The sequence below is a fragment of the Columba livia genome, chromosome 1, assembly GCF_036013475.1.
Source record: "Columba livia isolate bColLiv1 breed racing homer chromosome 1, bColLiv1.pat.W.v2, whole genome shotgun sequence".
NCBI classification, from domain to species: domain Eukaryota; kingdom Metazoa; phylum Chordata; class Aves; order Columbiformes; family Columbidae; genus Columba; species Columba livia.
Window position 1 is genome coordinate 29,801,452 of NC_088602.1, and position 123,737 is coordinate 29,925,188.

At 43.0% G+C, this 123,737-nt stretch overlaps 2 protein-coding genes across 12 annotated transcripts; one reads left to right on the forward strand and one right to left on the reverse strand.

Moving 5' to 3' along the window:
- The first annotated feature begins 1,878 nt into the window (after window positions 1-1,878).
- DHRS12 (dehydrogenase/reductase 12) lies at window positions 1,879-32,181 on the forward strand. Of its 6 annotated transcripts, none has more exons than XM_005501846.3 (10): window positions 1,879-2,001; window positions 2,524-2,657; window positions 7,192-7,274; window positions 12,007-12,099; window positions 13,548-13,629; window positions 23,556-23,617; window positions 24,341-24,445; window positions 24,981-25,071; window positions 26,409-26,546; window positions 29,201-32,181. In XM_005501846.3, exons 1-10 carry the CDS (start codon window positions 1,895-1,897, stop codon window positions 29,326-29,328), a joined length of 1,023 nt encoding a protein of 340 aa, XP_005501903.2. In that variant the 5' UTR covers window positions 1,879-1,894; the 3' UTR covers window positions 29,329-32,181. The 6 variants fall into 6 exon arrangements, with proteins under 6 accessions (XP_005501903.2, XP_064908979.1, XP_064908968.1 ...); XM_065052896.1 differs by having other exon boundaries at window positions 1,895-2,001; window positions 2,495-2,657; XM_065052917.1 differs by lacking the exon at window positions 1,879-2,001 and adding an exon at window positions 2,045-2,063.
- A 4,736-nt stretch (window positions 32,182-36,917) lies between these two features.
- Window positions 36,918-103,908, reverse strand: WDFY2 (WD repeat and FYVE domain containing 2). 6 transcript variants are annotated; one of them, XM_021286840.2, is made up of 14 exons: window positions 103,622-103,763; window positions 98,721-98,833; window positions 74,327-74,451; window positions 69,203-69,270; window positions 64,123-64,196; window positions 56,286-56,340; window positions 49,460-49,610; window positions 47,718-47,830; window positions 46,672-46,798; window positions 44,672-44,777; window positions 41,313-41,414; window positions 39,056-39,186; window positions 38,700-38,808; window positions 36,918-38,048 (listed from the first exon to the last, which is right to left on the reverse strand). In XM_021286840.2, the coding sequence occupies exons 4-14, from the start codon at window positions 69,207-69,209 to the stop codon at window positions 38,019-38,021; spliced, it is 1,005 nt and encodes a 334-aa protein (XP_021142515.2). In that variant the 5' UTR covers window positions 69,210-69,270; window positions 74,327-74,451; window positions 98,721-98,833; window positions 103,622-103,763; the 3' UTR covers window positions 36,918-38,018. The 6 variants fall into 6 exon arrangements, with proteins under 6 accessions (XP_021142515.2, XP_064909016.1, XP_064909041.1 ...); XM_065052944.1 differs by lacking the exon at window positions 74,327-74,451 and having other exon boundaries at window positions 103,622-103,773; XM_065052969.1 differs by lacking the exons at window positions 74,327-74,451; window positions 98,721-98,833 and having other exon boundaries at window positions 103,622-103,908.
- Window positions 103,909-123,737: the final 19,829 nt, after the last annotated feature.

Here is a 123,737-nt window from a genome sequence, read left to right on the forward strand (position 1 = left end):
AGGCTGTACAGTTTTGGTTGCTAATTGTGCATTGTATGCGATGCTTACAAATGCTTATTTCCACATAGCTCAAAGTTGTACACTTACAGACATCATAGTATGTACCTGTAGTTCAGGCTGCCACTCATTTTCCATTATAGGAAATAACTTTCTGCCACTCACACTATCGCCAAGCTGTTCCTTTCTGGGCCAGAAGTCTCCATTTTGAGCATCAGAATCAGGATGAATTGTTTAGGAACATTTCAGTCAAAAACTCCTAGCCATTTCCAAGAACAAAATCAGTTAAAATGACTCAGGATGCCGATTTTAAATAAATTGTTTCAACTGTTTTAATAAGATCAAGCAACAAGAACAAGCATTTTTGGTGCAAAGATATGACATGTAGCTGGATCGTCTCTGCAGGGAAGAAAATATCACAGTGAAAATGTATATTTTTTCGCTCTGAAAGCTCTTATTTCTTACACAATACCTACTACAAGTGGACAGTGCTGAGTTCAAAAGTTTTAACTTCATGGTGGGAAGTATCTTTTGTGTGAGAGCCTAATGCTCACAACATGCTGAGGAAGTGGCAGACTTCAGTATGAGGCCTTTGCCAGAGTGAAAAGATTTAGAAAAATAAGTATCAGGCAACCATACATGCTCAAAAAAGACAGAATTTTCCTGTTTCTCCCGTCTCTGCTATTGAAAACAGATAATTTAAGCTCTTGAAATCTTAGATAGGGTGCTCAAAGTAGCTTCTCTGCATGTGGTCCTGCATACCACATAAAATACATGAATTTATCTACCTTGCACACTGAACTTTGTAGGGGCACAGTCCTTTAATGTGCTTTAAAACATAATTATAGTGACAACTTCCTTATGGCTATCATGGGCTGTCCAGATGGGCACCTCCAAGTGATCCTCTTGGGCTTCATAGCTCCAACGCACACACCAGAAGAACTGAAAACACATTTTAAATTTCAGTCCCTCTATGCAACAACCACCAGTGTATCCTTTCCTACTGGTATAGTTAACTCTGTCGGTAGGAGCCTGGAGTTTCATGGTTTTGTTTCTCACATAAAATGCTGTTTGGTGTGGCACAACACGGCTGTCTATGTTTGTCCAGCAGCTGCCCTTTGACAGCTTTCCAGAGCAGGGCAAGCAGAGGATGCAGGCCCAGCTCGATAGCACAGTAGCACAGCTCCTCATTCCCCAAACCTGACACCCCATATCCAGCCTTGGCCTGGCTGACGACAGCCCTTGTCCCCAGCAGGTACCCCAGAAAGCTCTCCCTCCTTCCTCTGCCACAGACGGGGCACTCACTGGTGCAGCCAGGTCTTGGCAACAGCCCCCACAGTGGCAAGGGGCTAAATGCAGCGATTGCCACAATGCCCAGCTGGAGACATACCAGAAGAGGGGAAAAACAGAAGAGATAAGAAAAAAACAACCTGAGTGTCATGAGCATGGAGCCAGGCTCTTCTCGGTGACAGTAAGACAAAGGGCAATGGGTATAAAGTGGAACACAGGAGGTTCCATTTAAATTTGAGAAGAAACTTCTTCACAGTGAGGGTGGCAGAACACTGGAACCGGCTGCCCAGGGAGGTTGTGGAGTCTCCTTCTCTGGAGACATTCAAAACCCGCCTGGACGCCTTCCTGTGTAACATCGTCTAGGTGTTCCTGCTCCGGCAGGGGGATTGGACTAGATGATCTTTCGAGGACCCTTCTAATCCCTAACGTTCTGTGATTCTGTACCCTACGGTCGCTGTGGGGTAGGAGAGGGACCCAGCTTCACCCACAGACACACATTTCCCCCCACAGCAGCCGTGCTGCCAGCCCGTCATGGCGACGCCGGGCAGGGCGGGGCCGTCCCGGCCCTTACCTAACGGCGGGCGGGCAGGGCTGGACCGGGCGCCTTATGCAAGGGCAGGGGCGGGGCCCACACCGTTGTGGCGGCGGCAGCAGCAACATGTCCTGGTACCGCAACGCCGTGTGGTTCGTGAAGGGGCTGCGGGAGTACACGAGGTACGGGCGGCCGCCTTCCCCGGGCGGCTGTGAGGCGGCTGTGAGGCGGCTGTGAGGCGGCTGTGAGGCGGGGGCTCTGCGGCGGGGCGCGGCGCGCTGGGTCCGGCTGGGGGCGCTTCGGGGCGTCCGCGGGGTCCGCGGCGCGTTTCGCCGCCTCGAGGTGTTGGGAGGTTTAAAATAATTTTGAATCGAAGCCTTCACACTTCGGCCAGAGCAAACGCATTTCAGGGCCTTATCTGTGGGAGCTGCCCGACGGCGCTGCCTGTGCCCCCCCGGGCAGCCGTCATGGGGTGGCTGTGGTGCCACAGCCTGGTTACCTCCCGAGTGACAAAGTCTGGGCCGTGAAAGGGCAAAATGCCTCGAATTTTTGTCATATTGCTTATCACAGTGTCACCAGTCCCACAAGTATGAAGAGTAATGGGGAGGGGGGTGATGTTCAGCATATGTGGAGCCATGAGGAGAGAGTGTTTTTTTTGGAAATACTCTCTTCTAGTTTCTCACAGGTGTCTCTGATTCACTCAGGAGCGGCTATGAGTCTGCTTCCAAGCACTTCGATCCAGCCGATGTGGAGGTGAACGTGGCTGGAAGATCGTTTTTGGTCACGGGCGCGAACAGCGGCATTGGCAAGGCCGCGGCCACGGAGGTAGCGAGGAGAGGTGAGCGGGGCCGCGGTGAGGGGTCTGCGCGGGGAAGATGGAAGGAGGCAGGTTTGGCCTTCCAGCACGAACACAAAGACACAGCTTCCCGGGATGACTGGTCTTGTGTGTTATTTTACAGGGCTGTTAGTGTGGGTTGGAGGTTTAAGCACAATCACTAGTGTGAAAACCAGAATAATGAAATAAAATTGGCAGAGAGGATCGGTGAAGTGTTTCTCAAGTGTATGTTAACCACAGCTGTGTTACAGTGGCATCTGAGGATGTTAGTGACAGATCAGGGTCTGCTTAAGGCTGATTTGGTACAAATATGAGCCTGGCTGAATTTGAACTATTTTGCAGAACTTGCAAATGTATGATGTAACGAACGAAAACAGTTGGCTGTGCTGAGGGAGTATGACAATAGCAATGTAGTTGTGCTTGACCTTAGAAATAACCTAAAGTTTGCGCCTTTTACCTGATTACAAACAATCGTTTTTTTTCTGTTGCTTGCTGTAAGCAAGGAGATGGTTTGAACTGGAACTGGGTGCTGTGGAAGGATAAACCTAAGGCCTTTCAGAGTTGACAAAGTAATTCCAGTTGTGCAAGAGTGACAGGAGTTTTAGCAAGTAGAATAAAAGGGAAGAGATTGTGGCTTTGCTCTCTCTTTGCCTACTTATGTTTTGTAATGATCTTAAGAAGGAAAGTGGCGGCTCAGTTAAATTAATTCAAAATTATTAGCATCAAAAAGACGTTGGGTTAAAGATCCCATTCAGTGCCAGTATGTGATTGATTTTAAGTTCCCAATACTGCCATTATGCATAGCAGCCTTATGTAAGTATTGCCTTGACTGGTGACTGTTCTGCTCACAAATGGATATGCTATGATAGGCTGTCAAGCTGAGTGGAACTGCGAAGGATCTGGTCACCATGTCTACTATTAGGGGCCCCAAGAACAACCTTGGGCTCTTCTTTGGGCTCAGGTCTGATACCTTGCGTGGGTGTTGCTGTGGCTATGAAGTTAAAATAACTTAACAGTGTCTTCCTGATCCCATCCTTGCATGTGTAAGTCCAAAACTTAATGTCAGCCGTTGGTACTCTGGCTTCTAGTTGAAACTCTTCAAGTTCACTATGACAAGAAAACAAGGAGTTCAGACTCAGTTAAAGAATAACCAAGCTACATCAGATCTTTGTAAATAATGACAATCTTGAAGACAATTTCTCTAGCTTGAGTTCAGCTTTTCTCAGAATCGGTGTCTTATGGGTGTTGCAGATTTGGGCTTTCCTGTATGTCTTGTGAACTCCAGGTTCACTTTGATCCAGTCTTCTTCCAACCACTCTGACAATTCCCATATGTTGTTTAAATTAAAATAATTTTTATATTTACTGTGGAAAATATATTTAAATCCCTTTCCTAGCCCATAGGTCACACCAAAACTTCCCTCTCTCCTGAACGGCAAGAAAAAAGTTCATATTCAAAGCCCTTAAATCCCACGTCTGTTTTTACTGAATGTTTTCCACTGTAGGCTATGACAATGTTCCTTATCAGCTTGAAGACCAGCTGCTTCTTCCATGTGTTTAGTTTTATCTGCACACATTACTTGTGCTGTCCCCTGTGCTTTGGGAAGAGCTTTTTAAATGTCTGCAAATGTGTATCCTTGATTGCCTTAAGGTCTGCAATTAAAGCTCTCTTGTGCAGTGAAGCCTGCAGTCATTGTGAGAATGTCCAGAGATGAGCATTGGACGCTGTCCCTTCTGATTGTCTTTTCTCTCACTCATGAAATCTACTTTTCCTGGAGCAAAGACTGTATTTCATTCTGGTCTTTATATATCCATGCCTCTCTGGTATGGTCCCTTCCATGCATGGCATATGTGTAACACAAACTGAAGATGAAACTTTATTAAACATTTGTTAGTGTCAATTGTATGATTATCCCAGATTCGGGAGTTCCACTGTGGTTGTGCACTTGCTAAAAGTAACATAACCAACTCTGGCAGTGCAGTAGAAGAATCACACCCTGTTAGAAATTCTCATTAGAACCTTGAGGCTTCTTTCCTGCACCGGCTGCATGCCAAGTTTACTTGCTGTAATGGTGGTCAGTGTGAAAACATCTTTCATAGACAAAAGATTTCATTACTGGACTCCATGCTGGGCTGTGCAGTGTTTGATTGCTCTATCCCTAGGGTACACTTGGTGCCTTGCATTTAGGATCTGCAACTAGAAGAGTGACCTGGCACTGTTGTTTCTATTATCACTCCTTCAGGATTACATTGCTTGAGTCTTCTGGGGGTGGACTGCAAGCAACCCCTAAAACACCTTTAACAATAGGTGAAAGTAAAGAATGCAGGTACTGCTGACTGAGATTAACACATTACTTGTAATGATCAGAGAATACAAAGCATAAAAATAAAAAATAGTTATGCCTACCTGTACTTTAGTCCTCTTTTTGAAGGCTCTCTTTAATGTGGTGAAGTTATGAGGTCATGGTGAGTGACTAGGCCTTTGAGAGGAGCCTTGCCCTGCATATTCCTTTCATAGAAAAGTTGGTTGGAAGTAACATCTAGAGGTCATCTTGTCCAGCATCTCACTTGAAGCAAGACTATTGCCAGCACTAGATCAAACCAGCCTTTGCTTTGTCTCTCTGGATCTTGAAACCCACAAGGATGGAAATTATGCAGCCTCTTGAGAAAAGTGAAAACTTTTTTCTTAATATCTAACCTGAGCCTGCCAAGCTGTGACCATGGTCCTTGTCAGTTCTCCCACTGCTGAGAAGAATTCTTAAATGTGGCATTTTAATTTCCTTTTCACAGAGCCATTCCAGTCCCTTGTGTTGTTGAAGCCCTTTACTGAACTTTTTAAGGCATGTGCCAAAAGTAGCGTTTATGATACAGATGCTTTGACTTGAATTTCCAGTGTAGCCCTGGTATTCTATCAACACCAAACATGATGTGAAAACTTCACAGATATGGTTTGGTCAGACAGTGCCTAGACTGCAGTGGCCATCTCCATCCACAGAACCTTGCTTGGGGACTCAGAGCATGATACTTTCTCCCTCCTTTCTGCCTTCAGAGTGACCAGAGCCAACCAGAAATTTTCAAGCTTTCTCAGTACATCCACTAATTATGTCCTGAACATTTTGTTTACCTCAGCTCTTTGGCAGACTCTGTTGAGATTCTTGGTGTGTCCAGTCTGCCTGGGAGTACTGTTGGCTCTGGGCCTTTTCACAGTATCACAGTATGTTTGGGATTGGAAGGGACCTCAAAAGATCACCTAGTCCAATCCCCCTGCTGGAGCAGGAACGCCTAAGTGAGGTCACACAGGAACATGTCCAGGCGGGTTTTGAATGTCTCCAGAGAAGGAGACTCCACAACCTCCCTGGGCAGCCTGTTCCAGGGCTCTGTCACCCTCACTGAGAAGTTTTTTCTCAAATTCAAGTGGAACCTCTTGTGTTCCAGCTTGATCCCATTACCCCTTGTCCTATAATTGTTTGCCACCGAGAAGAGCCTGGCTCCATCCTCATGGCACTCACCCTTTATATATTTATAAACATTAATAAGGTCCCCCCTTAGTCTCCTCTTCTCCAAACTAAAGAGACCCAGCTCCCTCAGCCTTTCTTCATAAGGGAGGTGCTCCACTCCCTTAATCATCTTCGTTGCCCTACGCTGGACCATCTCCAGCAGTTCCCTGTCCTTCTTGAACTGAGGGGCCCAGAACTGGACACAATATTCCAGGTGTGGTCTCACCAGGGCGGAGTAGAGGGGAAGGAGGACCTCTCTCGATCTACTAACCACCCCCCTTGTAATACACCCCAGGATGCCATTGGCCTTCCTGGCCACAAGGGCACAGTGCTGGCTCATGGTCATCCTGCTGTCCACCAGGACCCCCAGGTCCCTTTCCCCTACACTGCTCTCTAATATGTAATTTCCCAACCTATACTGGAACCTGGGGTTGTTCCTGCCCAGATGCAGGACTCTACACTTTCCCTTGTTAAATTTCATTAGGTTATTCCCCGCCCAACTCTCCAGCCTGTCCAGGTCTCGCTGGATGGCAGCACAGCCTTCTGGTGTGTCAGCCACTCCTCCCAGCTTTTGTGGGGAATTTTTCCCTAGGAATGGCCCAAAGCTGGTGGATGTGAAACTGCTATGGGGTTCTATGACCTTAACCAGCTCCCTGCTCATCAGCAAGTGTAATGGGAGCCCTGAGACCTCCACAGACCTTCAGCAGCACCGATGAAAGGCCACGGCTCAGCTCTTGGCAGCAGGGAAGTGGGATTGTTGGCTGTGGACAGCTCAAGAACATTCTGCCTGCTGGGAAGCTCCTGTGATGTTTCGGTGACCATCTAACCAGTATTGCCACTGCTATTAACAGGCTATAGATTTCCCACAAACTGGAATGCAATTACAAGAAGGTTTTTGTTTAATTTGGACTGTATAAAAAAACTAACCCCAGCCAGAGCTGTAAATTGCACATCGCTTCCTGACCCTCCCTCTTTGCTACTGCCTCCCCAAGCACTCTTAGTAATTAATTATCCGATGTGTTTCTTGTGGAAATCCACCAGGTGGCACGGTTCATCTGGTTTGCCGAAATAAGGAACGGGCTGAGGCTGCCAAGGGAGAAATAGTGACAGAAACAGGCAATCAGGTGAGTTGATATTCGGTCTTTTGTTTACTCTTAGAAATACTGTTAATATTGAAGACCTTAAAGGCTTTGAGATATTCTGTTTTGCCATTTTGCTATTGTGTTTTTAATAGTATTTTCATTTGGACATGCAAACATCTAGTAGTCTCTCATCTATATGGTTTGAAGTGATTTAATTTCACTAGGTAGTATTTTCTGTGATTAATAACATCACCAGCAGCCTGCTGTTTTATTTAATGTTAGTTGTTGATATGTTTTGTGATGTCCTACTTTTTATTCCTAACTATGTGGCTGGGGCTCTTAAAAGTTAATGCATTGCAACAGTCTTGCAACAACATTTATGAGTTTACAGTGTTGAAGTTGGAAGTTTTATGTGTTTGAATAACATGCTTTTGATTTGCTAAGGTTGGCTGCTCTCTGAAGCCCTGTGTGTTGTCCCAGTTCCATGCTCTATAGACTTTTTCATCTCCTTTTCTCATAGCATCTCTTCCTTATCTCCTCTCTTCTGTTACAGATTCTTTTTGCTTCTGCATATATCACTCTACAGTATACTCCTATAGCTGTCACTGTTGCTTTTGCTAATTATTCAGGCGGGTATGTGTATGGAGAAGTACATTGTCTTTCTGTCTTGGTGTATTGGTTTTGTCTGGGGTAAAGTTAATTTTCTTCATAGTGGCTCCTGTGGTGCTATGGTTTGGTTTTGTGACCAAAACAGGGTTAACAACCCATGTTTTAGTTGTAGGTAAATAGTGCTCGCGCAACATCAAGACCTTTTCTGGTTCTCATGCTGCTCCACCACCCCATGGACTGGGGGTTGCACAAGAAGTTGTGAGAGGACACACTGGGACAGCTGACCCCAGCTGACAAAAGGGGTATCGTGTACCATATGATGTCATGCTCAGCAATAAAAGCTGGGAGAAGAAGGAGCAAGGGGGTGTGCTTGCAGTTATGGTGATTTGCTTTCCAATCACTGTTGCAAGTGATGAAGCCTGCTTTCCTGGGGATTGCTAAATGCCTGCCTGACAATCGGAAGCAGTGATTGAATTCCTTCTTTTGCTTTGTTTTCACATGCAGCTCTGCTTCACTCTTCAAACTATCTTTATCTTGGCCCACAAGTTTTGTCTTTTCTACCCCTGTGATTCTCTCCCCCATCTCACTGGGAAGCGAGTGAATGAGTGGTTGTGTGGGGCTTAACTGCCTGTTAGGGTTAACCCATTACACTTGGATGGAAAGCTGTAATCATATTTAAATAGTGACTTGGCTCTTGAACACAGTGTTTTGATTCCAGAAATAGTTTTTAATGTGGATCAAAAATTATGAAGACTTTTTATGGTTAGAGATACCATATTGACTAAATTTCTGGTCTTTGGTTTCAGCTCCCTAGTGTGACACAACCAGCATTACACTTCAGTTCTTTAATGGTGGTGAATTAGATCAGTCCATATGTAGAAACAAACACATTCCAGCTGTCTATAACTGTGTTATCCCACAGCTATAGTAAGACTGGTGATTATCTGTGTTACCTCCTTTTCCAACTGTGGTCAGCCTGGGAAGATGGGTGAGTTCAATGACCTCTGAAGGTTCCTTCCTGTTGTTTTCTGTCATTTGGTGAAACAAAGCTTCGGGCAAATAACATTCTTCCTCTAAAAGCAGCACATTTACTGCATTCCCACTTTTTGGTAGGCTGCAAACCTGTAGTTTGTCTAATCATGAAAGAGTAGGCAGGCACTGCAGAGCTAGTGCGTGACCCTGGGGACAAGGCAGAAAAGCAGAAAGCAGCATTCAGTGAAGTGTTAACGAGCTGTACGAGAGGCCCCATGGGACATGTGACTGCACAGGAAAGAGTCATTTTAATAAGGAGTCCACATGAACATCCTTCTTCATAAGTACTCATTCAGAAGCAATGCAGGGAGGTAATAAAATGCTTTATCTGCAGCTTGACAAGCTGTATCAAGACTCAGCTTGCTCTCCTTGATCATCTGGATAGAGATCCTGTTGTAGTATATGGCAAAGATTTTTTATTTTTTTTCCATCTTCCACAGCAACACATGCCAGAGTTCAGTGCTGAAATGGAATTGCTGTTTGACAGGCACCTGCATCTACACGTGGAAACGGGGAAGTTCTAATCTGTTAAAGTAGATCTAGTCATGGATGTTAGTTCTCACTTTGAAAATTACTTTGTTACCATTGAGGACTTTTATAGGGAATAGGCCTGTGGGTCATTGTTCTGGGCCAGTGTTGCAGTCAGCAGATAAGTGTTTAGATCTTTTTCAGTCTCTGAAAGCACTTGTAATATAGAACATCTGCCCAAAAGTCTTCAGTTCTTCTGTTCCGGTAGATAATGGTAGTAACTTTAAAAGTAGAAAGCTTTTAGAGACGTACCTGGTTAGGAAACAGTAGAGCAGTATCAGGATTTTGGTCAGAAATGAACATTGTGATGAGAAAATTCTGACCTAACTCAACTAAGGAGCTGAAATCCAATGGCTAGAAAGAAAAAGTCATATGGGTTTTTTTTGTCTTCAGGGAAGCACAATTACAGGCAGGGAGTAATGCATTATAATTTTCTCAGCTTCTTCACTTATTTGTTTGTATAATGACTATATAAAGAAACAGCTTGGAAAGAGAGGAGGCCCTTTAATGATTATTTGTTGTTTTGCATGAGAACACATCCTCTGCATAATTATTTTAAAACTGACTTTTCCTGGGGTACGTCATAAGACTGTCTGTGGTGTGTCTTTGAGACTAAGTGCTATCCAGGAGAAGAGTAGGAGTTGACATTCCTTTTGTATGCTGATAAATGCCACTGTGCTTGTACTAGGTGGAACACAAATTTGCAAAAAGCAAGAGAATTGCCTGTAACAAACAGTAAAAATGTTTTTGATGTTTTGAAGAGAGGAAGTATTTCTAGCTTTAGTGGTTTAGAAAATTATAACTTGACTCTCATGTCAAGCTTTTCCTTTTAAATTTATTTTTTTTTAATTCTGTTGCATCCCTGTTCCTGGCCATAGTATTTCAAAATGTTGCAAGACTGTTGTGACATGGAGTGGCTAACAGGGACTAAGCTGTTCATGCAGCGGTTAGCGTGGAAGGGGATGCAGAAGTCACCTGTCACTCTGAGACAGCTAGACTAGGCACAGCGATGTACCTGACAGTGTGGGCTTCTGCCCTGGTTGGAGCGGCTGTGCCCAGCACATGGGAATCTGACTCAGACAGAGCTCCAGAGGAATGATGTGGCAGATCTTTGGCTACTGGGACTGACTGTTATTTCTCCCTGAGCCTGGGGCAGAGCATGATGGTGGAGCATCATCTCTTGGGTTCTGCTGCAATCAAGGTGCTGGGCTGCCAGGAAAGCAATGGCAGGAGGTGAGCAGGCTACATAGCTGTAGGAAGCAGAAACAGGAAATCGACAGGGTCTTTGCACAGAGTAGAAGAGCACAAACCCTACATTGCATGGAAGGAGGGACAGCTAGAAGCTATGCTCAAACGACTGATGGATGGAGACTCACAAGATGGGGGAAGACTGGAAGCTTGTGACTGCTGGCAACAGAAGGCAGGTTGGTTCTCTGCCTGCAGATGTGCATTGATAGAATAAGTATAGTGCCATGGTAACAGATGAGGAAGAACAAGCTCTCTCAGGGCAGGTGTTGGAGCCAGATGAGCCTGAACGGTTGTTGGCACTGGGAGGAAGTGGTGGGTGATAATGGCTGGAGGCTCCCTCCTGTGGGAGGTGGAGGCACCCGTCTGTGGGCTTGGCTTGATGTCTTGAGAGGTTTGTTGCTTGCTGGGGACTCAGATCTAGGGTATTGTGGAGAGTCTGCTGAGGTTCATCTGGACCTCAGACTAGTACTTGTTGTTGCCCAGCCACATGGGCACCCATGACATTGTGAGGTGAGACCTTGAATTCATCAAGAGTGCTTACAGAGAGTGGAGGCTGAAGCAGTGCTCTCCTAAATCCTGCCAGTGAAAGGGAAGGGCTTGGGTAGGAGCATATGCACTCTGCAGATCAACACCTGGTGTCACTTTGTCTTTGGCCTTTATGACCTCTTTGACCTTCTCTGAGAAATGAGCACAGCTAAGCAGTGATAACAAAGTGGAGCAAGAGTATCTTTGCCAACAGGTTTGCTAAGCTAGTGAGGAGGGCTTTAAACTGGTTTCACTGGGAAATAGTGACCAAACCCAGAAGAGCAGTGGAGTCATGGGGATGAGTACATGTGTAGGGAACAGCAAAATGGAGGAGGGTCTCACAGTTTTCATGTGAAAGCGACATGACCAGGAATCCATCTCTGATGCCAGTATGTGAATACACATACCATAGGAAACAAACAGGAATCCATACATGGTTGCACAGCTGTGATCTCACTGGCATTAGAGAGATGCAGTTGGCCTGACTGCAGTGCTGGGATGGAGGTATACAGGCCCTCTTAGAAGGGCAAGCTGGGAAGACAAGGAGGAGGAGTTGTGTTCTGTGCGAAGGAGTCGTTTGAATGCATGGAGCTTTGCTCTGAAATGGGTTATGAGCCAGCTGAGAGCTTATGGGTAAGGCACAGAGGTCAGATCAGTCTGGATGATGTAGTGGTGGGTGTCTGCTACAGACTGCCTGATGTAGTGAATGAAGTAGATTGAGCCTTTTTTAGAGGGCCAGGGCAGCCCAATGATCACAGGTCCTGGTACTCATGGAGTGCTTGAACCACCCCAATACCTGCTGTAAGTTACTTTTTTGTTTTTTTCCCTTTAGAATATCTTCTTGCATATTGTGGATATATCTAATCCCAAGGAAATCTGGAAGTTCGCTGAAAATTTCAAAAATGAACATAAATTACATGTGTTGGTAAGTTTGCATAATTAAATCACGTCTGTCTTTGAAGTGTATGGCCTCTGAACTTGTCCAACAGGTAGTCTAGATTTTACAAGTTGACCCACAGTTCTCTGCTCAATTTTCTCCAGGTGTTTCTGTGGTAGTTTCCATAATCTGTTTGCCCTTGTCTGTTCTCAGTTCACATACATAGATATGACATTAAAAAAAAAAAAAAAAAAAAAGCAGTATTTTTTTAGCTGCAACTTTTGAGGATCTTACCATGCAAGTACCGTGGCCTTTAGGTTGCATATCAGCTATGCATGTTCTGCTAAACAGAATAAGGCAGTGACTGATGCCTCCTCCCAAGGGCAGATTACACTTGCTTCGAGCTAGTCCCTCTTAAAGATTAAATTTTTATAGAAAGTCTAGTTAGAGCAGTCTAAAACTGAGCCAGGGAGGGAGCTAGCAGTTAAGCAGCATGGATGGTAAGGGGCTCAGTTCTCTCTCCCCTTTACTTAGCAGTGCAAATTGGCTCTGGGGGTGGTACTAAAACTGAGACACCTGGAGCAGTTGTTTTGGTGCATACTAGATGCTGAAATTCTGATAGAAATGGGAAAATTGCTTGTGAGGAGTGGCAGTGAAGGAGCAGGGAGGTATGTAGGGACAGATCTCTTTTTGATGTGGGAAAGGAAAGCTTGAGCTTCTTCTGGAAGGGAAGGCAGAGAAAGAAGTGTGTCTGGCTACACACAACAAGCTTTTGAATTTTCATGTGGTTCTGCCTTACAGTGCTCTGTGCTACAGTGCTGTTTTAGCAGCGTGTGCATCAGGTGGGCGTATCTGTGCAGGATTGCCAGGCAGAGAAAAGCTGAGGTCCCCACAACCAGGGCACAGAGTCAGTGTGATGAACCTCTGCCGGTTAGCTCTGCTCCTCTCGTGGCTAACCCACTGGCCTGGCTGAAGTGCTGCTAAGTTTGGAGCTAATTCATTTAGTTTGATGAGGGTGGAGGTGCCTGCAGACTATTCTACCGTGTCGTACAGCTTCCCTTAGTCAATTTTCACCAGTACAGAAACCAACAGAGAATACATCACCACATAGCACAGATGATGTGGGATCAGTGTGATGTCTCAGATGAGGCTAACAAACTGCACTGTGTTTGTATGTTCTAATACTGGCTCTACAATGTGCATATTATTTTCTGTAAGAAAAGAGTTTAAAAACATGCAGGAAGGCATGAAGAGGACCATTGACTATTAGAGTCATACATATGTGATGAGCCATTTCTCTGAAGATCCTTTATTTTCTGAAAAACTTATGATCAGCAACAGAGTATATGACTTGGAATTATGTGGTTTATGGAAACAGTTTGTACCTTTGTGTTGCAGTGTCAGAGAAGAGCAAACTATCATGGACTGCTTGCATGAGTGGTTTTGTTTGTAGATATTTTTGTAGATGATTTTTGTTTACAAGAGTTGTCTTACAGATCAATAATGCAGGATGTATGGTGAATAACAGAGAACTAACTGAAGATGGACTCGAAAAAAACTTTGCAACAAATACTTTAGGTGAGTATTGAAGGCTTAGTTCTGAAATATAGTTATTTTGGTTACAGAAGCATGTTTTTACAGCTGGGTTCAGGAAGTGTATATTTCTGCTCCAAGAGGGATCATACTTCTGCTATGCCAGGGAAGCAGGAAAGAAAAAGGAGAAATACTACAGCTTGTTTGGAGTGTCATTTTTTTGATTTTTCCATTTTTCAGTTGTTCTCATATCAGTGCCTTTATTTGTCATAGCAGCAGTGGACAAATGCAGATAACAATTAAATTGGTTCTGAAATTTGCTAGGAAACTTTGTTCTAAGCAGTGCTGCTCATGATACTCTCTTTGTAATAAGTGTGCTTCTGTGGCTTGGATGGCGCTTGGAGCACATTCCGATATTTTAGAAGACAGTCAAGTGCTTCTGTAGGCTTGAACAGCCCTGTTTGGTGTGACAGATGCACTGGGTAGGACAACTGTGCCTTATATTGTGCCCTGGACATGCTCAAATAGATGCAACATCCAGTCAAGCGATTGAGCAGTACTGGGCAAGTCTTAGGCTAAAAGCTGCAGCTCTTGTGAAGAGAAATATAACGTTTGCACCAACAAACAGTCCTGGCACTCCGTTTTCCCTTTGCTTCCGTGAAAGATGAGTGGCTTTCCCATGAAATCGTCTTCAATATATTCAGAAGTGACACAGTAAGGAGCAGCTGTGATGCTTTGTTTCTGTGTTTTCTTCCTGTTCAGTAATATCTGCAATGAGGAAGAGAGAAGCTTAGGCTATTATAGATCAGGCATTTTTAGAACTAATGGAGCCTGGAAACCATTGTGGGGTTTTATTCTTGTCCTTTTTCCTGCGTTGCTTCCTTAACTCCTATTTACTTGTGAAAACTAACTTTTAGTAGTATATATGTCTTGTGCTTAGATGAAGTGGTGCATACAGCTTGTTTTGTTCTGCAAGTCTGACCACATTAAACTGAGAATTAATTAAAGTATAAAGGCATAACTTAATTTTCGTCAAATTAATCTTCTGCCAACATTCGTCTGTTTCTCATGGTCAAAATTCAAAACCAATTTTATTTTGCTGTCGGATTTCCCATGGTTGCAGAAGTACAAGGACTTCTACCTTGAGAAATATATTCACCTTAAATTAGTTTAACCCTCTTGTGGTCTTTCAAACAGAAATCCAGCGATGTGCAAAGGTGTAGCTCTTCCAGAGAGAAGCAGAGTGAAACAATACAACAGTCTGAACATGAAAACATGTTTTGCTTTAGTTTTAAACATTGAGAAAATGTATTGCTGAGGAACTGTACTAGTGCATCACTTGAATTAGATTTTATCACACAAGTAAAAGCAACGAGTTCTGCTTTCCCAGTTGTTAGTCAGCCTCACTAGAGATATATAGCTGCATGTATATAGTAGAGGAAGCTGAATTATGATTGTAGCAAACTAGGAAAATGTCTGTATTATCTTTTATGAGTGTTATGTGTAGATCTTTGTGTATCACTTGCTGTGTGACTGTATAAGAAGGTTAAGGAGGTGATTGCACGTATCACAGGTAAGTCATTCTCTATTGACCAACTTCTGTGGGATTCTAACAAGAATTGGGTTGTTTGCTTAGACTGGTTCTCTCTAGGCAACAATAAGGATTAAATTTTGAAGCTTTTAGAACAGAGTGGGACATGGTTGAGCTGGAATAGGCCATCTGTGCCAAGAGAAAGCTTCTGTGCTTGCAAGTCAGGCACACATGGAAGACCAGTGCTATCAACAGTGCAGGGCTTTTTCTTTCAAAGTCAGAAATGGAATAAAAATAATAATGCCTGTTGGAGTGATAGCAGGAGAAAACTCTATGGAGAAATGCATATCAGAGTAGATGTGTGTTAAGTCATTTCCCTAAGCACTGGGTACCTTTGGGCATGCTTTACTCTGGAGATGTTACTTCTTATTGGTAATTATCTGCGATTATAGGTTTGAAGAGAAAACCTTGGCTAAATTAAGTGTGGCTGGTATGTAGGTTGGCTCTAAACTAGAATGTGGTCTGAGGGAAAAAGCTAAATTCCCCTCCCTGCCTTTTGCCCCAGAAAAGCCGAAGCCTGAAGGGTGACATGGGCTCAAAGCCCCTGTTTTGAAAATCTGCAGTTGCCCCTCTCGTCAGCAGCATGGAAACAGTAACTCATGACTACCTGATTTCTGCAGAAATAATATGGAATTACATTAACATTTTTTTTCAGATCTTCACATTCTGTCCATCCTTCTTTGACTGTTTCTACCCTGGATCTTGGCTTTGGTCTAATAAAGGAGTGTGTAGGTTGTTAATAAGAATGCAAGACCCTGAAGTATAATATGCTTTAAATGCAGAACAGTCTTTGAGTTCTGTATCTGACATCTGATTAACGTTTACGTAAGTTGTAGAATTGCACATCTAGGTGTCTAAAATGCTGTGGAGCTTTTAAATCCAGGCTAGGAATATTTTCCTCTTGCCTGACTTGTTAGTCTGATTTTTGATATTTTGCTTAATGGATGTTCAGTTCTAATTGATAATCTCATTTGTGAAAGCCTACTAAAGTAGGCTACATATAAATATATGGGTATATATTAGTATTATATAAATGTATTGGTTAACGGTTGAACTCAAGGATTCTTTCCAAACTAAATGACTCTGTGGATCTGTTCTATGATTATGTGATCTCTTCTTGGACATATGTGAGGCAAAAATGAATGCATATGTCCTTTGGTGGATAAGATGAATACATACAAAAATAATACTGGTTAGAATAGGAAGTCAACCTCCCTTCATGTGAAACTGCCACTGACTGGCTCGTTGAGGACAGCTCATCAAAACAGGAGGTGCAGAGTCTTCTCTGGTGGTGTCAGAATTTACAGGTGGGTGAAGGTCATGAAAATGCAAAGTACAGATTGATAGTTCAGGCTTTGTATGGTTTGTTTAGTGTTCAAGTTCAAACTGTGAACTGCCTCGAGCAGGCAGTGGCAGCTGTATCTGTGCCTGGCATCCTTAAAATGGGGTCAGACACAAACACTGTATGGCTACTTGTGGTTCTGTTACTGCTGTCACATGAAATATCTTACCTTTTTTTCCCCTGCTGGATCCCCAAGGGTTATTGCTCTGATTGCTGGAGCTCAGTGAAGGTGCAGAGAGCAGAATAGATGTGGACCACTTAGGCTGTAATGTGGGAGTGCTTGCCAGACACGAGTTTGAAATGCCACATTGCTGATTGAATCACACCTTCGGTGTGGAAGTGAGCGACTGGCGTGGGGTAATGTGGGCAGATTTCCTGGGGAGCTGCTGATCCCGATGGGCAGATTTATTGTGTGTTGTTGCCCTTTTGTATCCTCCTGTGTGCTGGCCTTGTACTCGGGCTTCTAGGCAGGAGCTGGGCAGCAACAAGCAGTCATTTCTTCTGATGAGACTTGCAGACTTCTGAGTCAACACTTTTTAAAAAAAAAAAATCTAATTTTATGTTACTAGCTTTAGTACAACTCCCAACAAAGACTATTCGAACTGCCAGTATTCAGTAATTTTGGAAAAAAAACTGTCAGCATTGATAGGCAAGTAGAGGCAACAGCAGCATGTTTTTACTGAAGCACTAGACATATAGCTGAAACAATCCTTGTTCCTCTATTTTATAGCCTGCCTCACTTTACTTTTAGTCAACACATCTTCTTACTTGACATGGAAAAATGGCATATATGTTACGTTTTTATTGCTACTTAGCAGCCAAGGGGGTGCTAAAACCCACTTGGAGATAAATAAATGATGCTCCCAGCATGCATCTTTTCTGCAGTCTAATGTACTCTCATGTTTTAATAATATAGCCACATACATTTAGTCTCTGTGCAAGAAGGCGTAGGGCCAGGGGAAATAAGGTGCTTTTCTACCACAGTAGCAGTACAGTCCATCCATGGCGATTTGCCTAACCTGTATGAATACTTGTCAGTCTCTTCCCTACACATAAACCGTATCTAACTGGTGTTTCACACAGGCCACCGTTGCCTGTTGGATTGTGTTCTGAACAACTTGGAAGTCAGGCAGCTTGTAGATCAGCTGTCAGTCTGCCATAAGGTCAGTGCTTAATGTTTGGCAAGACAACCTTACCTGTGAAAAGGAGACTATGATACTAATTTTTTCTCTAAAGAACTTTGAGACTTATGGATGAGAGGTGCTATGTGAAAGGATGAAGTTGAATATAGTTGCACATCCACTAACTATGTTGAAGCCTAGGTTCCTAAAACACTGAAGAGCCCTTATTGAGCTGAGCTTTGTAATTCAATGGAAAAGTGAACCTTTGTTTTGTCTCTCATGTTCACTAGCTCTTCCCATACACTCTCAGTTATTGCTAGTGTGGGGAAATTGGCCCACAGAGGCAGCACACTAAAATCTTCATTCTTGATCTTGTGCTCAGGAAATAGGCTCAGGGATGTCTCTTCCTTGGGACGGCATACATTGAAGGCTTGAAAGATAACCAGGTCAAGGAAGAATGTCAGTTTGTTCTTCTTTTTAAAGACTTGGACATAAGGAAAGCAAGCCAATTTAACTGATTTTTACCAGATGAATGAACCATTGAAATCTGTACAATAAAACTTTTTTCTTTTTTTTTTTTTTTTTTTTGTTCCCACTCTTTTCACAGTTGAAATAACGCTGTTCCTAATAATACTGCAAAGCTCAGGCAGATGGAAAACTTCACTGAGTGTGGTGCTGGCTGCCTGCCCTTGTCTGAATGTTAGCAGATTAAAAACCTCACCAACAATTTACCACTAATTGCCAGATAGAACATCAAGCAAAAACTGTTCTAGAATCCACCAAGGCACTTGGGTCTGCAATAATGGCATAATCAATTAATTTGATGTTATAAACGGGTAGTGGCTTTACAATGTGACTTCTGCTGAAACCGTAATTTTCTTTATAAATCAGTTTTAAAGTACAGGTTTTGCAGTCACTTTAAATCTGCGAAGCAGGGAGGAGTCTGTGTTCATGCGCTATTGTTATATGTGATATCCTGTTGATTTCCAAGTCTGAAGTATACAAATCCTAAGGAGTCTTCCAGGTTTTGGCAGGCTGAAGCTGAGTTATAATACCAGCATTTTGGAAATATGCCTCCACAGTGTGTGTTTATATTTTCTCTTAGGGCTGTTCTGTGTTTTGCTTAGTTTAATGTTCTAGTACAGAAAGATTTGTAGCCTTATGTGGGAATGAAGACCAGTGTCTAATAAACTGTAGGCTTCTGTTCCTTGCACGGGGATAACTTTCACTTTGGTTACGCTGTGGTAGAGATGGTGAGATCTACGGTGAACCAACTGCTGCAAGAATGTGCAGAGTTACCTTCTTGCTAGACCTAACCATAGGCTTTTCCAGAGTTCCCTCAGCTTCTACTTCAGGTCACGTGAAAGGTAGCCTCATTTTATGTAAGAATTTATGAAGCAGACAGACTAATTTTTTTTTTTTTTATAGTAGTAGTAGTCTTTTAAACAACTTGGTGTACAAACAGTTGGGTTTTTTAATTATTTTTTTAATCTCCCTAACAGCTCCTTATTTTTTGGCACTTGCATAATTGCGGTTTCACTCTGTGACTGTGAAACAGTGAATTACTGCTCACACAGGTCGACAGAGGAGTTCACTGTAAGAGTTAAAAATGGGAGTTGCTAATTAGGACACCATATCAGATTACTCAACTAAATTGAGAAACTGAGAAAATCTCAGAACAAGTGGTGCAGTTACACAATAGGCCACAAGGGAATGCATGGTGATTCAGTTAGATTTTTATATTTTTTTTGAGCAAGTAAACGTGAAACTTAAACATTAACATGATCAGCATTTGGGAGGGACTGTGAATGAGCAAAGTGTCTTCTCATTAAGTGCCATGCTCATCGCTTTTACTGGAATTACCATGTGTAATGCACAGACTGACAACCCATACTCTCTGATCTACCATACAATAGAGTTGGTTGAATGATGTGTAATGCTGGAGTAGCTGGGTCCTTCTAGGAAGGTTACAATTACATGGTATTATACATGATTTGCTATTATGTGAGCCCAGCTTCAAGACATAAAACTTGCAGGAATTTTTCCAAAGAAAAGCAAATGTTCAGAGGGTGTTTATCTTTAAAAGAAATTGTGCATTAATCCCAGGAGCCTCTTTAACTGGCAAAAACATGACCAGCAAGTATTGTCTCAAACATGGAACAGGGATGTAGCTTGTCCAGTAGGTTTCTCCAGTCAGCTATTCACCTCCACAGAGTTCAGTGAGGTCAAGATGAAACCCCACGTGGGTGGGTGATGGACGAGATGCTTACTCACCCCCTTCCCTATTTCTGCTGCTTCTGAGCAAGTTCCTGAACTCATCCTGCTGGGCTCTGGCGTGGCACAGCAAATGCTCTTTTCAAAGGAAAGTGTTGTATACTGTTTCCCTGCAATTCCACCCCCACCCCACCCCCCCCTTTTACAGCAGTGAGAACCAAGCTTTCAGGCCATGTGCACGATATACCTTCCCATGGCAGGAACGTTTAACAGTCTGAGCCCTGTCACACAGCCATAGGGGCAGGCAGAACAGCCATATGTCCAGTGCTGCCTTGTAGGTGTGCTCATTGCTCCCTTTCTGCTGGGAGTGAGAAAGAGAGAGGCTGCTACTTGAGTTTCCATCATGTCAGTAATTCAAAGTAGTCAGGGAGAGCTCTTCAGACAGAAATGTACTGCTCCCAGTTGCCGTGTGTCCCAGAGGGTGCTCAGCTCCTCCTCTGTCCTGGGTACAGCTGCTGGGAAGCAGGCACTGGGAAACGTGGTGGCCTCAAGGCTGAGCATCTCCACTTACAGAGTATCTGCTTGAGACAAGGACAAGCTTTCTCCAGAATACCCCCAGGAGTACTGGCAGTTCTCTTTTTTTCCAGGAAAAAGGGGTCTGTCTTTGTTTTTTGGCAGAATCCTGAAGGTCCTCTCAGAGGAGGGGCAGGATCACCAAGGTACACAATGCTTAATGCTTGCAGTGCCAGGCACTTCACTGCTGATCATCACCTTTCCCTCCATGTGCCTTTGTGTTCTCTCTTGGTCTTTTAAACAATAATAAGAAAAAAAAAAGTGACTTCAAAAGATCTGCACAGTTTGAACACAGTGGTAATTAAGCATTAATCATGTTGATATGCTTTACCATTTTTAACTAAGGTCTGTGGAAAGTACATTTCTCCTTTAACAGACAAAAACGATTTTTGTGTCAAAGAAGCATACTAAAATGCTGAAGCATACTAAAATGTTGAAGTGTTCATTTTGGAACGGCAGATGTTCAGTACGTTTGTATTAATAATCAATTATATGACAAAAGATATACAATTTGGATGTTGTCTTGATTTCCTTAAGTGGGGGGAGAGGGGAATGTAGTTTCTTCTACCAAATCAGTCTTAGTTGTCCTTGCAAATTTTCTTTAACTACAAATAAAATTTTCCTTCTTTGTTTTTTTATTCTGTTCATGCAGTTCATGTTTTTGTAAGGACTGTGCCAGGCAACGTAGTCCTTTGTGGCTTCCTCCCCTTTGACTTGGAAATTCATTTCTGTGCTACTGCATGCTGCAGTACAACTGCGCTTGGCCAAACACAGGCCGTGGGGTACGTGGCTGTGCCAGACCTCTAGACCGACTGCACTTCGTGTTGTTCCTATTTGTTCAAAGGTTTCTAGCAAACTACATGCTGGCTTTTACATCAATAAAAACATGGAGGTTTCGATTGTAGATGGTGTATTCCAATCAGCAATATACCTTATTGATAAGGTATTCCAATTAATCTGCCTGACAGACCAGCCCATGCAAATAAGCATGTTTGATATCTGAGTATATTTGTGAAAGTACTGAGAAGTTTGTGTTCAGACACTTAAAATGGGGACAATAGTTGGTGAAATATTTAGTAGTGAGAGAAATTAAATGCTTCGCTTGTAATGTCTGATGTGTCGCATCTATGTGTGTTTTGAGATACTAGTGCTTACCATAGGAAGCTGGGATCAAAACTGGTCTTTTTATGTGCTTTCTCGAAGCAAATGAGCAAATGGCTTTGTGGGGCCAAAAGATTGAATGCTCTGGCTCTGTGGGATTTAACTGAATTCTTAATAAACTTGAGGAAGAGAGGAGACGCTGGATTTGCAGATAGTTTGTGGTTTTAAATAAGCACATAAACTTCTGACAAGCTGTAGTTGCTATGAGCAAGCAGGATTTTTGGCATTGAACGTTTTTCTCATCCAGCTGGAAAACAAAACAAACCCCAGTTGTTAATGAGGCAATGTTAATGCATTCATCTTTGCATCCCTTTAGAATTAACAAACCAACATGAAGCCCCTTATAAGTGTAAATTACTCTGCAGAACAGTAAAATCCAGCATCCTCATAGCTGGTGCATTGCAGCTCTGCCTTTAGGAAACGCAGCATATTTAACCAAGACATGATGTTATTTTGCATTTGAAGAATCCATAGCAAATGAAAATTTAATCCAGACTCCCAGCTTGTGCTGAAGTGATTTTGTTTTCTGTTTTTTTACCTCGTGGCAGTCTCCCATGACAATCAACGGTAGTTCTTGTCCTAATGATGTCATCGTTCTGTCTCCTCACCGCTATTGGGGGAGACATACGGGCTCTCGCTATTCACTGGCAACTGCCTCTGCTTGCATTTTCTGCTGAAGACAGGCTGCATTTACTCATCTGATGTGCATTCACTTAGTTTGATTTGCCAGGGTTTTAAATATATTGTGTGCATATGGGTGTCCCTCTGATTATATAGAGGAAATGAAGAATGCTGTGACTGACGGGGGAAATGAACAGTTTGTTCACCAAGCATGTAACACATTTGATTTTGGTAGCGTGTTTATAAACATGCTGTATTTTAACTGAGTGATCTCATTGCCTCTGTGGAAGAGAGGTTATAAAGACACATGCTGGAGTCTTCATGTCTAGGGGAAAACATGGCCTTGGTAGCTCATGGAGAAAAATATGTTTATCACTGACACAGAATTTTTGAACTAGAGCCATTTGTGAAGAGATGAGAGGGAAGTATTATACTCAACAAAGAAACACTAGACTAAATAGTGCTAGATTGATTTTGAATTAAACATTTTCTTTAAATACAGTTTAAAAGGGAAAAAAAGATCTCTTAAGAAATAAACAAAAATCCCTGTGTTGCACTTGAGCGGGTGAAACATCACTAGGTGTGTCTGAATCAAACACACCAGCACTTGAACAATGTTTTGAATAACAAACTTTGCTACTCATGGTGACAGCTGTAATGGAATATATTTGTGTGGTGTGTACAAATCTTATGCTAAATGAACATGATTAAAGTGGGGAAGGACACAGTTCCGTTTCCCCACGTAATCTTGGCTTAGCCTTGGGCATACAACATCAATGTTTTTGTCCCCAAGGGTTCCCTGTCTTCTGTAGTAGTCATGCTGGCAATTTAAGAGGCAGTTTTTGTGTGTGCAACGCAAGTCAGAAGTGTTGGGGTTCTCTGATTTCAGAGTGAGTAGGTAAAAATGATTGAGTTTTAAGTGCATATGCAAGGGTCTAAGATACACAATGTGAAGCACAGTTTCCTTCTCTTGTTCATGACCCGGCATATGTACATGTATATATGCCACATGAAGGGGAAATGCATTCTCTTTTTCCTCACTGACGTTGCCTCTCCCACACAGAAACCCATACTCGAGCCATTTCGCTTTCACAGTCATGGCTGGAATGTAGTGATCAGTTTGCTCTGTAGGTACAATAAACATCAAAGTCTATAAAATAACTGATGTGCCTTTGGAGAAGTATGCAGCATTGCAGACCAGAACAAGTTGAATAGGCATATTGCAGGTAAGAAAATGATTAAATTCAGATGAAGCTTCAGAGATAAAGAGATGTTGTGACAGGGGGCGGAGAGAGAAGAAGGCCTTTTTAAAAAGAAAAGTTAATGTTGATGTCTGTCTGTCTTGTAGGTACGTACATTCTGACAACTGCCCTGCTGCCCCTGCTGGAAAAAGAAGCTGATGCCAGAGTGGTGAGTCTGCAATGCTGTTGAAAAGTGGTCATTTACTATTTTTACTATTCTTGTGACAGCATTTGTTTGGCTGTCCTGGTGATGTAGAATCAATTATGATGCTGTAAGCATGTCTAGAATTCTCTTGTATTTTGCTGACAACAGCCGCCTTCTCCAAGGCAAAGCTCCTGCTTGCTGTTCTCAACCCTTCTTTGGAAAAATGAGTAAAACACTTCCTTTGGAAACTTCCCCTTTTCCTTTTCCTGGGGCAAGTTATCTCTTGCAGAATAGTGCAAAATGCCTATAATAGGAGCGTAGGCTTCAAAGAACCTTACAGGTCTTGGTCTAAAACTGGAGAGCAGGTATATGTTTTAAATGAGATTTCCCAAGTTTTGTACAGTCTCTTGGTTTCTAACTAGCTTCTATGAAGGCTAAACAGAAACCACAAATAGTGCTATTCTGCTCTTTTCTTTCTCCCAATTACTTTTCAGAAGTAAAAAGCACAAAGTTCCTTAACGGAATCAACACGACTTCAAATGAAAATCACTTTCTGAAAAAATGCTATTCCTTCTTCCTCATCTCCAAGTATGTTCCACACTCGAGGAAAGTGCAAAGAGTTTGCAGAGAAATCCTTCTAGGAACTTCAAAATATGGGCTGAAGACCACATTACATGCATGAGTGTGATTGTATGGAGTTCCTGCGTTTGCTTGTCATTCATTTGCTTTTCATTCATTCACTTACAGATAACCGTTTCTTCAGGGGGCATGCTAGTTCAAAAATTAAACATATCTGACTTGCAGTCAGGAAATGGGACATTTGATGGAGTTATGGTGTATGCACAAAACAAGGTACAGTCCATGGGTTAGAGAGCAGAGCCCAGCACTCATTTGCTAGGTGGCTTACACCATCTGCTTTGCAAAAAGCCTCTTGTTTGCTATTGCTTTCCTGTTTTATCCAACCACACAGAGCTATAAACCTTCAGGAGTATGATGGCATGCCCTTATGAGTGTGTGCCATCTCATGCCAAGAGCATGGCTAGACTTTGATTTGATTTGATTTGATTTAAGTCTCAAGGGGAGAAACTGTCTTTAGCTGATGGACACTTTCTGCCTGCTTAGTTCTTAGCTACAGTCTGCAGCAAATAGATGTGGTCAGTAAAAGCAGTGTAACCACTTGAAAAGTAAGCTCGTGGCCAGCATATGGATTGCGATGACTACAGTGTTCTCTGACAAAATTATGCAATAAATCTAGTCAGGATGAGCAATGGTATATTTCTGCTATGCATAGGTGCCCTGCTATGGTGTAGTTTATCTCCCTGGGAACTAACTTGTTGGACAGGCTATTGAACTTGATGCTTGTCTGGCTCTTTTTGCTCTATCCCAGAGACAGCAAGTTGTCTTGACAGAACAATGGGCAAAAGCTCACAGAAACATCCATTTCTCTGTTATGCACCCTGGCTGGGCAGACACTCCAGGTAACATCTGCTTGACACTCTGAGTATATTTTTTTCTTTTCAGGATTAGTCTAATAGCAAAGAGAAATGAAACTTTCTGGTAGATTTCTCCAACAGGTGCAGTGATTTCTTGGCTACAAACTGGTGCTTGAAGTAGTTTTGTACTCCCTTGGTAGCTCTGTTCTGCACAGTGTCTGCTGTCTGTGTATACAGAGAATAATAACGAGCAATGAATGGTTCCAGCCCCACACAAATGCGCAGCAGAGCCATAGTGTGTTAAGCTAACCTTGAAGTTACGTTTGTGGTGGGACTGTTAAACGCACAGATAAGAGCTTTTGCCTCTGTGAGTACCAAGGTGCAGATGCTGGGAATTTGCAAAGGCATAGATGAAAATGGAGCACACACCATTGTGCAAGCCCTGTTCCTCTGCTCTTCCTCTAAACATTTATTGCTGTCAAGAAGCAGTGTGTTTGGCCAGACAGCCCTTTGCGTGAGCTGCAGCTGTTCTTCAGTGACTGTGTCTCAGCAGGCGGGCCAGCACCGGTTATCCAGTGTACATGTTGCGTTCCGCAGTATCTTACCAGCCCCTAACACCAAAGCTTGGGGTGCAGACTGGCAATTCCATCTCTAGGTCTTCCTAGGGATACAGTTTCCCACATTAATTTCCAATGACAGAAGCGTTTACCGATCCTTGAATACTGTGCTTCCTACTAAATAGCCTAGTATTTCTTTTTCTTTAAAATACATGTATTTTTACACATCCTTTGTGGTTTTCAAACCTAATGAACCATAAAGTTATCCCACCGTAAAGTTCAAGGACTATCCAGCCCCCAAAAATAAACAGCTGCAGGGGATGGGGCTTCAGTCATCACCTGTTGGACATAAGAAACCAGAGTTTAAACGTGAATTATATAGTTGGTTTAGATACTGTTCACAATACAGTTTTTAAATGCAATACTGTGACTGGTTTCCTAAAACTGGTGAGAAAATAAGAGCTAAAAATACCTGTTATTTGGTATTTCTGTTTCCCCCATGTCTTACTACTTTGTGGTTTAGAACGGAATTGGCTCAGGAACCTCTTCTGGGTCCTGTTCTCAGCTCCTTCTAGTGTTATCCCTGTAATTTGACCCAGACAAACAACTGGTGGATCATCTGGCAGTTTAGCAGTATTCCAGCACAAAGTCATACCCCTAGTTATGGAGAAATACTCATTCTCTTTCATAACTCTGAGATGCCTTATCTTCTCCCTACACTCACAATGGCCATTTTAAGCTGCCTTTTTTTGTTTGTTTGTTTGTTTGTTTTAAATCAAAAAAGTCTTGCATGGCAGACCACCGTTACTTTGTTATTCTTTCTAGCTGTGAGGTCGTCAATGCCAGATTTCTATCAGAGGATGAAGAACACTCTGCGCACAGAGGCCCAGGGAGCTGATACTGTTGTGTGGTTGGCAGTGTCATCTGAAGCAACAAAGTTACCAAGTGGCTTGTTCTTCCAAGGTAAGGGACAGTGTCTTATGTTATATAGCAGTGGAGATCCCTGAGCTGCCTGGACTGTAGGATCCCCATCTGGCCTGGAAGAGGATGGAGGCTCCACCAGGCAACTGTATTTCAAAGGATAAAGTATTTATCAAAATCATTCCAGGACTAAGGGTTCAAGTGAGCATTGTGCAACCAGAGAAAAACTGTATTAAGTTGTTATGTTCCTGCTTTTGTTCTCTAAAGTAGCTGATGGGGACTTCAAAGGATTTCTTTAGGGCGAGTTGGGCTTTTTAAAACGAAAATGGCTGTGTGCAGGACTGTGCCAAGTGGAGGTGAATCACAGCAGGCAAACAGCATCTTTTATGATGCTGGGAAACAAGCATCCTTCTGACAGAGCACTGGGGGTTGGCTTTGCTTTGACAGGCTCTTATTCCTACTGTTTCATGCTAGTTAAAGCTGCCAGTTCTCCCTTTCTCTAACGCTGGGCAGAGACTTGAGCACAGTGGCATTTTTGGCGCTGTAAGCGTAGGGAATGGAAAATTAGGGTAGAGCCTTTCTTTTCTCCCAGGCAAATGACAGACACCTTAGTAAGAGGAGCTGGAAGCATGGATGTCTTACTGGTGATGCAGGTCAGTCCAGAAGGAGAAGGGCAAAGCTCAGGGTAATTGCTTACAGAAGCCCAGTACTTTTATTGGATGTGGCACTCAAATCCTGATTCACTGAATTTCTAGATGGAACATGCAGGAAACTTAGACTTTTCTGGAGTTGAGTTGACTTTGTGCCTTCTGTCCCCTCCCAGACAGTCACACAGGGTTGGCTGACAGATATCTTAACCTGACCTTTCTCATATCATCATGTGGTGCCTACAGAAACACTACATCCCAGCTGCTCCGTGTTCTTTGTGAAACCAGGCTTTGCATTTTTCGTACTCCTGTCACCTTCTTTGGTCATAATGCTTCTGCTCAGTTATTCTTTCTCTAGATAATAATTCCACCAGGCTCTTGCCTTTGACCTTTGTCTACTCCCAGACTTAGTAAAAAGGGAACACGCCTCGGCTCTTTAGAGGTATCTGTTGACTTTTGAGAGCTTTGGTTTTGGCATGACTGCCCTTAAGGCTGCAAGAGAAGTCCTGTGCCCGTGTCCCATGCTGATCAAATAGTGATGAAGTTGATTATTTCTCTCTCTTACTGCCCTTTGGAAGCCACAGCTTAGTATGGACCCTTCTTTGGGCCTTTTCAGTAAAGGGCTTTGTGTGCAGGAGCACTTTATCACAGACCCTGCTCTTCTGGTCCTAGATGGCCATTTCCCAAATAGCAACACCTTCCCTCCATTTCCTCTGTTCTCTTTTATTCTCTTCCCTTTCAGTGCAAACTGAAATGAGCTTTTTTTTTTTTTTCCTGAGGAAAAAAAAAAGGGAAGTGAGAACATGACTCCTACAACATTCTCTTCAGCTGCCAAAATAAATAAAAAATGTTTGCCAGGGTTCTGCTTTCCAAAGGCTTGAAGCTTCTTCCCCGTGATGCTGAACTTGGCTTTCACACGTAGTTCCCAAACTTTAGCACAGGCTACTGGAAGCACTGCAGTTAGGTAGGAAGCAGCTCATATTCCGTGACAGAGAAGGGAACATTCGTCTGCATGTTTCTCTCTTCTCAGTTTTCCATGAGCAGAGGTTACGCCGTGTGTGCAGCCAGTTACAATATTTGCTCTTAAGAGAGCAAACATCTCTGCTCCCCTGGGAAGCCCGGTGGAAGCCTGATAGGTTTGCAGAGAAATCTGCTGCCCAGTGCTGCAACTGCTTGTTCTTCTAGTCTCCTCTTGAATCCCTCTTCTAGTCTCTCTCTAGTAGGTGGCTACTGCAGAAGCTGGACTTATTAAATAGAGTAACAGTGCTGTACCAGCACCCTGGTTGTTGCTTCATACATGTGAGAACATTGTTGTGGGGTTCCCAGGACCTAGATATTGTGGTTTTGGAGAGAAAAATCCCTTAGAATGGATGATGATAAAGTTGTATTTACACAGAGGGAGCAAGGAATATGAGCTCTGGAAAACCAATACAAAGCATCAAATTGAGCAAATTTAGCCAGGCATCTTTATGTTGGATGCATGTTATTTCTGGTGGCTGAGCAATTAGCAGAAATTCTTTAGCAATTAGAATTTAACCATTTATTCTTAAGGATGAAAGTAAGCATTTTGACATTGAAAATTTTGCAATGTCCTAGCTGGGGAATTTGTGTAGCACCAGAAACGTTATCCAGGAGGCAAGGAAAAACTGTCTCATGCTGCAAAAGCCCCTTCTGCCTGCAACAACAGTTGCAAGTTGTTGGTCTTTGTGTACAAGCGTCACACTACTGAAAGGATGCTGCCCTAACCCACAACAAGGCCATCCTTCGTCTTTCCTGTCCCTAGCTGCACATGAGGTCTCCCTCCCCAGTCTAAGTCATATTGTGCTAAAGCACAATGACTCTAGTTCCAGAATACAATTGAAGTCAGTTTAATTTCTGGTTTGGAGGATATGCTTAACTAACAGTGTTTACAGATACCTAGAAGGTAAGTTTCCTGGCTTCAAAGACCATGAGGTGTGTTTGGGAAGTATAGACCCTAGCAGAAAAATCTCCTTTGTGGTGGAAGAGATAGTTAAACAATTAAGGATTTTTAAATTTTTTGTCTTCCAGACAGGCAACCCGTCCCTACACACTTACCCCTGGCAAGCACGCACAGTCCACCTGAGGATGAGGAGAAGCTAATGGAGGTGCTGGAAGAATTCTCCCAGAAGTTTAAATCCGCTTCTCTAGGAACTTAGTGTCACTACTCAGTGCAACCACAACGCTTCTAATTACACAGGAACAGCGCTGTAGCGCGCCTGCTGTTGAGGGGAAGTAGGATGCTGTAGGCCTGTTAAAAATAGATTGTGTTCAGGTGTTCTCATCATGGGGCAGAGTGGTGCCTGCCATTTCTTTTTTTGCTGCTGCTGCCAAGTTTCTCGCATGGTGAATATGCACCTGCTGTCTCAAGACACAGTAAGGTTGTGTCCTTTGAATTAGAAGAAAAATTGGGAGGCATAAAGTAAAGCCCAAGACTTTGTGAAGTTACCCAAAATCTTTTAAAACAGCGCAGAGAAATGCAGAGGAGTGTACTTTCAGTAGCCCTCGTGGAAGACTTCAGGGAAGAAGTAGTAAATGTTTTAAACAATGTTCAACCACTGTATTTGACAGGGTGGTGACTTCCTTCATGGTACAAGGCTGACTGGGCTCAAAGCTATGACTGGGAATGCAGAAACTCTGTCTTGCATTGCCTGCTTAGTTTAAATAGGATTCCTTGCAGCCTTCAGTTTCTATAAATCAATGCTGGTATGCAGAAGCGATCTGCTTCCTCATGTTTAAACAGCAAGAATGTGGGAGCACTGCCAAATGCCTTCCACATTACTTTATGGAGCCAGGGCTGAAGATCATCCTGTTTATGTCAAGATACCATGAAATGGGAGGTTTCAACACATACCACACCCAGACACCCCCCAGGGAAATGGCTGCATGACTCCAGGCATGAAAAGAAAGAACATGTTAAGCCGTAGGTGCTTGCCGTTTCTGGGAAGGATCGAAGGGAATTGCTTTGTCATTACAAATGGATTAAGAGGGGGAGGGAACACTGGGAGGCGCAGGTTTCAGAGAAGTCCACCTCCTGATGAAGGGGTTGTATTTTGCCTGGAACTGTTTATTTCCAGACACAAAGGATGGGATTAATCTTACCTGACCTGTGAACATTTGAATTACTCATTGGGATTCTCAGTGTAAATCAGTAGAGAGAAAACAGACTTTTTCACAGTGTTTTGCTGGATCTAGTTTAAGAATCAACCCCTACATTCCTACATCTCTTTACTGATGGTGCAGACAACCAGCTCAGGCTAAGACATTCACGTGTGATTCATTTTTTGTCTTACACATTTCAGATTTACTGCAAAGCCAAGGTTATTAAAAGAAACAGTGGTAATACATGTTCTCCTGCACTGTTGCGTACAGAACCCAACCATGTTGCACTAGCGTTTTACACGTGGCTGCAGACCCGTGTGGTGGGACAAAAGGCCCAGACACAACTGTAACGCAGGTGTTCTCAAGCTCCCTGCAGTGACCGGTAGCTGAAGGGCAGGCTGGTGGGCAGCAGAGAACTCCTTATGTCCCCAAAGATATCCTACTGGCTGATGGCACTTACTCATTATTCGAAGACACCCTATTAAGTGTCAATTCAGAAAAAGTTCTTCTTTCAGCCCATTGTCGGTGTCCTTGGAAAGAAAGGATTTACTGGCAGAGAGGCACTGAAATACATTTTCCGTGATAAGCAGCGCTGGGACACGTCATGCTGTCACAGCTCTTCCTGGAGAGGCTGGATCAGCATTTGAACTATTGCTGCATTTTAAAAGCTTAACTCCTTCTCACACTGCAGTGAAAGAAAACAACTGCAAGGCTTGTAGAGATGTTTATATCCTAGAATTCCAGTATTAACATTTCACTCTTCAGTTACTAAAAATAAAGGCATGGCTGAAAGCATTTGTAATAACTACATTTCTCAATCCAATAGCTGCAAAGCTGAGAAGGACATTTGCATACTCTGTTTTTTAAAAGTCAAGTTGCTTCTCAGCTCTGCAGTATAGAAGAAAAATTTAATGACAGGTATATAAATAGTCCATAAAAATAAAAGTGCACAGTATATAACATATATTTTAGTCTACATTCTGTACTGATGTGTTTGAGTAGCCTATATATTTCTTTTTAGTCACAGCTTAAAAACAAGCTGAAAGTGTGAAAACCATTCTAATCAAAGTTTGGTCACAGTGTATAAGAGCCAGATACTATGGATTAAGAGCACCTGTGATTTATAAAGAATTAAAACACAGGCCAGCAATTAGTAACAAAATCCGGAGTCCCCCACATTGATACTATGGTCCTGATGATGCTTCAGCTCAGCTCTTTTCCCCAGGAGCGTGTGCCTGTAGAACCAGCGAGATGCTTTGCGTTGGTGCAGTTCAGGATGTCTTGTACCTGCATGTAAGCAAACGCATTAATTGCCACCTACAAAATTTTAGGCGCAAGAGAAAAATGGCATCCAGGGACAGCTCACCAGAAGCAGATGGTGCAAATTCTTGCTGAGCAGCACACCCTGAGGTGTCAGCACACACCTGCGTTATAGGAGCTGAAGGAGAAGAACAGCAGCTATTCTTACTGCTCTTCTCTTTCCACACTCAGCCCAACACTTGTGTCAGGCTCACACGGCTCTGACCTCAGGTGATGGTTGGTTTTTTGTTGGTTTTTTTTTTTTTTTACACATTCTGAAGACTTTCACATTTTTCTTCATGTTGTGAAGTCACTTGGTCAGAAGGTTTTTGCTCATGGGGATTTTGCACGGAGGAATGTGTTCCCACAGACCATGTGCAGACTCGCTTCCCCGAGTCCTAATGGGAAGTGCAGCCGGGCTGAGCGCAGTGCTGCGGAGGCCACTGAAAAATTTCTGTCGTGGGTGAAGGTTTTAGGAACTCAATGTAATGAATATCAGCCGATTTTGTAAACTGAATTGCCTCTTTTCCTAAATTTAATTTCTGGGCCATGTTTATTCTTTGTAAAGATGAATAAAAACCAAAATAAAACAAGCTGTGGCTGATTAAAGGTAACAACAGTTGTGTGTTTTCTGCCTTTGAATAGCAGGGCATTCCCATATGTACCTCGCTATTTCGGAGGAAACTGCAAATACGAACTGTTGGCATTTACAACACCCACCAGTTTTGTGCTGTCCTAAGTCTCCACACTTGCACTGTTCCACTCACTAGGAACAGGACACGAACAAAACTCAGGTGGGATGCTGAACATGTCCTATCTGAGCCCATAGAGGGGAGCTGTGCTATAGACTTCAGTGTAAAGAAACTGAAGTCAGTGCTGAAAAACTCAACATAAGCAATATATCTGGTGAGACACAGCCCTGGACCAGACACTGCAATTTTCAATTCAATCACTAATTGTATTTTTTGGGATGACAGAGTGTTGTTTAGAGCCACAGCACTAGGAGCAGTACTAGTTTTCATTAATTCAGTGCGTGGAGAGTGAAGACAGGCTTATTCTTTCAGAGAACAACCTGGTGGTGATTCACTCCAGTGGCAAAGGGCAGCTATTATATAAACCAGTTTAATCCACAAGTTCCTTTGACCCTGCCCTCTTCCATTCCCTGTGTGAGCTCCTTGCAAAAAGAAAGTGCCCCTGCTCATAACACCAGGTTCTACTTATCTAAAATTGGTGCTGGTGAACAGCCACCCCCTGTCACTGGCCAGCGGTGGGAAGCCTCAGATGTCTCCTGGCTCAGGTCAGCGTGTTTCCCTGTTTGCACGTCAGGCTCACGTGTCTTGTTTTGTTGGGAGAGGCAGCTCTGGCTGCATTTGGTCAGACACATGGGCTGATGACAGGAGATACTTTTGAAATGCAAATAAGACAAGTTGAAAACCCTGTATTCCTGCAGTCACGCTAACGGCACGGATCTGGACAACGCAAGAAAGAAGGCACTGAAAGGGCAAGAAGTCCGATGGGGGAGCAAGGGTAATGAAACTGGTAACGCTTTTGGGACCAAAAGTGACCCAATCCAAGAACTTCAGTTTCTGAAGCAGGTCAGTATTTATGTTTCTCTCTCTAGAGGGAGCCATCAGATAGCCCTTAGGAAAAACTATGTATTCTTGTGAAGGAACCTTGTTCTCTCAAGACAAAAGCTAATGCACAGTTTTACAAAAAAACAGCATCAACCTGGCCAAAGGTCTCAGCAGGCCAGATTGTCACCCTGCTCAAGAAAGCTCCAATATTTGTTATGCCAGTGGTATTTCACAGATTAAAACATCATCAGAAAAGAGGAAAAAAAAACAGCACTGGTGCAAATGTCAGGGAGGGAGCACCCAAGAAGCGGCATTTTCCTTGGTGGTCAAAAATCATCTTCCCTTTACTTCCCAGCTGAGAATCCACAGGTAGGCTTGAGGTGATGCAGAAAGCAGTGCAATTCATTCACTGCCCCAACACGCTGCGTCCCCTGGCTGCTCAGCGGCTGCCAGGTGCAGTGAGGATTCTTCGTCGCAAAGGAATGACCCCGTGTGCCCATAGGACACTTGTCAGTTTTATGAGAGCACGCAGAACAGGTAGGGGAAGAGGTCCAGTAAAAACTTAAACACCCAAATTCCTCATCACAAAACAACACACACAGAAGGAAAAGTATCAGGCAAAAGCTGATAGAAACTCATTTAGCGGGGTTTAACTAGCACAATTTATTCGCTTACATTGGAGGCACTTACTTACATGTTACCATACAATTAGCCGAAAAGATGGTCAAGTGGCTGAGCAGTATTCCTAGAAAGCACTGACCTGAACAACAGCCAGTAAGATTTTTTCATGTGAAAAAAGCCCTCTATTCTGAAAGACAACAAAGCCCACAAGATATTGGTCAGTATGGGGAACTTATCAAGCAGAGTCAGAAGCAACACTCATTGGAAAACTAAACCACACCTGAAACTAGTGGTAATGACAAAGATGGATCAAGTATATCTGTATACCCTTTTTTTTCCCCTGAAACTGTCTTGATTACTTGGTGGTGGCAACCCCGCAGAATTTTCCTGGGACAAGACAAAATAGAGCTGTTAATGATGGGTCTTTCACACCTGAAGGAAGCCCTGATCCATTGTAAAACTTTTTTATTTGGTTAATATCTGCAAAGGTGCTGAATTCAGCAAACAGGGATGAAAAAATTGTGTAAAGAACCTGGAAAGTACGAAGGAGATAAACCCTTTAATAAATTCAGATGATGTAATGTCTGGGGAACAAGTAACTGGAGAGAGGCAAAGCCTGTATCTGCATAAGGCCTGACACCTTTTCTGCACCATCTTAGTGGTGACGTGTCTCTTCCCCAACAGTTTAATGTCAGAGTACACACTTAGGGCATTTTTCACAGTGCTACTTGAGGTACATAAATACAGTTGGGTGATTAAACCAAAGAACAATTACATTGTGCATCACTTGTTTTGTATATTCTACTATTATTATTAATTATGTTATCTTCCTTTGCTGCCCTATTAAACTGTCCATATCTCAACCCACAAGTCTGGTTGCTTTTTTTTTTCCCCCTTTCGAGTCTCTCCCTCATCACACTTGGGGTAGGTGAGCGAGTGGCTGTGTGGTCCTAGTTGCCCACTGGGGTTAAACCACAACAAATGTTTTCAGCTTGAAAAGACTGAAGTTTGGGGCTCAACTTGACCTTCCTTCAGCCACCTGGACCACAAGTGGCTCAAGGCAGCTGCTCAGACACTGCGTATGCGAGCGCTGGCCGCCCCATTGCCTGCCTGAGCACTACAGATGCTGTTCATTTTAAGACCAAGAATGGCAGGTAGATGCTCTGAAGGACACTGCTGCTGCTTCCCCCAAGGAAACACCAGCTGAGAGAAAAATGAACATCAATTTTCTAAAGCAAAGAGCCGAGGAAGGCCAGTACTGTCTGTACATCCCTTTGCACAGCAGGAGATATCGCTAGAAGACTACTCCTGTACTGCATCAACCCTGGGGAAAAAGGGACTCTGCTCCATATGAGTGTGTGTGGGGTGCTACATAGTTTGCATCTGTACCAGAAGACACCCTGCCCCCCCTCTCTAATAACGCAGTTCATAAAAATAGCTCAGATTTGTTATTCAGCAACTAACACGGAAATAAGAGGACCAGGCAACAAGGATCCATTTTTGTGTGGATGTAGAAGATGAGACTGTTCCCCTAACACATCAGAACAGAAAGGCAGGTGTTTTAACTCACTCAACATCAAATCCTTCTTGTTTCATTTGGGAGGTAAAGGAATTACTTGAATTAGAGACACCTGTTTTCCCTTCATCTCTCTACATTACAGCTCTTAAGATCATAGCAAAGGGACACACTTGCCCTTCTCCACCAGCTTCCCCTTCAGCTTATATCACTTTCTAAGCCAAGACCAGTCTGTCCTGAGACTGCAAGATAAAGGAATGTTCAGGTTAAATTCAGATAACCCTGCAGATAGTTTAGTCAGAAAGAACAGCAAGGGAAATTTCACAAAATGAATTTGTATACCCAACATCCACCCATAAGCAACACTGAACCCACAACTGCTTGGAAGTGGGGGTGGCCAAACACTTACACAGCAGCCCAAACACACCTCGCTCTCAAATTTAGTCTCTTTTGGAAGTGGTTCCTCACCTTCGTTTGGACATTACATGTTCAAAAGGACTCAGCGTTGACCCAGGAGCAGATCCTCAGCTTGCTGGCTCCACTTCTCCACCACTGGCAGCACAATCCACGCTGGAGACCCGGGCTTGTTGCAACAGCGGTGTGTCTTCAGGAACAAGGCACTGCACAACGATTTCAGTTCACTTCGGTGCTGCCGTGTTTCTGCCACCATATGAGACTTTCCCTGCACAGCAAAGCAAGTCAGGTCTGCAGCCAAAAGGCCCTGAGCCCAAGGTGATGTGGAACAGTGTAGTCCAGCGAAGTTTCATACACCTTCTCCAGGTGGAATGAAATATTGGCAGGTGACTTGCTCATCTTGCATAGCTTCGTCAGCCAAGAACGCTTCAGTCATCAGAAAACACACACAAGGTGTAAGGAAAAGCTCTCCAAGAGGAAACAAGCATCTCGCTTCCGGGAGAGAAAGTGGGAGGACTTGGAAAACAATTATCATTCAAGCTGGAAAAGGAACCTTTTCAGTGCTGTGTGAATTACGTTTTAAAATATGCTTTAAAATATGCTCTCTAGAGGGGAACCAACAATGGGCTGTATGACCAGGAAAGCCAAAGTGGCATCCTTTCAGGGAACGTGACAGCAAAATGCTTAAGCACAGCTTAAAGGATGTTTGAAAAGGGAATTTTCCCTGAAAATACGTAGCAGTCCTGTGACACGCACACAAAAGTCCACTCACCCTTTACTGCAGCAGCACACCAGTCTAGAATTAATGCAACGGATGGTGTTAACCTTTTTGTTTCCTCAAAAGCCAGTTACTTGCAGGCAAACAGAAGAGAACCCTTCTTTTCTTTTGGCAGTACCACTCGAGGGAAAACACAAGGCTTCTCTAGGCAGCAATGTGCTCTGCAGTGGCAAACATCATGGCCTCCCCGCTTTCGCTGGGAAAGGTGCAGTCTGGAATGGGGCAGGACTGAGCACCCCTGAGGCGCTGTGTCACAGAGCACGAGGACTGCTTAAGGAGGAGGTACAGGAAAGCCCTGGGACTAGCCTGCTCTTCTGTTCTCTACGCCAACAAGGTACAAAGAGTTGACTCCTCAGAGAAGATGCCTTTGGAAAAAGCACCTTTTTTTTTTTTTTGTTCATTCATCCCAGCAATATCCTTCTAAAAAGGTAATTTAGGTCGATCCAGGTTTTAAAATTGTTTTTATTTTTAAAAGAAACCATAAAATATGACAATAGGACAATGGGTGTCATTCAGCAATATCAGTTTCTGGTCTATAGGGGAAATTAATAAAAACCATCAGCATTTTAAAAAATAAATATGACTAACCGTATGGAAAACAGGGAAATCGAATTCATCTCCAACAACACAGACAGGTATAAATGCTGAAATGTTGCTGAGCAAGGTAGAGGTAGAGGAAAACTAGATTTTTCAGACTTAAACCAGTTTTAGATCTGTCCCCCCTCCCCCTATGCACACACACCCCAAAGTTCCTGTTGCCAGTAATTTAATTTGATTCAGCCTGTCAGCCTCATCAAACTCAAACAGGTCTGTGTGCTCCTTGTAATGCTCTGAGACGGCAAAACTATTTCGGTTTTTGCAGAAACTAGTTGCTAAGCAACCTGCCCCCCTGGTTTTGCAACTTGTGCATCAAGGAAAGAGGCAGGAAGCTGGATTTTAGCTACTACAAACCAATAACACTCCCTCTGGGCGATGCCCGCTAGGACAGGTAGATGGTAGAGCCCTTTTAGGAACTGCAATAGTCCATCAGCTCCTCGGTGATGCACCCGGAGAACACACGACACCATGGCCGCAGTTCCAACACTGAAGAGAACGTGGTCCGCAGAAACATCCCAAATCAATAGGTACTCACTGCAGGGAGAGCCGATTGCCTGATACAGTATGTTGATACCCAAAATTCACATGGTAAGATACGACCCAAGAACCTTCTGTACAAATCAGCAAGTATCTCGACATGGTGAAATATAAAAACTAAAAATTGCACCGCACACGGATTTTCCAAAGAAACTCAGGACAACTGAAGTTGGATCGTACAAACCATTAGTTAAAAAAATACTTTCTTGTGTATTTTGAGAATAAGTGGAAAGAGTCTTCGTGCAAATGTTCAGCCTTGATCAAGCAGAGGATGTAAAACTGTTGTAAACACATTAGTTCCTTCTTCATCTGCTGTATGCACCCAGCGTTACCTATCTTCTGCAGTATGATTAGGGTTAGCAAATCTGTTTCTTCTGTAAATACCACCTTTCAGGTTCCACTGATGTACCATCAAGACACTACTGGTGTCATATCCCATAACTGTTAATACAACAAAATAAAACAATATAGTGAATAATGGTAAAAGATAATAAGATATAGTATAAAAAGTAATGTCTGAATAATTTCACTCTTTTTCTCCTGCTTAAGAGAGGCTACATGTTTAGAGGGGGAAGCAGCAAGTCTGAAGAAGTTTGCTTTCATTTTCCAGCACTCACGTCAGACTGATGGAGGATGACCAAATGACATTCTGTATGTCACTATGCTTTATGAGCCAGGTTCACAGCTGGCCTTGAAAGAAACCAAAAACCCCACACTATGTCACTAACTTCAATGATTAACATAGTCATAACCATTGTGACATGGGTTGTTTGTTTTTTTTTTCTTTTTTTTTTTTTAATTATTCAAGCTTTGTTATAAACTTATTCATTATTTTAGCTATTTCTTTACCTAGCCACACAAACTGAGATTTACCATGTCAAAATACAGTTTATCTTCCCAGAGGAAAAGCTACAGTGAGTACTTATCCCAGCCCCTTCGGGCAGCAGCTTCATAGACCAAGACCTCCACTGGGCAAAAGTTGATCAGTGAGAGGTCTCTTGGTGTAAGAAAGCAGGTAGGACACACCTGAAACTACAGTGGAGAGGAAAGGGAAATGCCATACAGGAGCTAGAGCAAGCTCCTCGCTCCTACCTTAATAACCTTGTCTGTCCCCGAGGTCAAGAGCCATCCTCTGGTGGCATCAAAGTGTACGTGAACGATGTTGTGCTTACTGTCGTGGAAAGTAGCTGTGGGCGCCCGCCTGAAGAAAGAGATCCGGAAATCAGCAAAGACCGTGACTGCAGGATTTTCCTCAAAAATGTTCTCTGTCGAATAAGTATTTGAATGCTGCTGTAAATCATCAATGCAGCAACCTCTTTGTAAACTCCACTTTGAGACATCTCCAGCCTGAGAGGCACAAGGGTGGAGGGCTCGCGTTCCCCCCAGCCCTCCCAAACACTGGAGTTTCACCCCACTCCAGCGCAAGCCGGCTCAGTGTCCACACTTACTCTTCATCCGTTATGGACTCGTGACAGCTGTCACAGACCCTCACTTCAAACTCGAACCCCATCAGCGGGATGGAGGAGCGCTTGGAGCTGCATTTGCCGCACACGGCTTTCCCACACTTCCGGCAGTGATGCTGTGGGAGACAACATGCAGAAAGACATCTTGAGCCACGAACCCACATCACTGCTCAGGTCCCACACACTCCACTGACTCAACTCAAGCAAGACCCAGTGAAGGCTGCAGCAAACAGCAAAGTGACTCTTCCAGAGAAGATGAAGAAGACGATGGGAAGGATGGGGATGGACTATGTAGCAGGGCCTGTTGTGGTGGGACAGGGAGTGGTGGTTTTGAACTAAAGGAGAGGGGATTCAGGCTAGACATGAGGAAGACATTTTTTACAAAGAGGGTGAACAGGTTGCCCAGAGAGGTGGTAGATGCCCCATCCCTGGAGACATTCAAGGCCAGGCTGGATGGGGCTCTGAGCAACCTGATCTAGCTGAAGATGTCCCTGCTCATTGCAGAGGGGTTGGACTAGATGAGCTTTGATGGTCAACCCAAACTATACCATGATTCTATGAAGGAAAATAGGCAACAATTTCAGAATAAATGGGGAAAAAAAATTCTTACTTTGCCGCTCTCCTCCATTACCTGGAGCAAGAAGCAGCTGAGCAACAGCATGGACACTGGAAGGTGCCAGATAAAGCTCTGCCCAGGCTAGGTGGACTCTACCTCTCTCTCAGGCTCCAGGTGACAATATATACCACCCAGTAAATCATCGCTGCCTCCACCACCTAGCATCTGTGGATGTAGTTGTGGGTCAGGACTTCTACACTGAGTGTGACCTGTGTTGCAGAAGATTTTCAACAGAGCAGAAGATAGAAGAAGGAAGTCTAAGCTGTTCTCTTTTTGTTAGCACAGCGAGAGACGGGAGCACTGGACAAAGAGCCCTGCTATGTGCGTAAGAGATATGTCCCTGCCAGATGGGCATCTGCCACAGGGCTGGGAGCTATAATTACCCCTGTCCCTGAGAGTCTCACTTTGGGCTTGTAGGGGATGACACCACCACTCAGCAGCATGTGACACATTAAGACATCTCCAAGTTGAGGTAGGACAGGGCTACATTGGCACAGTGTCATTCTGGAGTCCCATCCCAGCCTCTAATTATAAACATCTGCCACCTAATCATCTTGGTCAACTCCTTTGGCCATCTTTGGTCCCAGAAGCACAAGTGTTTCTGCATTTTGATGCTACCTGCCTCACGTTTTCTTGTGTATTGGCTGTGTATCATAGAATCACAGAATGTCCTGAGTTGGAAGGAACCCACAAGGATCATCAAGTCCAACTCCTGTCCCTGCACAGGACAACCCCATGTGTCTGAGGGTGTTGTCCAGTCTCTTCTTGAACACTGTCAGGCTTGGGGCTGTGACACCTCCCTGGGGAGCCTGTTCCAGTGCTCCACCACCCTCTGGGGGAAGAACCTTTTCCTAATGTCCAACCTGAACCTCCTCTGGCACATCTTCCTGGCATTCCCTCGGGTTCTGGCATTGGTCACCAGAAAGAAGAGATCAGCACCTGCCCCTGCTCCAATAACCTTGTGTAGAACTGCAAGGCTGCCTTGGTGGCCGCAGGACAGGCAGGCTCTGCAGTGATGAGCGTTACATAAAGAGAAGACGCGGCTCAGCTCTGCCGCAGACACCTGACTCCTCCAAGCTCCATGAGAACATCCCTTTCAGCATTTTTATGCTTCTCTCCCAAAAGTCTGCAATCCACAGACCTCTCCTGCTGGGCAGGAAAACACAGCAGCATGTTCCAAGCAGACCAACAAGCCTTTTCCAAAACAGCCTGAGCAGTTACAGATGTTTACTCCACCTCATTGAAAACAGTTTTTGTTCCAGGACAATCTCCAAAAATCAGCTGCAAATTTCTTTTTACAGCACATTCAACTAACAATATACAAAATCCCACATAGCTGAAGCCATGGAAGGTCCCAAACCAACTTAATCAGCCCAAGGCCTATACATGCACTTCTTATTGCGACTGGCTGAAAAGAAAAAAAATAAAAGAGGAAAAAAAAGTGTGCTCCTTCCAACCACAAAATCAAGCCTCATCAGAGGGGAGCTCACTGTCCTGCTATTGAGCACTCAGTGGAAGAACAAAGTGCAAATTCACAAGGCTTTATGGGGAAAAAAGGTTACCACTATTTATTATGAGAGAAAAGCCTAATTGCACCGTATTAACACACCAAGGACGCATACAAACCTGCCTGAGGCCTATTTTCTTACTGTCCCACATTTGCTTGAAGTTCCAGAAGAAAGGCTGGTCACATTTTTGACAGGAATCACTATCCAGCCACTCAGGGGTCTGCAACACACACACATAGACAAAGTTGGAGTGAGCAACAAACAGAAAAGCTTCCAATGGAGCCTAGAGACAGGACAACAAAGATGTATTGGGGTGCGGTAATGCAGCCAACTAAACTTAATTTAAAATCCCCATTTTCACAAGATGTCATTTTGACTGTTCTCTGGGATGTCTTTTTTGGCTCAGCTCTGAGCCCTGAAGGACACAGGAAGAACATTTCTTACCCAAATTGTGAAGCAGAGTTTGATTATAAGACCATAAAAATAACCCAGGAGCAAATGAGCATCTCCCACCTCCCCAGGTTTGGAATTAAGCATGTACAAATATTCTGTCCTGTCTGGACAGCATTTAACGCCTCTGGTGGGAACTGGGGGTGATTAGTATTTTCCAAAAGCCAAGCTACTCATCTGGAGGGAAGGAGAGGTATCTGAAATCCCAGCGATTTTTCATTATTATTTCTTTCTTTCTTTCTTTCAATACTGTAAAAGGCATTCCTGCTGCCAGAGGTATCTCTGCTACAAATCACACACAGGGGTGAACAAGATGAGATTCACCTGAACAAGCCTAAAACCCAAACCAGCTCTTTTCCCTGCTTTTACACAAAGACGATGGAAAGAAGGTCTTCCATTTCGTAACGCAGGGTGTAGCTTTGCACTCAGGCTATGGATAAAGAGGGTAAGAAGATTTAAAGAAAAGAAAGAAAATATTAAAGGCACTTCTGTCTCCTGCAGCTAGGTTTTGCTGTGCAGAATAGCATGGACCAGACACCCTATAGGGAAGTAAGTCTTGCCAGATCCTGAAAGAGCTCAGGAAACACCTGAAGTGGCAGGGGGACATGCAGAGGGGGTAGGTGATCTCCTCCCCTACATTTGGGTCCCTTGACACTTGCCTTGCTTGGGGGATGACACAGACTGTGTCTCCCCACAATATTTAAGAAACATTCTGGGGGATGTGAGACTCTCAAAGAGTATTGGTTCTTGACCCCTTTCCGGCTGGCTGTCCATCCATCTGTCCTAGCTTGGCCTATGCTCCTTCCCAGCAGATGACTTCTGGTCCTCTCTCCTTGTCCTCCCCAAAAGCTCAGCCCAAAGCTGGTGCTAGCAAGCAGGTCTGTCTCATCCCTCCAGCAGGACAGCCCTGGCCAGCCCTGTCACCACTGCAACACCTTCCCACCAGCCCCAACTCCAGGTGATCAAATAACTAATAACATTTAATAATTTATGAGGAATTGCTATTAGCAAACTGTGGTTGCCTTATCAGAGCCACTGGCTTCTGACATGCTGCAATTTAAAATGGCAAGAAACCCAGCTGAAATTAAGAATTAAAAATAATACAAAAGCCAGGCAAAGATAAGGTAAGGCTGATGGAGACCCTCAGCTCCCAGGACAGCTTTGACCCCCAGCAATAAAACAACTGCCTGCTTCTACTACTTCTGCTAGTAACTCTGAAGGCAGCTCATTCTGCTGTGACAAATCCTTGTCTTTTCTACCCACAACAGTCTTCTTGTTTAATGTCTACAGATTTACATCTGCATCTATAAGATTTCAGCTCTTAAGCATCTGAACACTATGGATGAGGAAGACATTTTGCTTGTGACAAGTAACTCCTTCGTAGTCAAACAGAAACACAGCTTCCAGCATCTTTCAGATGTTACAGCTTTTTAAAAACAGAGATTAAAACAAAACAATCGAGGGCTAAAATGGTTTAATTCCCTTAATCTCAGAGGTCTGGGAAAATCTGATAGCATTAAAATGAGTACTGAGCACATATATCACATGCAGAAAACCCCTAAATAAGGACAAAAATAACAAAGCCAAAATCCAGAAGAAAATACTCTAGGACCTCAAACCAAGATTTGGTATTAAAATCTCAAAGGTTCAGGTTTCAGGGGTGGTTTAGCACCATCGTGCTACTTGACAACATGAACAAGCACACATAGCCAGTTAGAGAAAGCAGAGCACCCATTAGCATCTGCTGCTAAGCCCCCATTTAGCTAATTACATTTCTCCTCCACTTTTTAAACCAGCCTTGTCACAGCATTGCTGCCTGTTTTGTGAGAAGCCAGTCTTAACCCTCAGCCCTGACTTTCAAAGGCAGCAAATATATAAAGAATTTCGTTTCTGGATGCTCGAGTTGCAGCAAAAAGGAAACATCTGTTGGGAAGGAGGAAGCCGCTCTGCTTTCGCTTCACTTTGGGGCTGATGACATAATTGGCCATTAGATTAGCAATTAAAGACAGCCAACTGGAATGCTAATTCACATTAAAAAGGGAGCTCAGTTCCTGCCTAGGCCTATTGCAGTAGTTTTTTAAATCCAATTTTCCACTTAACTTTGCTCCTTGCTCCAGGGAGACACACAGGACCCAGGGACGCCAAAGCCCTTGAGAACCAACAAAGCTGGCGAAAGCCTGTGCTGCCAAAAGCCCTGCTCAGACCTATGCACCGCAGGGACTCGGGGTGCCCGTGTGCCCCCCGCAGGAACAGGAACAGGGCAGAGGTTTGCCGTGACTCAGGTTGCCAGGATTTGCCATGGAGCTGAGCCGGGCTGGTGCCTGACTCACTCAGCACCGCGCTCGTTCCCCATCTCTGAGTCAGGTCTCAGAAATTGCCAAGTGGAGGCTGCTTCCCACAGCGCTGAAGACCTGGGGTGCAGTTTTTGCACCCGCTTACGCTCATCAGCCATGCAGCACAAAAGCAATTAGGAGCGTGTGGGTGAAATCTTACTGTCTGTATCGGTTAAGTCATTGCTTACCCTGCTTCTGTGTGGTTACACCGGGGGGAAGCAAGACCAAGTTATGGGTGAGATTGAAGCCCTAGTTAAATGTCATTTTAGCAAGAAGAGGAAAAACACCCTGAATTGCAGGTTTCCAGAGGTGACAAAGAGCTTTCTTATTTGGTTTTCTTAAAAAACCCTAATAATTATGAATCCATTTACCTCTGAACTGATATTTCTCATGGTGTCATGAAAAACAAAGCAGAACATCTCACAACACCCTTCTCAGAGGATGTCTTTTGGAGCAGTAATGTAACGAGTAAGAGCCATTTAGCAGCCTACTTAATATGCATTTTCTTCCAGACAATTTCCCCTGTACCATATTATCAAAGGCACAGCATAATTGCTGTATAACAACTGGAGCATGTCCAAAAACATTTTTAAAGCCTGGAATGATCTTGTTCAGGTTGAAAGTTGCACATTTTAGAAAGGCCCCTTCTTCCCAAGACTGTTTCAGACCAAATCGACAAGAACCGAGTACCTACCTCCTGCCTCTCAACATCCATGTTCCAGACAACGATTCCCCCATCTGCACCACAGGAGATGAGCTGCCGAGTGTGGTGAGCATAGGAGAGAGACTGAACTTTATCACTGAAAAAGAAACAAGACAGTTACTAACCAACCATTGATGGCTAGCACACAAGTAAGCATCGAATATACAATAAAGCAGTATAAACCACTTGCTTGCCCATGTTTTCCTTCTCCCCTCCCTTTACATGGCATCCATCAGATGCAGATCAGTCTTTGCTGTCCAGCTGGGATCAGAACCAGACTGTTGCTCATTTGGGCAGCATCTGGGCAGCATCCACAAAAGAAAGACCTGTTCTGACAGCTGCTTTTGCTGCCCTTGAGATGGGAGGTTCCAGCTGCACTGGGAAGCCAGAACAGAGCTGCAGCTCCGGGCTTCTCTGAGGTCACGTTTGGGTGCGTATAAGCAGCCCCGGCAGGGTACCGTCTTCTCAGAAAGTCAGTAACAACTTCGTTTTCATCAATCTCTGTAACATCTAGGAAAGAAGCACTGAGGAACTGCTGAAGATTCTTTTCTATCACTGGAAAAAATAATATAGGAATCACTAAATTTTTCCTAAACCTTCCTAGGGTATGGTGGACAGTTTAGGCGCTTCTGCTTCTTCTCTTAAGAGAAAAGCAACATGGGAGAAACAATTCAGCTTAAACCCCTAAAACTGTGCTCTGTTCTTCATAAAAGAAAGAAAACCAGGCCTCATCTCAAGCTATTTACAACCTGAGAAACAGAGACTATTTTGGGAAAATACAAGATTAAGAAGAATCAGTAACTAGAACTGAGCATAAAGTGGCTGGAAATCATCCACAACATTTAGTTTTCTTTGCTACCACCGCTGGTCTTGTCTGCCCAAAGGACTTTGATGCCAATGTATCATCTTGTGCATAGGGCCTCTCCTCCAAAGGGGACTGTGTTTATGGCACAGTTTGCCTTCACCTCACCCACCTGCCCACATCAGTGGCACCATCAGGTGAAATGTTTCTTGGTCCCCGCTGTCCTTAGGACCAGGTTTCTACGCTGTACAGTGCAAGCCAACAGCTGTGCCACAGATTAAGACCCAGAGGCTAAATTTTTATCAGGAGAACTGATTTCCACAGCAATAAATCTAGCAGTGGTACATTAGCAAGAACAACTGTTAGGGTACAAGGGTAATCTGGGAATTTCAGCAAGAGCTCTGCAGTGCTCTGAAATCCCAGCAGCATCCAAATTGTTCAGCAGAGTGCAGCATTACTCAAAAGAAATGTATTAATGTATAAGAAACATTTAGACCAAAACCACTGTGCGATTTTGCCTTTCCAGACCTCAGCACGGTGTGCAAGTCCCATATATATGCACTCCCAACACACTGAAAGAAACCTGTTGCATTGCCAGGTCATTGCATTCTGATCTCTATTCAATACCCAGCACAGGCTTACTCTTCTCCAAAGACTTTTAGTATGCTGTGCAAACGTGAGGTCTGTACATGCAAAGATGAAGCCTCTTTGCATTTGAAGAGATGGTGAAGGCCCCTATGGGTAAAGCACATCATTTAGAATTCAGGCTGTAAGTAAAGTGGTATGGAAAAAGTTAGCATGGAGTAAAAAGGGACTAATTGTCCAAGCCTGATGCTCCCTCTAGGGGAGGGAAAGACCTTAACACTTAAAAAGCGAGAATTTCCCTGCAGCTGTTCTCAATTTAGGACCTTCCTCTTTCCAAAGGGGCAGGCTCTGGCATGACACATTCAGGACTACAGATATTGTGCTTTCCTTCACCACCCTTTGCAGACTCTCAAACCAGCCTGTGGGTCCAGCACTGAAAAACTTACTATAATCAACTTATTCCAGTTGTATATGGACCACAGGGAGTCACACATACAAGCTTGAGGCATGTGAAGACTGTAACCTTTGGGATGTTTGATTCCAGATGTGGCTTCGGGCTTTAGGTTTTCTCCCATAAAAGCAGGAGGAAGGGCTTTGAACGTACTTATGTCCTTGCAGCTCGATGGCTGTTCCTTTTCTTCCTCCAATATCCCACATTATAATGGAATGATCAGAACTGCCTGAGAATAAAACTCGCTGTATTGGGTCCCAACAGAGAGCAGTGACACCACCTGAAATAGGACATGCACACAACAGTAATTTCATTACAGAAAGTGGAAGATAGGAATGTAGCTATAGATACATACATACATATAACAAAAAATAAGAGTGATTAAAATGCAGGTCTCTTTAGCAAGGGCCACACAGCCATTGTGCTTGCCAGCTGAAAACCGACAGCCTAGAAAATCTACTGAAGCCCCATCATACCCTTCTGCAGGCAGAGAGCTCTGCTGTCACTCGCATGGGTGAATCCACTGAGCAGTAAGGTAGAAGGATGGTCACGGTGTGAATACACAGCTTTTCATCTCCATCATTCCCAGAAGACAGATTTTATTAAAAAAAAGAGAAGCAAGTGCGCAATATCACGGGCACGTTCACTGTATCCTAGCACGAGGATTGAACTACATTGTTGTACCTCATAACTGAGATACTAGTGTTCAATCAGAGAGGAGGGCTATGGAGAGAAAGAGCCTAGAAATGACCACCATTTCTTCTGTTAAATGGCAGGATCACATTCCAGGATTACTGTTTTTAAAGCATGATGGGGCACAAGTCCCAGCAGTGAAACAAAGAGTGCCTCCGAGATGTGCCTATTCCACTTGGGCAAAAGTGTCTACCAATATGGCTCCTTCCTTGAGGAGTGTCCTTTTCCCCCAAGTTACCACAACTGATTCTATCTCACTCTGCTTTAATTAGCAGCTACTGGTTGTGGTGTTTTCTGCTACAGAAGTTTTCTGATCAGAAATCTGATCGCTCTCAGTTTTACCCATAAAGAATAAACTTCCCTGAGCTCTAGTGACAGTTTGAGATCTACCTCCCTTCCATGCTATGCACTGACACAAGCCATCCTAGCGTTTCACAGGAGAGTCAAATCGCCATAATGCTGAGCAGAGACGATGAACACAACTGGGTTTACCCCCGAGGCCTTACCTGTGTGTCCCTTAAATGTCGTCACAAGGCTGCAGGACTCTTGCTCTAGTTTGAGTATGGTCACTTGCCCAGAATGATCACCAACAAACACGTGCCGGGTTTCCACATCAAATCTGATGGACAAATGCTGAGGAAAATACATTGCTTATACAAGCTTTGCATTCCTTTCATGACTTGTTAATTCTTTTAGCATGAGTGTCCTGCAACCTCGTGCATAGTGCTCCAGTCTCAAGGAGGTATTCAGGGTGTACTTTCACGCATCAAGCTTATACCTCTTCATACTAAAAATGCAGTCTCCTTGAGTAAACAAAGTGAGAAAAAATGATACTATTCCAGAGGATGCAATTTGTGTTTATGTTACGAAACCCCTTTGAAGTAGCCCTTCACCATGAACAGAGAAGTCATCTCCTCAGGCTCTCTAACTCAGGTGCTAGATTTGGATGGCATCCACTCTCTCTTTCCCTTCCCAAATTGTATAAAATAACTATTACTAGTTATCTGTTTCTTCATTATAGTTAAGTTTACAAATACGATGACAGGGTATTCATTTATGTTGTATTTGGGGAAGTGTCAGCTATGTCAGGTACATCACCCAACATACCCTAACCTGAATGAAATTTGGACCCATTCTGGAACCACCTATCCGGACAGATTCTGACCTCTTCATCCAATTTAATTCCACATTCAGAGTCCATACTGGATATTTAAGGTACAACTGCTTAGCACTGATTTTATGCATACAGAACATTGAGGGAAACAAAACACGTTCCTGGTTCTGCCAAGATATGTGCAATATTTGTCAGTGATTCTCCATTCCCCTGCCCTCCAACAGTATGATCTGATGACCCAAATTAAAGTGCCCTCCAAAATTTTGAATCACTCAAAATGGTCTGTTCTCTAGAGAGTTTTAAGAAATAGAGGTCAAATTACTGCATCACACTTTCAAAATTATTTATCACTTAATTAAAATATAAGTTTAGTCTTAATGCTTTTTAAATTGGCTGAATGACCAGACAATATAAAGCAAGTCCATGTTCAGACAGTAATTCTGGGTCACTTCCCATGAACTAGCAAAACACCCATCATCTATACCACATATGCTAAGGGGCACTAAAAAGTCTGTTTATGCTAACCCCTGGTTTCAGCCTAAGAGCTCATACTTTTCCACTTCCCTTTTCATTTGCAATAAAGCTGAATTAATATTTCTTTTATTGCCAGGCAGCTGGGGCAGCTCTAGGTGAATAAGCCACTTGAGTGCCATTTCTGGAGCCATTTACTCGTTAGTTAACCCAAATTCCCAATATATAGTGCGTTGTTCCAGAGTGAAGGACAAGCGCTCATTATTTTATATTAAAGTAATTTAATTTTTACCATGCATACACAAAGGCACGCTGACCTGATCACTGACCTACTTTGCTACCGTTAATTCTTAGAAAAAAGCATGTGCTGCATGTTTAAATGAAGGCTCTGTCCATATTTATTACAAAAGCAGACCACAATAGGTTGCAGATTGCCCTTTGTTTTGCTCAAAAATGGTTAGACCTAAATATGCCACCATGCGTTAAGGATACAAAGCAAGGAGAACAGACAGTTTTTAAAATTGGCTTTAAATCACTGTTTCTCTCACAAAGCACTGTACCTATACAGGAAACAAAATCTGGAAGACAAATAGAAAAATACACCAAAAAGGCTCATTAAGTGCCAAAAAACAGAAGCAAAACCCAGAGCTCGTCAGAGGATACTGCAGGCCGCAGGCCCCGGCGCTGGTGCGGTAACCTCCCAGCCGCTGGCCGCTCTCTGAACAGTGCCACGTGAAGTGCTTGTCTTGCCCAGTGCTCAGCAGCCACTCCATCTCCAGGACAAACAGAACCATCATGACCCTGCTTTGATGAGCTGAAAATTAAGCAGAGAGACATAAAATCGCATTGTGGAGAAGAACATGGACGCAGAAGACCACTGCAAATACCAAATGCACGCAGCTCCTCTGCTCCCCCTCCCTACAGAAGAAGCTGGTATTTAATAATCCCGTTGACACAAGCTACCATGCAAGTTGTAAAGTCCCTGCTCTGCATGTTCAGCGCTTGCATGAGAAAGGGCAGAAGAAAGACTTAATTCCTTCCATGCCTATTGCAGCCACTTATCTTCTACAGTAGCACAAGTCTTCCTTCCATCATTGTATCATCACTAACAAAGCTGCCATTGTGCAAAACACTTGGGGCTCTACTTAAACATCTTTTGAATTGGTTTTATGACAGTAGTGGAGATGCCTATGCTGCTGCTCCTCCTGCCACGAGGTCTGGTGTGGATCTGGGTGGTGGATTGTGGTACCCCAGCAGAATGATGCTCAGAACAGGCACAACCCTGCACCAAAGGGATGTTTTAGCATTGCATGTAAACCAGCTAAAAGGGAAATTAGAAAAAAATCAAATAAATAAAAATTAAAAAGATCACAGCTAGGGAAGATGAATAAAACAGCTGAAGGAATAAATTTCTACTGCTACCTAAATAAAGCCATCAAGAGCTTTTCATTAAAGCAAGAGAACCCAGGTTTGTACAGGCGTTTTGTTTTGTATGTTTTGTATGTTTTGTATGACCAGTGGGCTTGGTCATGAAGTCCTGATTGAGATGACTTTTTAATAAAACAAGTGGCTGGAAAGACATGCACAATTATTCCCAGCTGTAACTTCATGGCGAATGCCATAATTTTCAATCCACAGCCCTACTGGTTTATTACTGTTCAGAGACCAGGCAACACGTGTCACACAAAGCAGGCTGCTTGTATTTGTTTGTGTAAAAGCTGACACATTGGAAAGATTAAATATCTTTGGAAGCTTAAAAACCACCCTGAAACCTCTGTTTGAAATGCAGATAAATTCCTTCAGAACAGTATGGGAAGATTGCTGCCTGTCCTATACAAATATACATCACAGATGAGAGCCATGTTCAAACCCTATGAGGAGAAAGCAGCTGTAGCAAAGAACAGGAGACTTGCACAGGCCAACATCTGCCCCTGATCCATGCTGCCTTTTGCACCCAGATTCCCCGAGGAGAATAGTCAATAGATGCATTGACGCAAATTTCCATAACTGTGACTGGCAGCTGGACTAGTTTACAGCATCAGACTTGAACTGTGACCAGATGCTTTCACCCTTGCCCACAGAAGAGCTTAGACATCAGCTCTTGTTTCCATGCGCTTTTAAACTCCAGGTCTGTAATAAGGACAGAGGGATGGGGACCACCCAGGAGTCACTTGAGCTCTTTTAAACAGATCCTCTCTTCTCTTCACCCTGCAGATTTCTTCTCTGGGAAGAAATCCAGTGGTCCCATGGGTGACTAAAGCTTGCCTTTACCTAACTGCTGGTCTTCCTGGGAATGGTGCACTGCAGGGAGGGCCACCATGGGGGATGGATGCATCCTGCTGCGAGCACCTTATAAGCTCCTATATATGTCCCAGGGGCTTGTGTACACCAGCAGTGCCGAAGACAGACCAATGTTCTTCCACAGGACGTGCAAAGCCGGCTGAGATCAGGGTGCTCAAGGCCTGCCCAGGAATGTTTTCTCAGCACATGGCAACTGCTACTGCTCATGTCGGCTTCCCATGGTCTGAACTGGCCACGGGGATAGCTGGCATAGAATAGTTTGGGTTGGAAGTGACCTTTAAAAGTCATCTAGTACAACTGTCCTTGCAAGGAGCAGGGACATCTTCAACCAGACCAGGCATGACCCAAATCTCCTAAATCTCCTTCTAAAACTTCTTCTAAAAGTCAGGGCTTGTACCTTTTGCCAGAAATACTGCCCACAGATGGTGAAGCAGCTCTCTGGCAAGTAAAGAGTAGACATTAAAGAAATGTGTACGTGCCAAGAGGTAGAAGGGGGGGTGCATGGTATCTTTGCTTATCCTTCCTGCCCAAGAAGGGCTTTCAATTCAGCATTCTCTTGCCCACCTGCACATGCTGCACTTCTTACCTGGTACCACCACACACATGCTGATGGCAAAAATACCTGAACTAAGTGAAAGAGCACAGTGTACACTATCTAGGTAAGGGAGGAAAGAAAGGACAAATGCAAATAGAAATGGTCATTTGTCATTTAGAGGCAATTTTACCCACGTAAGTCTTAAAGAAGCAAAATGTCAGAAGGCTGGAAGTTGATAGTAGAGCAAGGAAGAAGGCTGGGCCCCAGGATTAACACAGGTTCAGGGTTGTGAAGCAGAAAACAAAAACCTGGTCCTTCAGCCACAGGTGGTTTGATCACCATTTGTGTGCAGAACAGAAGTGGAGCAAGCACTTCCAAAGCTGCTCACTGCAACAACAGCAGAAGGGAGAAGCAGGGATGGAGGGTGAATGCGGTCACAGTACAGAAAAAGCCACAGCAAGAACCAAGCAAAAGGAGATCTGTGTAAACCAGCATGAGAAGAGAGCCCGTGTGCGAGGGAAGATTGTGCTGTACAGAAGGTAGAGAAGCAGCAGACAGGAGAAGGGAGGTCTGTCTGCAGCAGGAGGGTGGGAGGGAGCAGAGGGGCTGCACTGCTGCTACGAGAGAGCAGCAGTGAGCACCATGCAAAGAGCAGGCTGGAGGGAGGATGGGAGGGCTCTGCCTAGAGAAAAGCAGCTGCAGCCAGGAGGTGCACACTGAGAGAGAAACAGCCAGAATGCATGGGGGAAAGGAGGGTCTGTGCTGTGTGTGAAGGCAAAGGTCTGAGAAGCACAGGCAGTGCGTGGCCACGCACAGTGCAGGGCAAGAAGTTGTGCTGGGTGCAATGGAGAGTTGCAACAGGGAAAAGCAGCAGCAAACACCAAAAGAGAGGTAGAAGTTAGTGGTAAGAAAGCAAACCTTAGCATGCACAAGAAAAGCATAAGGCTGTGCAAAGAGGAAAGCAGAAGTAAGGGCACGGCATGAGCTGGCCTGAAAGCAAGGAGGGTGTGGGACACCCCTGAAACTGGCAGGCTACAGAAGCAAGACTACAAATCCTGCTCAGCAGAACCAGTGCATGTATTGCAGCAGGAACTGTCATATCATCCAGACAGAAGAGTCCTCTGGCAAGAAGGTGCAGTTGCAAGGAGCAGGGTGGAGAAGGCTGCACAGAGCGGGAAGCAGCAACAGCCACACAGCAGAACCAGCCTGTGAGGGGCTGGAGGGGGCTTGAACTGAGGCTGCTGAGGGGAGGGAAGGGCTTTGTCAATGCATCCAGAGCATCCCAAATGGAACCACTCGAAGGCCTGCACCACCCTTCCTCATGCAAGAGAAAGAGTTAGTGCCTGTAGGAAGCAAATGCCTTATGACCCACCTTGGAGTCCTGACCAGTGTGTCACATCCCCAATCTCTGAGTTTTGATACCTTTCTCGAAAGGGAAGTTTTCACAACTCTAGACACAGCATCACAGCAAAACCTCTGCAGAGCATGGCATGCCACCTCCACTTCCAGTGCTTGGCCACTATATGGCACCAGACCCGGCCACAGATCCCTGCCAAGACCAAAGCACAGCCTATGCTCATGCTGTCATCCTCTGTCACTGACAGATAACTTGGCAGGCATATTCATGTCCTTTCAAGATGCAACTACTGTCCTGTAATCACTACAGCAGCTTCATCTTCTTGTGGGACATGATCAATAGCCAGCCAGTCACTGGGCAAGGTGCTACTTCTAAGAGCACGGCTGAACATTTACAAACAAAGCCAGCACAGGCAAAACCAGGCAGCATGGCTGAGCTAAAGCTCCTTGGTAGACTAAATAAAATTATTTACTCCCCCTAAAATATCTTTAAAGAACATAAAGGCCTTACTTGAAAACTTTAAACAAAACCAAACACCCAACACTTTTACAAGCAAAGCTTTTGACAAGTGAACCACTAGAAGGCCACCATACTCAACAAAACCCCATGTCCTTTTTAATTATGTTTTTCTTTCACTGAAGGCTTTGCCAAGATACTTATGCCAACCCCTATACCTTGGCACAGCCACATGAGGAAGCTCTTCTACAGGGTTGTGAAACGGAGACATCCTGGATCAAGTGAGGAGGGTTCATCTCTGTTGGAGCATCACATGCCTACCCAAAGGACTAAGTGGCCCTTCCTTGCATATTCTCCCAGAGAGCATGGTGAACACGGGGCCCTTCCCACCTTGCTGTGTCCCAGCAGTGCTGCTGGACTCTGGTCCCAGTGACAACCCCGGGAAGATCTGATCCAGTGTCCTGGATGAAGACAACTATGAGGAGCACAGGAGTGCCTCCTGGTGCACGTTCCAATGAAGCTATAGGAGCCTGTGACTGACAGCAGCTCCCAGAGCATCTCACTTTCACCATGCTTGCCCAGCACCCCAGACCTCCAGTAGATGCAGCCAAGCCCAGAGAAGTGTAGGAGTGGGTTCTGTGCCCCTCTACTAACACATGGGGTAGAGAAGTGGAGAGTCAGGGATGCCTCTATGGATGGGGGTGGTGGGAGGCACTGTGCTGTGGAGCAGTGGGCAGACTCAGGTCATTGGTGCACTGCAAACAGTGGGGAATCTCTGCTTTGTTCTCCTCCCTTGCACCATCAAAAACCTGCCCACTGCAACTGTCACCCTTTGAGTGACACTTTCCAGTGGTGCTGAGGCAAGCTGAGATTGTCCCTGGGTTGCTGTAACCTACTGAGGAGCAGCCCAGAGGAGTGTAGCTCAGCGTGGGTTGCTGGCGTTGCTGGTAAGCTGGGCAGAACATGTCTTTGTGCAGAAGCTCCCCTCTGTCCCCATGTCCTGCTTGGCTGTGTTATGGCAGCTGTCGGACACTGTTCCAAGGAAAGTTTCCTACCAAATCCAAATGGCCCTTCACAGAGTCTTGTTCCTCCTGTAGCAAGGAACTGGGACCTGTCTTTCCCTCTCTCTGGGCATAATTTCCATTTGCAGCACTAACAGCAGGTCTGTCTTTCCTAAGCCAGCAGTGGGGGGAGTAAAAGAAAAGAAAAAAAAAAAGCACCTCCAGTAGTACCTAAGGGCATATTTTTCCATAACCAAATTTTTGTCCATGTGGCCAACAATGTGTAGAAAGCAGAACATCAGCTTCACTGCATTCTGCCCAGAGACCTCCTCCAATGCTATCCAGCAGCAGCACATCTGGCACGCTGCAGTCAAAGGCCATGAGAACAGCCTTCATCTTCCTTCCTTCTTTTTAAATTTTATGGGGGGTTCTCCCCAGGCTTTGGGTGGCCTGCCACAGCCAACTGGCTATTCTGCCCCCCCTTTCAGCCTTTTCCCCAAAGGGCTCAGAATAAAAAAGTGGCCTCAAGTGTGTGTTTTTCAGCATATGCAGAAGAAAAGACTTCAGCTCACCCTTCCTGGGCTGTGATTGGCCTGCATGATTGAATCCGAGCATGAAAATGGATAAGCTGATAACAAAGGGTGCTATAGAACAGTCAGTAGAACTCTTCGGTGCAACAGCCCTCAAATATAAAACCTGAGTGTCTAAGACTTCGGTGATTGTGGAGCGAGCACAACTTCTGATACTAAAGACTAGTACCATCAGACTGCAGCAATCTTCTTTAAGATTCACATATGTACTTAATCATCATTGGATAATTTTTCTTCAGTTTTCACAAGCTAAGAAAAAATGCAGGCATTCTAGCTTAATTTTACAATGCACCAGGCATTCATGAAAGAGCTGAAGCAAAATGCTCAAAAGCTGATGCATGTTAGTTGTGCCCTGCAAAAAATCACAATTCTTTTCATACCTTAAAATCTAAATGTTACAAAGTGATCCCCAGAGCCTCCATTTAGAGATTTAAATTATCCTCTCAACATTTCAAGGTACAAAACTCAAAATAGATTAGTAAATACATATTTTAAAATCTATGTGAGAAATCTCAAGCCAATATGTCAGAGTCTTCTATAAAGAAACATAATGTTTAGTATATAATATGATATTAGACTAAAAGGTGGTATGATATTTTGTAGTATAAGAGCAAGAGATACGAGAATAAATTGCTGCATGTGTTTGTGACTTTTATAAGAATACCCATCCCAAGCGCAGTGTCCTTTAGAGGTCTGACATGGATAAATAGCCAGATTTCTTAAAACATCACATTTGTGAATACCAGAATATATAATTAGAAAAGCTATGGATTAGCATTTCTTGACCTTCTACTATGAGGTATTCACTGATAATCTTGAGATTACTGAAGCTGACAGTTATTGAAATTTAACCAGACTAACTCCAAAAGCTGCAATCTTAAATGCCTCATCCCTAAAAGACGGGTTAGTTTCCTAAGTTGTTTCGTTAGATACAGTGGATTAATAAAGAGGAAAAATTAATACTTCTCTTCCCCAAACGTGGTCCAGATTTTTGACAGTTTGCTGTCTTGAATGATATTCCAAAATAGCATTTATAAGGAAAAACAGAAAACTAAACAGCTCTTTAGAAGTCTTGTAATTTCAGAACAAAATACATTATTGATCTATCGATAAAACCACCATTTACATTGGTTAAAAAAAAAAGAAACCAATCACTGTAAAGGAGACTTTTCTCCATTCACACTCTGAAGAGAACATTAAGAAAAATTAATGGCAATACAAACCAATTAAGACAGATCATAGTTCTTACCCTGGTAACTTTTCACTAGTGTCATTTTGTTGTAATCTTCTGACAAAATGAATTCCTGAGGGAGGGGAAAGAAAAAACAGAAGAAACAGTGCTTAGCAATGTGAAGTGGTTGAGAGTGTTTTTATTTGAATTTGTTACCAAGGTGAGCTCTCCCTCCTTTGTACCACCGCCCTGTTCACACTTTTGCTGATTTTTAGTACCTCCATCTAAAAAACTGAATTATTTTACTTTTTAAAGCTGCCTAAGAAACAACACCACGAGTGCTTTTGAACAGAATGGTGGAGATAAAAGAGGAGCTATCAAGAAAGAAGTCAAAAGAGCTGACAGAAATGGCTGGCTATGAGGCACAAAATGAGACCTGAGATCTGGCATGTAGCAAACACCTATTGCTCAGGGCTGCCTGGGCTGAAACCTGCATGTGGTCACAGCTACGTGTGTGCGTATGTGTACACACATGTATCCATGTGTGCACACACACTACATCCCCATCTGAACACTCAGGAAACTCCACATAATTAGGCAAGAACCCCTTTGAAGTTGCTTAGTCCAAACTAGGAACCAATAATCGATGGGAACACATTTCAGGTTTCTGGTCAAAAGTCTCTCAGCGCTTCAGACAAACAGAAACCCAGACTTTTTCCCCCCTTGATTTTATCCCACCATTGGTTAATATTTAATCTGGCACCTCAGAAGCAGACCTTCCTGCTTTGCTACTGCTTCGTTGTGGCCAACAAGCAGCTGTGTGTGTGAGGGAGGGTGGCTGTGGCTGCCTGGGGAGAGGAGCGTGGTGTGACCCAGCCAGGCTGGCTCCTGCAGCCAGGGAAGGGCACAGCCATGGGGACTGACTGCTCTGCAGTCCTGCTGCCTTGGGCCTGCTGTTTAACCACCGATACGGCTTTGGCACAAGGAAATTATGAAAACAGCAGCTGAGGGTCTGCATGGCCATGAGGGTCTGCATGGTCCAGGAAAAACCACATGTGGTTAAACTGACTGAGCACCTGGATGTCCCTGCTGGTTGTTTTGAAGAGGAGAGGTTGCTCAAGGCAGGGGAAATGGAGCCGCCACAACAAAACATCTCTGGAGGAAACACCCAGGCAAAGGGTAGGCTCTGCAGCCCCATCGCATGAATTAGCTTTCAAACTGCTGTCGGGTACCTACATACATGCACCACGTACTCAGAGTACACAAAGAAGAAACCAGGAGTGTAAAAGCACATCATATTAATAATTTATAGCAAACTACACAGAAACTCCCTGAGCTCCTCTGCCTTGGGGACAGAAGAAGTAAAACCTAACTCATTTAATCTGGAAACAGGGTGAGAATGAGAGAAGCATTATAAACACAAGATAAGCTAAATTTTAAAGCATAGAGTTGTGAAGTATTAATGTACAGGCACTGTCAAAAGCACTGTGCAACATGCAGGTGGAGAGGACTGGTCATCAGAAGCCTATAGACTATAGGTGAGAGAAACATTTAGCACAGAAGACACTGAGAAGACATTCTAACCACTGAAAAACTGGTATTTACCCATAGTTTCCAAATTGAAACTTAAAGTAAAGTCACTCTGCAATTTCTGTGGGTTCACTGCAGGTGATGTGGATGGCTTTACAGCACTGGGATTACCCTACCCCATTTTTTCTACTGCTTGGCACCAAGGAGGAGAGGCTACAATACTCATCTATGAACATCTACAGATCCCAGCTTCCTGCAAAACAACTGCAACAAGCAGCTATCTATATATTTTGCTATTTCTAGGTTTCTGCTCATGAGTTAGTTATAGATATGTTCTCTCGAATTTCTCTTCTTCATCTTCCTTTCCTTAATCTGCTCCACCTTCCATTAGCTTTCCCCTGGCAGCAGAGGATTACAGTGGGGGGTGTTATTTAAATGGCAGTAACAAATCAATGAAGTCAGCTGGATTTCTATACCAGGGTCACCTTAACTCTGCAAACCACAGAAAGTTAAAAACCTGATATACCGCCCCAGCTACTTACAGGGGAAGTGGTTTTCATTAACCGCTGCCTGAAGAATGCTAAACCACCACATGAAATGCTGTGTACAAAGCCCACCTGAAGCGAGACCCTTTGCTATGAATGGTAATTTTCTGCTGTTGTTACCTAAAGGGAAACAGCTTCAATCGCTGCAGCACATGGTGGGAGAATATGTCTGTCTTTCCTACCAGTTTGGTTGTCCCAGAGCTGACCCCAGCTTTCATTGTTGTTGCAATACAGGTGCTGCTGACTTCAGGCACAATGAAGAGCGTGGTTTGCATTATCATTTTTCTTTGCATTTTTCCCGTAATAAATTTGATATGGCCATTCTGTTCCATGATCTGAAGAGTCCCACAGTTTCAGTGGAAGCCTGAAAAGGTTTTTGAGTCTCTCCATTATAATACAGTGAATCACATACAACTGCAATTTTTAAGGTTTACCCAAGTTTTGATTAGCTTTGTATGCTTGAATACAAACCACAACTATGTACTACTAATATACCACTCCATCCAAAGAGATAAACAAACACAGTACAAAATAAACACAGTTCAATTAACCTGAATACTGAATATAATTTTTTCTTCTTTTTTTTTCCACCCCTGAAGACTTCTTGCTTCTAATTTTGTCCTTTGAAAGTATTTGATAATTGCCAATGTGTTTTCTCGTTTTGCATTTTCTAATCTTTCTCCAGGTGTTTTGCTCCCTGCTCCCTTTTACACTGTCACGTGTTCTTCCATTGCACTCACTCCCCTTTCCCTCTCAAGGCCAAATGTATTAGTTGCGTCAACAGACAGGTATTTTAGCAGAGGGCACCTTGCTCAAGAAATTCATGCCCTATTGCACATACATTGTGTCATCTGCACTACAAAAACACCGACTACATCTCTTTAATGTTGTACCAGCAGAAACATGTTTCTTTTTTTTTTTTTTCTTTTCATACGTAGATGTTTTGTGCCTCTCAGAGCTGCTGACGCTCACTTCTCATTAGGCAGCTTTTTGGCTCTTCTTAATGAGCTGGAAAGTCTGGGGTCACCCACACAGCTCAGCCAGTGCTTGTTAACAGAACAGAGAAAGATCTCTGAGTCCTGTAAGAGCCCTTTTGCACAGGAGGGGCTGGAATATATCAGACTGCTCAGGATAGCAAGACCAAAACCCTTCCTTGGAGGGATGAAAAACTTTCTAAAGATTGCTTTTTCCTCTTCAAAGGTTTTTTCCAAGCTACCTTACTACCTTTTTTGCCACACTGAAAATGTTAGTGATCAGTCTTGGCTATTTCAGGTAATCTTATTATTACAATGGTGACTTAGTACCATGAAAGCCTTCACAAAGCAGAAAGAAGTCTTGAGCATCTGAAAAGACTGTCCCGTCTAGTGCCACTGTTGTACAAAGACTCTCAACTATGCCTTCATGGAACACAGCTCCCTCACACTGAAATGTATACACCCACCACAAACTTCTCTTGAGCCTAAGACCTCTGTAAATCCTCACCCTGGAAATATATCAGCATCTTTTTTCAAGTGACTCTTGCTAAGGAAAACAGAACCCAGCCGTGTGCTATTTCACAGTCCTTGGCCATGGGGCTGGCTGACAGGGCCCAGGGCCTAAGGAAGATCCACACCTTTCCAGAGAACAGGTGGATGCCAACTGAAGTATCCCCAAACAGCACTAGAGCCCTCTGCTTAGGCAACTGAATCCATTTCTGAGAGTTAATAATCTTTATATATTAGTTATGTGTCACCCATTTACAACATAGTTCCCACCCCAGGGAATTTACAGTTTGTAGCCTGACAGATCATGCCACATTGAGGGTATCCTTAAAGGTCTGACTTTGCCCTGTTAACACAAGTGGCCAACAGCACTAGCACCATGTCTTCCAGAGAACAATAAACCTGATTCAGAAATGGAAGAGAAAGACGACTCTCAAATCTACTGTGAGACCCTACATCTATGTCAGTTGCAAAGAAAGCTCTATAAAATGATTGCAGTATTTTTTATTTTCACTTCTACTTTATAAAAAAAGTTCAAAAACTGGGAGAGGACAAACTATCATGTAGTTTTCTTGAAGGAAAAAAGGGTAAACTTCCCACAGCGGCAGAGGGGAAGGGTGCACAGCAGCGAGTAGAGCCTGACTCAGTCTCAGGTATTCAAAGCGCTGTTTGTGGCCAAACCTGTAGACACCTGCAGATCAAATGATGTGAAAGATGAATCTATCTTAATAAGTACCAACCCCGAGGAAGAATTCTGAAGGGGTTATTCTGGTGCCCTGTTGTCCTTGTGGCCCTGCTCAAAATGTGTCACAGCTCCATCTAGACAAAAGCATGGTCAGAAAAAAAGATCAATTTAATTCAGGTTCAGCTACCTAAAAACTAAATATCTCAATTAAATCTCCTCAGAAATGAGGAGAGAGATTTGTGTCATTCTAAGGCAGTTTCTAGGGTAAGTAACGTGGGTATCTCCAAAGGGAATTCAGTTCTTCTGTAAAGGCTACATAACCTAATGATGAACTTTATCTAGGAAGCAACTTTCAAATGGATGAAATAAGGTGAGGAGTCTCATCTTGGCTGTGGAAGTCTCCTATCTGTTGCAAGTAACAGACCTTTCTTCTCTTCATTCTTGTGGTACCTTGAGAGACTTGAACCCATTAAAGTATTTTTTTTCCACTTCAGAGCAAGGAATTTAAGACTATGATAAAGTTCTTTGGCTTCAAAAAGGGACCTCAGGCAGCCTCTAAGACATAAATGCCACTTCTTCTCAAAAAAAAGGTTTCAATGCTAGACAATTTTTCGCTCAAGGGAATGGTCTACTGTACTGCACAAATGTTTGTGCAGCCTTCACATTGAGAAGTTACAAAAGGTTAAAAAAAAAAATCTCTTCATCTTTGTAGAAGCAAAAATTTTCACCCTGTTTCACAAAGGTGGCCATACAAGCTCACCTCATGGTGGCTTTGCTGTAACTTTTTTGACAATAGCATTGCTGGCCATCCCTCTCAAAGTGCACCAGACACGTTTCTGAGGTTCCAGGCTTATAGCCAAAACCCATAACATTTACAAAAATGTAACGTAAAAGAAAAAAGGCGGTTCCACTTTCTTATCCCCATTTACATCTGCAAGTAAAAGCCACACTTCCTTGCACTGCAAAAAGATTACTTTGAGATTATGTGGCACTCTCATGAGTATCGTATCAACTTGTAGCCCTTGCCAAGAGTCCTTTCCTTCTCATAGTCAAAGGGAAGATGCAAAATTATTTTCAGCAATTTTTTTGGTCCTGTACCCAGCATACAAAAGAGTGCTGGGCCTTACCAGAAGTGCTGACATGGAACTGCTGACTAATTCCCAAATATTTCGAGTTGCTCAAGTACATTGCCTGTACTTTCCCTTTGAGGGCCACAGTGCTAAAAGTAAGGGCACTAAGGTCAGCATGCCCTGCTTGTAATCTCCTGCATTAAACTGATCATCATGGCTGTGCCCCAGAAGAAAAAATTCATCTTTTCCTCTAGACAGTAGTTGTAACACACTTTGAAATACCTGGGGATTTTCTATAACACCCTGGTATTGGTGGGACTTGAATATGGGGCTATCCTTGCTCACCGCCCATTCCCATCTCCACCACTTCTTGTAACACACTACAGTTGTGGATTCTCTTACAAGCCTTAGGTTTGCTACAGAAGGAAACATTTCATTGCCTGTGGAAGTCTGTGGAGCACATTTTTCGCACAATCCTCTGCCATGCAACTGCCTGCAACTACAGGGGACTAAATCAAGCAACACAGACAAGCTCTTTCCCCTGACATGTACTTGTATCCAGAAGATCAGGAAAAGAAAAGCCCATCTTAGCAACAAATAGAATCTGCCTTAGAGATGGCAATATACAGAATCATAGAAGCATTTAGGTTGGAAAAGACCCTCAAGATCATTGAGTCCAATTGTGAACCTAGCACTGCTAAGTCCACCATGAAGCCACATCCCTAAGCGCCACATCTACACATCTTTTAAACACTTCCAGGGATGGTGACTCCATCACTTCCCTGGGCAGCCTGTTCCGATGCCTGACAACCCTTTCTGTGAAGAAATTATCCCATCTAAACCTCTCATCCATTTCCTCTCGTCCTGTCACTTGCTAGTTGGAAGAAGAGACCAACACCTTCCATGCGACAACCTCCTTTCAGGCAGTTGTAGACAGTGATAAGGTCTCCCCCACAGCCTCCTTTCTCCAGGCTAAAGAACTTCAGTTCCCTCAGCTGCTCCTCATCAGAATTGTGCTCCAGGCCCCTCACCAGCTTTGTTGCTCTTCTTTGGACACGCTCAAGCACCTCGATGTCTTTCTTGCAGTGAGGAATCCAAAACCAAACACAGGATTCGAGGTGGGGCCTCACCAATGCTGAGTACAGGAGGACGATCACTGCCCAGTCCTGCTGGCCACACTATACAAGTCAGGATGCTCTTGGCCTTCTTGGCCACTTGGGCATGCTGATGGCTCATCTTCAGCCAGCTGTCAATCAACACCTTCAGGTCCTCTTCCACCAAGCAGCTTTCCAGCCACTCTTCCCCGAGCCTGTAGTGCTGCCTGGGGTTGTTGTGACCCACGTGCAGGACCCAGCTCTGTTGAACTTCATACAATTGTCCTCAGCCCATTGATCCAGCCAGTCCAGATCTGTTGTAGAGCCTTCCTACCCTCAGCAGCTCAGGACTCCCACATGTCTTGGTGTCATCTGCAAACTGGAGTTTTAAATACCTTATTTACAGTCACCTTCACACTCCTCAAAGGCCTGGTGAAAGCAAAAGTGTCTAGTAGGACTGGCAAATGACAACTATTTCAGAGAGTGGGAAAGAGGGAATTTCAGAAGTTCAAGGAATTCTCTAGCAGCTGTTTCATCTCCTAGACACAAAAGCAGAAATCTCCTACAGGCACAAAAAAATCTCTGCTACTAGCCATTAACAGCTTTATAGGTTAAAACCTTCACATCTTTGATACAGTTCACAGGGAACAGCTAAAAGGGTCACACAGCCTTTCCCAAATACCACCTTGGCTTTAGTGCTGACAGCTACCCTTATGTCAACCTGCAAACACTCATTCAGTTATAAATCTCATAAGGCAGAGACAACAGCAATAAAAATCTGAAAGGATGGCAAAATGATCTTAAACTGGAAGAGGAGTCTATTGACAAGGCATTGTTGAAAAAACATCTCTCTGACCCACGACCCTCCCACAAAATTATATAGCTCTTTACCATCCCACAAGAAAAAGCCAACCAATAAAGTCTAATACTACCCTCTGTCTCAGATCTAAAAGACAGACTCTTGTTTTAATACACAGCTTCCTTTGCACACATACAGATCCCTCTTAGATGTTAAGGAACCAAATCTTTCATTGACAGCACTGCCAGTTAAGAGCAACTCCTCTGAAGAAAGTGAGAGGAAAACAAAAGCTGAACCCTGAAGTCTGGAAAAGCAGCTAGCTATGGAGTAGAAATCCACCTTCTGCCTCTCAGAAGATAATTTCCCCCCTCTTAATTGTTGCTTTCAAAAAACTTTGGTATTGTATGATTAACAAGGCACTAAAATGTAATAAAACAGCAGCTGTTTTTCTGAGTTGTCATTTTTTAAGAGATATGCAAATTAAGACAGTTTGTTGAGTTGCCTAATAAATATTGTAAATCCCACTTGATCTCTTCGTGGCAGTTGGAATGAAATCTGAAATAATCTACCATTTTCTACACTACAGCTTCAGTGCCACTAGCAGTAAAAAGTCTCTCTCCCAAGCACTAGCAAAAATATCCTCACCACAACATCACACATATACTTCTCAAAAGGGAAGCATTTCAACTAGAAATCTTTGGATGTACTTACTGAGATTGTACCATTGTCTAGACCTATGGACAGCCTTCTGGTTTCCGGGTTAAAAGACATGCATGAACATGGAGCTGAAAAAAATGAACATGTTGATGAAGTTAACAAAACTGTGATTCTCATTTTCTTGAAGTTCTGGAAAGCCTAAAACTAGCCAACATGCTCTATGATGCTGTTCAGCATTTTGCCCCTTCCAATAGACAAGCATTTAAAAAAAAAAAAGCGTTCTTGCAGTTCATTCAACCCTGTCATATTAGGACATGGAACAATGGCTATTCCTTGCTCCAGCACCTTCATTTTTTCTTGCTAGTTATCTGAAAACACGCACGTCATAGTAAAGCAGTGGTGGCATTTTGATATGAGAGGCACCTGACATTTCAGTATAAATCTGAGAGATTACTTAGCTGAATAACTTAGTTTTTTAAATCTTCCTGAACTTTACCAACAATAAAAGAAAACACTCTATTATATCAGAAGCTTCTATCCTTTACCTGCAGTAAGAAAGTTAACCTGTAGGAATCCACAAATCAGCCAATCTTAAGGACCATGAGTCCAACTGTCCCCTCCTCTAATTTCACCACAGACAATGCTATGACAGTATCACATACTATGGTCAAAACAAAAGACTGTATTGAAAACTAGCCATTGTTTTATTATATTAGTATTACTCAGGATATACTCAAACTGGACACAAGTCAGTCACACTATGCTCCCTCGAGGATCTGGCAGGGTTCACATCAAGGGTAAAACCAGAAGATTCTTGCAAGAATTCCAGAGCTATCCTTAGTTTAATTGAGAAACTGTGAATTTGCCTTCAGAAGGCAGGGATTGTTTTTACTGTTCGACACAGCCGCACACAGCTGAGAATTGTGCTGTCCCAACAGAAACCTTCAGGAATTATTTTTCAGCAGCAATTGCCAACTGCAGCTAGGGGCAGGCATTCTTGCCCCTTCGATAGCAGTAAGAGTATTTTTTAAACCATATTCTTGTGATAAATATAGAGTACTGTCAGATGTGCTTTCAGTTCTGCTTTTCCCCCCCTCTTGGTTTCTACTCTCCGTTGCGATTACTCGCAGTGTTTTTGTTACTAACAAGCTTTGAGTCCTCTCTTTTGCAACGCTATATATCGGGTATGTTCTCAATTTGTGTTATGTCTCACCTTGGATTAAACAGTCCATAGCTCAGCAAATCTTCCTCAACAGTTCAGTTGGCAGCAAAGCTATATGAAGAAGAGGCAAGTCTATGTTGACTGTTTAACAAAACTTGTTCTACCTTCAGTATTGACTCCCCCTTGAAACACTTCCTAAAGGACAACTAGCCGCAAGCAGAAAACCTACCAGATCCACATCCAGGCAGGAACCTCAATTTCTTTCTTTCCTGAAAGGGCTGACTGAATTAAATCAAAGGCTAAGTTTTGGTTTAAGAAACTGCCATAAGGGAAACACTTAAATTAGGGCTAATAACACTGACAAAATTGCTCCTTTGTACACCTCTCCCTCAGAAAAGGCTAAATTGAATTATTCCTTTGGATGGTCATGCATTAACTCTTATTTGAGGCTTCTAGGGTTGTAGCAGAATGAAACAGTTGTAGTAAAAACAGACAGAAAAAAGGCAATTCTAAGCAGAATAAACATCAAACCCTTTTAAAGGCACTCAATGCCAGAATGGGCACATTCCACATATCAGCCTTCAAATGCTAGACACTGTGCATACATTGAAAGAGCTACTGCTAACTATGAAGGCAACAGATTGCAGAGAAAAAGTCTCAGGTAAATTAGCTATTTGAAGTATGCTGTTCCCAAAGGGCCTGAAACACTTCAGACGCAAAAGGTGCAAGCAACTGCTTGACACAGACTGATTACAAAAGAGTCACTCCTAAATTCCAGACTCATGTGTACAGAGCCATAGCAGTGTAAAGATACTTATTTTGCTGTACTTGTTTTCCTAAGGGAATTCTTCAGTAACACGTGCTCTCGGAAAAAACATTATGTCAGCATTAAAATGATGTGCACACTGGCTACACTAACGTAGCTAAAGTGATGCCAGTTGTAACAAGATTGCAGCAGCTTATGCTTTAGTGAAAATAAGATGGCATTCAGATAAGCACTTGTGTTCAGTAAGAAGAGGGGGAGACAAAATACAAGCAAACAAAACCCACAAAACACACCCAAACCTTAAGCTTCTGACATGTTTAAGATCCTTTTAAAATAATAGCTAGGAAAAATAACAGCACTCAGAAGGCTCTCTACTTCAGTACTTACCTATGAATTTCAGACTGAAAAAAGATTGATCTGAACTACTACAGAGGACAGGTAGGGTATTCCTTACGCAGAAGTCTGGCTGTAGTCTTTATACACACTGATGTTAGCCTTCAGAAAATAAATTATGGAGGAAAAGCCCAATTACATATTTCACACTCTCAACAGTGTGTCATCTCGGTTAGAAGCTGACAGAAGTAGAAGAGAAACACAAACTGTAACTGCAGCTTCAGAGACCCCATTTTGAAGTGCCTAAAAGTGGTTTAGTTTAAGACCGAAGGGGCATGTTTTGCTTTGCAGATTTTTTACCTTCGTGTTCAAACCAAAGCATTAGCTATGAATACCTCCATAAGACAGTGTATTACCAGGCCCAAAGACTGGACATTCCACTGATCCTCACTACAATAAATCCTTTACTTCTCTCCACATCTGTGAGAGGTTTTTGTTTGGTTGGGTTTGGGTCTTTTTGATTGGTTGGTTTGGTTTTTGTTTTTGTTGTGGTTTTTGTTTGTTTGTGTGTTTTGTTGTTTTTCCTCAAAGCTTATTTCTCTTCCCCTTCCCCTTCCATAATTCTGTGTCTATTAATTCTTTTTCCTCCTATACAGACACCGCGCAAAGCCAGACATCTAACCACGGTTACACACCTACAGTCTGTGTTAGATGTGTAACCAAGGGTACACATCTAACCACGAGGAGGGTTAACATGCTTGTCAGAAATCTGTTGTTAATACGAGCTGTTGGGACAACACTGCCATGAAGGAGATGCATTAGCCACGTTTCCAGCTTACCTAGTTTGCCTCACTGATAATATAACAGTATGTATAACACCCACAGCTCTTTCTTTCTCATGGGCTAGAGAATACGATAAAAAACATGGCCATCATATTGCCCAGAGTTTTCCAACCATAAAAACACCCATAGACGGGACATAAAACTTCGTAATTGGGAAAATCCCACCTCTAAACAGCAGCATGCACCCCTACTCAAAAGGGATGTACAATCTTGATCTTTTTTCCAGATATTAAATGGGCTTCACATTCAGAACACACTGATAGCCCCATTTGGTGTAAGAGCTTGACCAAAGTGCATGGCTGACTTGGCCCAACTTCTCATCCTCCTCATCTCCCAGAGTACCCAAGGTGCAAACTCAATTATTAAGGCTACCTGATATCAAATCATAAAAGGGTGTGGGTCATGCACCACCATAACCAAAGTCACAGTTCATGCTAACAGGGTATCTATGGTTGAGACCACTACTCAGAGCTTGCTAAGCAGCACAAAGGCACCAGCATGGCTACTACATTTTTACAGAGAGAACCTCGGGGCAGTTGTTCTCCAGACAACAAAAAACATGTGAACCTAAAACAGAAGACTGTCAAAAAGGTGTTCCACACAGAAACAGACAAAACTATCATCTCCAGTCAAGTGCAGACTTGTGCAGAGGCTTACTCAGAGCCCTTCCTACCATTTCCAAGCTTAAAGTCATGGCCGCTAACAATGTAACTGGCATTGCTCTAGTTCTTAATTACACCTGATAATTTTTGAAATTGGTGAATAACACAGTATAACTTCAATATCTCATGGCTCAAAAGCTTAGCAGCCTTCTAAGTGAAGGAACAGTGTCAGGTGTTCAAATTTATGAAGGGGCTTTAAAATAGTCCTGTTCGAGTGGATCTGGATTTACTCATTTCCAGTGAAGCTGTTATTACTGGCAATAATGCAGCCTTACAAAGACCAGAGGAGGACCTAATGTGTGTGTTTTAAAAATGCAAATGTATGCAAAAACACCACATGGAAAAAGAGAAGTATCCATGCCAATCTGCTAGAATAGTAATTTCATAACAGTTTGACTGGGGAAAGCACACAGATTCAGATTAGAACAGATCGAGGGAACTCAGGCCACCTGCTAGTGATCATGACAGATCATGGAGACAGATGCTCTCTTCCAAATCTAGCTACCTTAGCTTAAAAGAATTCTTTCTCCAGACAGTAAGAATGCCTCAATGGGACTAAATAAATGCTCTCCAATCTGTGAATTTAAGGTCAGCTTCATAAGCTTTCCAAAGACAGGCTAACTCAGCACCTCTGAAGCTGATTGAGTAGCATCAACATATCCCTGTTGCTGATGACCTGCAGGGTTATACTCCTGCACTCAACACAGGGGTTATGACAGATCTCTAGGGTAGTGATTTCTTCAGTTGTCTCTTGAAAAAACTGACATTGATCTGCAGTTTCTTTTAAAGCATGAACACTCACTTTGAGAGAGGAGACATACAGCAGATCATACTGGAGGGATCCATCAAGGAGACTTGGTTTTCAGCATCTAATTGCAGTGGTAAAATGATTCTCCTTCTTCACTGGAAGAGCTGCCTTCCCTCTTTAGTATCCTCTCTATCCTATTAGCTGCTGCAGGATATTAAGTTATCAAATAAAACCATTTACCATTGCACTCTAACAGAGGGAGCACATGCAGAAGGATGGGCACAGTGATTTATACAGGAGACTTATAAAGCTTTATGGATTCCATTAGTAGCAGAATGCAAGACTACATTTTGAGCTACCACATTTTTTATGTATGTTTGGATTAAATGCTCATCCCTTGTTACCATATCTGTATCTTTTGCTGCTGTAATCCCTGATGCCTCTCAGAAGCATTAGCATGTAACTTGGTAAAGCTTCACAGAAACCAAGAGGATTGTTCATTAACAGTATTTAATATGGAGTGATAAGCTTACAAATGGTCATAAACATAAAGCTTCACCAAAACCAGAAAAGCCATTTTGCAAATACATAGCAGACAGCAAGCATCTCCTTATACTTACATGGCATTGCATGGTATATGCTGGGCCAGTACTGCCCACTGTCTCTCTTCAGCCAGACACGAACTGTTCTACAAAAGAAAAAGCACAACACACGTGTGAGGAAAAAAGAAAAAGTGACTATGAACAAAAACTAAGTGGTGACGATGAATGCACAAGAAACTTTAATTATTTTACTGAGAGGGGAAAAAAACCCATGCAAACTCCTACAGCAGCCTTATACGTCAACCTCAGATTAACCCCTGTAAGGTGATGAGGGTAGCCCATTCCTTGGTACCATGTAGTACTCAAAATCTCAGCTGAACACATCAGAACAGTATCTGCAAACTGCAGTGGCTTTTTGTTCTTTGCCTTTCCCAAGGACTGGAACACCTCTACTCATTCATTGCCTCAATGAGGATTTGGGACACCCTTGGTAGTCCAGGAAAGCACTCCTGTATCAGCCCATCCAGACCCCTTCACTGCAGAAGCCTTCCCCCAGATCTCAGGGTAAGCCTTGGTCCATATGGTGCCTGTCATTTCATTGTTCTGTTTCAGGAAAATCTCTAAGCAAAGCAATGAAGTTCTGAGATTTTTGGCTTCTGTTTATTAAGATTATATCCATTTCTGCCAACAATGAGCTCTTCAGCTTCAGGACTTTCCTGTCTCCTCAGTGGACTCAAGAGTGCTATCAGACGCCCACTGAGCAGTAGGCTGAAGAAACCAAAGCCTGAACCTTCTCTGAAGAGGATGATCAAGGCAACATGCAGCCTGACAGTTCTCTGCCCCATCAGTTCAGATTTGCCATCATCAAACAGAAGCACCTAGAACCACACAGTGGTCTAGACCTTTCCACAAACACATCAGTGGTTTCCCCTCTGCTAGAAGACCTTCCCAATATATCTCAGGATTACTTATGTTTTCTCATAATCATTTCATGCTGGCAGCTCCCTGTCACTCAATCCATGCCCTTCACATGCACAAGACACTTGTTGCTTGTTTCCTGAACCAACAATCTGCACCAATGATCTGTCTGGGTCATTAAACATTTATTACTTCAGTCTTCAGTGCCATTTGTTTTGGTCCAATCTCTGTAGCCTCTAACTGAAGCTCTCTCTTACTTTAGTTCATCAGCTACTAATTTAATCAATACATGCCTAAAAACAGTGCCACCAGTTAAAGCAGCAGGCAACCAGTTATCTCCTGCTTGAGAGAGTCCAGCGCAAAGCCAGGAAGATGATGAAGGGAGTGGAGCATCTCCCTTATGAGGAAAGGCTGAGGGAGCTGGGGCTCTTTAGCTTGGAGGAGACTGAGGGGTGACCTCATTAATGTTTATAAATATGTAAAGGGTGAGTGTCACAAGGATGGAGCCAGGCTCTTCTCAGTGACAACAAATGATAGGACAAGGGGCAATAGGTGCAAACTAGAACATAGGAGGTTCCACTTAAATATGAGAAGAAACTTCAGTGACAGAACATTGGAACAGGCTGCCCAGGGAGGTTGTGGAGTCTCCTTCTCTGGAGACATTCAAAACCCTCCTGGACGCCTTCCTGTGTAACCTCATCTGGGTGTTCCTGCTTTGGCGGGGGGATTGGACTAGATGATCTTTCGAGGTCCCTTACAGTCCCTAACATTCTGTGATTCTTCGATTCCTGCTTAAGCCACGATCATCTCAATTACAGACAACTCTTATGTGCCTTACTGCTCCTCAAATCCTCGTCATCTCCAGTTTTAACTAGCAAATTCTCCATATAACACTGTATTCCATGTGTTACTGATTTACACCAAATGTATTCACCTTCTCTAGAAAATCTAGTTGTCCAATACAGACAGCATTGTGTTAGTGTAGCACAATACATTTCAACCCAGGTCATCTACGTCTATTCAGTTTTTTAGTTGTTAGCATGTGACAATAGCTACAAGAGGCATCTAAAAAACTATTGTTAAAAATAAGCCTTATTTTCCTGTAGCAAATCTATAACTTGCATTTGATAGTATTAAGGAAAAAAACAAACAAACAAAAATACCAAAACAACACCCACCGCCACCAAACCCAACCAACCAAACAAAAAAACCCTACAAAAACAACCCCCAAAAACCCACCAACCAACAAACAAACCCCACAAGAATGTTCTTTCCAGTTCATGAAACATGTGGAAATATAGGTTATGGAAAAGACTACATCGTCATTCCTATTGTTAAGTCGTTTTCATGGAAGAGCAGATTTCAGCAGTTTTTAGCCAGCAGATGTTTAGAGCAATATGTTAATACAACACAATATACACAATATAATATAAGTTGATCTAAGACATTACATACATAAATCAAGTCTGAACAGAGATGCCATGCAATATAATCAAGCAATTCAAGAACCAGTTATCTGTCCTCCAAATATTAAGCTAAAGGCTGAACCGTGGTGTATTCTGGGACTGCACATACCCAAAATCAGTTTTCTGCTCATCCTGCCCTGCACACAAACTCATTTTTCAGCAAATAATTCAGAGAGCTGCATATTTGGGCACCACACAAGCTGTATCATTTTAGAAATGTCTCATGCATACACTCTGACAGAGTATGTTGCTCTGAAAACTAACACTTCACTGGGTCAGCAAGTCCCATGGTTAGAATACTCTCACAAATTACTTAAAACACACAAAATTCAGTATAATCACCCTTAAGTCTAACAGCCTTTTTGCAACAAATACATCAGCAGCTCTTCAGCAGATCTGATGCAAAACCACCAATACTTTTTCAGGGACAATTCATCAGCTGATAACAAAGCTATTGTATTGTTGACAGCAAGAGGGTCAAATCCTTCTGTCTTTTCTGGCTGTAGGTAACGATGGCTGTTGTCAGAGCAGGACTCTGTGTCAAGACATCAGCACACAGGTCTGGGAAGATGCTCACAGCCACAGGGCTGTACGTCAGGTTTGGGACAGGGTCCGAAATGTTCGTGACCACCCAAAGGGGTTCACCTTTGCTAACATGATCACCGTAATTCTGGAAGGAGATCAACCACTCTGTTTCCCAAAGAGGTGAGCTCCTACTGATGTATTTATCCTTGACAAGTGAAGTTGTAGTGTAAGTGAATGAGTGTGCACAAAAAAATAATGAGATGAATCACAGGGAGCTGAAGTAATTCAATATGAAACAGCCCTGAGGAGATGCACCAATATGCCGTGAGAGGCTTGTCTTTCTTTACCATCTCCATCCATATATTCAGTGCAACCAGTTTCAAAACTCCCAGGCTTCGACAAAGTTGCCTCTCATCTCCACTTTAAGGTTCTTGCAAATAATAAATCCATTACAACATAGCAGATTATTCTGGTGGTTAAAAAAGGACTATGTACAATAAATGTTTCTTCAAAAGTTAGAGGAAATAAAAATCCATCTGATTTGCAAAAATGGCAATAATTTGGATGCTTTGTGTTATTTTTGTTGGTTTTTAAACTGTACCCGCTACAGACTTGCTAATTAATTTCACAGTTATGTCAATGTTAAGACTTTTAGCTGAATGATATTGAAACAAAAATATTTACTACTTAATTTAAAGTAGAAACTAGGAGGTTCCTAGTTAACAGTGAAAGTACTTTTATTAGTGTAGGCCTCTTCTGTAGGTATGTAGTAAGCTCACTTCATTAGGTAGACAAATATATTTCCATTCAATGACTAATTCATGCAAAATGAGAAAAAAGCATTCTAAGAATAAAGAGTATGAAAGGATATTTTTTTAACTCTAAGGTGTGTGAAAGGGAACATAACCAGCAAGTTAATTCATGAAACTCCTTACAGAAATACTTATCTCCCCAGTAAATAATTTTAAATAAAGGAGAAAAAAACCTTGTAAACAATTCACTTTTAAATTAAGGATGATTACTATGCATGTATTTAAAACAAGCATTTTAAAGTTATGTTAAGCATTTTAATGGAATTTCAGTATCTATGTATAAGTTGATGTAAAAGTGTAAAAATTCGTTATGTCAGAAAATGATGTTTCATGATTTTCTTAAGATCACTGGATTAGATAAGGCATTTTATTGAAAGAAGAAAAACTGACATCACTTCATTAAACTTTTCTGGGTAAGTCTTTCTCAAAGTAGATTTGGGCTAAAGAAAAAAACGCTGACAACTGAACTTGGGAAAAGCCAAATGTTCCTGGAAGGGAGTGTCTTTTTTTTCAGTTCTGCATAGTTTCGTATACTTATTAACACAATACTACCCATTAGACCTGAAAGCCAGAGCTTCTGAAGCTTTTAAAGAATGCAAAGAGAGAAAAAAAAAGGCAAATAGGTTTTTTAAAATGGATCTATAGCACAAAAAGTACTTGCTGGTTGCATGGTTACTGGACTTAAACACGGCACCCACCCAGGTCAGGATCCAGTCTTCAATGGCTCCAGAGTGATTCAGTTGGCATCACCATGGAAATGAGTTGTCCCTTCATTTTGCTGCCAGTGAATTGATTTAGAAAGATTTTTAGAACCTGTCAAATCAATGGATACTCTTCTAGTCTTTTCATAACAGAGACGATTTATTTTTAAATGAGACAGGCTATACAGAAATAATTCTGCCATGCAAAAGACAGGCTATGCCTCCATATATTAAGGCCATATGAAAAATGTGTATTTTAAAAGAAAAATTGCTTCTCTCTGTTATGCGCCAGAGTATGTGTCTAAAGCTCAGGTGGCTGTGGTTGTACCGGCAGGTCTCAAACCCACTGCTACGCTGTGCATGTGTGCAGGAGGTGGGCTTCATCTAAGCATCTACTGCTCACAGAGGTGCACATGTCAACGGCACACGTCTTCAGTATGGCAGCTCTGCACTTCACCATCTCGCCAGGGGAGGTTTAGATTGGATATTAGGAAAAATTTATTCACAGAAAGGGTTGTCAGGCATGGGAACAGGCTGCCCAGGGAAGGGGTTGAGTCACCAGCCCTGGAGGTATTCAAAAGATGTGTAGATGAGGTACTTAGGGACGCAGTTTTGTGGTGGCCTTGGCAGTGTTAGGTTAATGGTTGGACCTGATGATCTTAAAGGTCTTTTCCAACCAAAACAATTCTATGATTCTATCTACAGAAATTTATTCAAGCAGCAGTACATGCCACAGTATCTTCTTTCTAAAAAAAGACATTTTGCTCATACAAATCTTACTTTGTGCTTTCAGGTTGCAGTGTGCTCCATAGAAGTCTGCACAACGCTGCAGGGCAGGATGCAAGATTCTCTGGACATGTCCAAGCACTGTTCCGAGAAGTCTCCACATTGCAATACTGTGAACTCTGTTGCAGGAAGATCCAACACCACCATTACCTAGAGGAACAATTTATCCCTATTCTACTCCACTTCTCCAGCATATCCATAAAACCACCCATTCTAGTTGTACAGTGTCAGTAAAGAAATCCAGTGTTTCTGTTTCCCATAACAGATACATCCTCTCCTGTTTGTGAATGTTTGCCTTCCTCACTCCTGCCTTTTTAACTATTTCTCTTCATTGAGATGCACTTGTGTGACACACTATTGCCTTTATGCCCCAGGCATACAACGGCTGTATAACAGAGCAGAGGTAACCTTCAACACATACAATTCACTACAAGATTTTGTAGGTATTCTTGGGCTTCAGGAAATTGTTTTAAATGGCATTTGAACATACTGCTCATTGTTGTTTATACTTTGGACAATCTACTGTGGATTTTTTTTGATCTCTTGTCCTGCTGAGAGACCAAGAGGGTAAGCATCAAACCCAGTATAAGCTGTGAAATCAGTTTTATTCCTATTTGTAGCGAGAAATTTTTATCTGTCGCTTTCTAAAGTCACATCAGGCCCATCCAGAGATCAATGCCTGTCCCTTGCTTATTACTGCTCCTTGGGAAAGGGAGGCAGGTCATCAGTGCAAAGGGTCAGCTTCAGTCAGCTATCCTAACCACAGAGTTGGTTTAACACAGCTACAGAACAGTGTCCAAACAGGAAAAGGAAGGCACTAAACTATTCTAGAAAAATACTTAAAAATGCTCATCTAGCTATCTAATTGACAGAAGAAAGAAAGAGAGATTAGGATAATACCACATCCAGGGTTAGTATAGTTGATGAGGTTTCAGGCATACCTAATGGAGTATTAGCACATATACTGACATCTTCTTTACTGTTGAAACAAAACATTGAAAAGCTCTACCTGTTCCTAAATATCTGAAAACAGAAATTTTCATAAGTATTAAAAAGCCATGTCTCTCCAGGAACTAAATATCTGCTTTGGAAACAGCAAAAGTTTTATCTGCTGTCATTAAATAAACATGACAAGACAATAGTAGTATTTGAAATCCAAGCACGACACTGACAGTTTTACTGCCTTTCACAGACACTGTCATTAGATAAGGAAAATACTTAAAACTGCATTAAAGACACTACAGTACTGCAAACCTTCCAGCTTCTCCAGGGACTTTTTTTGGCCAAGAGATATAAAGAGACTTTTGCTCCCACCAGTTAATGACATGAGCTGTTACTGGGATTTTCTGAAAGAATACAAGATCTTTCATGGTCAGTGGCAGCTCATGAACCACTGTGACTGCACTGGAACCAGTGATGAGGAGTTTCATTTCTTTGATAAATTTTGAAAGATAATATACGAAAGCAAAAGTCAAAACCAGAACTAATTTCTGAGCTAGTCTGTGTTTCAGAGAAAACAAAAAGAAATTTAATGGCAGAGCGCCAAAACCTCAGACATCAAGATGACTTTATCAAACAGGTCCTCACTTTTTGTCCTCCTGAAAAAAAACAACAAACCAACCAACCTAACCCAACACCCAAAACAAACAAAAAACCCCAAACCCCAACAACAACAACCCCAAATCCCAACACTTCCACACCACCACCTGCCCCAAACCCAACCCCAATGGTCCAGGGAAGTGCAGGACTGCGTGTCTCAGGCTCACCCACACTAGTGCCCACATAGCCCATCACACAACTTTGACGTAGGGTTCTGTATAAACCCTATGATTTTCAGGCACATTTCAGGCTCTACCTCCTTTTCACTGGTTTTGATAAACAGATGTGCAATTTAAACTGAAATGATCAAGAGTTTACTCATGGGACTCTTTCTAAGACTATTAGACAGTGTACAGCTATACATCACTGTAGATCGGTTCTAAGTTCTTTCATATTATTAAAGTGCAGGTTCGGTTTCTAAAATGAAATGCAGGAGCTACTAGTTCAGGAAAGAGGGACAATGAGTGGGGAAAAGATCAAAGAGTTTTAAAGAATGGACTTTACGTCAGGGCTGGTTTAGAGAGGTTCTCTCTTAAGCAGCAATAAGATAAGGGCATTTCTAGATGATACAATATCTTCATTGTAACCTCAGTCTGTAACTCAAGCATCAGGCTTCCTATAAAATAAAAGCCTTTTGAACAATAATTGCTCTCTTTATGTGCCTCAAGCCCTGCAGCAAAGTCATAGAAGCAGTGAGGTCTGGCTTCAAGAGGAAGCTGGACCAGCCCCCACCGGCCACCACCTTGGACATCCTGCTGTTGTATCTGAAACGCCGCTGCCATTGCCAGTCCAGCAAACCTTGCGCACAAAGCTCAGAAGCCCCAGAGGAACAAAACTGCTGCAAGGGAGATGAACCAGATAATGGCTGCATGCAGTCCTAGACATGGACAGCACAAGGAACACATCAAAAACCACATGGAAGCAGCTGCATCTGGCAGCAGTAGTTCAGGCACCAACTGTGCGGTAGGAAGGAATCTGACTGAGTCCCTAAATGTTCAAGCACACTGTCCATCCCACCCAGTGATATAAAATGCCACTGCTTTGATTTTATACACGCCCAGGCTTGCAGAGAACGTTTCAGGTGAAGTTCATCACTACAGCAATCTCCATGATAATGATCTACATAGCACTTCTCAGACATGGGTCAATAGAAGTCCAGACTCTTCTTTTCTCCTTCCGTCACACAACGGTGACACCAGATGCAGAATTTACAATGCAAGCACCTGCCTGATGCTGAACAGGGACCTCAGGAGCAACTCTGCAGCCTGGTGCAAAGAGTAGGGTAGGGGAGAAATGAACAACGGGGTTCACTCATGGACTTTCTTGGCCATCAGCTGGTGGCAATGAACCTGATTTTTGCTACCTTTAATGATTCACCTTATTAAATCTAAATAGTCTTATTAGCTCTCCTTAATCCTCCCCTGCAACTGCCTCTTGCCTCATCCCTTCTCAGAGTCACAAGTATAGTATTTTCCCATGGAACCCAGCAAGACCCTGTATCCTACAAAAAAATAAAGAATTTATATCATATAAAACTTTTGATCATGAATAATCTCATTTTGAGCCAACATCTTAGGGAATGAGCTACTAAAGTATTGTGCAAACTAAGCTCAGAGGTTAATGCCCTTTACTAGTTCTTTTCTGTGGTGGAAAAGTCCTGGAATGAAGCTCAGTACAAAGGTACAATAGGGAAGAAACTGCAAATGTGAAATACTGTACATTTCACATCTATCTTCAGAAAAAAATTACACAAAACAGTAGCCCAAGCAAGAAGGCAGACAGACCAAAAGGCAGGAATTTTTTCACACAAAGCTTACACAACATCCTCACCCAAACTACACTTTATATTTCCCAATATAATTCATGCTGCCATAAACTGAATGCAAATGCATACTGCATAATAGGGAAAATGTCACAGTTTTGGTAGGTTATATGTAGCTATAGATTGCATGGGTTTGTCAAGGAAAAACTGTTATAAGCATCAGTGGTACATAGACCTAAGAAAAAGAGACGCCATTTTATTTAACACAGTTTTGGTTTACATAGAGGCCTTTTTGGGTATTTTGTGGGAAGTGACTAGAAAACAAAGATTCATAAGAGACAATCTCAGGAGAAATGGATTTTTATGACTCAGAAAAATGATAGGGACATGACAGTTTTACTACTCAGCTGTGAAACAGTTTCCACCCATTTTTCAGTTTTCTGGACAATAAGCAATGCAGTTCAGTGATTTTTTCCAGTCATCCGAGCACATATGCCTGGAAGCAGTGCATGCTCTGCTGGTCAGGCACTGGACCTAAATCAGATTCTGACCAGTTTCCACTGCAGAAACTTCGGGCAAGTAAAGAGAAACCAAAGAAATGAACCAGAAGTCACAACCACAGAAAAATATTGTGTTATCTTGAGGTTACTAGCACAAAGTTCAGAGAGTTGAGCTGCCTCAGGTCTCCAGTAGCTCCACAGAAGCACTGTTCATCATGTATCATATGAAGCAGTACAGTGACTACACCACATTCCAGCACAAACACTGTAGGGAAGTTCATTTTATCTGCAAATGCAGGTAAATGCAGAGCTGGAGTTCTCAGTGAGCATCAGCCTGCAGTTATGGGAATTATTAGATAATTACTGTTATACCACACTAAGATTGTTTTCAAGCAAAGTTTCAAAATTAACTCCCTCATTAAGACCTGTGCATCAGTCTTCCTTACAGAGCTTTGGGGTAACAAAATGATCACCACTCCCTCTTACCCACAGACACCCATCCCCACCTGCATCCCACCGAATTATCTCCTCCCAGAACAGATGCAGCTTCAGTTCTTCTTGTACTGATTGATTCCTGTTTACAGTCGGGAAGTGTAAACACACAACCTTTTGAAGGTAATTGGATGATTTAATTATTGCAATCCAATTACTTTCACCTCCTTCCCACATTCAAATGTTTCAGTAATGGAAGTTATTAGAAAGATTAAAACACAGGCCTGCTACGCAGTAAGTGACCCAGTGGAACCATGTTAAAAATACCTAGCGGATCCACGATTTGCAAGAAAGCAACCCTCCAGCCACCTTCTAAATCGTCCGTGTAGCAAAGTCAAAGAACAAGAACCTACCAGGTCACCAGCCCAGCAGCTTCCAGCTGCCAGGTAGAAACATCTGTTCAGAAGAACACAACATGTTTTTTTATTCTAAAGCTGCTATGAGCTATCAACTCAGTTAATGCTCATTTTTACAATAAGTTACGCATACTTCACTCTGCAGAAAAATAAATTAATTATGCAGCAGAGAAAAAAGTAAGCTTATGCTTTTGAATCTGTCAAGTGAAAGCTGGACATACCCATTTCAATATACATACCACCAGCAAACAATTTCTAAGAAATCATATTCATATTTGGATACATTTACGGGAAAGACTGATATTTGATCCCAAGCACTAAATTAAGCCCCTGGCTGGAATTTACAACAAACATAAATGCCAATATACTATAGCAGAAAGAATTTCCTCAGTTTTACTCTTCTTTTCCATGCTGATCTGAAACAATACCATGGCATCAGGTAAGAAAACAGCACAGCACCTGGGAGCAGAAATGAATGCAGAAGAATAGAGTTTGCAAGTAATAAAGAGATACAGAGGAAGATGAAACATCCTGGTTCAGTCATGCCCTTAGGCTTCTGTTTATTTTTCATATAAATATTTTCCTTGGTTAACTATACAGTGCAGCATCTAGTAAATTATGGATTTACTGTGGGGGAAGGAACACACATTCTAAAAACCATAGGATGATGCGCTCTCTTAGCATTTTAATTTCTGAATATAAGTCATCTGCATCACCCACTGCACAAGACTAAATTAAATCATTAACTACTTCATTGCTTCTTTGAGGTTATTTCATGCATTAATCAGAATATAACCATTCATTGCAGATATTTGAGAATCCTAGCGTAAGGAAAGTAGGGTCCTAGCTGCAAATAGACAAGAGTATGCACCACCCATTAAAGTGTCATCTTCCACTTACAGTATACTTATTACATTCAGTCACAAAGCACCTAACATTTAATCCATACAACACAAAGTTGTAGGGGAAAACCTGTGTTTCTTGGATTTTGAGAAGAACATCAATCATATCCCAATGAAAATGAACCTCTTTCCAAGCAAACAGCTGTCAAATCCTAACATCCACACAGAATCATAGAATGGTTTGGGTTGGAAGGAGTCTTGAAGATTGTCTAGTTCCAATCGCCCTGCCACGGCCAGGGACACCTTCCACCAGTCCAGGTTGCTCAAAGCTCCATCCAGCCTGGCCTTGAACACTTGCAGGGATGGGGCATCCACAGCTTCTTTGGGTTCCAGAACTCAGGTTCCAGTGCCTGATCACTCTCATGGTAAAGAATTTCTTCCTGTAAAGGTTCCCATAAAGTTGTTACCTCCCAATTTACATGTGTATTTCTGCCACTATATGAACTTTCACTTTAATTCATTGTTCTTTGTGCAAAAAAAAACCAAACAAACAAACAAACCCAACCCTCATACCTGTATGGTACAGTTAAGTTCCTTAGCAAATAAATAGGACAATCAGCTGGTCACGTGCAGCTACAGATGCTGAAGGCTTATTGAAAAACCTCCTCTAAGAACAGATAGGCTTTTGTTTTGTAAGTATTTATGAACAAATATGGCACTGTTTTTCCAGAGACAGCAAACACATCTACATGGAATGTATCTGCATGCTCTGCACCACATCAAGAAGCCTCTGGAAATGCTCTCCTTGGGGCATCAAGGACTTTCTGCAGGGGATTCCCATTTCCAGTTCCTCTAGATTACCATTCAACTTGAACAATGATTCACAGGTGATGGAATGTTCCTTCAGCTTTTCTGATCTTTGCTATTTTCTTCTCAGGGTAGCTGGACTCAGTGATATTTTCACTGTCCTCACACAAACCCAACTCCTACCTTCTTTGCTCTGCTAGAGGAGGCATGAAGCCACCCTTGCTCTGACCCAGCAGGACCACTTCAGCTGGAGAGTCACAGTACTCCCTGGGAAGGAAAGGAGCAAGCCCAGCAGCTTTAGTGCCAGTAAAAAGGGGTGGAGAAAGCAGGGCAAAGCAATTCAGACTCAACCTCATCCTGAAAGGTTTGTTCTTCAGCTGCGAAGGAACTGCAGCCTTAAAGTGGCCTGCTAGGGGTTCTCAGTTTTCTTCTCATCACACATACTGAGTGCTTTGTCAGATGCCAGCAAAGCCCAAGCCTCTGACTCTGTCATTTAGAGGTGATGTGACATTCCGAGGGCTCATAAGACAGTCACAGTTTGTCACCTCTGCATTCCTGTGGGGGATGCATGGGGAGATGCAAATCAGCACAAGGGAATAAAAACTGTCTTCAAACCTGTATTGCAAGCCTGAATGTCACATCCTAAACCTAATGGTTCTTTATTATTAAAAAAAAAAAAAATTCATCTTAAACATGCATTCCCTCTTCAGATCCAGCTACTTCTTTCAGATAGCCTCATTACAGCATTCTCATTCTTCAGCTTTCAACATCATACTCTGCTAATTTTATTCTACCGTCTTTAAGTTAGTTAACTGCTCATTTCATTGAAGATCCTCTTGCTCTTGTGCTACATGATTGGAAGCTTCTGTTGTCTCTACGTTCCCCCCTGGCTAGTTGCTGTGTATACTCCTCCTATGATTTCTTAAATGCTTCCTCTTTAAGGTAATCAACCTATCCCATCTCTTGGGAAAGCTGTTCTTGGGTCCTGTTCTCCTTACCTGTTGTCCAATCTCTCTAATGAGGCAATATCCTGTCTGAACTGGCATCTTCTGTACTAAACACAGCAATCCAGACACAGATAAACCTGCTGAATAATAAGAGCATTATCATTCCTTTCTTCATCCATCTTTTCCCTGTATGTACCCTAGCAGCATTTGTTTATTTGGCAGCAGCTGTACGTATTTTTTATTCACACTGGCAGGATTTAGAAACTTACAAAATATGAGTGAAAGAAAAACATTTATTTATCAATATTAGATTCTCTCTGCAATACATTGCCATCCACTTACTATATTCTCCTGCAGTTCTTCACATCTCTCCAGACCAAATCAGCTTATCTGCTAATTTGGGGCAGACAAGTGGCCCAGACTGCACTGGTAAGGGAAGGAACAGAGGAGTCACCAGCTACAGCTCCTAGGGGCAATCCCTGAACCACCACATGTTCCTGGCAAAGAGAGATGGAAATAAAATCATAAAGGAGAGCAATGGGCTGAGGCAATCACATGCCAGGGAACACCTTGATGGTAGACATCACACTTTCTCCTAGTGAAGATGGGTTGGGAAAGTCATGTCTATTATATAAGTGTAGGAAGGACAAAAGACCAACTCTCTCCTCAAGTACAGAAAAATACATTATTTAAATATGTGAAATGATGTATTATATTACAGTGCAGCTTTGTAAAGATGCCTGGTAGAACGGACAGGAGGCCTCTGCTTAGGTAACAGCTACCCATGCACCAAACCAATAAAGCCTGTAGCAGTTCCAGTTCATTTATCTAGTTGTTGCCGTATCGCTAAGTTCTGCTTTGCAATAAGGGAAAGCATCCAGTTCATGGCAAAAGCATCAAACATTACTAAAACTTCTCTGCTGGCACCTTGTTACTGGCTTACTTTACTAACTTATTTTTCTCTAGAGGGTTACAAGTCCTCTGCAATTCCTGTCCAGATGCTGCCTCAGCTTGCATTCTCCAGATCTTTATCACTGCCATTCACAGAGGAAGTATCAGCCTTATCTTGGAAGAAACAGAATTGAGGTCTTCAGACAAAATCAGCTCTAAAGACCTGCTTCTTTGTTTTGCAGCCCCTCACATGTAAATCTTATTCCAAGCTAATACAAAAGGCAACATCCTGCAGTTCAAAAACAGTAAGTTCTTACTAGGTTATACTATTAGGCATGATGAACACAATAAAATTCACAGGAATCAGAGATTTGAGGCAGAGTACTTTCAAAGCAAGGACTTTACATAATAATTGCTGATTTAACTACAGAGCAACTGTACAGCTTCACTGGAAAAGGCTGATCAGCTTTCCCCATCCTGAATAAAGATGGGGTGCCTTACCAGAGGCCTTCCTTTCAGTGAGCTCCCACACCAGCCTGCCCAAATTGAGACAAGTAAGGATTCTTAATTCACATAAAAGAACGCTGACAGATATGAAGGCTACAACAGACGCAAGTCATTTTATAACACATGCCACAGGCCTGGCCCACCACAGAAGCACAGTGCATATGCAGGTTTCAAGAGTCCCGTCATCCACTGTGCTACACCATTAGCGACAGCGTATGCTGCATGTAAGTGCTGTACCACCCATTCTGTCATGGTCAGGATGGTGTTGTGCTATTCCACTAGCAACATGATGATATGCACTGTTTCTTCTTAGGAAAGGGTAACTTGATATTAACAAAGAGAAGTACACATCACTAATCTCTGAATTAAGTAATATTTTCACAGTGACCCGAGTTACGTACAGAGCGGTTGCATGCACATGAACACAGCTTGTTCCACATCACTCCATTCAGAGATGTGGCCTTCCAGCAGTTAGCATAGGCATGGACAGTACAAAGAACAGTGTCTGAAGCAATGACTTTGGGCTGTTCGAGGGTGGTTGAAAGCAGAGGATGGCAGCAGACTGAAGCAGACTAGATCTATCGCTGACCTTGGCAGAGGACACCAGATTTTAAATGGTAAAAGACAGCTGAAGACCACCCATTGGGCAAGTAAATCCTTGTGCTATTAGTTAAAGCATAAAATCAGCTCACAGCATCTGCCAAGCAAAAAGATGAGCTGAGATGGGGTAAAGGCAGTTAATGAGGGAAGGGCCCTTTATGATCTCTTTGCCTTGCAGGCTCAGCACTGCCTGAAAAATTAAATTAGGTTTGTAATTTTGACTCAGCTATTCACAGGTCAGACAGGATTGCCTCATACATGGAGGGCAGTGAGGGGAGGAACAGCTTTCCCTGCAGGCAGATAAGCTACTATGAAAAAAGGCTGAGACGATACATTCAGTCACCTCAAGCCATGAGATATGCTTCCCACAAAGTAAAATCCATTCTTTCTGTTTCAAACATCCATGTGTATTCTGCTGCATCAAGCAATTCCTCCTCCCACTCTCCTGTTCTGGCATCTGAGACATGCTGAAAACATCCAGGCGGAACAACCTGATAGTCCAGTAAGTCTCTTCCATATTCCACATCTACTATAAGTAAATTGTGTCTTCTTATCAAAAACACAGAGTGAGCTTTGAAGGGATATATCCAATTTGTGAGCAGTTATCAAGAAATGTAAACCATTAACAATCTGCAGCAGATTAAGCAATTACCTCAATTCAGAGATGGCCCAACTACTGAGCATCTGAAGGGAGGCAGCACACATGGAGGGCAGTATTTTAATAATTTACTCAGAGGTCAGTGGCAGGTTACAATTTTTATAATCAATTTCTATTCCAGTTGTGGGGGAAGAGGGAAAAATACCATTCAGAGATTAGAGAGAGATGTCTTGTGGGCAGGATCTGCCCTCTAAAACAGATCAGCAGGACAGCCTGCTCTAAGTAATACCGATAAACAGTAACATCGAGTTTACAAGAAAGACCCAGAACAGTTATGACTTTGAACACTGCAGTGAACAAATGGGTTGTTCTGGAAATACACAGAAATTTGCATCATCTGTGCTGCACAGTATAAACAAATGCGAGCTAACAAAGGCTCTTAGAAATGCAACAACCAGATCATTTCACAAATGCATCTTTTTCCACCCGGCACTGTACCTTTAGAAGTTTGTCTTTGCTTTTCTCACTTCTGTTCGTTTGTTGGTTTTTGTTTTTTGTTTGTCCAGACCATTTAATGGTTTTGCTTGATTGAAATTTTGAAAGGGAAGTATTTCTGTAGAAGGAAAGAGAAGCTCCTGGTGTGGCAGCTACGTGGTAATTAGAAGCCACTGAATGCTGAACTACATCTCAGCTTTTCCAGTGGTCAATCAGTAACCTCTGTTTAAGACATAGGAACTAAAGAAGACAGCCCGGTAGTCTGCTTCCAAATCATGCACTGAAAAGCTTAGTGTCATTTTGCTGTATTCCCATCAGTTCTCCCAATCATCCCACACTGTCTGCTCCTCTGGCACACTTCACTTTCACACACCTTTCAACCACGTTATTTCTCTCCCCAGAATTTTGGCTTCAGCGCTCTGGTTCAGCAAGGGCTGACAGTGATTTACAAGTCCTACTAGACTTGAGCTTTTAAGAATACTCACACTATTGGCAGGAACACAAACTTCAGGTGTGTTTGTGTGGGGGAAAGGTACAGATCCTCCCTCTGCATCCCAATCCCCCGGTTTTTGGAAATACCCATTAACCAGCAGGTACCAGACTTCCAAGGTCACCTCTCCTTAGCAGCAGCAACTCTTCAGCACTTGTGTAACCCCAAGCAACTGCAGAGGTAGCCCACATACCTGCTCAGGCAGCTCCTGTCCCCTTCCTCACCAAGTCAATCATGGCTTCGAAGCAGTGAGGCAAAGACAAATATAGCTATTCCTTCCACCTCACTGCAAAGGAAATAATTGCTTCCCATTTGATTTCCATTTCTGCACTGGTTATAGTATCCCAGCCTACTCCCTGTTGCCTGAGAGGTATCACACATTCACTGTCTCTCAATTACTCAAAATGATGGAACGCATTTTAATAATATTTAAGGAGGTTAAGAAATCCATTAATAAACTGGGAATTACTACAGGCTGCTGGTGGAAAAGGAGCTGCTGGAACACAGAAGAATATAGTGGATATATCGGGTTTTCAAAAGGCAACATCTGGCAAATAAAAACAGCTAAACACACCAAACACCTTTCGCATCACCAATGCACAACATGTTTTATACCAGCTTTCTGGTGCTAGTGTTTCTCCCAGTCCAAGCTGCCCCATTTCACTTTTGTATGAGATGACTACTGGATATTGGTATTTAACAGCATTCAGCATTAGCAAGGATGTGCAGCTGCTCCAGCAGTTCACGCAGGAAGGAGGCAGTCATCCTTTTTTTTGAATTTTGAATTGATAAGACAGGGCCATCAAAAGAATGAATAAACAGGAAGGTGAGGAAAGGACAGAGTGAGTTGAGAGGAGTTGTGTTAGAGATAAAAGACGAATGGGAAGAATAAGCAGTAGGGAACAGGTTATAAAACAAAAATGATACCAAGTCTGCAGTAAGGGTGGCAGTGAGAGGCTGGTTCAGTAACCCTTGGACAAGAAAACTGAAACAGCACAGTATTTTGGTAATAATTCATCCATCCAAATGGAGGCAACAGGCTGAAGACAAACCCTTCAAACCCTGAGACCCTCCTTGCAACCCCAGTCACTGAGGTCTCAAGAGGGCTTTGTGTATAAGGTTACCAGAAGGAAGGGAGAAGTCCAGCTCCACAGTTTCCATTTACAAAGCAGTGTGGTGGTGACAGATGTAATGAAAACCCTTCCAGCTGTACTCCACAACTATTTCCCTGTGTGTAACCTCCAAATATCTAACATGGAAAATATTTTCCACATTCAGGCTTCTCCAGACAGTGTACTTGCACTTATGTCGGTACCTCACAGATATGAAGTTCTTGCTCTGCTAATTATACTCGGGATACTAAACCCATTAGACTGTATCAGCTTTCTTTTAAGAGATGGTGAGGTTTTCTTGTCACTGAAGGCAAAAAAGGTTCATTATTTATCATTGCAAAATAAGCATATCAGAAAATAAACAGTAGTTTGAAAAAGAAAGTCTAACACAGACTACTATCTGAATTAAATTTCAAGTTATCTTTCTGCCAACTGCATACTGCAAAATTTGTACTTGTAAGAAAACATTTGCACTGTACAATTTTTCAGGGAGAGGAAGAGCTTCACTTCAATTGGCTTCCTGTGCAGTGCTTGTCAAAAATGTCAAGTCTCAGGACTAGCTATTAAGAAGCTTCTCCTCTCATTCCCTCCCTTGCTTGAGTCAAGTTACTACCAAGTCTTAAGAATAAACCACTTATTTTTTTTGAAAGCAGCTTAGTTTTTTAATTAAAAAGAAAAAAAAAATTAAACACACACGGTCCTGTTCACAGAATATTTACCAAATATTAATATTAGTCAAAATAAAACCCATATGTTTGAGATGCTTCTAAATCAATCCTGGACAGGTGGGGAAAGCAGCACCTCCACCCAGCTCCACAACAGAACTTAAGGACAGGGACAGCAAACACCAGCAGGTCTCTGGAAAGTGCACGTGTTTGGGAGCACTGCCCTCCTGAAACATGTAGATGCTCAAAAATTGAACTCTCATTAAATATGGCAGTTCAAGCCAACCAATGCAAAATGCATTGCGTGAAATCCCACAACCTCCTCAGACCAGGACACCCTCCTGCAATCCTAATCGGGAGTGCATTAGCACCTGGATCCCAAAATCTCACCCCAGGACCTGTTTTTACTCTGTAAGAGCTTAGCTGTAAGAGCAGTCAACTAAGAGGACAAGGCAGGTAGTAAGATCTGAGCATGTGGGGACTGACACCATCCTTCCCAGAATCAAATCTCGAACACAAAACTGGGTGGGAATAACTGAACAAAAAGCTGATGCTAGGTCCCCTGGAAGGATTGACATTAGCCTGGCCATTTTATCCCCAAGACACTCAGAAGTCTCCTGTGTCTGCTAAGTTCTTACAGCAGAAATTAACCACTACACAAACTTATCAAAGATGCAGCAGTTACCTCCAGCAGCAGCTAAAAACATACAATCGAGACTGCATAAACACCAATTGAACAAGGATTTAACTTATTTGCAAGAAAGGATGGATAATCGCACATTCTCCGCATACACTTTCCATTTCTACTTCAACAATTTATTTCTTTTTCCCCAATTGCCTAAGTTTTTTCAGATAATACATAACTATAATACATCGCCAAATAGCAACACAAATGCCACTCTGATCTGCAATTTTAGGAATCAGTATAAATTTAGTTACATAGAAGGAAGGAAAGCCAAGTCTGCATAATTGATAGCTATTCATAATTTAAATTTGACTCAAAATCTGCTCCTGTCTCTTCATATCTGATTAAATATTGTTGTTTCCACAAGATTTTATGCAACAAAGGCTGAGCAGAATTTCTATTTTTGTACAAAAATACTATAAAGACTGTTGTAAAACTCTTATGTCCCAGGTATTCAAGATACTTATGATTCAAGGTACACAGGAAAACTGCCTGGATGGCCAGGCCCAAAGGATTGTCATGAATCAAGTTAAATCCAGATGGCAGCCAGTCAAAAGTGGTGTTCCCCAGGGCTCAGTATTGGGGCCAGTTACCTTCACTATCTTTATCAGTGATCTGGACGAGGGGATCAAGTGCACTCTCAGTAAATTTGCAGATGACACCAAGATGGCTAGAAGTGTTGATCTGCTGGAGAGTAGGAAGGCTCTGCGAGGGATCTGGACTGGCTGGATCGATGGGCTGAGGCCAATTGTATGAGGTTCAACAAGGCCAAGTGATGTGCCCTGCACTTGGGTCACAAAAACCCCAGGCAGCGCTACAGGCTTGGGGAAGAGTGGCTGGAAAGTGCCTGGCAGAGAGGGATCTGGGGGTGCTGATTGACAGCTGGCTGAATGTGAACCAGCAGTGTGTCCAGGTGGCAAAAAAGGCCAACACCATCCTGGCTTGTATCAGGAATAGTGTGGCCAGCAGGAATAGTGCACTGATCGTCCCCCTGTACTCAGCACTGGTGAGGCCCCACCTTGAATCCTGTCTCCTGTTTTGGGCCCCTCACTACAAGAAAGGCACTGATGTACTGGAGAGAGTTCAGAGGAGGGTGACGAGGCTGGCGAGAGGCCTGGAGCACAAGTCTGATGAGGAGTGGCTGAGGGAACTGGGGCTGTTTAGCCTGGAGAAAAGGAGGGTGAGGGGAGACCTTATTGCTGTCTACAACTACCTGAAAGGAGCTTGTAGCATGGAGAGTGTCGGTCTCTTCTCCCAAGTAAGAAGCGACAGGATGACAGGAAATGGCCTCAAGTTGCATCAAGGGAGGTTTAGATTGGATATTAGGAAAAACTTCTCCACAGACAAGGTTGTCAGGCATTGGGACAGGCTGCCCAGGGAAGTGGTTGAGTCGCCATTTCTGAAAGTGTTTAGAAGATGTGTAGAGCCCCATGAAGCATTCTTTCTTTAGCATGTAACACGAAACTATATATATGTTTCAAAGGGGTAAATGATCAGTGGCTTGTACTTTGAAACTGGTCTTAGTACAGCTTAGCAGTGCTCTGTGACTTTCAAAATATAGGACCAAAGCTTTCACATGACCTGAGACAATGGAGGTACCATCACACTCATCAGAGCTGAGGCTTGGGCTCTTCTACTGGCAGCCCATGGAGCAGCCCCAGTGCAATGACACCAGTCCCACTGGAAGGATGTTACCCCAGTATGGCGTAAGCAAGGAGCTAGAGATGGCACGTAAAGAAGCATTCATGTCCCATCTCCCAGAGCTACAGGACATGATGAAGCAGTGCTCTGCTCAAACTAAAGATATTTCCCTGGTGGTCTGAAGCAAAGGCTTGTGGACACAAATTATCTTGACAGCTGTTGATGATGGCAAGGAGATGGATTCACACAGGTTACAGGCCCAATGCTTGGGCCTCTGGTGGTGCAGCAAGCAAAAACAGGGGTCTGGTCAGAGGACTAGGCCACAGAGGCCACGAGTGCCACCTCAGTACTCCAGCTGTGTTCAGCCCTGGCTGCAGCCCCATGGGTCACTGGCTGATGTCACACACAGGAATCTGGCAGCACATGCACTTCTGCTCAGCATCACAGCCCCAGGAGACCTGCCCTTCCCCCAGATATCTGGCTGAAGTTAGTTTTAAGAATATTGAACTATTTTTGGTCTCAAATTCAGGCTTTTTAAACTCACAGTTAGAATCATACAATCATTTCAGTTGGAAGAGACCCTCAGGATCATCAAGCCCAACTCAACCATGTCCCTAAGAACCTTGTCTAAATGCCTTTTTAAACACCTTCAGGGATGGTGACTCCATCACTTCCCTGGGCAGCCTGTTCCAATGCCTGACAACCCTTCTCATTAAGAATTTTTTCCTAATATCCAATCTAAGCCTCCCCTGGTGCAACTTGAGGCCATTTCCTCTTGTCCCATCACTTGCTACTCAGGAGAAGAGACCAACACCCTCCATGCTACAACCTCCTTTCAGGCAGATTGTTACAGATCTCAAATTAGCAGAAATGTTTACATGCAGGCTAGTTTTAAGGCTGTGCCTTCTTTAAACCAGCAGCTTGTGTGTTTTGTTTTGTTTGTTTGTGTTTGGTTTTTTTTCCTTGTTTTGGTTGGTTGTGTTTGGTTTTGGTTTTAAATCACAAAACCAATTTCCTATAGGCAATCTCACTCCCCACCAGCAGGGACAGCCACATGATCTTGGTGCCCCGGAGATGTGAAACACACCTGGATTAATAAATGACACAGGCCTGGGACCAGTCTCTGGCAGCGAAGCCACCTGGCACAGATGCCAGCAGCTGCATCCACACTTTGTACTGGGAGCGGTCCCTGGTCCAAGCTGACTCTCAAGCCCTGTCTGGGGATTGTTGGATGCTGTGCAAATTGGCTCATGACAAGAACAGTGCCTGGTACCAACAATCATATGGTACAGCCAGCCAGATCCCTGTGCCTGAATACATGCCCTCATGCTATTTAATTTACTAGAAATACAGTCATTATAGCAACTGGCCCTGGGTTCAGTTGCCCACTTCTCCCAGCTGGGTCATGCAGTCATTGAAAAGAGAAACAATATTGATCTGGCTGAAGTCTGCCCTACATACACCACCCTGTGCAATACTGGGCTTGTTCAAAAGGACTGGGAATTTGGAACAAGCAGTGGTTTGCTGTTTCTGCTCACAAGAGCCTTTCTTACTTGTTACCTTGCACACCACAATAATATCTCAAGGTGACCCATACTTTCCCACTTTTCCTCCTTCATTTTTATGAGTCTGAGGTCAGTGTAAAGGCATTGGCCAGAAACTGAATAAAAAGCATTTTCTGCCTTAAATAGTCATCACACACAGCCATAAAGGGAAATGAAACTAAAACCAAAAAGACAACCATTGCCTGAATAATGCTTGAGAGTATCACAATGGCTGCCTTTCAAATTAGGAGCCTGCCTGCAAACACAGGCAGTATCATTTATTTCTGGAAGAATACCATTGAGTCAGAGGTAGCAATACATGCACGCACCTCATTTTTTCAAACCTCAGTTTGCACGTTTTAATCCACGTGCAAAACACTTGAACACAGATCACTAAGCAATTACCTATGTAGTTTGCTTTTCCTCGCATCCGGGATTTTTGTCAAAATGATTATTTATCTACTTCTCTCACATCACTTTGTATACAAAACTCTTGCCTATGTAGTTAATAGTGCTGGTTTTGTGATTAAGAGGTTAATAACAATTACACTTGTTTCTACAAGAATCTGGTTTCTTAAACCATGTAAAGATGTCTGTTCTTGTCAAAAAGCGCAGGGGAACACAAGCTCAGTTTTAGAGCAAATGAAAGACCATGGGAGACACAGACGGAAGCACTCCAAGACATTTCTTAGGTTTATCCAAGCTTCCTGCTGGTGATCTCAACATTTGCAGTCCTCGGGCCATTCATGCAGACATTATTCACATCTCATAAAAAGCAGACAACTATGTTCATTTCTGATTCCTCAAAAAAAAAATCTTTTTTAAGTCATCAGGTTTTTAGAGGATGAATATAAGCTGTAACAAAAAGTATTCTGTGGATGAAACTAGTTGGGCTTGAAGACTTCTTGGCTTGGCTTCTTGTTAATGAAAACTTACTAAGGAAATCCTCACCAAGCTTCTCTCTTATCTATGAAAGAACCTACTGCAAGGAGGGAAGGGAGGAGTAGAAGTATTCTAAATCACAGAGGAGCTTTCAGAATTCAGATAAAGTTCATGCATTTTCAGGCACTACAGCATGTATGTTTTTTTTAAAAACAAGCAGTACATTCATAACTCCCTTTCCCTACTACTTTCTCTGGTATCTAATATGGCTTAGCCACAGTATCTGAGGAAAAGTTAACGGCTGGAAACCTAAGGTCCATGACCACCAACATATACAGCATTTCTTGTTTACTAAAAAAAGAAAAAAATCCTACCTTTGCTTTTAATCTTCCACTCTAAAACTAACACTCTGGAACTGAATTAGTGATACAAGCTACTGTGGGATTTCCTACTTTCCTGCTAATCACAAGCTCCACCACCTTACAAGCAACCATGACAATCGTACAAAGGGGAAGATGAGGTGCCAAAAAACAGGGGTCCCAAATGTCACCCAGAGCAAAGTTTGCAGCTGTGCAGCCTGCAAAAGCCCTGCCTGCAGTGGGGCTGTCTCTGCAACAGCCCACCACACTCAACAGAGCTCCTCGTTTGCTGATGCTTCACAGCTCAGGCTGCCATGGGACTCCAAACACCACACCAGACTCTCTAAAGTCTATGTGCTTTTGCTTTTTGGCTACAAACAAATCTAGCAACAGGAGGAATCAGAGTGTGAATGTGGAGGTTCAGTAAGTGCTTGTACCATGCTGAACCGATGTTCCTGCTGAAGTCTAGTAGGATCATGAACTAGTTCATATTTTGAAAACATGGTGATGGATTTCTCTATTCCCACTCATTTACTGGCCATTGTAGAAGTTACTGAGAAGAGATTTGTTTATTAAGTCCGATTCATTTCCTGAAGGGAAGAGACTGCTCTCTTCTTTGATTAGTGCCTATATGTTGTGTAACCAACCCCTGCTACATAAGACACTGTGCCAAGTACAGTGGTCTACCGCCAACTGGAGCTGATATGTTTAAGCTAACGCCTTCCCCTGCTTTTTCCCCCCGAAGAAATCCAGTGTATATCCAGCTCATAGCTGACAATGGCAGCTAATGTACCCTCAGAATCTCCTATTAGTCCTGACTTCAGATGCAACACAAGCTAGAAAACATAAGGTAATATCAGACAGGCTTTCACTTGTCAGACAGTGCTAAAAGCCTCAGCTACTAAGGCAGCACATACACCAGCCCATGAAAGGCTCTGGTAGATGCAATATGCACTTCTGGAGTTTAATTATAGTTATTCTGACTGAATGGGACACAAAATAGGGCTCAGTGGAACAGAATAAAATGCAGCATTTCACTGCCACAAACAGTATCAACTTTTTAATTCCAGTCATTAAATAGCTTTAGTCCAGGCCTAGGGTACAATAAAGCCAAGGTGTCAATTTTGACTTGACAAACACATTATCTTCTCACCAGCACCCTTCAGCAAAATTAATGTTAAACCAGCTTTAGTCCTCTCTGCCCTCTGTTAGCACCTACCACACTGCTCTAGTATGATCTGTAGCTTTCAGCACAGGCAGAAGCAGGTACTGATGAAGAAAACCATTGCCACAGCACATTAACAGCAATCCTTGAGCTCTGGAAGCCAATTGCAGGGCTCTCCAGCAAAGGCCCACCTCCCCTCAAGCTCCTGGCCAGCAGAAAGCAGGCTACACCAAGGCCACTGCCTGACCAAGGACTCCCGTGCCACAGGAGGCTGAAGCAATGGGACCAACAGGACAGGAGCAGGCACAAGGGCTGTGCACCTGATATTGGAAAATGCACAGGCGTGAACTTTCCTACTGGACTTCCAGGAACTGCAGAAGTGCAACTGGCCTCTGACAGCAGCTTTTTGCTGGTGAAACTGATGAAATGGCCAGTGAAGCAAAGGCATGAATTTTAAGTTCAGTGAAGACAGCATGTAGAGGTATCTCTCCCCTGCCATTAAAATGCTGCAGCTGTCTTTAGCCAGCCCTGCATGCAGTAAAAGCCAGGTTGGACCACAGATTATGTCTTTACCATGAAAGCAGAAAGGATCTCCTCGGAAATTTTACTTTCATACTGCACCGCATGCAGGCTGCTGTAAAACATGAGGTTTCACCATGTTGATTTGAACCACTTGTTGGTTGACTTCATAGCCCACATCTGCTCCAGCAAAACACAGCTGAGAGGAGGGACAGAATTTCCTTGTATCAAACAGAGAAATAGGGATGGAGTAGGGGAGTGAGAACATACAGCTTAATAACACTAAGGATCAAGAGGAAAATATTTAAAGCGAGGATAATACATCACATAAGCAAAACGGATGCAAACTAGTTACAAATAAAACGTTAAGTCGTCATTTCCAGTCTCACAGCACTGAGAGTCCTGAAGTTTCCAACATACATAAAGAGGGCAAAATACTTAGTGAGGACTTGTCTCTTAAGACAGATAAGGGGTAACTGTTTTACATGACAAGACAATCCATTTTGGCAATCCTTTCTGGATCTTTATGTAATAAACTGTTCCAGAAACAAATGTATAGGCAAATGCCTTAAAGAATATTGAGTTCAACACTACATTCAGCCAACACCTGCAAGGGAAGAAACCTCAGTGTGTATGTTCTCAGAGAAGCATCCAAATCAGAGGAGATGTCTACAAGATAAAACTTCGCTGTATTGCTTCAGAAAGGTTAAACATCAAGAAGGAAAGCATCAGAACAGACTACTTTTCAGTACTCTCCTGCTTCATCTTAGCTTGTATCACAATAAACCTACTGGATATTCACTTTCAGTCACTGCCTATATATTTTTTTTTAATTCCAAGCCATGGATAAACTAAATAATGTGGAAGTCAGAGGCTGCTGGTAGCTATACATCTAAATCCTGAAACCAGTGTACCGGGAGGACATGTATCACTGCTCTGAACCAACACCAAAACCTTCTTTATCTCCCATCTTCTGGCATACATTAGCTTGCATAGATGTAATTAGGTTTTCACTATACCTTATTACCTTTTAAGCTAAATTAAAAGCTTTAGGACAAACTCATAATTAGACCTTACTAGAATGTGTTTTCTTTTTTGGCTGTAATTGTTGTTTTGTTTTTTTAAAAAGCTGTTTACCTTAAGACCCTAAAGTACTCCATAAGGCAGATGCACCATCTGCTCAAGAATACAATTAAGCCTTTATTTGCTATTATAAGTGAATTCAAAGGTAAATTTATCAAATTTACACTCACTGCTGGAGGGGGTAAAATCTCATTATCTGTCATGTTCTAAACACGGGTAAGGATTTTCTCTCCATATCCCTTCAAGACAGGGCACTGTATTTGCTCTGTCACCTGAATCCAGATAATTCTAATCCAGATAATTCAACCTGGTGGCAACATAGGCCAATTCACATTAGGACAGTCTTTTCTCAGATTTCTCACTGCAGGACTCAATTCCTAAGGAAATCTCTATTATAAACTCATAAAGGTCAAAAGCATTGCCTTCTGGGGCTGATCAATAACTATTGTTGTTTCAAGAAACTGTTAAGAACATTGATCTTTCATCTCGCAGTAAAAGGGAACAGTACAGGATTTGGAGGATAAAAGACAACTTTAGATCAAACTTGTCTGTAAACCTGGCAGCAGAACAGCAGTGCTCTTCTACCCAGAACTGTGCTTTGGCACTGCCTTTGATTCAGTGCTCAAAACCTTAAAAGTTCCCTGAAAAAACTTAATTTAAGTGGTGAATACACATGGTATGACAAGCAAAGCCCATATGTTCAAAGTCTGGCCAAGGTTAGTTACACAACACTATTTCCTGGAGCTTGACTAAGAAAAAAATTAAAACACCACTTTTTTTTTTTTTTTTTTTAACCCAGCCTTCACAACAGTTCTTCCTATTATGAGGATGAAGGCTGTATTTTGTCTATCTAAAATTTTAGGATAGTCTAATTTGCGAATTTTTTTACCTGCTTTCTAATAGCCAGATACCCATTTTGACTATTATTTATGCACAGTTTCAAGCCATCAGGCAGACAGAATGTGACATATGAAGAACCCTGGACATACATATGGTTTCATGATATGTAAAGTTCCCTCCCAGTAGGGCTGCCTGGTAAATCTGCCTTCTGCTTCTTTCACAAAATTGTCCTTGTCATTCTCTAGGCTTGCTCCAGCCACTTGCCCAACCTGTTTGCTGCCATACCTGCCATTCTTGTGTGGATGTCTGTTTTATAGTTTTCCCATTTACTGCATTTCATGCTTCACCTCACAATAGCATAAAGAAGTAAGTTTTGTTTTCTCTTTCCTAAAACAACCCATGAAAACAAGGCTCTGCTGAACAGGATGTGTCCTGCTGTGTGTGGCTGTTCTCGGTCCCCCATGCCTGCTGGTCCTGTCCACTCCCACGATGTCCCAACCCATCCTGTGGCACCACAGCTGCATCCCTCACTCCCTCACACCATAAGCAGAAGGGAAACAGATGTGGTTTCCCTTGCTCCCCTCTTTGCAAAAGACCACACTAGGGACTCCTGCAATTCTCATCAAATCTCTGGGCAAATACATGCAGATACTGGCAGAGTTTTATATAAAACCACTTGTATTTGACAGGTGTGTGACAGAAGAACCATGGGCAAGGTAATTAAACATGGTTTCTGGGGTGCTTTTAAGTGAATGGTCTTCCAACAATGTCTGAGAGGTTACAGGGCACAGAACACAGTGATGTACAGACGATGCTTGTGCAAAAGCCAGTTGCTCTCCTTAGGGCATTGTGCATTATTTACAAAGCTTTTAGAGCTCTCAAGCACAGGAGCAGCACATGCCTGCATTACACCCTCCCACTTTTCTTTCCTGTTTGTTCTCTGAGCTGTCAAGCATATTCTGACTTCTCTTAAGGCTGCTACAAACAACATTTTACAAAACTTTTTCCACTTTTGAGCAGTTCTCTTGTACATATTATCACATAACAGAAAGATGTTGCTGCCAAACCTGTGCACAGAATGCTGTCTGCAGATACCATGCAGGAACCGGTGCAGCTGGAGAGAGGGAAAGAAAAAAGTCTGCCACAATAACCAAAATCCTATAAGGTAGGTCAAACGAGCTACTGACATATTTCTATTGTGCTACAGCTTTGCGTGCTATTTGAGACCTTCCATCCACTAAGTGACCCTCAATGAAAGGCCAGCCTTACTGAACTAGCCTGGTCACTGTTGCAGTTCTTTTTAAGATATTACAGCTGTTTAACACTGTAACATCACTGCTTTCTCTAGCCATCCCTAGCTTTAGGAGAAAATACAACAAGTTTCCTGCAACAGTACATTTACAGTTATATGCCAGCTCTGTACCACATATCCTCTATAGCCAGCATTTGTTTTTCTTGCAGGGGCCGCAGGGCATGCACAGAGGCGGCATTGTGCAGTCCCCTCTCAGCGAGGAGTGGTGTTCAGCTGCAGAACTGGAGACACTGCAGGGGAAGGTCACCAAGCCCGACAGATGCAAGATGCACTGATGAGAGATCCAGGCTCGGTGTAAATGGATACCAGTGAAATTAAGATGGGGTCAGGGAAGACAAGGAGTAAAACGAGAACTGGGTAATATGGGAGGCGGACGCACCATCCTGAAACTTGCTGCAACTCAAGAGCATTGTTCAGCAACTGGTGGAAAATGAGGCTACCATAAGGCAAATGGAAGGTGTATTAAGTAGCTCTTCTTATTCCAAATAAAGTTTGTAAGATACAATACATGCATTTACACCTTTTATATAAAGGATAATCTCTGAATCAAAGAGGGAAGTAAAAATCACTGCATCTCTGACTTTAAATTTTCAAACACCTCATGTTCCACTCTATTTTGATGCCTAATTGCACTGCTAAAACTAGGTCTGTACAATGCCTAAGCCACATTGTCGTATTTTATTTTTGCAGCTGCCATCTTGCAGTTAAGACATGAACTTCGTACAACTGCAGGAGTTGCACCAATTTGTGTATTAACCTACATGAACTAGCAGTTGCAGGATAGCTCAAATCAGAAAGACAAGCCTAAATGCTTGTTCTTTAAATCTTTAACAGATTCTAAGTCCATGGGGAGGGAGAGCATCGTAAGGCAAGGGATATACAAGGTTTGGCAAACTTCAACAAGTCATCTCCTGGTGGCACCTAGTGCCACAGGAGGGTTAAATGCATACATTGCAAGGTCATCCCGTACCCCACAAATTAATACACAGAATTTATAATCCCCAACAAGTACTTAGCACGACATTTTCTGTGCTAGTCCCAGGATTTTGGCATCTCGACAGGATACATGTTTGTCAAATCAGGAACAGTTACTTTTCAACATCTGCAACAGTTTCTGATTCCAAGAGCTTTTGGACCTCCTGTCTTCTCTTAAACCTCTTCCCAGCATCCACTTCTTCCACTGCAACAGCCAGCACTAACACCCACCCTCAGCTTTGTTCCAAATGCAGTCATCAAGTTGCAACACATCCAATTAGTTTAAAAAAATGCAGAGCAAACAAGTTGCATCTATGGTAATAGGTCTCCTACAAACTTTTGCACTGAGTTTCTTCATTTTCTCTCAACAATTTTATTAGTGACTGATGCTTTCATAAAAATTTAAAGAACCTCCAGGCGGGGACAAGTCTTTTAACACCCATGAAGAGCATCCACACCTTCTGCACTGTTTGAACTGCTGCTCATGCTGCAATAACCTGGGTGTGAAACCTACAGGCTTGGAGCAATGAACACAAAATCAGTTCTCACACCACCTGCACTTGTGCTGCGAACCAACAGCCACACACAAAGCAGAGAGACTGTCAGTGACATAATCCTGTATTTAGATGAGAATTACAAACCTGTATTGCAACTACAGCTCTGCAAAGCAATTGCTCATTACCATTCCACCACAGGAGAAAGGAAACCCAGAGAGTTTACCAAGGGTCTGCAGGTCCTCGTGTCTTGCCTGGATGCAGCACCAAGTGAACAGTCCGGCTTTCCAATTAGAGGCACTTCACAGGTGTGAACTCTTTATGCTTTATGCCCTGGATCTGGACAAGAAAACCACAAGGAGCAGGAGGTTGCTTTTGATATGTTTAAGGGTGGGAAAGTCACACTTCTCCACGCTAGAAAGCACGACAGCAGGATGCCAAAGACAATCCCCACGTTTCTTGTCACATATGCACATTTCCATTCCCAGTTTACCATTAGTTTAGAGAAACTGAGATTTAATCAACACAACACAGTCATTCAATTTTTGTACCCCCTAAAAATCTGCTAGTTAGCATATCCGAAAGACAAGCCTTGGACAACAGCTTAAGCGCACATCTGCATTTAAAAACTTAAGCATACAGCTGCAGTTAAAAGCATCAAACTGTAAACCAAACATAGCAACACAAGCTCTGCACAGTTTTCCTTACATGAGATGAAGACGCTAATATGAACGTACATGAAAAAACGGTCTGGGCTCATTGTTTATATGGTGATCCATACAAAGAAGCTGACACATCGCAGTTCAAAAGGAGCTTAAGATGATATGAGGTAGTGGAGAAGACAAAGGTCTCTGTTTGCTTATTTAAAAATAAAAAATCCCATGGCAAAAATATTTTTCTCCTCGTTTTTTTCTCCTTCTAAGAGACTAGAATGCCTATTTAAAAAAAAAAAAAAACCAAAGGATTTTGACAATTTTCAGTTGACTATAAAAGCTTTTACCTCCTGTGATTACTTTAAAGAGAACAGTTCTTGAGTGCAACACCTACATTTCCAAGGTCTGTAGCATGGAAGTGTGCACAGAACTCCCACTCAAAAGAGGGCACAGAGCAGAGCTCATAATCACCAGGAAAGCCAGCTACGCCAGCGCATGTCTAAGATTTCCTCACCTATAATATTGCTAGTGGAAAAAAAGACAGCTAGTGGCAAAGTGCGGGTTTACCGTGATGACACCCAGCCCCCTCCTGCCAGTCTTGCACGGTGACACACGATCAGCACATTGGACACCCAGCTGAATTAGCACTCACAGCACTGGCAGGCTCTTGAGAAACACAGAAAGGTGCCCACGCCAAGCAGAACTGCTTGCACTGAAAGCTGGATGAGTCAGTGCACATCTCCCACCCTAACCCCATGCTCAGGTAAGATTAATGACACTAAATCTTCTCTGGAGCACCGAGTGAGATATGTCTGAACTTGACATGCCAGTGACCTACTTTTTAGACATGCCCAACACCCACTTTCTCTCTGAAGACAACAAAAGACAAGGAGGCTCAGCAATTTTGAAATCGTAGCACATGCTTTTAACACACGGAAAGCTAGGACAACTTAGGGCCAGCTGTGCACATTAGAAAAATCCCACTTCAGCTTCATGTGCAGCACCTACAGCATTCAATGCTATGGATCACTAAAGACTTTACACCAGGGGTGTCAAACTCATTTTCAGTGGAGGTCACATCAGCCTCGTGGTTGCCTTCAAAGGGCCGAATGTAATTTTAGGACCGTATAAATGTAGGAGTGGTTACATTTATACGGTCCTAAAATTACAGTCGGCCCTTTGAAGGCAACCACGAGGCTGATGTGACCTCCACTGAAAATGAGTTTGACACCTCTGCTCTACACATTTGGATATATGCATCTGTTAATTCCACCCATTTGCTGGCAGGTGAAGGAGCACGGATGAAAGCTAACAATTTATTTCTTGTAGCCATCCTGCATCACACTTATACATTCTTGGATAACAAATGCAACCTCTCCTTTAACTCCCACCTGCCTAGACAGGTGCATCCATTTTCCTTGGAAGAAAAACACAAAGTAAAAATACATCTTCTCCCTCCCAATGCACATCAGCTGTATTATAAGGAGATACAGGCTCAGCCTGTTTTCCCCTAGTAAGGAATCAGCCAAATTAACTAAGATTAGGAGACAATGGACATCATTCAATTAACATGACTGACTAGGATTCAGAAGTAAAATATGTATGTCATACACACAGAAAAGAAACCCCAACCTTGCAGGTTATGTAAAGTTTAGATAATCTACTTAAATATGTAAACTTCCTCTGAGATTCCTTCTTTCCCTCTCTATGCCATTGTTTATGAGGAATAACTGCACTCTCTATTATTATTTAGCTTTCATTTTATTTCTTAAAATATGTGCATGTGCTACAAATAAAATAATTTGGGGCTATATAATGCAAGAATATGTGTCCAAGCTATAGCTAAAACCATTTCTATGTCTTTTAAAACCAGATAAAACCACTGATGCCATACAAAGGCTAGAGACCAAACTCCTGCTTTGAAGGGTTTATGGGTATAGAGCCATAACATGTGTCAAAGAAAACCTTTAAAGTGGTAGCTACTTATTGTGTATGTTAAGACTACCAGCAAATTCAAGAATATGTTCAGCCGTTAGCCAAGGAACCGATGGAGAACTCCCTCCTCTTCATCTTCAGAAGAGTGTCCTCCCCAGCCTGAAGCAAATGTTGGAGACAGCAAGTTCTTTCAGCTGAAGTTCTCTGCAAAAGTTACAGAGCATTTCTCTTATAGGAGCAGTGCGTATCACAGGCTGGTAAATGCAATGAAAACTCTTTTATTTGACTAACAGGAGAGAGATAACATCACCATAACTGTCCTTTGCAGTTTCCAGGGATCTCTAAAAGTCCTCCACATTCCAAGGCTATTAAACAACTATGTCAACACTAGAATGCAGGTCTAAACAGGAAAAGGTACCATAAGGATCTGCACAAGCCTCATCATAAACCACAGGTACTGAAAGTTTGAATTATTCTTCCACCCCCCATATCCTGAAACCTCCAAGTTTGACTCCTAACCTGCTATTCCTTCCAAGTAAGTTTAAACTCTGGACCTTATAATTACAATAAAAATGCTAACGTAGATGGAAAATGAAAGAAAAACCCCATCAATCAACATCTTCCTGCCTAAAGAAACAAAAGGCATGAACGTAGCTTATAGCATCTCAAAGAAGCCACAAACCAGCCCCACAAGCAGGCAAATTACCTGGTTGATGCCTTTAAACAGAAAACAACCTGGGAACCTCCAGACATTACTACAGTATTTTAGTATCCACATCACCAGCAAAGCCTTAGACATCTACCAGTACATCTAGAAGCAGATTTCTTCACCCAGTTTCATCAGCAAGTAGGACCTAACTGACCTACAGCAGGAGGTTGCTCTGGGATGGGAAGGGAAAGGGTAGTGCTCGTGAACCTACAAGTTTCTTAGTGGGAAACCCTGGTTTCCACTTCACCACTTGTTTCTTGAACCTGACACCTCAGTTATTAGTGAAACAAAGATCTCTAATCAATCCCTTGCTCTACATTAAAATATTGACTTGGAGCATCAAGAACTCGTACGTGTTAAAACAACAGAAGCTACTTCTTTTTTCTAAGGTCAGAGGAGAGGCAGAGATTGAGAGGGACACATATACAAGAGCAAATGAATTTCAGGAATACTTTCTTGCAGATACAAAGAATTGGCTGAGTAAGCCTAACAATTTACAATAGGCCAAAATACATTCAAGCTTTATTCAGCTCCACAATAAATAAGAAAATAAAATCATGGTGATGTAAAACTCTGCTAGAAGTCTCTTTTACAGGGTACTTGTTTTAGGTAGCTCAGTTCCTCTTGCTACGAGGCATGAGAGTTCATTTGGAAAGCACAGCTTTAAGGGAAATTAAATGATCTTAAATTTGCACATATTTGACAACTAGCCGAAAACTAACTCACAATGAGGACAAAGACAAGATGAAAGAAATACTGTCAGTTTTGTGAAAGCTAGCGGAGACGTATAAGCAAATACTCGACGAGATAGCAGGCATCCAAGAAAACCAGCCCACCAAAAACCCCCTTGAGAATCAAAACATCATCACACACTGGTCAACATTTGTCTTTCAAGCTAGGGTCACAAGTTACACACTATGCACCAGAGTTGCAAAGAAACCGTACTTGAAATAATTATTAAGGTATGGCAGAAGCAAAATGTGCTCTTAATTTAAAGGCGGGCACCTTGTCCTGGTTTCGGCTGGGATAGAGTTAATATTCTCCACCACACACCTTCAGGATGGAGTTTTGAAGCTCCAGCTGCAGGGCTGAATTAAGTTTGAGCTCTTTCAGAAGAGCCAAAGCTGCCTCTGGGCAGCCTCAGACCCCGCACTAAACCACTAAATGGCCAGAAAACATTCTCCTCTTTGGCAGCTTTACAACACGGGATTTAACTCCAAGATCTTATCACTGATACACGGTATTTTTAAACAATTACCAAGAAACGTTTGGAGAGGGGAAACCGGAACCAAAACTACTGTTTTAGCCAATGCCACCGCAATCTCTAGGCAAGGTCAAAAATCTCCACAGCCTCCCCAGAAATCCTGGTGATGAAAGCGATCTCAAGCCCCATTTTACCCACATGAAGAAAAGTCACTCAAGTCCTGCAAGTTTCCGCAGCACAGCAGCCCACTCATTGCCCTGACCAACACGGCGGTGGAGGAGGACATGGACAACAAGCTGGAGACCCCCTGCCCCACACTCCTTCCCCAGCAGGACCAGGTGTGGCTGCCTAAAGCCGTGTCCCCATGCTGGACCACCACGGCCCCGGCGCTTGCCCGGACACCGCTGGTGGAGTCCACAGTCACATCAGTGACGGTGTGTCACCAGCATCACTCGCCAGTGATGGAGATAAACCACCATCGCAGGACCTGTCACGTCCCACCAGCACTCGTCGGTGATGCTAGCAGTGATGGACCAGGACCCTGGTCCGCAACCATCACCGGCAAGTGATGGGGGACGCGACAGGCCACGGCCCCGCAGGACCTGTGGACATCCCCTCCCCGGTACCTGTCCTCGGAGACGCTGATGACCCCGTCCTCCTTGGGTACTATCGCTGCCATGTTCACCACCTCCTGCGAGCCCTCCACTTTGTTGAGCAGGAGGGGCTTGCGTGTCAGCGCCTTGGGCTGAGGCTCCGCCGCCATGGGCGCCACGGGGCCGGCGGGCACCGCCGCTGCGGCCGGAGGAGGCTGCGGCCGGAGGAGGCGGCCCGCACTGCCGAGGCGGAGGAGGGACTTGCCGGAGCCGGCTTCGCCGCCGGCTCCCTGGGGCGCAGGAACCAACGCGGCGGCGGCGGCGGCACCGCCCCCGAGCCGGGCTGTGCCGGGCCGGGCGGGGCGGGGCGGTCTGAGTAGGGGAAAATGGCGGCCGCCCGCCGCCATCTCGAAGTGTTGGGGTGCTGCGCCGCGCCTTTGCGGAGGGAAACCTTTGGGCGGACAGTGGTTTAAACACGCATCTCCTCCCATGGCTGCCTTCCCAGGGGCGCGGGCTGTCCGGGCCGAGCGGGGGCACGCCTCAGGGGGCAGCCGGGTAAACGCATCCCGGCTCTGAGGGGTGGCCGGTGCTCCTCTGTTGGCACGGGTGGGCTGTTGCGCTGTCCGTGCCGTGGTGACATCGCCGTGAACCCTTCTGCGAAATAAAGAGGCGGGGGTAAAGATTAAACGGGGCGATCGCTTCCCTCTGTTTACATTACTTTTTCCTATCTGGGTTTACCTTGGCGCTGAAGGTCAGCAGGTGATGTTAAAAGGGGATTTCTGCTGCTGCATTAAGCAGCAGGACCTCGTGTTAAACTTCATGTGTTGTTGTCTGCATCACACAACGTTTACGTAATTGAACAATTTCTACGTGACTTTTGGTATTCAGGGTTGAAAATTGGTGAAATAAAAGGCGGGGGCAGCCCGGGCAGAGGTAGCGGCGAGCACGAGCCTTGCGGCCGGCAGGGCATGGCAGCGGGTTTGTGGCCCAGCGGCAGAAATCCACCATCAGGGAGTTTATTCCTAAGGGAAATAAATGCAACAGGCTTCCAGCAGCTCACATCCAACAAGAAGCTACTTTTCGCTCACTTTTCGCTCACTTTTCCTGGCGGATTTGTTGAGGTCCAAGAAGACCAGATAACTTGCCCAAAGCTCTGTGCTAAAGCCAGTGAGAAAGCGCTTCTTCCGGAGGCGTGTGCCAAACTTTCATGATCTCTCTCAAAAGATTCTGGAAAACCATGCTCAATGTCTGAGCTGTTGTCCTACGTTGGAGAAACTGTCAGCTGACAGGAAAGCATTATTTCAGCTGTAACTTTAATTTTATCCACAGCAGTTCTCTGTGAAAAAAATCAGAGCTCCTGCCCATCAGCAGAAAACTGAGGAAACTTTGGAAGAGTTCAGGTACAAAAAACTCAAAGATCAAGAGTTCACTTTTTCTCTGGGGGTAACACACAGCAACAGAACAAATCCTGATGGCCTGCTTGGCACTTACGTTGCCTATGTAGTATAACAGAGGCAACAGAAGAAAGATATAGGAAATTATTTGGGGCAGAAACTAAACTTTCATAATGTTTAGTAATCTGTGTTATGCTAAATAACCAAGCAGTATCTGCAGGACCACAGCAAGACATACAAGCTTCACTTGACTAAACTTTGGAGATTCAGAAGTGTACTGTGGATGGAAAGGTCTGGTCAGCAACACTCGAAAGGCTGCATAATGGCTTACAGGAAAAGAATCTGCAGTCTCAAACTCTTTCCCAGAGGATGTGTGATTGCACTAGTTAACATCTCTTTCTCACAATTCCTAGAAGGGAACTACTTATAAAGAGACAAAGACCAATCCTCTTACTGCTACGGATGATCCTGTGGTCTTAGGCTAGACCTACAGATAGAAATGCTTATCTCGCTATTTGATGAGACAAGTGAGATATTCTTTCAGGATGCTGATATACTTGATAGTTGTCAGAAAGGACATGTATGTAAAAATGTCTTTTAAAAGGGAAATCTGGCAAGGTTTGCTGCCTTTGCAGTTGTTCGTATTCAAGACTGGGTGCTGTGCATCGCTGACAGATAAACAGGCTGAGAATGTGCTGGAGAGAACAGACTGCCAGCTCTTGGGAGACCCTGCTTTTGCCAAACAGGCTTCCTTAAGGAAGCAGGTAATGGAGAAAATTATTGTCTTGATAGGCAAAGGTGTGGTTCACAGGGCTGGAATTATGCCCTACATATCCCCCAAATTAGCTGGATTTTCTTCGATTGCCTATCGAGACATGCTACATTTCCCTATTAACCTTGTCTCTCCCATATCTTTAAACAGTTTCATGTCCAACACTATTCCTTCAAAGCTTAAGACACTGTTTGGAGGAAAACACTGAAAGGGGAGCATGCATTTTGGACCAAATAAAAAAAAAAGTATGCTGAAATAAAATAAATAAAATATATGCTTTATATAAAGGTTTGATCTTAGGAAATAAGTTGACCTTTGGAAAACAAACAAACAAAAGCAACTACAATGCAAGAGAGGCTCCAGCAGCCAGTCAAGATAAAAATCTTAAGGGCAGGTTTTAAAGCTTATCGGTAATGGTGACTTCCTCTGCAAGACCAGGCGGTCCTGAGGTGTAGTACATCGCTTTACCAGGTGTCCAGACTTGAGGTCAGTGCTCTACTCTGCCTTATTAGAAAGGGGAATATGGTTGGGAAACTATTGTACACAAAAGCAGTTTTGATATGACAGAGGGGAGGAAAAGTAATGCATGGAAAACTGGGGAGAGGAGGGGAAGCAGAGAAGAAATAGATTTCAAAGGGAGGCAGGAACATGGAGCCTCCTCCTGCATTGCACCCAACAGGCTAAAAGAATATTGTTGCAATGGTGGAAAAGACATTGAAATTAGCATCAAGACCTGAGTGTTCTTCCAGATCTACTGTTGTCACACACAATTAAATCAAAAACTTTAAAAAAAGTTTTCCCATAATGACAAAAACTAATGGACAAAAATACTTCTAGTTAGAACCACTTTAGACATTAAATTAAATTAGTACCTACATAAGCAAAATCAGGGAAGAAAAGTGTTTCCCCACCTAATTGGAAAAAAAAAAATAATCAAGAAAATAAATGTTACAAATACTTCTTAGCATTTTTTTTTTTTTTCATTTTCTGTCTTAGCTTTCAGGTCAAATTTCATGGATTAAAAATATTGCTAGCACTGAATGCAAGCTGACTTAGTAACTGAATTTGAAGCCATGAAAGGAAAGCTAATTCAGTCCTTTTTCTACATTAAAAAAAATGAGAGGTTAAGAATTATATGCTGCTTGCTCTGGTCCATAATTTTTGCAGGTAATCATAACCATTACCTGGAAGGAAATTTATATGACTACTTCATTTAAAGGTTCTTTTTCTTATTAAAAAAATTACGAATGGGTAGAAAGTGTGGTTACTAGTGTGGTATGCTTGGATTATTTGAACTTTCCTGGAAGAGCATATCCTTCAGTAACACAGGGTGAAAAACAAGCTTACTTTATATTGGATTAATATTACCTCATCTCTGTTGCTTAGCGTCATTTTCTCACCCTGCATTTTGGCATGACAGCAGAGTAAGCAAGACATCCTTCCCTCTGTTAGTTTGGCCTTTATTTTCTTGATGCAGGTTGACTTTCACTCCTTGGATTTGGATGGAGCAGAATTAGGCTGCCTGCCTATGAGCAGGCATATACTATATAGTATATGTATATATACTATATAGTATAGTACTGATGTGCTCCCGAGCAGGATGACGACAGGATCCTGATCTCTGGGAAGGAGCAGTGCTGGTTGGAACCGATGTGTTCACACACAGTGGGGCCGCCACCTTACGTGCCCTCGCACCGCACCAGAGGCTCAGGGGACTTCCTCCAATTCCACATCTGCAGTCTGCTATGAGTGAAGCCTGGGAGATGGGGCAAAGTGAATTCCCCACCTTCCCTAGCAATTTGCTTTAAAAGCTGCTCTCTGGCTCCATCTTCTGTTTGTTAATTGGTTAGTTTGGGGTTGTTTTATTTATTTATTTAGGTTTATCAGGGTGAGTCAGATTCTTCTGAGTTTTATGAAGTAAATTTGTTTAAAAAGTAGGTAATCATGTCCTGTGTGGCAGTTCAGACAAGCAGAAGAGAATCCGAACCCACAGGTGAGGAGGGAGCTGGAGGTTCTCCAGCTCTTCTGCCAGCCCTGGGTTTAGATGCTCCTGGCTGCAAAGTTTTTCTCTTACAAGAGGGATAAACATGCTGGACAAAAAGCACGGCAATATATTCTGTTTTGGTGTAATTGTAACTTTTCTGCAAAATTATGATCATTACATGATCTGGCAACATAGTGGCATCTCGCAGACCTTTCAGCTAAAACTGGCAAGCACTGGGGCCCCTGGGTAGGACAGTTTAATAAACAGGTTGGCCTCTTTGCGGATACTAAGAAAAACAGCCCTTTCATAAAGTGCTCAACAATAATAAGAGTAATATTAATAATCACAAGAAGAGGCCTTTAATAATGAAAAACTGGTTTATGGCGATGAAATCTTAGGTACGAACTGTTCAACACATGCTCCTTTGAGCCATTAAGTAATCTGACGCCAGTTGCTCTCGTTCTGCAAAGAGGGGAACTAGTGTGGGAGCAAAACTGCACTTAGACTGATTCAGTGCTTAAATTTAAAACTGCTCTGTTGACAGCGAGCCAGATTTCAGCTTCTGAGGCCTCTTCCTCAGTCACCCATGCAAAGCCAGGGAACTTATTTACACGAAAGATAACCACATAAAAAAGGTAAAACCACTTGTCAACGAGTAGAGCGGCCTCTCAATAGCCATTGAATATGGCAGCGTTTTATTCTCTCCCATGCTTTGCTTTTCTGCCTGTTTGTAAACTAAATGTTTTCCAGCTTGACAGTATATAGGATTTACAATTTCTTCAAAACTTGCACTCGTGTGCGACTGCAAAAACGTGTGCTTAAAATTCTCTCCTTCTCCTGTTTTGTCAGCAGTGATAGCCTTCATAAGATAGTTACTGAAAAATATTTTTAATTTCAGATACTACATCATTCTTGGAAGCATGTGGGAAACAAATATAGACGAGCTCTTTATAGAGAAGGGCAAACTTAACAGAGCACCAAAATGTTCCGTGGAAAATTTGCTTGTCCATCTTGCTTAAAAATACAAAACTTGTCATAAAAATGCACCCTCAAATTTAGACATTGTTCCTCACTTTGCTCCAGGCATTTATCAGTCACATAATGAATAGTACTGCCTATCACATTTCTATTAATAACCCCTACAGGCTCATTATGACAGTTTTCTCCTATATTTCATTAGTTTTGTTTTATGCAGGTATGCAGAAAATGAGGATCTGTCAGAAACACAACTCGAATCTGCTGTAGGTCAAAGTTACGGAGCAAAAGATTAGCTTTAAAAAATATGGATGGCAGTATCACTGTATAGCACCTTATTGAGAAGAAATACACTCATTTTCAGCTGCCATGCAAGTGCTGTTGGCTTTGTAACTGACTGTGAACATGTGAGAACAAAAAAAGTGATGCTGTGTCAGTGTGTGGGCTGAAAATGAGAACTCCTGGCTCATACATTTTGCCCCATAAGCAGTTCTGGCATTGTATGCAGTCTTACTGCTGTTTCCTTTGTCCTCACTGATCCTGCTGTAGTGATACTCACATTTTGGGCTCCCAACTTGCTGTTAAAAAAAATCTGTAATTTAATTCACTGTCTTTTTGGTGAAGCTTTCTGAACACTCTTTCTTCTAAGCTCATTATTCTTTTATTTTTCTAGGCCTCGGGACTTCAGAACTCCTTTTTTTTTTTTTCCCGCCTGTAAGTTTTCCTTCCCTCTGCAATATTGAAGAATCACGGCGTATTGTCAATAAATACATTTCCTATTTGGAAAATGCATTAAAATCACCTACGTAACCTGCTTGAAAGGTAAATAAATTTCTCTTACATAATGCACAAACTACTTTGAAGTATTTAATTTTCTTTCATCTGAAGTGTACAATTACAAACATGCTCAGGGAATATCAAGGAACATTTTCCTACAATAACATTTGTCTTCTAGATATTTTTTTCTCACCTTTACTACACATGGACCTAGCAGTGGATGTTGCTAGGTTGACAAAATGCTTTCAACAATCTGAAACCTCATAAGGTTCAAAAAGGTCAAGTGCAAGGTCCTGCATCTGGGTCAGGGCAACCCTCAGTATCAATAGAGGCTGGGGGCTGAAGAGATGGAGAACAGCCCTGTGAGAAGGACTTGGGGGTACTGGTCGATAAAAGATTGGATGTGAGCCAGCAATGTGTGCCTGCAGCCTAGAGAGCCAACTCTATCCTGGGCAGCATCAAAAGGAGAGTGGCCAGCAGGTCAAGGGAGCTGATTCTGCCCCTCTGCTCTGCTCTGGTGAGACCCCACCTGGAGTCCTGTGTCCAGCTCTGGAGCCTCAGTACAGGAAAGACGTGGGTCTGTTGGAGACGGGCCAGAGGAGGGACATGAAATGACCAGAGGGCTGGAACAGCTCTGCTGTGAGGACAGGCTGAGAGAGTTGGGGTTGTTTGGCCCAGAGTAAAGAAGGCTCTGGGGAGACCTTATTGTGGCCTTTCAGTACTTAAAATGGGCTTATAAGAAAGACAGAGAGAGTCTTTTTACTGAGGACTGTAGTCACAGGAAAAGTGGCAATGGTTTTAAATTGAAAGGGGGTAGGTTTAGATTGAACATAAGAATTTTTTTTTATGAGGAGTGTGGTGAGACACTGGCACAGGTTTCCCAGAGAAGCTGTGCATGCCCCATTCCTGGCAGTGTTCAAGGCCAGGCTGGATGGGGCTTTGAACAACCTGGCCTGGTGGAAGGTGTCCCGGCCCATGGCAGGGGGGTTGGAACTAGATGATCTTTAAAGACCACTTCCAACCCAAACCATTCTGTGACCCTATGATCTGAGCATATCAAGAGAAAACAAAACAATAAAACTACTATTAAACACTTTTTTTTTGCTTGCAAATGTTGAAAGTACTTTAGACATAGGAATGAAGGAATATTAACACAGCTATTGCATCATTTTAATATGCATTTTTCGATGGAAAGTTTTAGGAGCTGGGCAGTTTTCTTTAAGTCAAGCCATTTTGTAGACTATCCTTTACTGCAATTACATGGAAAGCTTCGTATTGTACAAAATAAGCTTTAGAGTCTTAAAAAGAAATAGGTAGTCCCTCACTAAAGCTGCCAATTTTTGTCGACTCAAACCTATTGTTGTGGTTTAACCCAAACTAGCAATATAACCACGATAGCTACTTGCTCACTCCCACCCCGCCCCCGAATAGGGGAGAGAATCAAAAAGGAAGGGAGAAGCTCATGGACTGAGATAAACACAGTTTAATAAAATAACAAAACAACACTAATATACTACTACTATATTTAAAATGGAAATAGAGTATAAAAATAAAAGATACTCAGTGCAATTCCTTATGAGCTCCATCCACACCAAGCAGTCAGTCCCAGGAAGCGGCACCTGGTCCCGAACAGCCGATCCCAGAAACTGAGGAGAGAAAATGGCAGGATGGCAAAAGGCCAAACTAAAGAAACTCCCAAGCAGAACTCCCCTGAACAGGTCTCTGTCTGCTACAAACCAACTCGAACATAACTGGAAGATCCCAACTCTCCTTAGATATGAAGCATGACACTAATGGCATGGGATATTCTTATCGATCATTCTGGGTGTCAGTCAAGCTCTGCCCCATCTGTGCCCCCATTCCTTGCTGCCTCACACCTGTGGGCAGAGTGCTCAGAATGTCCTTGGCAGACAACAACAATTTAGAACATTAACTGTGTCCTGGGGTGTTATCTTCTTGTTCTCAAAATAAGTTCAAGCAATGACCATGCTAGCTATGAAAAATAAAGGTTTCTAACCGCATGAAGAAAATTAACTCATTTTCAGTTAAACCAGCACACCTGTGACAACAAATTGCTTTAAAAGCTTGTGGTTCCTGAAGCAGGGTGGCTCAACTCATACTTTCTGTGGAAAACAATTCCTTCAAAGATGTCCCAAGAAGCAACTTGAGAGCAAAATTGCAGAAGTTTCAGTGTATAAAGGGACTTATGACTCAGTACCATAGAGCTGTCTGAGGAGCTAAAATAGAATCCCAGAATGTCTAATCCAACTTTTTAATATCTTATTCTGTCCAAATGCTATGAGTCACCTTCACTTTAGCAGGTAGGTCAGCATTTCTGGCCATCACCGCAGGAAGGGGTTCCTCAGCTTGTGAGCACATCTATACATCACAGCGATACCACATTCAGATGTGCACTATCGCAGATGGTGTTGTGGAGCATTTGATTCCCCAATTACCTCATGGCCGTTCCTGATAAGCATAATTTTTATTCTAGATAGATTACAGCCAGAATGTCTGATTGCTTTGAACATCTTGCACAGTAGTAGGCCCATATGTCTATAGTCAGAATCTACAGAGTGCCCTTTGATTTTGAAGAAAGAACCGTATTTAAGTCAGGTTTAGCTGCTTTGGGGAGACATCCTTTGGCACAAGAGTATGTGTGGAAGCACTGGCCCATTCCAGGACAGCCACCAAATCAGAAAATCCATAAAAGTGGAAGAAATACTCTTTATCTGTAAAACAGTAAATGCTCTAGAGACAAGAGGCCACATGTGTTTGCAGGGGAAAACCAGTTACTCAGTCATGTCCTCAGCTGTAACTTGGTGACCTCCTTGTGTAAAAATATCACCTGACAAGATGGTAAAAACACCTCTGTGAAGACTGCGAAACTGGTGAATGTACTATCTTCTACCTCTGAAAGTGGATGAGGAAACTCCAAATGGGGAAACAAAGAAAACTCCTTAGTCAGCTCATCTGGTACTGACTTAAAAAAGAGTCTGAAATGCCCGGTAGTTTTGATTAGCCCGTGATGCTCAGGCTAATTGGTCCCAGAATTGCCTCTATATTGTATGCTTCATATGAGCACAGGAAAATTTTCAGACAGAGGTTCTAAATCAGGTATCAGTGTCAAGAATTAAGGTGCTCAAAAGGCTCCATATGAGGCAAAGCGTTGCTCATGAAGTCAAAAGAACTTCTCTGGTGTGTTAGATCAGTTCCAAATAGTAGGAAGGAACTAGGGCAATAGTTATTTTTCACTGAACTACAACAAGAAACACTGTAAGAACTGGCTTTGTTAGTCTTCCCAAACTGTTCAAGTGAGAAGACATTGGGGAAGGGACAGGTAGTAATTAAGAACATGTAAAGACCCTCAAATTGTAATGAATGAGTGTTGGAAAGAGTTTTCTCCACCTGAAAATCCACATGGGTAGGTATGCATGTATGCACATACTTCAACACATTAAAAAAAAACAACCCACAACACCAAAAAAAACCCCAAACCACAAACAAAACAAACAAACAAACAAACAAAAAAAAACTCCGCCAAACCAAAACAACACAAAAACAACAACAAAAACCCCTCCACAAAACCAAACTTAAAAAGAAGCCTTTCCCTAAAGCTAGAGAGCCCAAGGCCAAAATTGTAGCAAGAAACTCTGGTACCTCCTCCATTATAGGTCCAACTTTATTAGCTCCTAAAACAGACCAGAGATTGTTCTTGGGGTTCTGAGGCCAAAAATTGTGTCCCAGCTCACATCACAGCACTACATTTTCTTCTCCCCCCAAGAAAGAGTGATGATGTACAACTGCCTTTGGGGAAAAAAATGGCCTTTGTTCCATGTTGTCCTCCAAGCCATGTCCGGGTACCACCTGAGAGGCTGCTAAGTGTTGTGTGCAAAAACTGCCAGGTAACATGCTTACAATTCAAAGGTAAGAGCTCTGCATAGCAGTGCCAGAGCGTTGGCCTCTGAACCCTACAAGTGTAGATCCAGCTGATGAATCTTTCTCCAGGGTTTTGGTACCTTCCACTCCAGCAGCTGGGCCACAATGACCCTTCCAGTCTAGAAGCAGGTACCATCAAGACATCTAGCAAACTTCTTGGCATTCAGGAACTATGTATTGGTGGTCCCAGGCAGGTGCTGGAAGCCCAACTGGTACAGGTGCACTCGTGTGCCCCCAGCCCAGTCTCTCTCCTTCACAGTGGCACACAGTGAAGTATGAGCCATCCTCTCAATCAAATTTATGTTCTAGGGACTTCAGCATCTGGCTTGCAGAATTTCTCCATAGGGATGTATGACCGGACTTGTATCAATCAGCATCCAATTCCTTGACCCCCTCCCCTGCCAGAGGAGTGCCAGATGTTAGGGACTCTATTACCTTCTCTTTGATACAATCCTGCCCGATAGTCTTCCTCTCCCACATGCCTAAAACTGAAGAGAGATAAGAGAAACAAACAAACAAACCAACCACAAAACAAAAACCACAAACAAACCCCCCAAAAATGCAAAACCAGTAGAGAAACTAGGACAACTTTCCTATGTAGGGATGGGCTCAAGCCTGATCTGAATGGGGAGAAAGAAGGAGGGAATGGTTATGCAGCTGCAGTATGATGCCATACTGTGAACACATCACTAGCCTGGAGTAATGGCCGGGCTCCAGTGCCTCCAAATCTTCTTGTAAGACTACATTTGCCATACATGTAAAACTGACAGTCAAAGAGGGTTTCCTACCATGGACTTTTCTAGACAGCTACGCTTTCCCCATCTTGAAGGCTGGCAGTGTCAGTTCTGAGTTATATTTATGGAAATACTTTTTCTTTGAAATTATATTTTGATAAATTTCAGGGGGGTTTATTCATGTCCTTTTTTTTTTTTGCCAGAAAAATATGGAACTATGCACATTGATGTATGCACACATTCACTAACAAAAAGGTTCTAAAGAGAATGAGGGAGAAACACCACTTCTGACTAGGCATAACAATTCTGAAATAAAATTTATACACATTTTATGCTTTCGGTTTTTAACAAGAGGTGACATGCTGCCCTAGTGCTGACTTGTAGCAGAAGAGATTAAAAATTCTTGGACCATCAGTAGCAAGAAATCACAGGGCTGTACTTACAGAGGTCATTAACTGTCCAGACATCTGTTGGGTAACAAATTCTGCTAAACATAGATCATGAAACGGTTCTTGAATTATGCAGAGGATAATTTCACAATCCAGAAAACAGAGAATTCAAGCAGAGAAAAAGCCGTGTAAGACCTTCTTATTGCCAGCTGGGGATGAATTCACTACGATTTCAAAATTACAGGGAAGTTTGGTGCTAGTGGCAGTGGTTTGCTGGATTGCTACCAGTGTGATATGGAACAGATTTAGACGAAGGTCACAATTACATATTCCACAAAGTAACTGACGTGATAGCAAAATTTGCCATATTAATTAGAGGGACATTGTGACAAAAGTGTTCCATTAACTAGATAAAAGTAAAAACTCCAAATGTCTCAGTGAACACTACTATAAAACATGCTAACATACAAGTAATAAATTTCACTACAGAAAAGGGAATTAGGAAACAAGGAGCAGATGCAGCAATGGAAAAATTAGTGCTGTGGTGGAAATAGGCTGGAGCATTCCAAACAAGGCACAACAAACCCTAATTCCTCTTGAAAAAGGAACACTGTCCGATTACCCATAAATAAACTGCAGTAGCTGTTTGGTAGAGGATCACAAGTGTGTCCAGTTATGTGGCACTGGACTATAACTGGGTTAAAGGGCTGTCACCTCTGAAATGAGAGCTCAAGTGACATCTGTCAACCTTTGGAATCAGGAGTTACTCTGGAATCAGGAGTTACTTATTAGCTGCTGCAGAAGTCAAGCACACAGCACAACCAATCATCGAAAACACAGAGAGTGAAAACACTTGTCTGGGCAATGTGTAGTTCTGGCTGTTTTCCCTCACCCAGCTGAGATGAGCCATACTGAATATCTAAGTAGAAATGTCAAGAAAAACATATTGTAACTTTTTCTGAAGGAAAATATAAGATAAAGAGGACCTGAAATGGCAGACATGAAGAAAAATAAGAATTGATCAAGGAAAATAAAATACAAAGCCCCCACTGCAATATTTTGAAAGTAAATGGAATGGATATAATAGTTAAAAGCCTGATTTTTTTGTCTCGTTTGCATTGTTAAATTTCACCTTCCTTCAAGACCCCGGTTATGTAAATCACTGTTAGCTGTATATTCACAGCTCACATAAACCAGCCAACATGAATGCATATAAGTGTCAAGGCCCTAGGAAAACAGAAATAAGATAAAATAGAAATACCTTTAAGGAGGGAAGGGGCAGGAGGATATCAGAGAAAATCTTACATTCATCACACAACCAGTGTACACAACACACTCTGCCAAACCTGGAGAAGCGTACACTTAGTGTCAGCCTGAATTATGGGATGGGTTTTCTTGGACTTTTTATTTTGAACCCCTGTTTGGAAAATAACCGTAAACCATATATTGCCTTAAAAATGTCTCACCAACAGGAAAATATTAGAACAGATCCCAAAATATTCAAGGCTTACTGATTGCAACATCATGAAATTGAAAGCCATCTCCAACAACAAAAGAACTCATCACTGACCAAAACAGTGGTGCTTGCTGAAGACTGTTCTTAAGAAAAAAGTTTACACTTGTAATTCAAGGTTCATTATAAGCTGGTCTCAAGGCAGGTCTAAAATTTTCCCAATGAGAAGTGGTTTTGTAAGCTCAACGTGGTAAGAATTATACTTTTGTGCTTTTCAAAGCCATGTCTTAAGTGTCCTCCCCGTTTGAAATATTTCTAAAACAAAACAATATTTTTCCGCAAGTTGGTGCAAGACAGATTTGCCTATGGTGGCATCCATTCAAGTTTTCTCTATCAAACAGGCCTTATTTCAGGGCTTCAACCTCTTCATGAAAGTAGAAAAAACCACAAACCCTCTCACTTCATTTTAACTCTATCTTTGGTGTAAAATGCTCAGCAAACAGTTTCAAAATCCTTGCCAGAGGTGCTCAAAGTCATGGAATACAGATGAACAGGTTTCTTCCCTGGATGAAAGAGGCTTTATGCTTTATTCTAGAAGACCTATGTCTGTGCTTTATAGATGGCTTTTGTACGTATTTCCAATTAGCTACTAGTTGAGAGTTGATAAGTTTTCATTAACTGGTAAGTGGTAAAAGACAGACCAACGGGTCTATTCCATTTGACACCAGGCATGCCAGCTGCTTTGCAAAGAGCCACCACGTGCATCTTTCTTTTACAGTGTATTTTGACTTTGGGCAAAAGTTGGCAGTGCACAATAATCTCATTTAGAGTAAAAGCTGGATAATAAACTTCTGCAGCATGGCAATATTTTAAAGAGCGAGCTCCCAGCTCTCAAATAGCACATGCAGGTGTGATACCTCAGTGGGAAGCAATTTAGGGATGAATGAATAATTCTGTCCTCTTGTTTACCAAGACTATGCCCATTACATTAGCCACTAAAGAAGTAGAAAAGAAGAAAAATACACCTCATTGTTTTGCCTCTCTGGGAAGTGCTTGTAGACTATCTTTTTGCTGTAACTGCTTTATACTCCAAGCTAGAGTTGGTGTCCCTCAGCTGCTTGATTAGTTAGATAAATTCTGCACGCCTCTGTCTGGGATCCATGGTAATGGAGTCACGTTGCTATGCTATGAAATGTGCGGGAGGGTGCAGCATTTCAGGAAGGATATGATTTCCAGGGCTACTGAAACTCGGTAGTGTAGACAAGAAGGAATGCTTGGAGGAATGAACAAAAGCAATCACTGGAATGGTGACAGAGGATCGCTCAGGTCAGCAGGGCACTGGCACCCCAGGAAAGCTTCCCTGGGAGGGATGCAACAGCCATCGGAAAGGTTGTGTAAAAGTGGTGTTGGAGGGGAAGAATATCCTAGTTCTATTCCTGTCATCCTGAGGAGAACCTGCATGGCAACATTGGGTGTTACAGGTATTTGCGTGGAGGGCTGCATTAGCCACTTACCACACATGCAGGAGCTTTTAAAGAGGGCTACAAAAAGAGAAAGCTAAACAAAATCAGGGTGGACTGCTACATATGACCTCTCTCAAACTATCTGATAGATATAAATATTATCTCTGGCTATCCTGACAAGAGAGGATTGTTTTTTTTTTCCTTGGCATAACAAGCAAAGGTCTCCTCAGACCTGTTGTTTTAGCGAACACTAAAGACTCCTCCTGTCTTCACGGCCCGGGGGGGTGGAGGGAAGCTGTGAAGTCTGTACCAGTATTTCCCTGGGCACTCTGATGTTGTCAGGAATCAAGCAGACTGCTGCTGCTACCAGCATCTCAAGAATGGAAAATAAGTTCCAGAAGAAAGTAAACAAAAAAAGACAGGTAAAATGTCTTAGCTTTGGTATGCTAGAGGGTGTTTTCTGTTCTCTTTGGGTCTTGACACGCAAGCTGAGATACCCAAGAGACGGAATAAATTTAAAGACCTGGAGCTCAGACATGGTTTCTTTTTCTTGACCGGAATCCTACCTTAAGTGAAAGGAACAATGCAACACATCAGGAAGGACAGATAAGAACTGTGCATCTATTTGAATTCTCATACATACTACTTTATTACAATGGTAATTTTGAAATGTTTGTTTTTAGCAACTTTCTCCATGTTAGATTTAATATTTGCCCATGGCACCAAACAGGAGAGGTCCTGCTCTGTTGAATGCTGACACAGGTTGCCCAGAGAGGTGGTTGATGCCCCATCCCTGGAGACACTCCAGGCCAGGCTGGATGGGGCTCTGAGCAACCTGATCCAGCTGAAGGTGTCCATGCTCATTGCAGGGGGTTGGACTAGATGACCTTTGAAGGCCCCTTCCAATCCAAACTATTCTATGATTCTATGACTGTTAAATACACATGAAGACAACTCACAGCCTAGAAGACCTTTCATTCTAAGGCCAGCAATACTAAAGGAAAGGCATGTATCAAACATGCAGTTTGATTTTAATGACAAAAGCCTCCTTATCATCTATTCAGGTGCCTTGCAACTTCTCCATCGTTAACTGGCTGTCACCGCACGGATGGTCCTCAAAGAGATTAGTTTTTCCTCTGAACTTTCTTTGGAAGAACCTAAGTATTTCACAAATATTCAGGAACCTAGTCTTCCATTACCCACATTCAGTCTGTACAGTTAGAAAACAAACTATATCAAACTCCTGTAATATCCATTTTCTTGCATTTCCACATTAACTGGTTCTCCCCTGGCTGGTACGCTGCTCTTCACCGCGGTTCCAAATCCCAAGCCAGGAAACAGCAAGGGATTTGGATGACTGGAGGGGTGGTGGGGAATACAAAAATCCCTAGGAAGCTTCAAAGGCGATCCTGTGGGCTTCCCAACAGATGGACAATGGAAAGGAGGCTGTCTTTGAAGATGGGCCAAGAGAAGCCAGAATGCAACTTCTTTTAAAGGTCATCATTCTGCAAAGGGATGTAGTTTCACCGTGTTCTGGTGCTGGGGAAACCAAAGTACAGACTTCTAAAAGGTGCTAGACAGTTTCAAAGGCAGGCAGCTGCCTCTGCACATTTTAGAAAAATAGGCCTCCTCAGTCCAAGTCATAGAATATACACAAAAACCTGAAATCCAGTTATCTTAATGTCACTTTTCTGAAAAAAATTTGGGCGTTATATCTTATTAGATCCCAGCATTCTCCATAATTACTCAGTCTAGGATGAGTTTTATATGTTTACCTGAATTATAAAATTAAATCTGTTTTGCTTTGGTGACAATTTCAGGAAGAGAGAAAAAAAAAGTAGGGTCAAAACCCACAGAATTGAAACTAGTAAAAACAACAAAAAAACCCCAACAATATGAGCTGCTTTGTATGCAAGACAAGTAAAAAATAAAACTTTATTTATTAAAAAAAGCAAGTAATTTGAATACACAGAACTTAGCTAAAGGAACACTAAAAGGAATAAGACACAAGTATTAAAACATAATAAATTGAAACTCAGAATTCTGTATAAAGATACATATTTTAATGATAAGCAATAACATAAAATTAGGCAATGGAAAGTATAAGACTTTAAAATGGGAAAAAAAAGCTTAGTGCTGACAACCTACAAGGCTGCAGAATTGTATTCTAAAGGAAGCTCCGAAAAATTTACCTGTGTCAATAAAACCTGGACTGAACAAGATCTTGACATATTCTTCCTGAAACAATTCTGTATTGAGAAAGAGAAAGCCTACTAAAAAAAAGTTAGACTGTCAATTTTAGTTCTCAGACCTGCTTGAAGGTCTTTAGCATAACATCTGCCATTCGAGCCTGCAGTTTAGGACCAAATAAGGCTAACACCATGAGATAACAGAGCAAAAATCTCACAAATATCGATGGGGAGAAGCAGCTGTTTAAGGAAAAAACACAGTAACAACAAACGATAGGAAAAATGCTCTTCATTTTTTTCATATGATGTTTTTAGGTATATTTTCATACTTATGTTTGAGTTGTGATTTACTGACTTAGCATTCAAATTTAAAGTGAAATTTGTATTGTTAATACCATCTTATTTGTCCCCAAATGGACAGTGCCCATTCTGAAGATCAGTAAATGACTATTCTTAGGCATACATATACATTCATGCTACTTTATGGATGCATGACAAACTGTATGAAAGTAGCAGGAATCTTTTGCATCATCAGAAGAGCAAGAGTGCTCCTTCAGACAGAACTGTGCTGAAATAATTCTACATTTAGGAGAAAAGGTAGAACTGGCTCATTTGTGGGATTCTTCTATCCATAATAATCAACAGGGATTGCACAGCCTGGAGAAGGCTCTGGTAAGACCTGATAGCTGCATTCCAGTACCTAAAGAGGGTCTACAAGAAAGCTGGAGGGGGTCTTTTTATGAGGCCACCAAGGGCACATTGTGATAGGACAAGGGGTAATGGCTCTTAACTGAAAGATGGTAGATTTAAACTAAATACAAGGAAGAAATTCTTCACCATGAGAGTGATCAGGCACTGGAACATGTTGCCCAGAGAAGTTGTGGATGCCCCATCCCTGGAAGTGTTCAAGGCCAGGCTGGATGGGGCTTTTAGCAACCTGGTCTGGTGGAAGGTGTCCCTGCCCATGGCAGCAGGGTTGGCATGACATGATCTTTAAGGTCCCTTCCAACCCAAACCATCCTGTGATTTAGACTATGCATGCGGTATAACTTTGCCCACCATGCAAAAAAGCTGAAACCAAAGGAAGATGCATCTGCCTTTAGTGGCAGTATCAAGCTCTCCCCCTGCTCAGCTGTGTCAGTGCTACCAGTAATGAGCACAGGCACTAATATCACTGGGTTTTGTTCCTTTGCAGCAAATCTCTCGTACAGATTTATAAATGTGACTCTGATGGCAGCACTAGCCATTATGACTCTCACATCAAGAGGCTGATACACACTTAAGGCTCAGGCTGATTATCTTTGAAAGAATCTTTCTCAATATTAAACAAATTGGCCCACTCCCAGCAGAAAAGTACTAATGCCTGCCACAGACAACACCCACCCAGCCTTGATTCTGCCCTATAGGGGATCTAATATGGATCTAAGATGCACAGGAGCAGGAAGAACTGAATGTTCCAAACAGCTTCAAAGACAACAGCAAAAAGCAAGTACATACAGAAAAGTACTGTAAAGTGGTTTTGCTTCTATAAATCCCATTGGAACTGCGTGTAAGTTTTACATGTGGGATTCTTATATCAGTAATAATCACTGGGGATGAGGGGACTAAGGGTAGAGCAGGCCCAGATGCTTCGGTCCCACCTCCCTCTTGTATTGGTAAGAAAATTACAGTGTGCCTGCAGCTTCCAATTTTCAAAGCTGATTCAGAATTCATGCTGGTTGATGACTGATTCTACCACTATGAGTTAACTTTTTTTGCTCCCCTCTCTCTTCACTTACTGGCAACAAAACTTAGAAATTCCAAATGACCCTCCAGGATTTATGCAGAGTCTCCATGGCCCAGGCTTCCGTAACATTTTCCTGGTATGGCAAGGACTCTAAAATGCGTTTTTTCCTGCAATTTTAAGAAGGAACCATTCCAGAAGTTTTCCATTTTTAGGATGCTCTCCAAGAAGATACATGATGCTTGACATGTAAAAGTGAAGCTGTTTTTATTAGGACCATCAATGAAACATCAGCAACATACAAATAGGAGACAAGGTGACATGTCTGAAGAATGTGCCTATCTCCAAGATTTAAAAGGAAGCCAATTAGAGGCTCACATCATACACTCACTCAACATTACTCCCAAATGAAGTTACTAATCCCAAGGTATGATTCGCTAAAGCAGCACCACAGCCTTTACTTAATAACTTGAATCCTACCACCTTAGGGAGACAATTACTACTCTAGCAGCAACCAGTACTGCCAGCCTTTGGAGCTGCAGAAGATACTGGCAACCTTCTGTGGGGAAGAAGGGTGTCCTAAAACACCTGTGTAGAGAGAAAACAACTGTGAACCAAGTCTCTCCGATGGTTTTACTGTGTAACGGGGACTGGCATGCAGCTGGATTCCAGGGCAAACCGGCAATGTGGCCTCCACAGCACCTGCTGGTTTGCTTCCTCTGACAGCAGGGAGTCAGATTAACCAGCAGCGCCTGGATCAGGACAGCCTTGCTGCCCGTAACGAGACACAGCACCACTGCTGGAGCTCTAACATTGAACTGCTTGGAAGGTACAAGCAGCTCAAGAGCCATGGGTTGCACAAGAGCTTGGCCACTTATCCCCACCAGCAGGACGCACACTGAGAAATACTCATAGTAAAAGATGTTACTTTTAAAGACCGGTCACAGTATTTTGGTCTGCACCGACTCCAATAATTCCTTCCCAGCTCTCACAGGGTCCTTCAGATTGGAGATTCCTTAATGGCCTTGACTGGTGAACAGGGCTGAAAGGAAGCATCCCTGACTTCACCCCAGTGCCTGAGGATGGATGGCACAGGTCACACATGCAGCCCCAACAGGAAAGCCAAAATAAGCTGCTTGCAGACATAAGAACGCATACCAATCTGTAATGGAAATATGACTCCATTGCTCTCTCTTCCTAGAAACTACATTCTAATCTTTCATTAGTCTTAAAAAAAAAAAGCCCAAACCAGCTCTTGCCTAACGAGAAAGAAATCTTGCCTGGAAGAGCAAGATCAACCAAACCAGGACACTGCCAATTTTATCTTGAGAGAAAAGAACACAGTGGCTTTATGCTTTCTAGAGCAGTGGCTGTGGGAACACATCAGCTGGATCAGGGAAAAAAAATACCAGGCAGATAGGAAGCCAAACAATCTCCTGAACAGATTATGCTAAGAAATGGCTCTGGAGTTACTGCTCCAAGGCTATGAGAGCAGAAAAAGCAGACTGAATTGCTGGGACAAAACAAAAAAAAAACAACAAACCAAACCACCAAACAACAACTGAGAACAGAGATCTTTGTCATTAATTGGTTGGAAACACTCCACAATTACGTGATTTATAGGAAGTAAACGTGGAGTGCCTTGGCATGGATCAAAGCCACATTAGTGTTAATCTCTACTTGTATGTGCGGGAAAAGGTCACGGCTAGGGCTAGACAATTATTTTTATTTTTTTTTTTAATTCCCCCCTTCCTTTTTCCTAAGCATCGAATGAAAGAATTCACCATCAAAATGGTTACGGAGCACTGTTTTCCACATCGAAACCCAGTGGCTCCGACGGGCGACGAGCACCGCCTGCCAGGAGCCCCAGTCCCCTCGCCCAGCGAGCCCCCGCTCCCCAGCACCAGCGGGGTTCAGCCTGACCTGGCTCCCCTGGCCGCCGCCCGGGCCGAAGGGGCAGCGCTGGCACCTCAGCGCTATACAGCCCCCCCTCTAAAAATAAGGGTTCCCTTCCTTCGGGTGAGGGGGAAAGACCCGCCGGGGCACGTGGGGGCGGCCCGGGGACCTCCCCGCAGCCGCACGGAGAGCGGCGGCGCCCGCCGGAAGAGGCGGTGGGCAGCGTCCGCCCCCTCCGCCCGTGACTCACCGCCCGCTCCCGGCGGGGACAAACCGCCAGCGCCGGCGTCACTGCCCCGGGGGAGCCTGCGGCGGCCCCCACTCCCCCGGGGCCTCCCCCGCCACCCTCCCCGATCGGCTGGCCCGCCGCCGCGCCCCAAAGCAGGCGGGCCCGGCAGGGCGCTACCCCCGCGGGAGGCGTCACCCCAGAGCCCTCGAAATAGCCCGGCACGGGCGGCGGG

Coding starts and splice junctions, on each gene's coding strand:
- WDFY2 (XM_065052969.1), bottom strand. CDS start 103,758: ATGGCGGCGGAGCCTCAGCCCAAGGCGCTGACACGCAAGCCCCTCCTG. Junction 49,611..56,285: donor ACTAGTGAAAAGTTACCAGG/GTAAGAACTATG, acceptor CTTAATTTTCAG/CTCATCAAAGCAGGGTCATG. Junction 46,799..47,717: donor GACATTTAAGGGACACACAG/GTAAGGCCTCGG, acceptor GTCCTATTTCAG/GTGGTGTCACTGCTCTCTGT.
- DHRS12 (XM_005501846.3), top strand. CDS start 1,895: ATGCAAGGGCAGGGGCGGGGCCCACACCGTTGTGGCGGCGGCAGCAGC. Junction 2,002..2,523: donor GGGCTGCGGGAGTACACGAG/GTACGGGCGGCC, acceptor TGATTCACTCAG/GAGCGGCTATGAGTCTGCTT. Junction 12,100..13,547: donor AACATAAATTACATGTGTTG/GTAAGTTTGCAT, acceptor GTTGTCTTACAG/ATCAATAATGCAGGATGTAT.